Source organism: Gavia stellata, chromosome 7 (genome assembly GCF_030936135.1).
Source record: "Gavia stellata isolate bGavSte3 chromosome 7, bGavSte3.hap2, whole genome shotgun sequence".
NCBI lineage: Eukaryota > Metazoa > Chordata > Aves > Gaviiformes > Gaviidae > Gavia > Gavia stellata.
The window spans coordinates 44,181,603-44,319,521 of NC_082600.1; the positions used below are offsets into that span (position 1 = coordinate 44,181,603).

Genomic DNA, 137,919 nt, shown 5'->3' on the forward strand with positions numbered 1-137,919 from the left:
CAGAGCTGTTATAGGGAGGAATTCTGAAATACTCTGAGGCTCTTTTCCTTTCCTCCTGTATTTCTGTCTTCCCCCAAGATTCAAACAATCTTCACCTTTTTTCACGCTATGTTTTAGGATTACTGTTGTCTTCTGTTTGCCAGCTCCCTTTTCCCCCCTCATGGACTCTCCCTCATCCGTTCTAGGATTTTAATTTCTTTTATTCTTTCATTCCTTCTTTTCCCCCTTTCTTTCCCTTCAGCCCCAAGTGCTTTCCTCATGGCAAGTGTAATTTTACTTTTAATTACTTCCCTCTCTGAAATCTCCCTTCTCTCTTGCCTCCTAATGCACATTCTCTCTCATATCCTTCTACTTCCCCTTGCTCTTGCGTATGCTCTTCCCTAGCTTCCCGTCTTTTTTACCCCATCCTTCCCTGACATTTTCTTTCCTCTCCTTGTTCCTGCCTGTATCCCGGTGAGTGTCCCTCCCTGCCTTCCTCTCCCTCCATCCTCTTCCTTGCTCGCTTGCAACTCCCCTGGCCCCCAGCTTTCCCTTGCTGCCAATGCCCCCTCTCCAGCCCAAATGTCTCCATCTCTCCTTCTTCTTGTGGGAAGACAGACTTGGGATAGCCTGTGTGAGGGACAAGCCTGAAAAGAAGCACTTAACAATGAGAACTTGAGAAGAACAATTCACGAGGAAAGCTGAAGAGGAAGCGAAGTGTGTAGGAAGAAAGTAAAGGAAGGGAAATGAGACCAGGGAGGCAAAACCAGAGAGAAAAACTAAGAGTCATGAAAATGCTCGGACACGGTAGGGGGAGAGAGAGACAAAAAAAAAAACCCAGCTGGAAAACGCAGTAGAAAAGATAAGGGTGTTCCTAGTTATCTGTCGCAGTGGCAATGAGTCAGAATCACTGAGTTTCCGATCTTCTATTCAAATGTAAACAAATATTTCTTCATCTGTATTGCAGTGGTGCCCAAAGGATGCCAATCAACCCACAGCAGGGCAGGGTTATTCGCACACGAGAGACCTGGCAACCCCGGCAGCACTTTTGCTGTAACGCCAAAGCAAAGAGCAGGGAGGAAGGGAGAGCACACCTGCAAAGCTGTCGGGTGGGTGTCAGGCAGGGGGGTTAATAACTGCTTGGGTTTCTTTGTTTTTTTCCACCAAACCTGAAATACATGAAGATGCTTGCCCACAGATGAGCCAGGACCATCCCTCTGGCAGGACAGCCTAGCCCTCACCAGCTCTGGTACTCCTCTTTGGCCTGAAGAGATGTCAAGCTGCTAGATATTCTGCTCCTCTCTCCTTTGCTTCCCATACCTGAACCCTACATGCTCCCAATAACTCTTACCTCGCGTATTCAGGAAAGTCTGATCCCTGTTTAGATACGTGAACTAGAGAGAAGTGCTAGACTGACCCTTGTTAAAAATTATCCTATTCTCGGACAGTGAAGACTGTTAAGATCTACCCATTTTGCTCTTCCCTTTGGACCCATAACCACATGAAAATAAATAATTACAATAAAGAGTGATTACCTTTTCTAGGTATGTCTTGCCTATATCTGGCCATATGTCAATGTGAGACTGCCTCACCCTTTACTTTATATTTGTCAGGAGAAGCTAAGTAAAGGTTGTATTAACTGCTATTTGCCCTGGTCCTGTGGTATGCAGCCAGTGTGAAATTCAAAGACAATTTAGAATGCTATCACCGGTCCTACTGATGGTATTTTGCACTCCCTTTATTTAGTACAAAACAAATCGTACCCCAGGTGCTTAATTTCCTTCTAAAAAAATTAAGACATTAAACATATTTGCTTTTCAGCTTGCGAACACTCCATCCCCCTGATGCAGTGGTTCTGACTTCCTGGGGACTGCCTGTCTAGAAATGTTTGTGCAGAGCTGCTCACTATACAAATACACCTTTAGGATCCACTCTTAGCAAGTACTCCCTGTTTAAATCCACGTAAGTTGGTTGTGAAGCAGAAGGGTCACTGAATATACTTTGGTCCTTACAATTGCAATCACTTTCTGAAGAGCAGAAAGTTTCCTCAGGCAGCAAAAATATGTTTGCTCCATCAGCAAGACAGCACAGATTGAGGCTGTTGGCACTTAATGTATGTAAATTGTCAGGAATCCCAAGTCACCCATCCAAACCAGCTCTTCTGAAAGCAACGCGCTGCGCCCCGTCTCTCTCAAATCCACCACAAGCCTTGACCAACTCTTGTTGGCTATTTCTGGCACGAACTAGTGAAACCCTTACAGAGTTTTTAGTACTGGAAGGGATCACACCATTTGGAACGCTGTATTTCAAACATGTAGCAGATTACAGGAAAACAAGCTGCAAGAAAAGTGATATACGTTCAGATCTTCCCTTTTTCAGTGGCTTGCTGGTGGTGTGCTAGCCAAATCACTGGATTTCTCTGCCTACTCTTCCTTATGCAAACAAGGGGAAGTGATACTTAGTCATTATTATAATATCTAGGGATGCAAATTACTGTGTCAATGATTACTGTTTGTTCTCAAAATACATTCCATTTCCCTTTATCCCTTTTACAACACTGGATTAGTCACTTCCAATGTTACAGAATCATAACCATTCATTCCTTCGGATGAAGTACTAGTTTCCCTAAAAAGAAAACTGACTCTTAGCGGTGGGCCACTATTTAACACAAGGTTATGTGGGATTAAGTTGCTTAGATACTGGGATGATGGAGGCGATTAAGTACAGAGGTGACCAATAAACAGCACTAAAAAGTGCATAATATATAGAGGATATAGTAAACGCTTGTCTAATGTAACATCTGACGGCTAATGAGGATTTGTAACTCATCTGTAAGAACAGCTTTACTTTCTTGCAATGATACTGATTGCATCAGGAATTTCATAGTAGTGCAGAACAGTACATAAATTAAAATCATTAGACTGATGGGATACACAACTATTAGCACACATCAGTGTGCTCCCTTGAATGTGGATTTTACAAAGTAGGAAATATCTTCAAGAATCTACCTACGTCTTCGTGTTTTTGCAAAGAAGTTTTTCACTGCTACATGCATATCAGTGCCAACTTCTCCCTCGCTGAATTTGGGCTTGTAAAAAAGTCTCTGATCTCTGACTGTATATTGTCCTAGCGAGGGAGGAAAATGTTTTATTGAAGCTTGCTGGAATTTTGAATGAGCTTTAATCACTGAGATACTGGAGACAATTACTCAGGCTGTGGCTACACACAAGATTGCAGTGATTGAACTGAAGATTGGAAACTGATAAAGCAGTTCAAGCCTGTATGAAAATACCTTTCTCGGCTTAGGTCAGTGTGGGCTTTATACACCCTTCTTCGCAGGTAGGGAGGAAGTAACAGTTGTACATCTTGATTCTTAGAAGGTTTTGACACAATTACATATGGCATTCCCCTAAGCAAACAAAGAAAATATAGTTTAGATGAAATCCTCATAAAGTAGACGCATGGCTGGTGAAAAAAATAGCTTTAAAACCCGGATATCAATTGTTCTCTGTCAGACTTAGAGGAATTTTCAAACAGGGTCCTTCCAACATCTGCGTGGAATCCATTTTATGCAGTATTTTCATTAACAACCTGTGACGAGGGAATAAGGAGTACTCATAAAATCTGCAGACATCATCTAGCTGGGAGAGGATGCAAACAGTTTGGCGGATGGACTGAGAATTCAAAATGATCTTGCTAAATTGGAGAAAATCAACGACTCAGTAAAGAAAAGTGCAAAGTGCTACACTTAAGAGGAGGAAATCAAAAGCACAGAAAGAAAATGGGGAATAAGTGGCCAGGCAGCAGCACTGCAGAAAGGCAGCTCGGGGTCTGAGCCTGACTGCATAGGAGTCAACAGTATGATGCTGTTCCAAAAAAAAGGCAGAGTTGATGCGGGGTGTTGGGTGCACGATGCAGCAGGTTTGCTCTTCCTGGCACGGGGAAAGCCGGACACGAACTGAAGGTTTCACAGCCGAGCACCAAACCTGAGAAGAGGCTTTGAAAGCATGTCCCGCGAAGAAAGATGAAGAAGGTTTGTTTAAGAAGGGCAAGACTAGAGAATGATGTGGTAACTGTTGGCTTGTAAAGATGAAATGATCTCACTGGCCGCTGGGAGCGGGACAAGAAGACATTTCTGCTTCAAAACAGAGACCCTGGGAAGGTATGAAAACCCCTGCCATTTAGGCATAAGGGAATGAAGTCGTGGAGCTACCGAGGTGGCAGTGCACAATGTCCTTCAGCACATTGTGACCACCTTCCTCCAGGGATGCTGTAGGTATGCTCAGGCCTGCCAGTGGGCGCCGAATGTAGGATGCAGATGGAAACAAGCTCAAGGCATTTGCACAGGGTGGCCACAGCTGAACTGTGCCACCTCAGAAATGAAGACAAGACGACTTATTTTGCTGTAAACCCCCAAGGTGCCCACACTCAGTTTGACAGTGAAAGCAGAGTAACTTCCTCCTACCTACCAAGTTGCAGAGAAACCCTATGGCAGCTGGTGGGTAAAGGCCATGAATTATGTCCCCGGCCTCTCCTGTTGAGCCATTTCTGAACACCTTGGTGAGGAGATCCCGGGAGGCTTCCCGGAGGCAATACGAAGTGCCTAAGCCCTTGTCAGTGCAGGCAGTCCCTGCTTGTCAGCTGTGTCTTGCCTCCATCCATGTGGACATTTTGCCTTTCAGTAGCTGCTAGTTTCTGTTGTGATTTAACTGGGGAAAAAATTGACAATATTTTCCTCAGCATTTTCAATTCTCCCTAGAGCTGGCTGCAGTTTCTTTGAATCCTGGAGCTTTCAATTTCATTGAGGAAAGAAAACAACCAAAACCACAGAACAATCCTGGAACCCACTGAGTTTTTTACCTTGTTTCTCAACCAGGAGAAGGAAAGCATAGCTAATGGTAAGTGGCAAATACGAGTTTGCTAACCTCCACCGGCCAAATTCAGTGACTAATGTCTCCTTTTGTTTGGATGAAATGGGGTTAGCAGATGGTCTTGAAAATCAATCAAGAAACTTAGGGTTCTAATAAAAATTGGGAAGTTGAAGCTCTATGGAGATCTATCATTACTTAGGGCTCTGTATCCTCTGCACTAGACCCATAGCTGGAAGGATGCAACAAATCTGAACTATCTTGTTTGCTGTGGAGTGGGGGGGAGAAGAACAAATGGCACTGTGGAGGAGCGCATGGCTCAGTGGGTAGAGGGCTGGATGGGCAGGTAGTAGGAGCTGGAACTAATCGGGCTTGCTGCATGACACTGGGGAAACTGTTTCACCTGTCCCTGTGCCACAACATCTCCAACTATAAAATGAGATAATGAGCCTGGCTTTTCCGTATAAATAACTTAAAACTAACTTTCCTTGTGAATGACTTTCCTTGTAAATAACTTGCCTTATAAATAGCTTACACGGCAAATACTACATAGGACATAACAGGCTCTGTGGCATTTTTTGTAATAAACACATTTCAGAACCCAAATAGCTCAGTAAAACAGTTGCAGATGCTATTTTTCTTAAGGGAAACATGTGCTTTCAAAATGTGTTGTTAGTATAAAAAAACCAATTCATTGGGCTGATTTAAATGTATTAGCTAGCACCTAACCTGCAGTAATTTAATTGCAAAAATTTAATTGCAAAATTAAAACAACTAGCGAGGCAGCCCTCAATGTTCATGATGCTACACCTATTTTACACAGAAATTGATAGTATTTGAAGCACTCTATAAAATAAACAAAATAATCACTAATTAAACACGGGGGTTTTTTTGCAGACCTGTTGGTTTAGAGTTAAAACGAGTAACTTTACCCATTAGTCACAGAGTGGCTGCTTACGCAGGCTGGAAGCCAACCCATGCCAGCATTCACTGGATCAAACCCACATGCTACAGCCCAGCGTAACGGAGATCCCCCAAGTGACAGTGACTAACGAGGCAAAGAGGTGTCCTGTGATCCCAGTTCATGTGCACGGGGGGCAAGATCCACATCTTCGAACAGTGAAGCAGATAAACAAGGCGAGAGCACAGACTGAGCTGGTTCACCCAGGAAATTGCTTAGCTTAAAAGACCCTATCCACTCTTCTTTCTTGAAAAGTTCTTGTAAGTAAGTGGCTTCTCATACAGTGAAGCTTCCCCTCCACTTGCAGGTTGAAGTTTATACGCTGGCCAATGCTTGCTGGTGGCCCCAACATGCTGCGACTTGTTGGAAAAGATAAAAAACATTGGATATTTTACTTTCTGCCCATGCCCAGACAATGGTGATTAGTTGGGGAACGTTTGAATCAGCGTTGGCAACTCAGTGCCTCTTTGCAGGATGGCTGCTTTGGGTTTCATCCTGACTTTGGCTGAGGCTTCAGAAGCCAAAGTTCACGCCAGGGCTGGTGGACCTGGGGCTTTGTTCCCATTGTCTTCCAGGAACCGCTCTTCACTGCAGAGAATTATCGAGTGCCGAGCAATTACTGGCTGGTTTCTGGTGGAGCAAGCAGAGAACTTGACCTGGTTAGCAGGAACACACTGATCTTGTCAAATATTTCTGATGAAGTATCCAGTGGTTTCATTTCAGTTAGGGTCAAAAAAACTTCACTTCCACAATGTGATAATGTCTCATTTAAATTATCTTAAGAAGGCAACCATGAAGTTCAGTTCTCCAGCCTTGTCAAAACAGGGGTCTTCAACCAGACTGCTGCTGGGCCTCCTGGCACCACCCTACCGATGGGACTGTTTCTCTGTGCAGGCAGTTGTTTGTGAAACTCGGCTTAGCCCTTTCACAACACCCTCTTAGCACTTTCCAAAAGCCATTTAGCACTTAGCACAGCAAGCAATATGCAGCCAAGGAGATGGGAATAGAAGAGGGATGTATTAGGGCCAACTGCTGTTTGACGGAATTTGCCTATTAAAGCAGATGATAATATCAGAAACAGTAATCAGGTACTGTGGTAGACAGAAAAAAAACCTTCCAGGGCTAAATATCTCCAGACTCTGTTCTGACTACTTTTTAACCAAATCAAAATCTGCAGTTGCTAGAAGCTCAGTGGAATCTACGTCTTTATTCAGTATATAATTTGTTTGAACTTAGTTGCCACCTCTTGAAGAACTGGCCGATCGTCCAGCTATTTTCCCCTTTGAATAAGCATGTGCTACATGTGAGAGAGAAGGTGCCCATGGAATATCTGGTAAAAGGGATAAGATGTGAACTCTTCCAGGATCAGCTGCTTCTGAGCAGCTTCCTGGTTCTTCTTTTCACATCATCAGCTCACGTCTCCATGATTTGGACTTCAGGCTGAAGTCTTCAGTGTCTGATACTCTGCTTGCTGCACTCCACTGCAGTCTCGGCAGCGCCTTGTGGCTGGGAAAGCTCTGCCCGTGCCCTCCGTGGAGCAGACAGTTCGGCTGTGGCGTGCCTTTTATAATCCTTTATATCTCTGTGCTTTCAGTCCACAGACAATTTTCTGTATAGTTTCCTACTAAATGCAATACACAGCTCACCTTTGCTGGCACATTTTGAACCCATTTTTCTAGCAGATCTTTCATAAGTTAGCATCCCTTTATAGATTTTCCACTGATTTCCACTCCCGTTTCTGTGGATGTTCCTTCCCCTGCGTGACCTGGAGACAGCTTGGCAGCCCAAGGCAGCCTAAGAAGCCGCTTCTATGCAGAAACCGCAGGTCTTAGAGTGTGCTGAGCCAACATCAAAGATAAAACATTAAAGGTACTGACACAGCAATGGCACTGGCGATCAGCTCTTGCACGTGTGAAGAATCTGTAAGGATGTCCTTATGCACCTCCTTCTTCTATCCATCTGATTAAGGTGGTCTGCTACCGTTTACATCACTTTGCCAAATGTATATATACTTGCCAGTTCGGTCTGCTGTCACCAAGAACATTAATGTCTGTGGAAGTTTCCATGTTCTTATAATTATCCACTACCTGTTACAAGTTTTATCACTTCTTGACTATAGGGTTTTCCCTTTAGCCAAGTGCTATGAACCCCTTATAAATCCTAGTTTTTACAAGGGCGGGGAGCTAACCTGGGTTAACTCTGCGCTCATCTTCTGTTTCCTAGCTTTGTTCGGATTTTGTTTTAAATACTAGGTGGTTTTGCAAAAGGTAGGTGTTTGATGCAATTCAGAACATGACTCAAAAGGCTGCAAAAGTGGAAAGAATTAATTCCTCGCTTATCCCATCCTTCTGCACTGCAACCCCAGGCTCCTGCAGGGAACAGATGACATGACACCATCAACATACTGGGCGCACAGTGAGCAGGAGTGCTTCTCACTGCACGGCCACCTTGCTGCCAGGGTGGCGGAGGCAGACCGGAGCCAGCTGCCAGCTAGCAACTCCTACCAGCATAGCCATGGCTACGGGGGGTTCAGTGCCCGAGTCTTTCCCCAGCCTCTCAGTGAGTTTGTAGTTGGCATGAAACATCACTCTGCTCACAACATACTGGTTAGTAGCCAAGCTGTCGGTGAAAACCAGCTCTACCGTAGGAACCGCTGTTACATCTGAGTTAGAGTCAGCTTTCTTCAGTAAGAAACACAAAGCCACAGCCAGCCTGGGCAGATAATCTACATGCTCAGTTATCTCTTCCTTCAAGATCTTCCTCCATACTTATATCTTGGACCTGTCTTGGCATTCGGACGCGGCTGGTGCTCATGTATCAGTGCAGTGATACGAAGATGTATAGATGGGTCCAGCGGTCCGAGTTCTCCCCGGAGGATGCCCGGAGGATGCAGAGCATCCTCCGGGGAGAACTCGGACCGCTGGACCCATCTTTGCGTTCCAACGAGGCCAGCGCTCATATAAAGTGGTACGAAGATGTATAGCATCCCCTATGCAAAGACCTCTTGCTATGAGAGGCAGCTTTAGGATCGCCTCTGCCCTACGTCCCCCACGGACAACCTCCCTCTTGGACGGCTTGGTGCACCCAGTCCATCTTGAGCTGGAGGCGAAGAGCGGCTCTCTAAGCCTGAGCGAGCTTCTGAGGTCTTCTCTACCACCACTGCGCTCTGAGGTGGAGGGGAGGAGGTCCCTGGGGGAAGCATCTCTCTGCCAAAATGGCCAACTTGGGGTGAGGGTTGTGGCGGCCTTAATCCCGCCGCCTCAGCTCCGAGGAGCCAAGCCCAAACACCTGGGGCAGGGAGAGGAAACCCGCTCTTCCCAGCCTTACGCAGGCGGCGCATCTTTACGCGGCCGAGCCTCTCCTCTTGAAATAAAGCGGTCACCGGCCCCTTTCTTTACTCCCGGGGCAAACACCGAGGGCGGCGGGGCCGGGGGGGGCTCATGGCGGCGGCGGCCGCTCCGCCCTCCTCCACCGTGGCCGCGGCGGCGGCGCCCCCTGGCGGCCGTGCCGGCTGCGGGCGGCCCCGCGCTGCCGGTGCTGCCCGGCGCCGCCTCCTCCCCCGCCCCCCCCCGCCCAAGTTTGTCAGCCCTTCCTCGGTGCTGGATAAAATGACGTCAAATACCAGCAGCTTGTACTGAAAATTGCGCAAACTTTCAAAAAAAAAAAAATCACCCATATCGTTTGGGGCCGTGAAATAAATGGGAGGAGGGAATATTTAGCTTTCCTATTGCATCCAGGGAAGTGGGTCCTTCGTGTGGGTTTATTTACCGAAACAACCTCGGCGGGGGCAAGGTGGCTTGGCTCAGCGCCGGCGGCACGGCGCGGACGCGGACACGGACACGGACACGGACACGGACGCGGCCGCGGCAGCGCCGCCCGCCCGCCGCCAGGGGGCAGCGCCACCGCGGGCCGGGCCGGGCGTTGCGCGCGCGGCGCCTCGTCCGCGTCAGCGCGCGCGGGGCGGGGGCGGCGCGTCGCCTCATGGCGGCCCGGGGTCTGAGGGTGCTGGCGGCGGGGGGCTGCCGGCTCTGCGGCCGGCTGCGGAGGGGCGGGCGGGGGCCCTCGGCTCGCCGGAGACGGCCCCCGGCAGGCGAGGCGGGAGGGGAAGGGGTGCCGGCGGCGCTCCCGGCCCCGGGGGCCCCTCAGGCCCGGGCGAAGCGCGGCCTCTTGGCAAGGATCAGGCCCCTGGGCCTTGAGCTGCGCCGCGACCCGCCCGGCGGCCTGCGCTGTCCCCGCTCGCTCTCTGTAATGCGTCCACCCATCGTAACGTAAATATTTGGCAGGTGAGGTGGGAGGAGCCTGGGTTTGCCCGTTCCCCGATTTGCACCCCTGGGGCAGGGAGGACAGGTGCCTGGCGCGGAGGTAGGCGAGTGCGGCAAGCCAAGATGGATGCTGCCTTCCCCCACCCGTGCGCCCAGCCCTGTGAGCTGAGCCTGGCCCTGTTTCCTCTCCAGTGGTTGCCTCTGCCAGCATAAGGGGAGCAGGACCATCTGTCTTCTGCTTTCCTTTTTCCAAAACCTACATGCTTCACAAATTGCCAGCATTCACCCTATAAGTAGCACTCCATACAGTGTAATTTGCTTTTTTCTTCTTCTTCCACTGCTCCATTGCTGTTTTCTCCACTATGAAAAGCAGCAAAGAATGAGTGGAGTTGGGGTCCGAGAGAGAAGATCAGATCACTTCAAAAGGGAGGAGGGAGAGAGTGAAAATATAACTTCTCAGCTCTCTTCCTGATTTTTAATGTAAAAAGGTTAATAGCTGTAGGATATGCAAGGCTCTGGCCCACATGCTTCACTAGCGCAAGAGGTGGCAGGTTTCAGGACTAGAGCAGCCATCAGTAGGTTCCAGCACGGCAAGTTCTGTGTTCCTTTGATTGAGAGATTGGGTGCAAAGGGCCAAGCAGCCAGTCAATTTTTGGGGAAAAAATCCAGAAACAAAAAGGAATTGAAGCAATCCCTTCCTTTTGAAGATAAAGGTGAGGTGGCACGAATGTCATCCAAATTGCTGAGCATCTTTATTGCCTGCGTTACGTTCACAGGTCAAATGCAGTGTTGAAGGCAATGTGAAAATCTAACTGCCAAGGCATCTGGGCTGTGTCAGAAAGACTTGCTGCTCTCTGTGTTCTTGGAGCTAAAAGAAAATTCAGTAAGTTGCTGAGTTGAATGCTTCATCCTCCTCCCTCACAAGCCTCTGGAGGTGACAGATGTTTCCTCAGGGCCTGTTATTTTAGACACCTCCGTGATTTATATATCTCTGCAAGCCTGGTGGGTGGAATTGGATGTCACAGACGAGCTGAAAATAACTTGTATACTCAGACTGATATATACTGGCCCATGTAGAAAAACTCCAAGATCAAATTGAATCACATTATATGTGCCTGGCAAATGCATTGAGATGTACAGATGGAGCAATGGTGGGTTAAAGCGAAGTTGTAATATTCTGTGGAGAGCACTGGCAAGGACTCTGCAATAACACCGTGCACAGCAGAACCACCCTGGCTTAGCTCGCGTGATTATTTTGCTAAGATCTGCATTAGCATACAGAGGAAAACTTCATATTTAGAACAATAGGTAATTCCCTGTGTGATCGTGACGTAGAACTGGACAGAATGCCATTGGCCTCTATGTGAGAGGTTCAGGAAGATACCTGGAGGGATGGCCTTGCAGAGCTGCGTTTGGGTGTGCCTGAAGTAAGGCCAAGGGGCTTCAAACCTGCTTCAGGGTCCTTCTCACTAGAAACAGTACTTGGTGGGAAAATGCTGCTGTGGGACCTTGGAGTCTCAAGCTGCTAATGCTTTGTCAGGTATTCTGGGATAGTCTGGTGGAAGAGGCAGACAAATAAATACGGTACATCCACATGTGCCCAGCACTCCAAAAATCTAAATCAGGGGACTCTGTGGCACATAGGCAGGTACCGGGCTGAAAGCACAGTGTCAGGGCTAAGATGTAAGGGAATATTCTCAAGTGAACATCTCAAAAGCCAAGGTCTCTGCTTCTTTCCATGTGTAGAGCCCAGGGAGTTTCTCCCAGCCATTCATTAAAGATCCCAGTTTTCCCCAAGTGTAGCCTGGCCTCCGTCAGGTACAGCTCAGAACCAGCATTCTCTGGGAGATGATAATATTTTGCAAGGCTGGGCCATTTGTCCATGCCAGCCTCTAGAGGATATGGAGAAGCTGTGCAGAAAGGACCTGGGCACACCTGGCCGCACCCTGTAGCCAGTGTTAGGACGTTCACAGCCTGCCAAGGTAAACTGTGTGAACGGTACGCCTCGATTTCACAGCCAGATTTCTAGAGCAAAAGTGGTGAGTGAAGAGTGGCAGAACTTTAACTCCTTGTGAGGAGCTGAAGACAGAACTCGCAGCAGAGGACCTGAACTCCTGGAGGATATTCCCACCTCCAGGGAGCATGTATCTCATGGGGTTTCCTGTCAGAGTTTCTGCCGTAGCACAGCCTTTGCATATGTCATCTCTGCGTTTAAAGCCTTTTTTTTTTTTCCCCCCAAAATTGCATTCAGGTATTTGTTTCCACTTACCTGAGTGCTTCCCAAACACTGGGCTTAACCTCACTGCTGTCTCTAGTCCCCTTTCAGCCCCAATATGTGATGACTCGGATCTCCTGAGGCCTAACCCAGTGCTTCCATCCAGGAATTGTTCAACCTGCCTCTTTAATTCGTTGGAGATTATTTGAATTTGATGTGTGCTCCTTTCCCTTTCTTCAAGGCCGCATGACTTCCACTCTTTCCTTGCATCTTCCAACCTCCTTGTTCCCATGGTTGGTTGCTGTTCCTTTTGAGTCTCTGTGCCACAAAGCGTTGCACAAAGGGATACTTTTGGATGTACAGTGGAGGGGACAGGGGACATTAATCCTGCTCTCAGATGTCCCTTTAGAAAAAAACATTCTTTAAAGGCCCACAAAGATTTAAGCCAAGGTTTTCATTTTTAAGCTGATCAACAAATAATTTATCCAGAGTAAAAATATTTGTGCTGGTAGTGGTGCTGTGTTCTAAGGGAATTCATTTGCCTATCTCACATTACTGAACTTTCCTGCTCGCAAGTATCTCAGTCCAGAGATGTCCCACATTGCATCGCGATCCGAGACTCACAGCCCCACTCTTGCAGGAGGAAAATGCTTCACCTTTGAAAAACTTGGGTGAAATTTTAAGTGGCACAGCAGGAGTAGAACCCAAGGCCTTCTGCTGGTTCAGTGTTAGCCAGCACAGTTTGGACTTGTCTGTCCAAAACTCTGCATGACGCCAGTGGGATAAGTGATATAAAACTGCCATTTTGTCTGGGAGGATGTTAGATCCGTTTGCTCTCACTACATCCTGATGTGTGTGGCCGGACAGGAGCGTGGCAGCAACTCTTCTGATCTTCAGCCTATTGTTGTAGTGGGAAAGATAACATAGAAATATCATGTAATTGTTTAAAAACAAGTTTGTTATTTTTTTTTAAAAAAGGCCTCCCAATTCTCCTGTCACTAGTTGCAGTGCAGGAAACTCAGTGTTTATTAAGCACTGTGTAAATTTGCAGTTCTCTATAAATGTAAAATCAATAGCAATGATAACAGCAGCAAAGTGCTTAGTCCAGCTCTGCTAATAACCCAAGACTGCTAACTTCTTGATAAGGTCACTTGCTTTACACGGGCACCTCCTCTCCGTGTGAAAACACGGTGAGCAGGACAGAAGATACTTGTGTTCCCTGACAAGAAAGGAAACACTGAAAACATGTAATTTCCATCAGGTGACGATGGCAGGCAACTACCTGAAGGACTCTCTTAAAATCTATTGTGGGGGCCTTAGCCCTTCCACTGAGGGCAGCAAACACACACTTCTGGGAAATTAAAATCTTAGCAAATAATCTCCTTGTTGATGGTATGCTTTTCTTCATCTCTTCTCAAAAGTAGATGAGAAAGGGGAATCCCCAGCAACCTGACGGAGTGAGAAAAATTGCATTTCTGGAGGATTGCTTGTGTGGCTGACCCTTCGGAGGTCTGGCCTGCATCAGTGGTGCCACCACTCAGCTGCTTCTAGTAGGGCACAGCCTGGGCAGTTTCTGGGGTTCACAGCAGAGGTCACCCAGTGTCTGTTGGGACCACGCTTCCACCTCTGCCTGGATGTCCTTCAGCTCTACTCCCCCCGCCTCTACCTTCCACCGTGGTGATTCCCTTAAGGGTGGAACCCCTGCAGGCAGCTGTGGTTGGCTCCATGCAGTCTGCTCCTCTTCCACCAGGTCCCCTTTCATCCTGGTTTAGGGTTCCCAGATGGTTTACTGCCATCCGTCCTGCCTCCGTCATGACCTCCCCAAGGAGGTCACTGATAGACCTGAGACCCCAGAAGTAATCCCTTCCCTCCTCCCTGTCCATCTCTGTCAGTGGAGCTCGGTGGTTGGCCAACAGTCACCTTTGGGCTTTTTCTTTGCCATGCTTCTGTGGTAAATCAAGTCCGTCTGTGCATCAGTTCCCTTCAGTTTTCTTCTTCCTTCACCTCTGCCTGCCAACCTATCCCTAGGTCCAGTATCCTCCAGCGCAGGAAGAATCCTCCTTAAGCACCTATCCCAAAGGCAGCACTCCCACTGTTAAATAATAATCATACAGTAATAATCACCAGAGGGCTGGCAGGGACTTCAGGAAGTCTCTGAAGCCATCCCCCCCTCTCCAAGGTGGAGTCAGCCGGGAGCAGTGCCTGACGCGTGCATGAAATGTTTCTAGCGATTGGGATGCCGCAGCCTCCCCAGCAGCCCCCTGCGGCCCAGGAGACCTTCCTGGGAAGAAAGCGCTTTCCTGAGTGCAGCCCAAATCTTTCCTCCTGCAAATCAGGCCAATTATTACTTGTCCTCCTTCTGGTGGATCTGGAGAAGAACCGATCACAGTCTGCCTTATAGCAACCTCTTATATAATAGCAAGGCAGCTTTTAGAGTAACCGAAAAAAGAGGCGTTTGCTCACTTGCAAAGTCAGGAAATTCCCTGCCAATGGACATTCTTTGTCGGGGATCCTTTGCCAGCATAGGCTGAGTGCTAAGCCCCACAATCTGCATTTTCCTTTTGAATGACTCCCGCAAAATAAACCAAATATCACATCCAAGGAGATTTATTACATCCCTTCCGAGGGCGAAGCATTCCTCAGCTACATTCCATTTCTGTCTTTTGTGCTTAGGAAAGGGGAAAAAAATCTCTGTGATGCCTCTGGATCCCACCCCTCGAGGGCTTCTGTCGTTAATAAAGCCGAGCAGCTGGAGCCAGATTTGTCAGACTAGTCCCAAATGGCTGGCTCGCTCCCGCTGCAAGAGCAGCACCATCAGAGCAGCCCTAGGATTCCTGCCTCTGCTAGAAGATTAATAACTCGTGGCACCACGTTTCCTCAGTAAAAACACCTTTTGTTGTTCCCAGTGACACCCTATCCCCGTGGCAGCAGCTGCCAGAGTGGATCTTCTCACTTCCTAGCCGCTCTGGCTTCTCCTGCCTCTGCATGATGCAAGAGTTTGCAATGCTTTTTGGGAGCTCAGACGTGCTCTCGGGGACTCTCTGCTTGAAGCGATTGCTCTCCCCAGGCTTTGCAGCGAAGCTTTTATCCAGATGTGTAAAGGAGGATGTGTACAGAGGGAGGGCAAGGGGGTGAAAACCCTGTTGTGTTATCTGAGCTTAATTAAGCTTCTCCCTAGGCAGTCGCTAATTGATTGACCCCAGGACTGCAAAAACGAGCAAATTTACTGGAGCTCATTAAAAGAGCAGAGTTTGGAATTTGAATTTTTTTATTTCAGAGATTAATACCTTTGACTGATGTCTGGCCGACGGATACCAGTGAAAGAAACGCTACTCAGCAAATGTTGGTAGGTGGATTTGGCTTTTTAAATCCAAATGAGAGAAGTGGTGAGTCCTCCTCACATGCCTACTTACCATCATTATGCCCCTTGCCACCATTTATAGGTATCACTTAACCAGAGCTCTGATACTGCTTTCTGTCCCAGCCTGGGCTGTGCTAACCAGCCCGTAGTCTCTTCCAGCGGGTATCAAATCCATTTCAGTTTCACAGGCTTCAAAAGCATTTCACAAAATTGACCAAAAAAACCACTCCCCAAACCAAAAATCAATTCACCCACCGTAAAATGCAGCCACTGCAGGCATGGGTGAGGCCGGCTCTGCGACAGCACAGGGCAACACCCCAACGCAACTGTGTAGAATATGGAGAAGGGGAAAAGATGCTGTGTCCACGGGGAGCTGCAGGAGGAATGAAGGGAAGAGGACCGTCCCCTGCCAAATGCCTGGGGCATTGACTTTACCAAAAATGCTGAGATAATTTCCAGTCTGATGGTGTTCAGATCTGTCTTACACAATTGAACCCCCACCCAGAGCCACATACAGCACAGTGCAGGGGTTCAGGCTCACGCGGAGTGACAGGTGCCGCCTTCTCAAATACCTGCAGCCTGGGGCACTGTTTGCAGGTCTCTTCTGCAAGTACTACTCTTGGTGACATTTGACATGATGAAAGCTCACCCTGTCAGGACTGAGACAGTGTGCAGAAGAGGCTACAGGAAGATAAGGTGTGCAGAACAGTGTGGAAGTGATATGCATGCCTGAAGATGGAGACCATCACAAGGACAAAGTGGCTGGAAGAGCAGCCGCTGGCCAGGTGACAGAAGGCTGTTAAAAGGCCAGCTTTCACAACCAGCCCAGCCAAAGCCCCTTGTATCACTTGGAGGCAATTCACTGTGGCTCTAGTCAGCCTTAAAACCATTTCAGCTGGGCTTAAAAGCTATTTAGAGCATGGAGGGAAAGCCCTAGTGTGTAGCAAACTGATGAAGTTGCATGATTACCCTGGGTGTGAGATGTTGCTGCAGGTTGGAAGTTTCTCCTGTCAGGCTGTGAGTTGCTTCCCTTTTTTTCCTCACTAGGACAGACTGGTGTCCCAGTCCCTCCTACTCTCCATCCTGGAAGAAGATGCTCATCTTTCCTCTTCTGAAGAGGTTTCTGTGCGTTCTGTGAAGTTTTGCAGGGATTTGATGGAACTGTTAGCTGAGCAGCAACATGGACAGGTGACACCTATGCTAGCTGGTTTTCACTGTGAACACATCTCTGTAGTCATGTTTGCCTATAGCTGTCCTAAGCCTGTTCACCTTTAGGCCCTTCAGATTTGCTTTTCTGTCTTTTCAGTTTAGAAAATGTTTAACATCAGTGAGTGTTTACAGGAAAGTCCCAATTTTCACACCATGTTTGAAGGACACTGGTTTGTTAGGTCTCTGGGTTTAGGTACTGGCTGCAAGAATAAGTCCCTAGGTGTAGCTATGAGGAAGAGGGACTGCCACTGTCTCTGCAGTGCAATGACATTTGTCAGCAAGGAGAACTGACTCTCCAGAAGAACATGCTGCTGAGGAAAGTAGGGAAGCCAATTGTCTCCTCTCTGGAGAACATGGACTTTCCCATCCTGAGGAGGACACTTGTGACCCTCACAACCCTCCCCACTACTGCTTGCTCTGTCTGCTTCTTTCTTCTTTTCCTCTCTCCTCAACCACACCCACTATTTAACCATTTAGATATAAAAATAAAAAATAAAAAAACCACCCAACCCACTAGACAGAGGGTTTGCTAAAGAAGGGTAATTTTAAAAGCAAGTCTTTGAGGTCAGCATGTAATTGTAACATTGGGACTGTGTGATCCAAGACAAAAATAATCCACTGGGTATCTGGTCAAGGAGGAGAGGATGGTAGCCTGCAGTGAAGGAAGAGTGACTTACATGGGATTGATCAGACAGGAAAAGACCAGGCAAAACTACTTGCTGGCACCAGGACTAATATTTGTGTAGGATACTGCAAGATTTTCTCTCTGTGATGGAATCATAAGAGCTGCTGTTTGGGGTCTCAGCCTCCTTTGGTCGGCAGCCCTGCCTCTGCCATGGGACGGCACTGGGTGCTTCCTGGGAATTTAATGGTCTTCCGCAGAAATACAGATATGATGTGAAGTATATTTACATATTAACCTGCTCATGAAGAACATTTCTGGTTTGGTCTGGAGTTTAGGGTGGTGAGGTTTTTTAACGGTTCTCCATTTTCAATCCCCTGCTTCAGGTACTTTACAGAAACCTGTCTTCTTCAAAGGGTTCATGGTGCTGCAAGCCATGCCCTTCCCTTACGTGGTATAACGGAGGATGTTTCCCCCCTGTAAATGTCAGATCCTTCCCTCACAGTTCCTTCTCAGTCCTAACTGACAGCAATAAGTTATGTGGGCCAATCATATAATGTATTTTACCAGTATTTCCTCTAGTGCTTTTTAAATGAAGAAGTAAGCCTTGTAAGTGCCCAAATATCTCTGCTGTCTGCTAGCCCTGAGAGTACAATACAGGAGGTAGGAGGACAACACCACAGTGCTGGTTTTGTTTATCATTCTGGCAAGAGACGGTGGCAGCCCACATCACTTGGAAATAATGATGCTAATTCTTGTACTGGGGCAAAAGCACCAACCGTCCACAGAGGACCATGATTTTCCTGGCTCCAGAGGTGGCATGGGTAGGACACCAAGCAGCCTTTCCTCTCTGTCGTTCCTAAGACTGAGTTGCTTTCACATTTGCTCCCAATGAAAGTACCATAAAAATCAGTTTTACTGTGAAAGAAGTTGAATGTAAGAGGATGTAAGCCTGTACATTGATGCCAATGGCTGGGGGTATAGAGCTGTACCTGAATTGATGCCACTTGTGTTTCCATTCCAAGATGCCCAGCCATCAACTTTCCAAGCTTTCACCACAGTTCAGTATTTCCCCTTCTCAAACCACTGTCTGTGCATGAAAGGGATTTATTTTTAATCAGAGGCCAGTGCTGGTTGCAGGGGTCTTTACTTTGTGACCTTCAATTCTGTTTCTAGGAGGAGACAGTGGGTTTCAGTACCTTCTTGCTGTGGCTGTCTCTGGGTCAGCCCTTCCCAGAACAGATACCACTGATTCAGGAGGGCTTGCTGCCTCCCCTTTATTTAAGTGCTGGTTACACAGCTCCGCCAGCATCCATTGCAGTTCGTAAACCACGCTCAAGGGATGAGCAATTTAGGGTTTGGAGTCATTGTGGACCAGCCCTGGAGACCTCATGCAATTGTTTTTCATCTCTCTTACACTCACAGTTTTGCTAGATTAGAGTTACTGCAGAACCCAGAGAGTTTCTGACTTGAATTTCAGTTGGGAAAGACACACAAAAGAAAGGAATTTGTGTTGTAAATTAGATTTCTCAGATTTCAGTGATTTGTCATGGAAATGTGGCTCAATCTATGCAGTCATAAAAACATTTCACGTGTTCAAACTCTTCTCATGCTATGTGGCAGGGTACAGGACTGTAGGAGGTAAGGTTAATTTCAAATCAGCTGTGGTAGAAAAATGACTTGGCACCCCAGCTGGGGAAGCATTAAACCTACAAAATGAGGATTAACCTAGAAGCCATTCCCCAATCCTAGTGATCAGTGTGAGAAGACTGGATTCTTGGCTCAAGTTGTTTTCTGCCCCTTCCAAAGTGTCCAACGGGGTATATGCTGCCTCTTGGTGCAGCTCAGGTCAGCGGGAAAGCACCCAAGTACCTCCCTGTGTGCATTGTGCTCCCCCACGATCCAAAATGAAAACCGTAATTCAGAGCTCAGTCAATGGGGGTGGTCTAAAACTAGTAGGATTGAAACCAGTAAATGATGGTTTCTTAGGTTTGCCCGCGTGTGTCGTAGCCAGGGGGGTGCATTTTCAGCCAGTTCCTGCAACCATCAGAAGTCACCTAAGAAGAGAGCAGGGGAGGGGAGAAGCTTCCACATTCCCAGCACTCCAGGTGCTGAGGCTTTAAGAAAACCACTAAATGTCCTGAGATGCCTGGAGAAAGAGAGATCTGGCAACGCTGTTAGCCCCATTTGCCACACAAACCAGAACCTCTCATTTCTCTTGTACATCAGTGGACATTAGAGATGCACAGGCGCAGTGCCACAGGCGGTGAGTTCTTGAACGCTTCAAAGAGCCTTTTCCGTAGTGCTGCTGCCTTTGGGCATGTTTCATGCTTCATGTTTTGGGCTGCTGCCATACTCAAGCTCTCGATGAATCAAGAGCTGTACAGGACACAGCAGCACCAAAGGGACCATGCTCAGCGTGCCAAGGAGACAGGTACTCTGGGACAGAGGGGCCAGGAAGTCCACTGCCTTGCCTTGCCTTGCCTAAACTATCTACCCCCCCGTCAGCTGGAGAAACCACATCTCTCTGCATCTCTGTTTCCTTGCTGGGCATCTATCTAGCAAGCGTGAGGGGTTTGCTCAGTGGGGCTTCTGGAAGGCAGCTGATAATGTTTATCTCTTTATTTTGGAGCTCGATCAGTGCATGAAGAGGGTTGCATTACACGCTTGGCTGCAGCTGTATGAGACTTGTTGACCCAGGAAGTCCCTCTCTTCTTTTCTGCAGGTTGAAAAAGCCACACTAGGGCTTTTCAGTCTGGAAATGCCGATCAAGCAGGGAGCTCTGCAAACTCCTCTTACCAGGGCTTCTCCCAAAGAGGTTCTTGGTCAGCGAGAGGGCGGCTGGCTGGCTCAGGTGAGCTCTCCTGAGGCTGGGAGAGCAGCAAGGCCAGCGCCGGGCTGCTCCCAAATGCAGCTGCATGCCCAGGCAGAATGGGCAGTGCCAGCTCCAAACTGCCTTCCTGCTGCCAGCCCCAACCCCATGCGCCGCTTGGGCAGGGAGAGCTGGGCAGGGGAGTTTGCTGCCAAGAGTGACATTTCTGCGTGCGCCTGACAGCATCCGTTGCTATGGCAATGCGTATTTGAGCCTGAGCGGAGCTGCATCTTCCCTGAAGTTGCAAATTGAGCTTAGCTTTATTTATTTAAAACCAACCATAACGAGTGATAGAAAGAGAAGAGACATGTTACAAATCCCCTTGCGCAGGCCGTAGCCAAATGAGTCAGAGGCACTGCAGGCTTTAATCAGCCCACCTGACGTCAAACCTCTCCATCAGAGGAAAGTGCCGCCTGGAAATGTCAACATGCCCAAATGGAAAGGCCAGAAGGTAAATCTTTTCCTGTGCTCACTCACCGAGTAGGAAAGAACAATTAAAATTCAGCCAGTTCCCCAGACACATCTTAATAGCAATCTGATTGAACGCTTTTCTCCTGCCGGTCCTCTCCCATCCCTGCCGTTAGCTGCCTGGGGACAAGGCCTCTAGGTTTAAAGGATCTTTCTAATGCAGCATCGAACCCCAGATCCTGCAAGAACAAGGTGTTACCACCGGCAGCAAAAATGGGCTCTGCAGGAAAACTCTGTCGCTGAAATAAGCTCTCCCACAAACACTGAGCTAACTGTGCCATGATAGAGGTTCCCAGTTTCACATGCGTGAATGCCCAGGAGTAAGAACAGCAACTTAGCTGGGATCTACATCACTTGCAGACAGAAAGTTGGAATGAGGAAGAAAGCAGCAGGAATGAGACCGTGTTTGCCAGAGAAGGTGTCAGCCACCTGCGGGCAGGTCAGCGCCAACCCTGAGAGATGGCTCCAGCAATGGGAAACAGTGGTGGGCTGTAACGGGAGCATCCTACTGGGAAGAAAAACCCTCCTGCATCCTTTCCAACGGACCTCAAACTTTGGGCCCCGGTGATATAGACAAGGTGAGAAGGAGCCCCCAGCTTTGGATACAAGAAGACCGTTCTTTAGCATATATCATAATTAGGTGTGCAAAGGGGAGAGGGGTCAGCCTAGGATGCCTACAGCTTTATCCGCCCCCTTGAGGAACGTCAAGCTGGGAAGCCTAAGGAAACCATCCCTTCCCAGCCCGCTGGGGTTTGCCAGGGGTGACAAAGGGACACACGCAGACATCAGGGGACATGAGCCCGCGGAGAAGAAGGAAGGAAGGAATAATGTAAGATGCAAACCGCACCGCTTAAAACCAGGGCAGCTTTCCAATTCCTCCAAAGTACTCCCCACACCCAGCTCTGTACAGCAGCCAACGTGGTGGGCTTCTGATCTTCCCAAATCACTTAACACTTCTACCCCTTTTATTTTTGTCCTAAATGTAAGCATTTTGCTTTGATGGCTGATCCTGGCAACGTGCCCCAGACATTACACTGGGGTTGCTTTTACTCTAGGAGATAAGTCTGTAATGAAGGTTTCCTCTGCCGTGTCTCTCTTTCCCCCATAGTGAAAGTCTGTAATTACCAGTGAGGGGCGAGGCAGACAGCACTGAAACAATGTCATTTGAACGGGGGTGAGACATGCCTGAATTGCTGGGTTGTGCTTTTCTCCTCGGCAGGACTGCTCGTGCATCCGGACCTTGCTTTTAACCCTTGGCAGGGCAGGGAACGCTGTACCCCCACTTCCCCGACCAGCCTGCATGCGCCGGATCTGCTTGGCTCCAGTCGGGGCAGATCCTGTTGGACATAGCCATGACTCCTCTGCCGTGCTCGAGGGGCTGAGTGGTGCAAATCAGTGGGGATTGCCCCTAGTCATCATGCGGGTAACTGGGGTTTTGGAGTTGACTCCGTATGGCGCGTGCAGTGTGTCAAAGCAGAGCTGTTGCGGTCTCCTCGCCCCGCCTCGGCTAGTCCTGTTCCAGCAGCTTTCAGCTCCCTCCTGCACCAAAGCCATCTGCTTCCAGCTCCTTGAAGCAAGGTATCTTCTCGGGGAAAAATTCAGTCAAACAGGATGTGCAGCTATACCCCTCATCCTTCCCAGGAAAAGGTTTGGGATGTAGGAAGTTGTTAAGAGAAATGAGGCAATATGGCCCCCTCAGAATGACTCTTTAGGGTGTCTGCAGCACCATGAAGGCTGCCTGGGTCCCTTTTGCAAGCTGGCCTTGCAACCAGGAAGGCTAGAAGTCTGTTAGAGTAAATAAAAATGAGTGCATGGGAAGCTGAGGCAGCCACGCTCCCCTGCTGTTCTGTAGCTTCCCATTCACCTGAATTTCCTGAAGGGGAGTTATTTACAGTGTCTTCAAATGCTAAAAAACTGCTGGAAGGAGATGCACTCTTACTGAAGTTACTCTACGTTCAGTTAGTCACCCTCAAAGTTGTCTGGTTCTCCAGGGAGATTCCTAGGAAAAAAAAAAGGCAGAGTCTCTGCTCTTTCTGTGGTGCAGTGCAGGGAGGGCAGAATGTGACAAGGCAAAGCAACACTCTTAGCCCACCATGAAGAAGTGAAGGAGGTACAAGGTGATTTTTCCCTCTTTATCAGTTACTTGCAGAGAGGTGAGTTTTCAGTTCTCATCTTTTGTTATAGTACCCATTTACTATTTTGGGGCTTTACTTTCCGACGTACCTAATCCTGCCACAGGCAGCTCAGCCACATTCCCAGGAGGCTGGAGGTGTTCCATAGAGGGACATTGCTAGGGTCTGGTGTCTTCTATTCAAGGCTTTCTTTTCCCCAGGTCTTGCATTCCCCGCTTCCCTGCCTGCCACTCATTCCTTGTTTGCAAGGCCGATTTAAATCTATCCGAGGGCCCTAAGTTCACCCCAGAAAGAATAATAATTGCAGCACTGAGCTCTGTGGCTTCCCTTTCATTCCCCACATAGCATTAGGGTGCTCACTGAAACCACAGCATTCATGGATCCTTGCCATATGCAAACATGCAATTAATATGCTCTTCACTTTCCCCTCTACTTCCCAAGCAAGAGGGGAAAAAAAGCACAAATCGTGGCGTACATGCCCTTAGCACACGCACACGTGTGGGTCCGCACCTCGCTCGAGTGCTCCAGCATGGCTCGCACCTGCCTGGACTCAGTGGTTACCGATGAAACGTGTCTGCTTGCAGGCGGACGTTTAATTTGATGCAGCACCAGTTCTGGGTAGCTGCACGCAAAGCAACACGCACAACACAACTCATTCCCTCTGTGAGCTGTGGCAGCAGATTTATGAAGGTTTCACAGGTCTTCCCCCCCCCTCTTTCTCTGGTTTTAGCAGGGAGCTGAGATAGATAGGTGTGATTTCCTTGCTGGCTCCCCTCTCTGTCCCGCTGCTGCTTGCTGGCGGTGGGAGCAGGTGTGCTGGGTACCTGGCTGGGAGACAGCACCCAGGAGGAAGGAGGAAACACAAAGCAGCTGAACCTGGCTGGAGGGAGAAGTGTGTGCATGAGAGAGTTTAAACCAGCCGCTGGAAGGAAATCAAAAGGGAGCCGGATTTCCCGGATGAGGCAGGGCTGTGGAGCAGAGGGCAGAGGAAGGCTCCAGCATCTGCAAGTCCTTCCTCGAAAGTTACCTATTGCTAGAGGACGTTTTGCTGGATTCCTCCCCTCCTATCTTGACTTCTGCACAGGCTTTGAATTGTACGCACAAAAACTAAATGAAGAAATGACAGCCCGAGTGTTGGATACATAACTACTTGTGCCATCGCACACGGCCTGACTCCTAAGGGACCCTCTGGAGACTGCAGTGCCTCTTCTTTGAACTAGGTTGAAAGTCCCGTTTCCATCCTCACCTTGTTCTCAGTGGGACTTCAGGAGCAGAGGGGACCTACAACGCAGCAGTCACTCCCTCTGTCTGTGTGGCACAAAACAGTGAGCAAAACCACCCCCGAGCAATATACTGAGCGGTAATCGAGTCCAGAGAAAAGCCAGAGAGAAATAAAGGCAGGACTGCTAGGAAGAGCTACTGAGGGGCCGAAGTACGGAGCCTGCATGGCTCCAGAAAGCCTTCGTGGCTAGGAAGATGGCTTGTGGCAGAAACCAGCTATTCCATCCATATGAACACCAAAGCTGGAAAAATAAACAGGACAAATGGTATCTTTCACCAGACTTGGAAGTAAAAGCTCTGCTGTGGCAGCAGTCCTAAAAAGTCAGCCTGACCCCCAAATCAAGTAGCTCTAACAGCATGAATAGTTCCCATACCGGCTCTCCAGGCTGCAAAGGAGGGCAAACCCCAGGCAGACGACCCCTCCTGTAACAACGGAGCCTGAGTGCAGCAAAGCAAAAATCACTGACGTAGGCAATTCGCCCCACATTCCTCAAGTAACACTCATCCTCGATGAGTTTGTGAAGCCTCCTGGCTCGGTCTGAGGTGGGGGGAACCAAAAGCTTCAGCTTCGCAGGCTGCAGAATGGCCTGGATTGCTGTGCATGTGTTCAAGCCCAGGGGCTGCTTCCCTTGTCTTGCATGTCTTGCTCACAACGGCGCAGGGTGAAGGCAAAGCGAATGCAAGGTGGTACGATGAGGCACTTGCAGTTCTCTCTCCGTAGGTATAAAGGCAGGCAGGGGCAGCAAGATGAGGCAGGATGGAGCACAGGAGAGCGGGATCCCTTTCTTATGAGAATTGGGTTGATGATTCACTTCTCAGCACTGATAAAATGAGCTTGGTCATACATGTGCATTTGCAGTATCAAATGTTGTGAGGCTGGGAAGGCTTATCTGCTGTCAGTTTGGGACTTGTTCAATCTAAACATGCTTGGTTGCTGTTTCTGTCTCCTGCTGCGATTAGACTGCAAAGAAATCTAAGTATAACATCAGAGAAAATAAGGCTGAAAAGGGATTTGAGCGATCATGTGATTCAGCCCCTGCCCCAAGGTTGCCTCCTGATCAGCTGTATCTGTGTCCCAAGAGATGGCTGCAGAGCTTGGTTTTAAAGATGCTCTGGTGAGGGTGACATTGCCCCTTCCCCAGCACTCGTCTGTTGCTGCTTGTCCCCTCCAGTGTGGCAATGAAGAGCAATTCTTGCCTTCCTATTTCCTTCCTGTCTTAAAGGTTTTGTACGAGGATTCCTACATTTATATCCCAGCGTGGCATCTGCCTTTTTCACAGCCGTGTGACGCTGCTAACACTGCTCAAGCGTTGCAAGCGCCGTAGTGGCCAGGCCTCTTCTGCAGCAGAGCTGCTCAGCCTGTCCTTTCCCCCCTCGCTGCGGGCACCCCCCGCCAGCTGCGGCAGCACGTCCGAGTCTTTCCGAATTGCCATCACCTCCCCTCACCCCATCAACACTTTCCCTGTCCACAGGTCTCTTTTGGAGCACAAAACTGCTCGCCTGCAGAAATACCTCTCCTTTTTGGCTCCAGAGGGTCAGCAGCAGCACTCTCTGAACACAGAGGTATCGTTTGCATTGCCTGTAATGGACCGCACGCGTGTCTGATGTGGGGAAAATGTCCGTTTCAAAGCTCCACACAAGCGCTAGGGATGGGGTTTCCTATCAGAGCTCTCCAAGATGGGACGGAGCAGCTTTGCAGTGCAATACCGAAAGGGGAGATTTGTTACAGTCCTTCCTCGCCTGCAGAGGTGCAGCAGCAACAGACAGGGGAGCTGCGGCCGGAGCAGTTATGTTCAGTACTAAAAGGATTAAATAGAAGCAGGGTCTCAGAGCAGGCGATTTCATTTTTTTCAAGCTATTCTATCTTCCGAATGGACTTCACAATCCCCGTCTGAATGTGCCAAAGCATTTTTCCTTCAGAGTGCAGACAAACAAGTGAGGTTTACTTTGCTTGACCTTCTCTGATGACACTGCCACCCATGCTGTGCAAACAGTCGCTGGAGCTGACACCATCTCAGCTTCCTCGGCCTGGCGCTGAGGATAAACACAGCGTGTGTCCTGAGAAGAGGCTGCCTGGTGTCAACTTGGGCAAGGCGCTGAACCAGAAACTCTTGGTTTCATCGGTGAGTCTTCGCAGTTAGGGAAGAGATACCCATGTTCGGTTAGCAGCAGGAGGTGGAAGCTGCCCCAGTTGTGGCTCTGCCCGTGCTCCGTGGCCCTGGGCTGTCACCCCATCGCTATCGCAGGGCTTGGTCCTCCTGCCCCTCACAGCTGAGAACCCCGCTGACTGGGATGTTAAAGGAAAGATGCCTTTCCCTTTGCTTGGAGATAGAGGTTTGCTTCTTGCTGAAGGGTCTGGACGTATTTCTTCTCCCCATCTTACAGCGGCAAAGGTTTCAGTGTTCCCCCCTTTAAACCCACCGGCACCCACATTGACAAAGAGGTTTGTTTACTATTAAGGAAGGAGGAACAGCATTATTTTCTCAGCACAACTCCGTCCTGGCTGAATGTATGTCTCTGACCCTTTTACTCAAAGGCTCTTTACACTCAACTGAAACGTAAGGTAAAAGTAAATGTAACTGCAAGAGCCCATTGTGTGTGCAAGTGTAAAGGCTTTTGCGTGCAAGAGGTAGCATGCGGCTGCTTGTGCTACGAGTAGCCAAGGAGCGCCTTGGGTTGTGCTGTTAGTCCTGAGACCCGTGGGGAGCGTGGAACAAGAGCCTGGACGGATGGAAACCCAGTGTCTGGTTCAAGCACAAGTTCCAGCCGGCCTCAGATCTGCACTTCCCCAGCGCGACCCTCATTGTTGGCAACTTTCAGCCAGGTTTCTCGCGGGAGAGGTGCACCGCTGTCTTTGGGTTTTTTCTCCATATGCCTGTGACCAAGAAAGCCATTGCCAGGGGCTGTGACTCCAGTCCGTTCTCTGTGGAGCCATGAAAGCAGGGACAGATTAATAAAGCATCAGGGCTACTTCCACAGCTTTATTCTAAGTGGGTTTCCTGAGTGTTGGTTGGAGTAAGGATGGGAGAGGACAGGGCTCCATAATCCTATTTATCTGAAGCCGTATAATCTTCCCGAAGCTCTTTAATGGTGCCCGACTCGTTAATTACAGAGCAGCCACATGAGCTGCTGCAGCCAGGCCCACCTGCAAGCCCGTTGTGGAGAGCAGGGGCCGGGAGATCTCCCTGCCGGCTTGCGGCTCCCCCTCGGGCACCGACCCCTCGCAAGACCCGTCTTTCCCGAGCCTGCTCCCCGAGGGATGCAGAGGGGCCACCGGAGACTGCCGCCGCCTTTCTGCCGGCAGGGACGTCTGCTGAAGGGGGGGGGTGTTCAGCTCATCAAACTGCCATCGCTCTGGGGGGGACCAGCGTCACCCTCCGGCCCCCTCCGCAGCCCCGGCAGGAGCGCGGCAGCCCCGGGCAGCCGCCGGGCTCGTCCTCCCGGGCGGTGCGGGGAGGAGGGGGGGTGCGGACGGGACGGGACGGGACGCGGGTGGCCCCGCCGCGCTGCCTTAAGGGGGTGTCGGCGAGGGAAGTCCCGCCCCGCCGGCTCCCGGTGCGCGGGCGGGGGCGTGCCGCGGCCGGCGGCGGCGGCGCCTGCCCGGCCCCTCGGCAGCGGGGCACTGACAGCTGCCCCGAGCGGGCACCCGGCGCGGCGCTCCGGTCCCCGGCAGGCGGCTCGCTCCCCGCCGCGGCCCCCGCCGCCCCATGGACCGCCGCCGCCGGGGGGCGGGCGGGAGCGTGCCGCCGCAGTGAGCCCGGCCGGCGGAGCGCGGGGGGCGGCCGAGCCCCCGCGCCGCGGGCACCATGGACAGTATCCTGGAGCCCTTCCCCGCCGAGCGGCTCTTCCCCGCCGCCGGCACCGGCTTCCTCGACCTCGGCGACTTCACCGAGGCGGACTTCCTCAGCAATGTGGTAAGGGACCGCCGGCGGCACCCCCCCGCCCCCCCACCCCCCCCAACCCCGGCGGGGCGGCCCCGGGCAGGCGGCCGCAGCCCCGGCAGCGGGGACGGGACGCGCCGACGGGCTCGCCGCGGCCCCCGCTGAGCCCCGCCTGCCCCGGGGCTGCGTGTGCCGGGGTCCTGCCCCTGAGCGCGGGGTGCCCCGGGGAGGCGGGTACCCGGTGCCCCTCGCCGCCCGCGGCCAGCGCCCCCCGGGAGCGGCCCCGCCGCCCGCAGGCGTCCTGCCGCGGGCACCCCGAGGAGACCCCGCTGGGGAGTCACAGGGGTTTTTCTTACAATGCGCTCTTCTGAGACCGATGGCTGGGGGGAGCGCACGACCTGCCGTGGCTCGGCTCAGGCAGCAGCGGAGGCACGGCCGGGCGTGTCGGGAGACCTTTGGGCTCGGCGCCTCGCTCTCCTTTGCTTCTAACTTTTCCTCCGAGTGGCGTTTGGGAGACGAAGCATCTCCCGCTTGGCGTTCAGGCTGGGCTGATTTACTTTGGAGAGAAGGGTGAGGGGGAAGAGTGACCCGGGAGGAAAGTGAGTTGCCAGTCCCCAGAAACCAAAGGGGCATTGTTCACCCCCAGGGAAACTGCCCAGCCTCTCGGAGGAGTCATGCGAGTCCCCAGTCCCGCAGCGCGCAGAGGCTCTTCGCTGTCCTGCCCAAGCTTTCTGTGGGAGTTTGTGCTGCAAATCCTGCAGCCCCTTTGCCAGGGAGGACCCAGCCCTGAGGCAGAAGTGGGGAAGGACCCCACCCCAGAAGTGTTTTGGGGTGAGGGCATCATCCGGCGCTGGGTAGCAGGGCACTGCCTGCACTCGGGGCTCCACCAGCCTCTGAGCAGCTGCAGCCATGGGACAGTGTGCCCACCGCAGAGGGAGAGATTTTAGCCAGGGCTTGTTACTCCCCTGTCACAATGCTGGCACCTCCCGCGTTCCCAGTATAGCACTGTGAGGGTCTCTGAGGACTACCCTTGCAACGGGAGCTGGGGAGACGCCAGCACCACGACACAGAAGCAGGGGATGGAGAGAGGAGGGCTGTAACCATTAAACACCTGATGAATCCGCTTCTGCTTTGCTATGCAGAAGACATCCAAAGCCTTTTATGCGGCCTCCCTTGTGGAGAAGAAAATTGAGATGCAGAATTTGCGTATATGTTAAGTGCACCACACTCAGTGTGTGGAGGCACACCGGGTCTGGGAAAAAGATTATGCAGGCAGCCCCATCTCTCAGAAGTCTCACCAGCTCCTAATTTCCAAGATACTACCATGCCTCAAGGACTGACTCCAGTCGGGCTCTACGGGAGGCAGCAGCATCCCACTGTGCTCAGGCGGACCTTCCAATGGTGTGTCACCCTGAAACTGAGCACTCGCTCGCACTGTGAGGCCTTGCCTGCTCGTATCTGAGAGACCTCTTCTTAGGAGTCTTGTGCTTTCCCTAATTCCACATATGTCCAGTGTGGATGAAGCTGTGCCGATACCAAGTGCTTTATGCCAGTGCCGTTTATTCCCTTACCAAAGTGACAATAGTAGGTATTGTCACCAGCCCTTTTACCGAGGTGCAACATGGGCTGCAGTCAGAAGTCAGGGAACCCCTCACCAATATAGGTGCTACCTCGTTATAGCTCAAATACAACTTCTGCCTGCAAACAGACCCTGTGAAAAAGAAGCTTTTGTGTAAGAGTGCCATCTGGTGCCACCTGCCAGGACAGTGTGTTTCAAGTGTGCAGTGGCCATGTGCAGGCTGGCTCCGTCCTGCCTCATTTAAATGGCCTTTCTGCTTGGAAAACTGCTTCTCGAAGTAGCCTACCCTTGCCTTCACGTTAACTAGGTTTAGGTTACGGTGACTCAGGCATTGTTGTGCTCAGCTTACAAGTAGAAAAAGAAATGCTTTTGTGGATTTTTTCCCAACTGCCAGCACCACAAACTTCTGCTGGAGTGTGAGAGTCAAGCTGATACCTTCTCTTCCTGCAGATGATAAATATAAGAGATTCTGTAGCCACTTCTCGCCTACCAAATCTGTTGGTGGTACAAGAGCCAGAACATAATACATCACCCTCTTTGTTCTCACTCTGCATAACAACATGGGGGGAAGGAATACACTTACATTTTCTTACTAAATCCAGCAAATCTCCTGGGATCTCGAGATGTGTTGAGAAGTTCTTTTTACATAGAACTGTGCAAAGAATCACCGTGCACAATAGCTCACAAAGTTGCCAGTGCCTTTGCTTCAAAGATGGGCAAACTCTTCCAGATATTGTTCAGAAAGCATTTTTCTTAGAACAGGCCAGGAATTTTGGCCATAAAATGCCAGTATGAAACTTTTTCTGAGGATGATTTCTTCATTTCAGAAAGGAAGCGGAAAGAAAAGATGGATGAACCTTAGTGCAGAGGCTGTGCTCATTCGGGGCAAGGATTACGTGTCTCTAAAATACTCTCCTTTCCTGAACCTTGGCACTCCTAATGAGTCATCTTGCTCTTTAAAAAATGGTTCCCTGTATTGTTCACCTAGAGTTGTGACAAAGAAGTAATGAAGGAACGTCTGTAGGTGCATCCTCAAAAAGGTCTGTGTGCTTGAAACAGAAAAAAAAATATTAATTTGAATAAGTGTGGGGGTGCCACTCAGAAGGACCTAGACATGTGGGAGGAATGGCTCACCAGAAACCTCATGAAATTCAGCAAGGCCAAATACCGTCTCCTGCACCCAGGATGGGTGGACTGACCCACCAGGGCTGATGGAGCAATGTTGTGTCCCAGTAGCAAAGGGCGGCGGTAGATAAACAGAGGGATGTGATTATCCCCCTTTTCTTGACAATCATCAAACTGCATCTGAAATACTGTGTCCAGTTTTGGACTGCCTGGAAACAGAAAGCTGTTGATAGATCTGCATGGAGGGGATGGTCACCAAGATAGTCGGGGGCTGGAGCACTTGTCCTGTGAGGAGAGGCTGATGGAGCTGGGCTTGCTCAGCTGGAGGAGAGGCAGCTCCAGGGGGACCTAGCAGCCGCCCGCCTGCACTGGTGAGGAGGCTACTGAGAAGATGGAGCCAGGCTCTTTACATAAGTGCATGGGAGGAGGATGAGTGGTCATAAATTGGAACAGGGGAGGCTTAGGCTGGCTATAAGGAAACAATTTCTCACTGTGAGGACAGTAAAGAGTGGACGAGGCTGCCTAGAGACACTGTGGAAGCTCCTTCCTTGGAGTTTTCCAGGACCTATCTGGACAAAGCCCTGAGCAACCTGGTCTGCATTTAGTGTTGGCCCTGCTCTGAGGAGGAGATTGGATTAGAGACCTCCTGAGCTCCCTCCCAACCTGCGTGAGTCTGTGATTATATAATGAGGGTTTGGGGTTTTTTTAAATTCTTAAGGAGAGTGGTGTCTGCTTGGTTCTTGTAGGGGAAATCTCCAAGGGACACAAAATGCTTCTTTTTACTTCACTTAGTTTCTGCTAACCAGCTTACACACAATGAGTACTAACAACATTATCAGCCTCCTGTTGCTCAGGAGGCCACCTACTGCTCTTGAACTTAAGCAACTTTGCTCATCTTTTTCTGCCAGAAGGACCCACCATAAATGAGGCTAATCCTTCCTGTGGTCTCTGCTTATCAATTTCACCTCTGTCTCCTCCCCAGTCCAGCATTTCTGGTCGTTCCTGCGAGCACCCATCTATTCACTTACAGTCTATTACAGCTGCACTCAGAGAGCTCTTACTTTCTCTCACAGCTCTTATCAGTGCTGTGAAACTCTTCAAAAGCCTTATCTTTTGAGTCAGATTCACCACGGTGCTTCCCTAGGTTTGTAACACTGTGGCGTCAGAATGAAGCCAGAATAAACCAACAAAACAGGAGGCATGTATTTCTTTTTAACTCAGTACCCCAGTGGGTCTGTTTTTTCCCTACATTTCTGTATTTTGTAGTATGAAAAAATACCTTCAAAGATGGCTTTGGATGTTCATGTAAATACAACTCCATTTTGACTCTATGCTTTTCAAAGCATATTCTGTATCTCCTTCAAAAGGGAGACATCAAGGCAAAAAAAATAGCCTACAAGCTAGTCAAGGTCTCCGCTGTTAGAAGTTGCAAAATGGCAATTCAGGCTGTCTCAGTAGTGCTAACCCGGCTCTTTTGGGGAATGCACAGTAACGCACTCTTTCACTGTGTGATCCTATATGCCCGGGCAACGTTACAAGCGGCATCTTCCGGAGCCTACTGGGAGCCAGCAGAATGGGAGAAGAACTGCTTGTCCCTGTGGGTTGCTTCTTGAGTGCAAACTAAGTTTTGTGCCTACTGTGTGCTCGTTCCTTTAATATTGTCCCAGCCCGCAGAAAGGGGGCAAGTAGCAGGACTGTACATAGTGAGCAGGCTGAGAGTGGTGCTGGTGCAACCCTTAAGGGGAGCTTTCCCTGAAGACAAAGAGAGGCTATTCACCATGGATGACCCTCGCTCTTGCAAGAAGCCTGTACACACTTCTATTCCTCTTATGCCTACTACAGGGACATAAATAGCACTTAAGTGGTGCTTAGGTCTTGGACTGACCTTTGGTCTGAGCGAGCTTCATGATGTGTAAGCTCCCTCCCACCATCTCCGCACACAGTGAGGACGAAGAGCTCAGGCAGATTTGGTCATCCATTTCTCATCCCTCCCAGCTGCTAGAGAGGAGAGCTCTGCTGTAATAGGAGGCTGGGTCTCTGGGACTGATGGTAGTCCCTTGTGGGGACACACGCAGAAAGCATTTTGGCCCTCTATTCCCATGTCTGGTAAAATTTGGTCAGTGACACATCCCTGGTTAGTCAGCCAAGTACTGGGCAAGGCAAGACCTTTTTCTTTAAATTTTGCTTGGAACTTGCCAGTCAGAGATTCCTGTGGGATCTGGAGCACAGATACAGAGAGACCTGGTGGGGCCATCAGACCTGGCCTGATGGAAATGAATCCTAAAATAATAGTTCCTAGATTTTCCTATTTCATTAGCCTCTTTGGATCCATCTCATGGTTCCTCCACTTCATGTCCATGCTGCTCCTTATTGTCTCATAGCGGGACTTACACCCGCAGAAGGGCTAGCAGCAGGATGAAACCAGAGCTGAACACAGAAGTTCATGGGTCTCTGAGCCTACAGCATCATCACCGCAGGGTCATCACCAAGAAAAGTATTTCTGTTTCAGTAACGAAGATGGGGAGAGACTTGAACTTCCTTTGGAAGTCTCTAGGTCTATACTTTCTCCGCAGAGCCTGGGGATCATTTGCGTGTCCTTCCTAGCTGCCAAGAAACTGATAAACATTTGGGATACTCTTCCCAAATAAAAATGTTCATCTGTTGGACAACTGCCTGCATGTGCTGGGGATCCACTGGCCTAAACGCTCATCTCGGCCAAAGCGGGAGAACCCTTTAATTGCGCTGGTAGGCCAGAGCTAGGGGAGAGGTTGCAACTCAGAGCAGGAGTGCAGGAAGGCATGTGTCCAAAACAGAGTTAAACAGTGGAGACAGAGCCATAGTCTTGGTGGGGAGCAGCAGGAAGGACTTTGGTGAAGTGCTTGCAGAGTAAACAAGGGGAGGGTTTGGCAGGGGCTGGAAGCACATCTGTGCATACAGTCCACTCCCACTGAGGGAGGGTGCCAGCAGCACCAGCTGGGAGATGCTGGAGTCATGTACAGCTCGGGCCGTGTCTGCCAGGTGATCTCCATCCCCTCTGGCATAAGGCAGTCATTCAATGCCACCACTGCTTTCAGAGAGGAGGAAACCTAGGGGTTTCATCTGTACAGACCAGGCTGTAGAAAGCCTCCTGATACCAGGACGAGTGCCTAAGCACAGTGTCTGGTGGCTTCTGAATCCTGTGACAAGTATTGGGTTCATTGATGCAAAGTGCCTTCTGCTGCCCAAGAGCCCATCTGGTGCTGCACTGGTCCCATCCCATACTGCATTGGTCCCATCCAGCACTGCATGGTCTCATCCAGCACGATGCTGGTCCCATCTGGCACTGCGCTGGTCCCACTGAAGCTGAAGGGAGCTGTCTCTGGTAGAGAAGGGAATTTGGAAAGAAGAGCGTTTTCTGAAGCAGCCCTTTAAAGGGAAATTTTAGAAGCAGGGATTTCATAGCCACAGATGCAGCCCCACTGCTCAAAATGGAGCCAGGCTGACACCTCTGCAATGTACTCCTGTGTGTCCTCTGAGAACAGTCTACTCCTGGGCTTGCTCCTTCTCTTCTCAGCACTTGCCTGTAGGTTTTCAGACTGTAATATTTAATTAGCATTTAGTATATTACTTATTTACTACTTAAAGAATTCTCAGTGTTAAAGGAAGTGAATGAAAACACTTCGCTCTCTGGAGTTGTCTCTGTGACGGCCATGTGGTCCTCTTCTCATAGCCACAGGTAGGATTGTGCTCACTATGAAGATTTGATTCTCAAGACTGACTTGTACCAGTGCGTTTTGGGGAATGGATGAGTCAACCCTCTAAAGCCTGTGCGTCCTTGTCCCGTTGTGGAGAATCCACTGCAGGAAACCAAATGGGATGCAAAAGCTGGTTGCTGACTCTCCTTGCTGCAGAGTTACAGGGGAACAGGTAGGGCACCAGGGATGAAGTGGACCATTACAGCTCAACTAAGAAATGGCCAAGAGCTGTCTCTTGGCCTGATTTGGCTGGGAGATTTCCCAGGGAAATTCCAGGTCTGTGCTGCAAGGTCAGGTGCAGTCACCAGTGCTTCACAGGCAACCTTGCGGCTGGCATTGTTCTTCTTCAGGAGAGGTGTCTGTTGGAGGAACCAAGTGTGTTAGTCCTCACTTCCAGGCCAATCTCAGTCCTGGGATTACTACATCCCACCGATCCCACCTTTCTGCTGGGGACTGTATTTATCCTCCTTTACACATCTGAACTGCTGGGATGTCCTGTCTCCACATGGGAGGTGGGAAGTGAGAGCAGGGGTGGAACCAAAGCCGTGTTTTTCGACTGACCCTGTGCTAGCACCATGGCTGTCCCGCTGCAGCCGGTGACTTCTGAGCATGCAACTTTAATGTAGTTTGGTATCATCTGGCTGAAATCATCGATTCCAGGTTGGACTCGATGATCTTACAGGTCTTTTCCAACCGTACTGATTCTGTGATTCTGTGATTGTGTTTTCAGCCTGGCAATAGGACAGGGTGGGTGCTTGCATGGAGCCCTTTTCTTACTCTTTCCTGTCTTTGGAGCTCAACTTGTGTTGTGAGTTGTTAGGTGTTTTCTTGGGTTGGTGCCTGCATGTTTCGCATCGTCCCTCAGAGCAGAAATAGCTGAAAGGGTGTGAGGAGCTGAGGGCATGGCCAGAGCGTCAGGGGACTGCAGGTAGTGTGCTGAAAGGCAAGCTGTGTCTTTCAACCCAGTTGCTCTCCACATCTGCCATGCAGTGTTTACATCTGTCTAACTTATTCCCAGCTGCTCAAGAAAACAATTTTTTTTGCTTCTGCTTTCCTGTAGGGTCACATCATTTAAGGTTTTCCTTTCCTGTAGTCTCCTGAGCCAACCTGAACACCCCAGCCTTCCCCTCTCACCCATCCCTTTCAGACTTCTTTACCCACCTTCTCTTCTCTTTCTTTGCATCTCTCCTTTTACTCCTATTTTCTCAAATCTCTCCAGGGCTGTCTGCCTTTGAAATCATGTAGAGCTGCTCTGGTCTGGTCAGTGTCCAAGTGATAGATGCTTGACACTGATCTTGACACATTGTTCTGCCAGAACAAGGTCTCATGAAGGTTGGAACTGCAGATATCCACACACTTTTTCACTCCTTTCTTTCTCTTCCTGTTTTATCTTCTCACTTTCTAAGATTGCAGAAATCCCTCATACAGGATGGAAGCAATGTGCATAGCTATTCTCCCTGAAACTAGTATGTAATTTAAACCAGCGCCGGGGTAATTAGTACCATCTTTAGGGCTCAAAGGTGATGCCTTACGTGAGGTCATTCATTACGATCACTGTCCAGCCTGTTCCAGAGGAAACTCACCCTTGACTACCTCAGCGAAGTTGCTTTTGGCTTCTTTACACTGTGACTTTGTCTTGATTAGGAAAAATGCTCGTTCAGGTCAGTCTGGCTGACCCGATTAGCAAAGCCTGCTCAAAACGCAGTTAACATTTTTCCTAGAATAGATGCAGCGTAACACGTTCAGCTCAGCGATCTGTGTCAGGAGTTCCCCTGCAACAGAACGTCAGGGCTCCCTTGGGAGGAACCTGGCAGTCGAGGCTGGAGGAGAAATACAGCTTGGGCCTGACACCAAGCACGTTACACAGGAGGGAGCTGGATACAACATTGGTTTTGGACACTCATGTTGGATTGTCAGCATCCCTCCTGCAGGTGAGCTTCCTTAGACTGACGCCCAAAGAACTCCGCACCACAGCGTCACGAGGACGCTGGCTTCTTCTCCCGATGCCATGGCATGTCCAGGTGGGAGCACTGCAGCTCAAGAATAACACATCTCTGCGGGCCGAGGCGCAGGGGGGTCTGCCTTGCAAACCTGCTCCTGGCTCTGCAGTATTTGCAGCCCTCCCTCTCCTGGGAGGAGAGATTTTCCCTCCAGAAGGGGTAGCTGAGGCAGAGGGAGACCGGGTTGAAGAAGAGGACCCAGGTCCAGAACCTCGATAGTTAATTGTTGCATGTCAGAGCAGCTTGATGTTAAATGAGTCCCGTAAATTCATGACAGTTGAAGGAAGGAGCTGGGCAGGTGCTTTTGGCTGAGCTCACTGCTGCCCCGGGGGAGGGACTGCAAGGCAGGCAGCTCAGGGAGGAGGAAACCAGCTCTGACATTTGTAAAGACTGTTAATGGAAGATTTCTTTCAAAGCCTTTTCAGTCTCTCAATCTGAGAGCTCTTTGCCCAGGGAGTGCTGGAAATCTGGCTCTTCTTTCCAAGCAAATGTGGCAGACTGAGAGTTGATGAGGTGCTGTTGAGCCACAAATACTGAATTGCCAACTGAATGATGTTGGGTTTGTTTTTGTTGTGTTTTTTCTCTCCTTATGGACAGTGGTGCAGTGAGGTTGTCAGGAATGGGAGAACTGTATTTTAGTCCCAGCTCTGCCAGTTACTTAGCGTGTGATCTTCTGGGTGTCACTTGCAGCGACGCAGCTTTTGCTGTCTCTAAAATAGCGCACATCCTTATTCTTACTGGCATGGGGCAGTGCCATCAACGGGTGAAGCAGATTAATGAAAAGTTAGAGTGGAGTGGGGTTTTGCTAGTAGATACCTGCCAGGAAAGGTCCATAGGAGCTATTTGCTTCCCCAGTTAGAGTCTCTTTGAATTACTTTGCAGCTATAGATGATACTTGCAACGTTTTCAGTTTCGCAGGTCCATCCTCCACTGATGTCCCAGCTATCCTTCTCCCCTCTCCTGTTCATTACCCCTGGGGACCGCACATGCCTGATTCTGACCTCAGATACTTCAAGCTAATCCATATTAATCTTTCTGTGTCAGTCTGAATGACTGCGTTGGTCAGCATCAGGATTTAAACTGAAGTACTTGGCCCAAGCTATCGCTGGCCTGACCTCTTTGGGCCTTTCTGAAAACCAAACAATTTGTGCTTTATAAATCCAGTGAATGGGCTGTACTCATACCTCATCCTCCACTGCATAACCAGATCCTGGCTCAGTCGCAAAACCTAACTTCTCCCTGGATTTGGCACAACTTGCTGAGAGCACCCCATTACATTTCTCCCCCAAAATTGCTGCACGGTCAGAGCTGTGCCGAGTTCCCAGGCTCCCAAAGTATGCCTCATCTGTTTTGTATCTGAGGAGAAGGCAGCAAGCTGAAAGTACCAGAGTGCCATGGCTTTTCCAGTCCCCTAGTAGGGCATTTGAGACCCATGCAAGTCCCTCCTGCTGCTCAGCGCATGGTTTTGTGGTTTCCCTTTCTCTTTGGAGGTGCCTTTTCCCAGCAGTAAGTCTGCCTGACCTGTTGTAAAGACAGGATCGCCTTCGTCTACTAGGAAGAGCAATGCAAAGGTTGCTTTCCCGTTCTCTGACGCCTCTCCTGCTCTTCAGGATTTGTCAAATACAGTTGGCAGCAGTCCAGCAGCTGGATTAGCATTAAATAATGAGCAAATGGCCCGCAGCCCTTTTTCAGACCTGGCAAAGCACACACCTTTCATTCTTTTCTTACATGTCTTTGAGCCCTGCTTTTATCACACTGGGAGAAAGCTGAGCGCTGGTCAGCACTGGGGACAGAACAGAGGGTGCTGCACTCCTTTCTTTGTCGCTAATTAGTACCAGGGTGGTAGCCAGAGGCTGCTAGCCGTGAGACCAAAACTCTTTGCTCCCTCCCCCCATAACTGCAGCCACGGCAAGCAGTCAGTGGCAGCTGTAAGCAGCTGGGGTGAGCTGCAGCAGAGCTGCAGCAAAGCTCATTTCTTAATTTTCCTGTGTGCTTCAGGCTCCAAGGGAGCTGCCCTGGCAACCTCCTCCTTTGTAGCCAGGGACTGAAGTCCCAGGTGAGGTGAAGGCACACATTACTATGTCAACCCCAGCAGCTATGCAGTGTGGTGAGGTCACCCAGCAGCCTCGATATCTACGTGTAAGTGCCAGAGACCCGTGTCCAGACCACTGCCCTATCCACTGGTCTCAGATGCCTTTCTGATACTCGATGAAATTGGATTATGTAGAGTTGCCAAAGGATTTATTTATTTATTCTGGGAAAGGGAAGAGGGAAGGAGGCCAGGAGGGATGGAGAATAGGGAAAGAAAGAGGGAAGAAAAAGCAAAGACAAGAGAGAGGTAGCTATGCAGTTAGCATTCCTGAGCCATCTGGACCTGTTGGCATGGCCCCAGCTGGACGGACTCACAGGTTTATCCACAGCATGATGTAATCTCCATCGTCCAGCATTTGATTTTTCTCCTTGTGCTGGATGGCCTCATATTTGGTGCATGTCTGGAGCGGGCATTTTGATTTCCTGTTGCTATTTGTGGACTTTTCCTGGCTGAGCCTCAAGAGCAGCTCGGGCAGTTTGCATTCCTCAAGCTGAAGAAGCAATGCCACCCCGCCGGCGCGGAGCAGAGGCCAGCCACGGCCAGCTTGCCAGCCAGGGAGAAACAACCCCGCACAGGGGACCAGCACAGTTTGCACTGTGCTGCGGCTGGAGAGAGGATGACACCTCTGCCTGGTGCCTGGGCTGCTGCAGCTGAGCTCAGGAGTCAGCTCAGCCTTCAACACCACCACAGAGAGGGCTGGTGAGACCCCCCTTCCCAGCTGCTCACGGGCTTCCCTGCCCTGCTGGGTCTTGTGGCAGAACGGGAGGAAGGAGAATTTTATTTGGCTCCAAGACCTATTCCTCCCTTTGGTAGATGTGAGTAAAAAGCAACTGATGATCTCCGTCCGCTCTCCCTTGCACCAGCCAGCACCGGGCGGCACCAGAGCTCTCAGCTGTCCTGTGAAGCAGATGGGCTTCCCAGCACGTCAGAAGGGGAGCTGGGGAGGACGTGGTCCGATGCTGCCAAGCGCCCTGTGATCTTCCCTCCATCACTGGGTGCCATTTCCCGGAGGCATTGCAGTCTAATGGGAAGGATTCAGGCTCGCGTTCCCTCCATGGTCTGTGGGAGACAGCTATGCCTCACCAAGACCAGCCATCTCTTTTTTCTCAGGTCCTTCCCAGCACATGAAATGAAGAGGGTTTGCATGTCCGCCTCCATAAAAATGCACCGTTTGAATGTCTTTAGGTTACAGGAGCCACACAGGAGCAAAGTGGTGGTCTTCACTACATAAATTCAATGTGTGGAGGGGCAAACAGTAGAGCCAAAGGTCCCCTCCTGCCTTCAGAAACAGAGCAACTCCCCCCCTCCCACACGGCTGGAAAGGTCTGAGATGCCCAGAGGATGAAGGTGGGATTTCTCTACAGCGTACCAGAGCTGCAAGCAAACCTCAAACCCAGCAATATGAGGGGCCTGCTTCAGAGAAAGCCATTCTCTGCTCTGACTCAAGAGATGTGGGTAGCTGTGTGATGAGCCATTAGGCAACAGTTTGACATGAGCACACAGTACTCCCTCCCTCACGATGCCTCATCCTGCCCACATGCCTCACTTAGCTTTGTTTCCTCCAGGAGCTTGGGAACGGGGAAGTTGAGCGCAGTGACCCCCAGGGAGCAAAATTTTGTTCGGTGGAGAATTCTGCCACCTGGTTCAGAAGTTTTCCTCGTTGCAGCCGGAGGGAGCAGGGCTCTGCTTTCGTAATAGCCCAGAGACGGCCTGTCCACCAGGGATGGACTCACTGGAACCACAGAGCTGAGCTTTTCCACCCGACTCAGCTCTGCTGAGCGAGAGAGTAGCTGAGGAAAACGATGGCCTCTTTATAAACTGACTGGCAAAACTCTTGCATCTCTCCTGGGAGCGCGCCAGGGATTCTGAGTCACTGCTTAAGTGGGTTGCGGCCAAGGTAGTCTTACCCAAGACATTAAGCGAGAGAGGAGAGATCCACCCAGGAGTGCCAGCAGAAAAAGAAATAGTCATGACCATAATTAATAATAATATAATGATGAAAAGATTCAGAAACACACTGCCTACTCCAAAAATAAAGTTTGAGGACAATTCAAATGCTGTACAAAAAAGAGAAGAGAGGAAAGAGTGGAGAAAGACCGCCAAAGCCTGCATGTCAGCTGCAATGCAAGGAGTCCCGTCCAGCTGGCCTGGGTTCAAAGAGCTCCTATTGTCCAACAGCATTTCCAAGACACCATTCAAAACTTTCAGAAAATGAACCCAAGATGCAGGGTGAGATTTATCGCACAATAAAGACAAGCCAGATGTGTGCACCCTTTCGGAGAGAGGAGACGGGAGGAAGGCAATGGAGGAGCAAAGCAGGGGAGAACCAGGCAGCAGAGGCATGAGGGAAGAGGGTGGCATGAGAAGGTCTGGTGCTGTGAGCAACCAGGCAGGAACAGGGGCTGGCTGCATCTGTGCTGGGACACACACCCAGCACTTGGGAAGGATTTCACGTATACGGAGAACTCCATACTTAGGAAAAGTCACTCGGCATGGGGATTAAGGGACAGAAGGGGAAGATCTCACTGATGCTTTTTCTATTTTGTTGCATATAAAACCATGATAAGAGGTTATTGTTGCTTCTGGTCCTGGATTATATACCTGCATAATAAGGCCATGTCCGAAAGGACGCCCAGAAGCCAAACCACTGTCGATTTCCTCTTGATTTTCTAGGGCTCGCATAGCCTTCATTATCGCTTTGCAGCCCGGGCCACCATGGCAGGGCTGTAACTTCTTTTGCCACGGGAATCACTCGCTTCCACCTGTGATTTGATTATGTTAGAATCTAGCAATTATTTATATAGAAAGATAATTTAATCTTTATATCTGCTGCTAACGTGGTGTTACATGACCACAGCCTGCCATCATTAAGTCCTCAAGTTCTCCCTGCCGGCAATGAGACCAGTGTTGTTTCTGCTGTCTGCAGAATAACCTGGTACGGTGGCCATGCCATACCACACTCCACAGATTAAAAGGTGACTTGGTTTTGTGCTCAGGAAGACCGCTGGTAGTAAGGACTTGTTCATCTAAGAGCAAAAAGCCTGAGGCTTAAGCTAGAGTCCCTCTTTGCAATGACTCATATGTTTGGTGACTGTAGTTAGCTTCTGAAACAGTTTTTTTTTTAGAAAGGGGTGGATTTATCTGAAGCCTTTAAACTGAGATGAGAGGTTTCTTTCTGTGAAGCTCAGCTGCAGATGATGAGTTTGAAGCAGGAGGCATGAATATAGCTCCTGCACTCAGCTATGGAAGGAACCATATTTGATTACCAAACTGGTTCCTCCAGGCACTAAAACCCATGAAGCCATCCATCGTCTCCTTGTGCCGCTCCAGGGATGTCCAGAGAATGGATTCCCAAATCCACCGGTTTCTGCAGACACCCCTCCAATGCTGGGGTGCAGATGCCTGCTCGATCTCAGACACGGGAGCTTTCAGGGCAGGTTTCCAGGGCATAATAGGTTTCCTGTCTTCAAAGGAACATGGGATCTTTTCTTCCCAGAAGCTTCTGACTTTACTTGAGCACACGATCCCAGGCATCTTCATGCTTCTACTTCTTTTCACCAGCTACAGGGTACTTGGCTGCTGGGCCTTGCTGTGGAGAAGTCCAGCTTGGAGAGGGGAGAGCTGGAGAGCCAGGTGTTGGGAAAGGGCTTGCACAGGCTGCCTTTCTCCTTCAGCCTTGATTTTCATCCCATGGTTGAAGTGACTGCATTATCTCTGACCAGTCAGATCTCCATCCCTGTCTTTGGATACACAGGGCTTTCACCCCTTGTTCACCAACATCACACCTTCCTTCTCCCCCAGGATGGTGCTAATCCAGGCTGTCCCAGTAGCGACGAATGGTCTGAGAGGTGTTACTGCCCTTTGTAGCCTAGGAAGGATTTCCTCATTCTCCGGAGACTGGTTTCTGCAGCTCCACCGCTGAGGTGAAAATGATACCCTCAGCATTGGAGCTGAAGTTTAATTTCCTATCTGCTGCTCAGGGCACAGATTTTCCACTGGGATATTGGCAGCAGGTCAGACATCTGCATTCCAAGCTGAATTGCTCTGAAAACAGTCCTGCTGCGGGACCCCATTCAGTCTGCTGGTTGCAAAACCCAGCTCTTGCCCAGCCTGGCCACTGAAGAGAGGCCCAGCTCTTGCCCTCTCAAGGTTTTGGGTGAAAATCCCTCACATCCTTGAGTCACAAATCAGCTGGTCCAGGCTTAGTTGCTCTGTAATTGCCCTTTACAAAGGCGCAAGGAGTGAAAGCCACCAGTAATGTTTGGTATTAGCTGCATGCCTCAGCTTTTGGACTTGAACAGAATACAGCTATCTTCCTCTTCCAAGGCCTGCTTTTCTTTATGGGTCTCCAGGGACCTGCCAGGGGACAAAATGTGAATTATCTCCGATTTTGCTGTCTGAGCACTAAAGAGAAACGGTTTCAATGAGACAAATGAAGCTGATTATAAAGATAATACAGACCTTTCTTCCTTTCTCCTGTTATCTCCCAAAGCAGATTTCCTCTATCTCCCAGGGCACCTTTCTGGTTGCATAGATTGTCTTTCTTGCAAGATGCAGAAAAAAGGCCCATAACGGCACGGGGGTGACAACCCGTGTAAGAGCAGAGATCTGCCGACTCTGGTGGCTCCAACACAGTATTGGGCAGGGCCAGAAGCTTCCAAGAAAGATGGAAGAAATGGTGGAGTGGCGTTTATTCCAGCTTATTTTGATTATTGAATAAACTTCCCCATCCCACTGACTGGTGACTGGCTTGAGCAGTTGCACCTCTCTAATTTAGTTGTAATTGTATTGAACTGTATTTCATGTCTTTTGGGGATACTGTGAGCTCAGCTTCGCTGCAGCATGGCAGTATAGTTCACAGAGAGTCACGCAGAGTAAAGCAGTATTTTCTTCCATTTGCCCTGCCTGCTGCCTTTTATAGCACCACATTTACCTCTCCATCAAGCAGAATTTTTCCCTAAACTGTCCAGGCAGACGTACCACACAGAATCAAATCCATGTGGGCTTTCTCAGGGTAGATTTTGCCTCTAGATTTGCAGGGCTGGGTCAGAGCTGCATGCCTAGGTTGTGCAGGGGTGCTGCACGCCAACAGGCATGGCTGCAGACACTCAGTTGCATTCTGGCTGCTGTGCCTCTGTGGGGATGGAGAAGGGATGGATGTATTTGGGCTCTGCAAAGGGCAAGCCTGGGTGGAAATGGATCAGGGTAACATAGCAGATAGAGCCTTCCCAAAGGTGATGGATTATATTTTCACACATTAACGGGATAATGTTCACATTAACCTCCTCCCCTTGACGCTACAGCAGCTGAAAGACTCCTGGCCCCCCGTCACGGGGTGGAGTTAGGGTGTCTTTGGGAGCCCGCTGCAAACTCAGCTGAAGCTGCCAAGTTAACACAAAGAGGTAAAGCACCAAGTCAGATAAGAGGGCAGAGACCTGTGGGGAGTTACGATGATACAGCTTCTTTCTCTCAGAGCTTGCTCCTGTGAAGTCTCTGCCCAGAGACTGTGCTGACCTCAGCTTGGAAAGGGGCAAAGAAGAGGAAGAGACCCCTGCCAGCTTGCCCAGGGGTACCTGCATTCCCACGGAGAACATCTCCCACACATCTCCTTTCAAACACAGCCCAGCTGCCACCACACCAGCTCAGCAATAAAGGCAGCTTTGTTTTGTAGCAAGCAGGTGTCTTCAGTTCTCTGAGCTCAGGAAAGGCCTTGAAAGACAAACTTTTTATTTACCTTTCACAGACTCCTAGAAATAGCCCCCAAATCTTCTGCCAAATGAGGGTTAAGCACAACTGATCTAAATGTTTAATCCTGAGAGGGTTGTGTCCCCTTCTGCATATGGTTTAAGTCCTGCTCTAATTTTTTTTATCAGAATCGGCTGCAAGGGAATTGTAAGCCAAAGGAAATTTGGGACGTTTGTTGCCTGTGTAGCATACACGCAGCAAAAGCTAGCTGGAAAGCAGAGGCATTCCTATTTATCCTCCAGGGTGCTGCTGCTGGGAGGAGAGGTGCTCCTGTCTCCGCAGACTCAGCGAGTCTCGTGCAACAGGCAAACTGTGTACTGTAGCTGCTTTCTACCCCCGGCCAGTGGAGCCAGGGGAGGCTGACATGTTCCCCCTCCTCCCTAGCACACGCATTCCTGCTCCGCACCCCAGCATCTGCAGGTGGTTTGAGGCCACAGAGATGGCCACACCACTGTGGCCACACCATGATGCCACTTGTCTTTTGATTCGTATCACCCGGGGCTCTGCCCTGTTCCGCAGTCATTCCCCTTGCAGGGTGCTTCCAGTCCCTCCAACATCACAGCTGCCTGCACCGGCTGCTAATCCCATTTATGCTGAGCACACCAAATCCAGGTGTGGGTACACCCGTGTCCGTGACTCTTCTGCCACTGCAGCGTGTGCCTTCGGTGCCTCCTTCAGTGTCTTCCTTTCAGGGGCAAAAACATTTAAGTTAAGGACTTCACTCGCCCACTCCCCCCCGCGCTTGGGTGCCTCTCAAGATTCCTCCCCAATGAACGGCAGGCTCGCAAAGTCTGAGCCGGGTATTGCAATCACGGCCACAAAATTTGGATGCGGTCTGTGTTGCGCGTGTGTTTTTAACAACATCACCCATTCTGTCAGCTGACATCCCAGCGGGGCTGGGATTTGATGGGGGGGACGGACCACAAAACCTTTATGCCTGCCACGGAGGTTACTGTAAACCGTGGGAGCAGTATGTACCCCGAACGATGTCCTCTGAGGCACTCATGAAGACATCCCAGGATGAGAAAGAGCCATGAAGGGGCAAAGGAGAGGCCTATCTCGAGAGGCAGAGCCGCGGGGGGGGGGGGGGGGGGGGCGGGAGGGGGGCTGCGCCCCCCTCCCGCCCCCGCCCCCCGCGGGCTCTGCCCCTCGTCCTCAGCGTCCCCTCCGGCCTCAGCGTCCAGCCGAGCCGTGCAGCAGCCCGGCACCGCCGGGGACAAGGCCGCAGCGGGTACCCGGCGGAGCAGGGTCGTGAGGCGCGACGGACCGCGGGCCGCTCCGTCCTAACCCTGCACTCCTCCCGCCCGCCTCGCGCGGCTCCGCTGGCAGCCGCCTCCCATTGGCCGCCGCTCGGCGGCGTCGGCCAATAGGCGGCCGCCGCTGCTGCCGGCCGTTGGAAGCGTGCCGGGGAGACCGTTAACGGTCGGCGGTGAGGGAGGGGCGGGTGGTTGGCCGTACCCGCCGGCCGCCCCTCATGCCCGGGGGTAGCGGGGACGAGCTGGGCGCCCCGCTCACCCGGGAGCCTCGAGCCGTTCCGCCTGAGGGGGTGGCGGGGGGGGTGAAGCGGCTGCGGGCAGCCAGGGCCCGGGCGGGGAGCTGGGCGGCCCGGATCGCTGCAGCTCCCTCGCTTCAGGGTAGCGCCTTGCCTTGGCACCGCTCCCTCAATCGCCTTCCCCTGATTGTGTCTTGAGCCTGTGTCGTCCCTCCTAGGTCTTGTGGCGCCTAGCGCTGGAAATTGTAAATCCAGGTCCTTGGCAGGGGTGCGCGGTGGAAGGAGGTTTCCACAGCCAGCTGTGCCTGAGCCTTGCTGGGACCTTGCAAGGCACTGGGGACATGGCTGCTGCTGCGGCCGGGGAGCAACGGCTTGTAGCACCTTTGGTCTGAGCGGCTGCAGTCCCTGCAGGGAGGGAGCTGATGGCACAGCTCGCCGGGGGGAAGCAGGTCACCTGCTTTGCTTTCAGCGACCCTAACCCCCCTTCTTTCTGTCATTCTGCGTTATTCTACAGGCAGCAATAAATTCTCGGCCCGGTTCCAGATCAGGTTCAGTCAAACCCTCTGCCACTTGGAGGCTGGGTGTCAGGGAAGCGTTTGGTTTGCCGTCCAGTCCGAGGTCATGATGCTGCAAATGATCGTGGGTGACTTGGGCATTGCCAGCAGTCTCTGAGAAAGACTTGAGAGGTGCTGCTGGTTGGGATGCTGTCCTGCTGCTGGACGGGAATAGCAGTGGGGTTTGCAGATGGTTTGTTCTGAAGTGTTTCAGCTGTGCCATGCAGCGAAGCAGGAACAGCAAGGGGGTAGCAGGCCAGTGGCAAGCTATCCAGGCAGACCAGGGGCCTGGGCAGACCAGGCATGGAGCAGCAGGCAGCTGCAGTACATGAGGCAAGAGACCAAGAGCAACACATGTCAGGGCGAAGGGGCACCAGAGGGGTTTGAGAGCCAAGAGGTGGCTGGATGATCACTTGTGCCCCTTGGGGTGCAGATGCACCGACTGTGAGGAGAACTGTGCGCAGCATCTGTCCATCCTGCCTGGATCTCGTTAGCGCTGTCAAGACCTTCACTTTCGTAAGGTCTAAAATTCATTGCATTTTAAAGAGAGCAGAAGGACTGTCTGGAGTGTACGGGCTCTTCTTTCCTGGAATGTAAAGGAAACCTCGGTTGTGAAGCTGGAGTGCAGGGGGCTTCATTCCTTAGTGAAAGCAGAGAAGGGAAATGCAGATGTCACAGCTGGGACAGGAGATTTATCTTGGCAAGCAAAGAGGAAAAATACTTTCAAAAAGAAAAGAGAAAACTTAGAAGAATCCCCTCCCCATGTGCACTGCCTGCCAGCACGAGCAGAACCTCCAACCTGCAAAGGCCCTTCGTCTCCTGGGCCTGGGCTGCCGCCCAGCTGGATTAGCCCCTCGCCGCTTTCTCTTTGGAGCGAGACCGTTGTGGTGGGAGCAGGGAGGCTGTGAGAACCAGGCTGATCCTGCAGGGAGATTGTCTCCACACAACTTAGCTGGAGGTGGGAAGGGGAAAGTCACAGTCAAAGGATGGAAGCATGAAAGGGAAAGGGAGGGGCAGATGCAGCCGGGGTGACCACAGAGGAGAAGTGGATCCAGGGAGAGGACACCGTCCCCTCCTCAGCCATGCGTGGTGCCACTGGGCTACAAGAGTGGCACCTCCAGGCATCCTCTGCACAGCCGGGTGGAGGAAAAGACTTAATGCCTCTGTCTCTGCTTGTGGCCCCCAGAGGCCTAACACCGGCTCTGGGTGGGGGGAAATAGAGAGCTTGCATTTGGATGTCTGGATGCCTTACATTAGCTCCCAAGATAACTGTTGTACAACAGGAAAGGGTGTTCAAATGAGAAGTGCACGCACGCACATACAGTGTGCTATTTAGACAACCCTAAGCATGAGGTCAGGGTGAAAACATGTGGTGGAAATATGTTTGGAAGAGTCAGTGCCTATGTCGGTCACCAGGAGTGGGAGGGAGCAGGAGCCAGCAGCTGACAGATTCGCACTCTCTCCCCACGGCTGAGGTGGCCTCAGCCCGAGCAGATTCTCCTGTGGCACCAGAGCAGCTTAAGGCTCTCTGTTGGGCCTGGAGATGTGGTGGCCATTGCCTCCCCTGTACCTGTGCACGCTGGCTCATCCCCTTTGGGCGCTGCCTCCCCGTCCTCCCAGAACCGCGGTGGGGGGACAGGCAGCCAGAAACCGGGCTTGGATCAGGAAATCCAGCACATCCTCGCCATTGCGTTTCTGTCCCTTGGCTGCCCCCTCCCTGACCGCTCACTGGTAATACAGCTTTGGAAACACATCTCGTGCTATTTCTTGGCTTTGGAGCATAGTTAGAAGGAGAAGGAAGGAGGGTGTGAAAGGGAGGGGGAGATAGCAGGAGCGAATAATGCAAAATGAGACTGTGCTGTGAGGTTTGTATCCCATCTGGAAGCTGTTTTCCCCCAGTACACTTCACACCCGCTCCCTCTGGGCCAGGATGGTAAGGATCACGTTCCCCAGTTGACTGGTCCCCCTTGCTCCAGCTGGGCCCATCTGCCTGAAAGCTACTTGAGATATCTTAAAGGAGAATCTCAGCAAAGTTGCAGAGTCCTTCACTGTCACAATTAGAAATTCTTGGCCAATTCCCTGAGGAGCGGGAGCTGGCTGATGTCAGCCTGGCTGGAAGGTGCTCTCGAGGAGAGAGTCTGGGCCTTGAAGAGGCTGTGAGAGGATGAGCCTGCTCTGCTCGTGCATCTGTGTACATCCCACCTTCTTTCATGTCCGAGTCCTGTGGACTCTGTCTCGGACCTTCCACCAATACATGCCTCTGGTCTGCTGAGATCTTCGTTGCCATGGCATCAGCAAAAGTCTTTCCAAAGCCCACCACGGTCATTTCATTTAGCGGCAGCACATGCAGGTATTCAGCTGTGCTGGTCCCAGTCGGGGTGGGAGGGGAGGGCTAGTGGCTGCCCAGCACCTCCTTTGGCATATGACCTTCCAGCCAGGATAAAGCTACTGTCTGTTTGGTCAAGTGGTAAACCTGCTTCTGTTTACCGCTCAGGAACTCTGAGCACTGACCCTGCCATGCTCTGCCATGATCCGCACAGCCCTGAGACACCGCACCCTGCGACCTGCAGTTCCCCGGAGCCTGCTCTCTCACATGCATTAAGGAAGAGTACAGCTGAAGCCTTCTCTGAGTTTTGCCAGATAGGTGCAGCTCCCGCAATGAGGCTGGGTGGGACAGAGTTTGCATATTCTGGGTTAGCAGGCTCGATCTAAACTGATTAGCAGTGGTTTTGATGGCATCTATCCAAACTAAGCTCTGAGCTGTTCCTCACTATGCCCATCATAGTTGGGTCTGGACAAGAGGACACTTTTTCCTGTTACCGTGTGGTTGCATGCATGGCTGACTTTACTCATCCAAAATCTGACTTGAAGTTAACAATACCTGTTGGTGTCAGCAGAGAACAGAGCCAACCCAGGAGACACACACAGCAGTCTTCCTGGCACGTGGTGGCTTAGCTTCCTGCTTGTCCTGTAGTCTCCGTTGTAGATATAGCCAGCTACAAAGCCATGTTGTTATCTTTGTTTGCTTTACCCTTCCTTCTTCTGCTTTCCTCTGCCTCTTGCCACCGCCTTTGAGTGAAATAGCAATCTCCAGCTCTGTGACAGTTCTGGGTCCTCTCTCTCTTTGAGGGTATCTGATCCTTGGTCCCCTTTCTGATAATAACCGTAGTTACTCCCAATCTCATAGGCTAGCTCCCTTCTCTGCATCGTCTGTGTCTGGAGATGTTGGACTGCTATATGTATGACTGGTGAGAGCTGAAAGGGGGCTGCTTTGATGAGAAGGCTTTGCCAGTATTTAGTTGTGCTGGAGGATAAGATCCAGGAGCCCAGAGATGGGTACATTCCCCAGCGTATCCGGATCCCCAGGGAGTGTGTGAGTTTCATTCTCTGCTTATCACCCATGTTTTTCTCATACTGTGCAGTAGGTTTCTGTCTCTTGGGAGAGAATGGGTGCTTGGGGACCTGAACTCCTGTATCTCTGGGAGAACAGTGTTGCCTTCATCCTCACGTCCAAGCAGCGAGGTCCTCCAGCAAGCCTGCTGTGTGGTGTCTAAAAGAAGAACCAGAAATCTGCAATTACTCCTGCCAATGTTGGTGACCGTGTTAAGGCTCTGACACTCACCCCCTTGCACTCATTACTCATCTCTCACTCCTCAGCCACTGCTGGGGAGATTTTTTGGTTTCAGAATAAAACCAGAGGCACATCTCTGCCTCTTCCCTCCGGGTAGATTTGTCCTACAATGGGAAGACTGTTGACTGACCAAGAGATCCTTGTTCTAAGCGTGGGTGGGAGGCCACTAAAAGACAGTGTGTGGAACTACTGCATAAATGCATCTTCCTGACCCTCTTCACTCCCACCTCTGCCTTTGTTAATGCACAGTTGTGAAAGAAATTTGAAGCCTGTGGCAGAGTTGCAGACAGCTCTCCCTGCAGCTGTCCGTCCAGCCCTGCTTCTCTTCCAGGGTTACATGGTGGTTCTAGTTTTGATGGTTACAACAGTATATATTATTTGAGTGCCTATATATTATTTGAGTGTTGGATCCCAGCTCTGCTGTGCTGTTGCGGTGCGTTGGCAGCCAGAACTCTGAATCCCTTCACTTTTCTGCGGTTACGTTCTGACCCTTACCGTAAGGCTATCGTGTTCATATCCTGTGTTTGCTTGTGTTGTTTAGAGGAAGGAAGACAAGGAACAGCTGTTACATGAGCAGGCACTCTCTGGGGTTAATGCTCAGGACTCCGAACTCTTTACCTCTTCATGCTGTAGGGTAGGACAAAACCTGGTTTTCCAGTGCCTTTTAGATAAATATCTAACCCAGTTCCATCTGCTGACTCAGCTCCCTCTAAAGAACGGTTATGCTCAGCACAGATGGGAGGTGTTTTCTGTCGCTTGATTCAAGTGCAGAAATGCTTCTAGGCAACTTGGAAATGGCTGGGTCGATTTTACCAAGCTATCCCGCCAACTTGGCTTCCAGTATGGGAACAAGTGGAGAAAACTTCAGCCCAGACGTCCCAGGGAGGCCCTCAACACCGGGATAAATCTGGTGGCATCAGTGTGCCTTCTCCACCTTACCTGCACACGCAGTTTATGCCCTCCCAGGGGAGCCTCGGATGGTGGTGTGTCAGGCTGTCACTCCAGGCAGTGGAGGACAGGACAGGACAAATGGGAAGGAAGTGAAGGGAGAGAAACCTTATGTCAGGCAGAATGTAGGCAGCAGGGACTCCCCCCCGATTTCCAGCATGCTCTGTGGGCTTCTGAGTTTTTTAATTGAGTGGCTGAGGCTTGATGTTGGAGGGTGAAGGGCGCTGGCATGTTGGAGATTGCTGCAGCTCACCATCTCCCTCCCCAACTTGGTGGGAAGCCTGGGTCTGTTCAGCCGGAGCCTGCTTCACTCCCCAGCCTCACCCCAACCCTCTGACAGCCAGCGTAATGTTGACAGAGTGATATTGTGCTCAGATAAAACAAATATACCTTCCTGTAGGAACAGGAACCCGCAGGCTCTTGCATCCGGGGTCCTCTGGCCAACTCCTCCCTCAGTCCTAGGGCTGGGGAAAGGAAGGACTGCATGCACCCCATGCTGCTGTAGGAGCCAGGCTCTTTCCTGAGCTCAGCTCTCACACTGAAATTCATTGGCATTCATGTCTCTACTCTAGGACCTGCGTGCTCTCTCCCACTTTCTCTCATCCGTACCCTGTTGCTCTTGGTACTTCAACATGCAGCTTTCAATGCCTTTCTGCCCACCCAGATGCTTTTCCAGGCAGGGGGGGACCCAGTCTGACTCTGCTGAGCTCTCTCCAGTTCATTTAAGTTACACAGTTCCGTCTGTGTAATATAGTCACTTGAATGTATCTGTCTTTTCTTTCCTCTCCCTGAGCCAGAAGCCTCAATCTGCCAACAAATGGGATAATTTTTCAGCTGGTGTTTGGCAACCATCATTTTTCTCCATGCCCAACCAATGCTTTGTTGTAGCAAATGGAAAAGTTAGTGATTTGACTTCTGAATAGGAGGATATGCCTCAAAGGAAACAGGTTCTCTGTAGCATCAGGAGCCCAGCTCTGCAGCAGCACTGGCCAGATTTACTGACTGTTACTGGAATGATTAGTGGAATGATTGTTTGTTGTTAACAGCCCATCTGTAGTGTTTAAACTTCATCAGGGAGCAGAATTTCACAGGCATTATCTGGCTGGAGGACAGCCTCATATGGTCCACAGAGGGGCTGTGAAATCCCCAAGGAAATTAAATACAACAGGGGGCCTTCCTGTTATGTTGATCCAACTGATCTTTTTTCCTCTGATAGAAATCAGCAGCTGGCTTGATGTTCTCTGGGGCATCAGAGTGCCTATTGCTGCTGGCAGAGAACATGAGAAAGTGTCTGTCACCGAGTACAGGTGCTGAAGACCGTGATTTTCTGCCACACTTGCATTTTGTCATCACAGGGATTTCTTGCCTTGTGCTCTATTCAGCTCGTTGTCACAGTGAGATGATGCTAGGAAGCCGAAGATAGGTACCCACAGAGGAAGGGGGAGATGTGAGAATTGAGAAGAGTTTCGTGAGTGTTTGTGGCGTAGATAAACAGGCAGAGAAGATGTACAGCACCATGGCCCTTTCTATCTTAATTCAAGGTGTTTTTATCAAACTGGTGCAGGCAAGGGATAGGAACTGCTTTTTCCTATCCAAAAAGGGTTATTGCTGAGGTTTGGCTCTCAGAGCAGGGGAAGGCTCTCAGATCCCTCTTGGAGTTGACACTAACGCTTTCTCTCCCTTTGTCTTGCCTCAGCATTTCTCAGAGAACCTGGATCACTTCTCCGACAACATGGAGGATTTCTCCAACGACCTCTTCAGCAGTTTCTTCGATGACCCAGTACTGGCTGAGAAGAACCCGCTGCTGGACATGGACCTGGATCCACCCACTCCAGGCATCCAGGCAGAGCACAGCTACTCGCTCAGTGGAGACTCTGCTCCCCAGAGCCCCCTCGTGCCTGTCAAGACTGAAGATAACGCTAACGGTGAGCATGAGACGTGCACACTGCACAGCTTCGGGCACATCTGTTAGCAGAGGCTCTGGCTAGCTTCCATATATAAGGACAAACTGGCTATTCCTTGGGCTTGCAGATGCCTAATCCCGGGAAGAATTTGATCTGCCGTTGTCAAATACAGCCCGCATTTTTTTCCTGCAGTTTGTGCTCTGACAGTCACATTGCCGGGCTGTTATTTATGAGGACGATAATTGGTTGTGGGTCCGCGTGCTGCCAGCTTCTGGCAAGCAATAGGCAATGTTTCTTTAGGACCCTGCAAACCTGGGTGTGGATGCCCTGGATCCAGGTCTGTTTTGGCATCAGGCAGCGGCGTTTTGGCTTGAATATAGGAAGCATGAGTCTCTGGCTGCAACCGGTGCTGGTACATGTGGAAAGCTAAGTGGCTTCTTTACCAGCAGATCTTTTAGCAGGAGACAGAGAGGAACAGTCATTTCAAAACCTATTTTTAAAACAATTCGTTTCAGGATAATTTATGGTGGCTGGATATTTTTAGAGCTGTCCTTGCAGAGAGTCCTGTAATTTGTGGGACTGTGTGGGTGTCCCAACAGCTGATGGACACCAGGCTGCCTGAAAAAGCAGTGGCACAGGCTCAGTATACACAGAAGAAAGCCATTCCTTTGAGCAAGAGCGAGACCTGGGACAGAGGCTTTCCTCTCATGGCCGGGAATGATCCCAGCTCTCTGGTACAAACACCAAGGCAGGAGGAGAGGAGCTGGCCTCCGCTGCCGCTTTGGTCCCTGCAAAGGGTGCAGCCATCAGTGCCATGTTCCTTAGGGGCCTCTCAGAGAGGTGCTGGGAGAGAGGCTCATGGCAGGCCAAGCAAGCTCTGCCTTAGTATCAAAAAAGCGTTCCATTTACATTTCTTTTTCCTTAGCTTTAACGCCGGTACAGTCTTGGAGGGCAGTCAACCCAAAGAGGCAACCAGGCGACTAACAAAAAACAAACCAGCATGAGCGCATAGACACATCTTTATTTTGCCCCTGCAAATGAATAGGAGGAGATGAGGCTTGGGAATGAGAGAAGCAAAAAGCGTGAGTTTGTAGAAAGCAGTGAAATGAAGTCTGCCTGCATGAAGTTACCTCAGGGACTCCTCTCTGAGACACTTGTCACCACGTCTGCTCCTCTCCTCTGTGTCTGGACATGCCCCTACTTCAGCAGCAGTGTCGCCAAGGCAAGACCATGACTCTCCCGAATGGAGTGTGACACTGATCCTTGGGCAGAGGCCAGCACAGGGTGTACAGCGCATAACCCAGGAGAGCTTGAGATGGACCTGGTACTTGCTCTCTGAGACTGCAGATCAGCTCTATGCAGGGAGTAAGGCCTAGTATTGATGTGGCAGGAACAGGGGTATCTATGCACCCGGTCCTGCAGTGGGATAATTCAACCCATCTTTCCAGGGCTATCTTGGCTCGTAATTGGATGTGAGTCATATTCCAGTGTAGCCCTGAGTCAGGTCCAGTATTTGCAACACTGTGCAGTCCTTTTGGCACAGCTCCATCCAGTCTCAGTCCTTTTAGACATTCACTTCAAATTAATTACCCAGGAATGGCTTTTCTTTAACATTAAGCAAGCTCTGCTTGGTCTGCAGAGCTCCACAGGAATGCCCAGGCTCTGTATAGTCTTGGAGCTGGCTGAGGCTTGCTATTTATCAGCTTTCTCCCAGCTTTTCTGCAGATCTCCAAAACATTTCCAAATCCTGCCCCTTCCCACATGGTTCCCACTAACACAGGTCAGCTAGGGCAAGCCGCTGGGTGCATTGTGACCCTGCTTATCAGTGGAGTCTGCTTTCCAGATGGTTTGCACATGCAGACTGGCTGCTCCGGTTCTCAGTACCAGCCCTCAGTTCTGCAGGGCGTGATTTGATGCCAGGAGCAGGGGGAGCCAGGGTTGTGCAGAACAGTGGGTGCTGGACCAGCCTCAGGCTAGTGCTCGCACTCCTGTAAAGGTCCTGCTTCCTCACTGCTCTTTGTCTCACCTCCTCAACCCAGGGCAGCTGTGGATATCTTTCAGCTGTACTTCTTCCCATGATGTACAGAGTATCTAGAGCAGAGGATACGCTTCCTAGCATGCCTCACCCAGCAACATACAGTGAAATCTGCAGTGGTTACAGACTGGCCATACCTCTGGAATGTCCTCTGAGGCAGCAGAACATAGATGTGTCCACACAAAATGCCTTCTCCTCAGTCCCTCATTGACTCTCTGATGGCTTATGTGTTTCTGATTCTGTAACCCAATCGCTCCCCAGATAAATCTCCGAGGGTGGGAAAGACAGCAGGGTCAGAATGTAGACAGGAAATGGGAGGACAGCACGTACTTATTTGCGTGTCTGCTCCTTGGACTGTCTGGACTGACAGCACTGGGGGCTGCTCTCTTGCTGAGTCAAGTCTGAACAGGGAGAGCCCTTGGTGGTCTGCTCTCCCTTGTCTGGTAACTTGCTTCAGCAGCAGCCCTCCCAGACAGAGGATGCCCCACGCCTCTGAGAAAAAGAGAAATGCAGAGCTTTGCAACAGAAAGGGAGGGCGAGGAAGATGAGGCTTAAAAGCACAGTAAGGCAACTTCAGATTAGCCGGTGGGCAAAACCTTCCCATAGTGGGCACAGTGAAACTGTAGAAGAGATTTGATGTGGAAAGCTGTGGATTCTTCATCACTTTGCAGAGGGGTAAGATCAAGTCAGACAACCATGTCAGGACTGACACAGGTTTAGCTGAACTTGCCTAGAGCGGTGGGATAGACTGGAAGACCTCTCAAGGTCTCTCATCTCTGTGACAGGCTGTGGTCAGTCAGAAGATTTCAGTCCAAGTTTTCTGGCTGCAGACACTTGTGGCTGTGTAACGCCTTGCCTCCTTCCATCAGAAAGGGCTTGTTTGCATACCAGGGGTAACTGGGACTTCACTACCAGCTGTGGGTTTGGTGTCCTTAGCAGGACAGAGAAAACGCAATTCAGTCTGTGTTTGCTCAGCAGCCTCTCCGTTGTCACGGCTGTGCAGTGCACCCCTGCCTGAGATGCTGCCTGACAACGTTGGCCCTGCTGCATTGTGGGAAGCTCTAGGAAGCAATCCAGCAGCACAGAGAGCAGCCTGCACAGCTGATTGATAGGCACACGGAGCAGCCACAGCAACTTGTGTCTGGGCTTGAAGATGTCCAGTCACACAAGGAGCTGGAAGGAATGAGCCTTTGCTAGAGAGACCTATCTATGCAGCAAAATAAGAGGTGCCAAACCCAAAACAGGAAGACAATGTGTTCCACTGGCAAGGGTAACACTGTGTTAACTGATAGAATTCTTGCCCAAGCTTTAACACCACTGTGTCCATCCAAAAGCAAGAGGCAGGATTCTGCCCTGTCCTCTCCTGAGGGCAACAGAGCCTGAGTTGGGAAAAGATGACATTAGGCCACCTTTAAGTTTAGTTCAGATGGCAGCTCCAACGTGAACAGCGGCTTGCTTGTACCCTTCTTTGTGCAAGCTTTTCTAGAGCTGAGAAGGACCTTTCTCCGCTCATGTCTTGCGAGTATATCTTCTAGACTGAGACCTGCACTGTAGAGCTGCTTTGGGCAGCAGACAGCTAGGCAACACCCCTGGATCTGTAAGTGCTGTATGCAGAGAGCAGTGTAGAGGGGTCAGGGAGTGAACCCGACTGTGGCCTCTTGTTGAGCCAACTGGGGCACTGTCTGGTGACACGCTTAGTCTGTCCTGTGTTAAGACAAATGCGTTTCTGGTTGTCAGATAAAAAGGGGAAGGGATGAGGATCAGGGAGGAGGATGCAGGCTCCAGGCCAGCTAGGAGTAGCTTTTTGGCAGGCTGAAGTGTTTGAAGAGCAATGAGCGGACCAAAACTTCAGAGCAGAGCCCAGGCAGCTCTCCTGCCTAGCAGTTTTTTTTCCCCATCTGAGCTGCAGCTTATCCACCACTGCCTGAATCCCAGCTCCTCGGATCTCTGCTTCCAGTGACAAGCCAGGCTCACGCCACAGACGTGCATGGGACAGAGCAGGCAGGGGGTGAGGGGAGCATCCCCACACAGCTCCATTCAGTTCTCTTCAGACACTTCCTTTCCCTTGCTGCTGCTTCGGTCCCTGCCAGCAATGGCAGCAGGGTATGGCTGTAGGCAGCAGTCCCCCTGAGCAGGGCGGGGTGGAGGAGGGAGCCTCAGAGGTGAGACTGAGGGGAGCAGCAGTGGGAGCAGCCTCACAGGCAGGTGCCACATTGGACTTCCTTCCACAGAAATGGACCTTCCTCCTCTCCTGCCATGCAACAAAGCTCTGGTACTTAGCACACCATTGGTGGGAGGCCAAAGCAGCACATACAGCTGCCTGTCAGCCTTTCACTGTCATCGTGCTTGCCCTCTCGCCAGCTCTCTAGCACAGAGATGGTGCTGTCCTTGGTAACGCACCTGGCAGTTCCGTGATGCTGGCCATGCTGCCTAAGGAGCAACAGCCCAGCATCCTCCTCTCACTGAGCTCTAAATATAAATAAGCTCCAGAGGACAAGAGCGAGACTCACTGGGGGAAGAAACCCCGTAGCTGTCCTCCAGTGCTCGGGCTGCACAGTCAGAGCAGAGCAGAGACACAATCCCTCTAGCTCTGTCCTGTCTGCTCCCCGCACGCTGGGGGTTCATTCCCTTTTGTGCTCTGTTGTGGGCCTGCACATGCTTGTGTGGTGACAGTGCTAAACTTGGAAAGGCAGCCTCCCCAGACAGGGGGAAGCTGTCTGCATGGATTTTTTTTTTTCTTGTCCTGTTCTTGCTGGAGTTTGACTCTCACGTTGTGCATGTTTCAGAGCTGGAGAATGGAGTGTGGTCGCTGGGGCCCAAGCTCTGCTCCATCATGGTGAAACAGGAACAGAACCTGGCTCTAGACCTGCCTGAGTCCCAGCTAGCTGCCAGCTCCATACCAGTGCTGAACCTCAACCCTCTGCAGAGACTGCCAGTCCCGGAGGAGGTGAGCCCATCTAAGATTCATCGGGAACCTGGGCTCTCACACAGCGGCACCCCTGGTGATGCGGACCCAGCCATGTGACTGCAGGGTGCTGCTAGGTGATTTAGCCACTGGATTGACAGGAGAAGGTGATACAAAGCCCAGATACTGCATTTTTTCATTCTCCTCTTGAAATGGCAGTCAGAGGAGCCACACATCTGATGCCAGCTAGAACTGTGTTCTTGATTCCTGTAGTGAAGCTACAAGACAGCTTATCCTTCCAGGAAAAAAGATGGAAGGAGGGTTTTCTCCAACATAGGAAGCTTTACCATCTCGGTTAAATACAAGCGTGTTTCCTTGGCACAAAAGCCAAAGGCTTTTAAGCCTGCACGTGCTGGAGGCCTGTCCCCTCCAATCTGCCAGTATTTCTATAGCCACTCTTGGCTTATTTTCATTCTTGGAAGAACAGTGTCAATTAATGTGATGCCAATGACCCCACTACTCATGAATGTAGACCCCTCCTCTGCCACTGTCTTTTTCACGGCCTTGGGCCTCTCACTTTTTTCAGCTGCTCACTGGAAATGGAAGTCCCACTCCAGGTCCTGCTTGCTTTTTCCTATGAAGCAGCAGGAATTATTATTTCTAAGAAACAAGGGGCCAAGTCTTTTGGTCATATCTAAGTTCTTAAGAAGTCTGTTTGTCTGAAGGAGGCTCACTTATGCCACTGGTACGTGGCTGTAAGTTGGAGGCTCAGTTCGGATGGCCTTGAGTCCAGCCATGTTGGATGGGAAGGTTTGAGCAGTCTCATACAGACCTTGGCTATCTTGTAGCAGCTCAGTAGATAACAGTAGAGCATCTCTGGGGTTCATTTCCTTTCTTCACTCATGCTGAGCATCTTCCCATTTAAACAACCATCCAAAACAAATGGGTACTTGCAGCCAAAACTGTGCACAAACTTACTCCATTATTTACACAGCTTGAACTCGCTGTGCCCTCGAAGCTCTGCTGTGTATGCTCAGCAGCCATACCATGGTGCTCTCTCAGCTGTGTTTACAGTCTGGAGGAGTTTGCAATGTGTCTGTTTAGTGTAAAAACTCCCCCATCCTATGGTGGGCTGGGGGCTGGCAAGCCAGGGAGCTGAGGGGCAGCATAGCCCAGATGGGAATAAATCAACTCTTTATTTAACTCTCAGTCCCCTCCGATTGGAAACAGCTGCCCAGTGGCCCTGGTGAAAATCATGTGAGCAGGACGGGGGTTTGTTCTGTTTCTGTTTCTGTACAGCCTCTATACTCCCATTTCTAATGAAGGCACATCGAAGAGGGACTTCCCATGGTAATGCAGAGGTTGGCTTAAATTGCACTGTCTGGGTCTAGCAAGGGAAGAATTGCCAAGGATAAAAGTCAGCTCCCTTTTGGAGGTACTCAGTGCACGGCTTGGCAGCATATCCATCTGCCACTGCCTCTTCCTCTGCAAACATATGTTTGCAGTCTGTGTGCCCAGCGACACAGACTTCAGGGGGCTTATGTTTGGACTCGGGGTTTCTGTTATGTGTGGTGAGAGGTTACTTTAGGGCAGAGCTGTGAGATGGGGCAGTACAGAGAGCAGGGGAGTAGCGGCTATGAACAGAACTGGTGAGAGCCCTCTGGCCAGGGGAGGTGGTAGCACCCTAGAGCTCTTTCTGCTTCTTTTCCACAGACTCCCATAGAAATGACTCCAGCACCTGTGATCAAAGCTGAACCCAAAGAGGTGAACCAGTTTCTAAATGTACCTACAGGTAAGAAGATGATAGAATTTGCTCGTTGACTTACATCCCTCTATATTACTCAGATATAGATCATTACTATACAGGGAGGAAAGACAACACCTGAGAGCAGAGCCATGCATACAAGATAATACTGGGGCACAGACCAATAAAGGAGTGAGCGCTGCACTGTTCCAACTCAGATCAGTGTCTGGACCAGGAGCCACGCACAGGATTGTTCAGACAGGGACTCCCAGGCGAAACAGGCTACCTCAGAGTTGGAAATATGCAAGAGTGCCTTTAAAATACTCAGAGGGACTGTAGTGTTATCCAAAACCAACCATCCAAAAGTCAGGAAATTCAGGATCCAGTTTAATTTGAAAGAAACCCAAGCATCTGAAAATCTGGCGATGCACAAATGAAAGCACTACAGGAACTCCCACTGCCGCAGAGAGACATTCCTTAGGCATATTCCCACCTCCATTAAGGCCCCCAGGGCTCTCCAGTACAAAGTGGGGACAGTTTTCAAGTGCTTGGCAACCCACTGAGTGACCGGATCCCCTTTGGATCAAGTGTGCTGGCAAGTGTGTGAGCCCTGTGGTGCTTTTGGAAGAGCTCTTCTCTTACAGAGCTTCCTGTACTTGTGAACAGGCTATGGAGCAAAACATCACGGGCTTTGTACTCCATTTTGGTTGACACCGGAGTACCTTTGTAAATACCTTCAGTGTCTTGGCAAAGCTTCTGCCAGCTCTCTGACTCCTGTAGTTCCTAGTTTAGCACATTTGAGGTCGCCTCATCTCTGCCTTGGGCAGTGCTCATTCCAGCCTTGTTCTCAGACCCACCCCATCTTGTGAGACTCATCACCCTCTCCTTTCAGTCCTGTGTTATGGCAGTGCCTTTTCCTGTTGCTACTATGCCTGTACCAAAAGGCTGACATGAAAGCCATTGACTTGATCTCCTTATTTCTCAGTAGATGACCTGGTGCAGATGCCTCCAACTCCACCCAGCAGCCATGGCAGTGACAGCGACGGATCCCAGAGCCCACGGTCCCTGCCTCCCTCCAGCCCAGCCCGACCTGCTGCTCGCTCTTCTACTGCCATCTCCTCCTCACCTCTCCTCACAGCACCACACGTAAGGAGGCAGCAGGACATCACTGGGACACAGGGCTCTTTGGTACTCAGAGGGAGCTGGAGGCTTCCTGAGGCTCATGTGGGGGATCCTGCCCTTGTTAAGGCCTCCAAACTGAAATGCTCTGGCAAGGCAATGTGATGTCCTAGCACAGGGTTGTGGGGACAGCATGGTGTGCACACGAGTGATGAGAGGTGCAATGAGTCTTGCACAATGCCTACCAGCAGCTATTTTGTTTTAGCAAGTACCATCTTTCACCTCATACTTTGGGAAGTGGCCTATACACTGGAGGACTTTCTGAGGAGGTTAGTGGAAGAGAAAGAAATAACCGAGAATTCCTGTAATCAGACTCTTTTTTAACCGTTGCCCCAAAGTTCTTTGGTGGGGTCCTGCAGTGCAAGTGTATAGCCAGCTTCACCACGAAGGAGCAGATGCCCTCCCAAGTAAAAGAGGAAGGCAGCTGCTGAGCTGTGCTCCCAGGATCAGGTTGAGAGCAGGAAAGAGCACTGCCCTGCACCTATTTGTACTGAGCCCCTAGCTGCTCTTCAGGTCTTTAAGGGGGATCACTGGGGTAGAACTCCTTGCTGACGCTGACGGCTGCTCTCTGTGTTTCAGAAGTTACAAGGGACCTCTGGCCCTCTGCTCTTGACTGAAGAGGAGAAACGCACCTTGATTGCTGAGGGCTACCCCATTCCTACCAAGCTGCCCCTCACCAAAGCAGAGGAAAAAGCACTGAAGAGGGTCAGGAGGAAAATCAAGAACAAGGTGACTGTTGCAAAAAACGTAACTGTGCAGTTACCATAATTCCAAAGCATCCTCAGCTGACCAATGCTATAGTTACCCTTGCCTCCTCAGCTGCAGTGCAGCTCAGAAAAGGTGGGGTCCTGCCTTTGGTGCACTGGCAGGAGCCTCCCAACCCACAGAAATGGTGTCATGGGGTATCTCTGCATGAATGTTGTGCATGCAGCATATCTGGGGAGTGTGGCTTCCAGCCCAGCTCCTGGGATTGTATGGCCTGTGATGGGGTGCATAAGCTAAGGCATGACGGATCAGACAAACCAGCCTGGTCAGGCCTTGCTGTGGGGCCAGGGTAATGACAGCCATTGCATGGTGCGGGATGGGTGATGCAGGGAGCTCATGAGCCAGGCAGAGGCTGTGAGACTTTAGACCGTGATTAGAAAGCATCCCGTGGGAGAAATGATGAGACCCTGAATTAGTCACCCAGTGACTCAGAAGTGGGCTGGGGCAGAATCTGCCCAGATGGCCACAGCATGTACCCATGTGAGTCAGAGGACTTCAAAGCAACCCTAAAGATGCTCTCAGCAGCAAGGGGGTCAGGCATACTGCAACAAATGGAAGGCAACTTCCCTGCTTACGTTTAGGGTGCTGTGTGTGCAGGGAACAGACGAGATGAGGGAGCCACAAAGATAAGCTTATGATACTGACTCCTCTCTGATGGCTGCCCCCCTCACAGATCTCAGCTCAGGAGAGTCGCCGGAAGAAGAAAGAATACGTGGAGTGTCTAGAGAAAAAGTAAGTTTCTTCTTCTCAGTCTTACCTTTGAAAAAGGAGCCCTGTCCATACACAGCCCCCCTTTCTAGTGCTTTTGTCTCTGAATTGCTCAGAGAGTACAATTCCTTGCAAGGTTGGCTGCGCAGAAGTTTGGTTTGGGATCCTGCCCCTACTCCCCTCCCTCCTAGAAATCCTCTTGCAGGATAAAGATTGCTCTAGAAGCCTTGTGTTTCCAACTGCTTAGTTTGGCTGGTCCCCTGCAGAACACAGGACATTTTGGCTGCCAACAAGGTGGGATTTTGGACAAGAGTCATTTTTCCCCACTAGAAGTTGCTTCTATTTTGTCTGTCCCATAAGCAACAGGCCCTCTGAGGGCACTGACCATGGCTTTTTCCCCTCTCTTCCCATGAGGGTGGGCACACAAGCATTTGATAGCAAGAAAAACCTTGCACTACAGTTATTCCCCACACTCCCCCCGCCCCCCTTCCACCGTTCCCTGCATGAGCTTTGTTTTTATCCTTGCAACCCTGAGGTCCTGCATGTATGGCAGGCCTAAACCTAAAGTGACATCACATGACACTGACAGTAGAAAACAGCTCTTGAGGGCCTGACACTGTGACCCCCTCTGTACCAGCAGCCCCTGATGGGCATTCCCAGGAAAAGAAGAATGCTGAGATCCAGGTGCATATTCACATTTCTGTTTAAATACCATCTTCTTCTGTTATTAACACCACCTGAGATCAGCGAAATGGAAAAAAACAACCCCCAAACCCAACCTTAATTAACTCTTCTCCCTGATGCTATTTGTTTATGTTCTCTAAGTGCATAGAAATGCTGAATGAAAACAGATGACTCAAGGCACCTTCAAGTTCTCATGACCTTCCATAAGCAGCAGCTCGGCGTGCATGTGTGTGTCCAGGCATCAGAGCACATCACCTCCAGCTAATGTCCCACACTGACACCCAGATCCTTCAAGCCAGGGCTGGGGACTTGTCTGGCCTAGCTCAAGTGGCAGGTTGAGGGCTTTCTGCTGGGGCCTTTTCCCCAGACGTGGCTGTGGTGCCTGTACATACTCAGCGGTTTGTTACGCTAGTGTGTTGCTGTGACAGATGGCTTTCAAACAATGCCAGGTTTAAATGTGAACCAAAAGCAGCATTCAGTGAATTTTTTTAATGCAACAACTCTTTGGTCAACTTGGCTTTCTGTAAGAGCTGGTTTGTCAAAACCTGTACTTGGGCTCCTCACCATTCAGTTTGACACCTTTGCTGCAAGCCCAGTTTTTACACGGAACGCCTGGTTCGGAGCCTGTGCTGGAAACCTTTAGCAGAATCAGGCTGTGTCCCTGGCCTGCCTTCCTCCGGGCCTGGAGACATTCATTCCCCTTCCCTCGTCCCAAGTACAGCCTAACCACTTTCCTTTCCGCAGTGGGAGGGAGCCTGCAGGTTCTCTGCTGCCCTCCAGTGCCTGCCGTCCGACCGGGCCCGGCGCTCCCACACTACTGCCTGGGTTTCGTTCACCAGGCACAGCCGGGGCAGATTCCCAGTCTGAGTGGGAGAGCTTGGAATTTGTCCCCCTGTTCCTTTTCCATGCTCCTTAGGGGGTTTGGAAGTGATGGAAATGCCTGCGTAACTTTGGGTCTATCCTGACTTGACCTGCGTGGAAGCGGGTGCTACTGGCTCTCCCAGTCCTCGGGACAGCCTGACCTGGGAAATGTCACATGTAACTGTCCACCTGTAATCTCACCCCTGGTCCGCTGGGGCTGACTCCAGCCAGACGGGCGAGGGCCATCTGGCTCCAGGACCATATCTGCAGGTGATGGATGGGGCCACTGAGCTTCCACACCCCGAGAGAGGCAAGGACTACATTTGCTTTATCTGTCTGGCCTTTGTAACTAACCAGCTATGGGTTTTATTCCCGCAGGGTTGAGACATACACAACAGAAAACAATGAACTCTGGAAAAAAGTGGAGACCTTAGAAAACGCGAACAGGTAAGAGGGGCTAGACCTGACCCTCTGTGGGTAGGGCAGGATGGGAAGCCAGGGGAGTGCTGGTGCAGGGGGTGAGAAGAGAAAGGCAGGCTCGCCCAGCTCCTGGCAGGACGGGCGCTGCTTGGCCAGGCGCTGGTTTTCGGCCCGTGGCAGCAGAGAGGCAGCTGGGTTTGGTTAGTGAGCCTGGAATGTTTATGTTGGGACGGCCAGGCTGCGCCGCAGTGAGGGGAGGGAAGGAAGGCTCATTTCTTACATCTCTCCCTCCTTCTCCCTGCAGCCCTTTGGGCTCATGCTGCCCTCCCCATTGCCCTCCAGGCCTCTGGCTGTCTCCAGGGCAGCTGCGCTGAGGGAGACCCCTCACACCAGGCTCTCATACCCACTGTTTCTACTCTTGGGAGGAATACAAGGCCCTGGGTGTAATGTGGCTGTTTCAGGACTCTCTTGAGAAAGAGCTGAACAGACTTGGTGAATACAGGGAAAGCCCATTTCTCTAATAAAGGTAGAGATGCCATCTCCCACCAAATCCAGGGCAACTCCCTGTGCATGTGGTACCCCAGCCCTTGCCCTGCCTCTTCCCCTTGCAAAACAAGCCTGAAGGATCTCCCTTCCATCTGCTGCTGCTGCTGCTGCTCACCTGAAAGAAGCACGCTGCTCCCACAGCCCCAAAGCAGGCCCCTGGCTCCCCCGCCCAAGAATCTGGTGGGCGCTGGTGCTCCTAATACACAGAGCGGGCCGACTGATCACCAGGGGAATTTGCTTCCTTGGAAGCAAATAATGAAGACTTCCCATCCCTGCAGTGGGGATGGGCAGCACGAGCTGGAGGAGGGCCCAGCTCTGCTCCCTCTTACTGGGTGCACTAGGTGTGAGCAACGGCAGGGTCAGCTGCAGGGCTGTTGAGGGGTTAGCTCATTTCTGTAGCGCTGTTTGTATCACCCCCAGCTCGAATTGAAGGGGAGAAGTGCAGCCAGAGAGCCAGTCCCCCCACCCACACCTCTGCTGCCACTACAGCTCATGGAGAACTCCTTGAGGCTCTGCCGCACTCCTTCCTCCCATCCATGGCACGAGTTCTGTGGCCCTGGCTTCCAGGCCAGCTGCTGGTGCCAGCACCAGGGACTGTCAGGCGTGGTCTGGCTGAGGTGTGCGAGTGGCCGGAGCCTCCCATCTGCCAGAGACACGGCCGCCCAGCTGCTCTCATCCACAGGGCACAGCCGGCCACCCGGCCTCGCTGGGAGTGCAGGCAGCCCTTGCTGCTGAAAAAGCATGAGCCCCACCCTGCAAAATCAGGAGATTGGTCTAAAAGCCAGGAGATTTTTTTTTTTTTTCAAAATACACATTGTGTTCTTTCTAATTGGGTTTGGTTTTTGAGCACTGCCAGTGGGACGCTCTGTGCTTCTCTCCACATGTACAAGGAGCAGAAGAGGATTTGGAAAGAGATAAAGCTGGGATTCTCCTGCAATCTCCTGGCTCCAGGACCTGGCATTTTATAAAAGCTCAAACATATTTGTGTAAAACAGTCAGTGCTCCCAGGGGGAAACACTCAGTAGTCTGCATTTCAGTAATTTGCAGCCCTTGGGAACCATGTGCTCTGTAGTCTCCCTCATTGTGGGTTTCTTCACCAGCCCAGTGAAGGGTTTGGTGGCTCTTAGTAACACACCTACCACTGTTCTGTGCTTATGTGTGCCAATGCCTGTGTTCAGTTAAATGGGGCAGAGAGACCTTAGCACGTGTTCCAGCCGGAGCAGCCAGCGAATGAATTAATTGCTGAAATCAAGATTTGGCTTTGCCCACATCCCTCTGCAGAGTTTGCCAAGACTGAAGAAGCTGGAGGGGATCAAAACTGTTTTTTGTTTCTCTCTCCACCATATGGTTCGGGGCACAGGTCAAGCTGCAGAGCGTGTGTCTCTGAGTGAAGTGGGAGCAGGCTGGCCTGTGCTCAATGTCTGACCTGACTACACAGTTCAGCCCCCATCCCAGAGCTTGGTTTTCATGGTAGCCCGCCTCTCCATTGCTCTGGGAGATGACTGGCTGTGCCTTGAGGCACCCAGAACTCCTAAATGAGTGGGACATTCCTAACGGTGGGTAGTTGCAGTGAAGGTTGTGGTGGGTCTACCGGTGAGGAGACTGAGGGAAGGTGCTGCAGGGGGTTACCACAGCGTAATGGCACCTTGGGGCTGTACCTCCCACCGTGCCTGCACACTTTATATCTCAAACTCACCCTTTCATGTTTCGTGCTTCCCAAGCCTGTTTGGTCAGAGAAATTGGGCAAGATACAGCAAGGGGGAGATAGTTGTTTTCACAAGAAGGGAAAATCAGGGGTAGTGGTATTCTTGCATCACTTTTACTGGCTGTTACCTCCTTATCAAGTTTTGATTTGGGTTGTTTCCTATCCTAGGACTCTGCTCCAGCAGTTACAGAAGCTGCAGGCTCTGGTAGCTGGGAAAGTCTCCAGACCTTACAAAATGGCTTCCACGCAGACTGGGACCTGCCTAATGGTATGAGCTTCATTTCCATCTTCCTTATTGGCCATGCTTCACCAGACAGCTTTGTCCATTGCCTGTCTCTGCCCTCTTACCTGCTGCCCAACTGTGTTGCCAGTTAAATCTGCTCTCTCCTCTTCTGTTAGAGCCACCAGAAGTGGGCCCTTGGTCATACATACATTGGTAATGTCGGTTGTTCATGCAACAGCATTAGAATAATTCCTGCATTTTCACTGTCTTGTTCTTTGGCCAAAACAGCACTTTCTTTGCTTTTCATTAGCTATCGGGCATTCAGCAAAAATCTTCAATGAGCTTCCATCATAATGGGTAGAGTTTTCTTTTGCTGAATTGGTAATGCTTAATGTTTAACTCAGCAGGGCAGACGAACAGTTCAAGAATTCCTTCCAGTGGGCATTACCTTGTGTTTATCAGCAAGAAATGGCATCTGTTCTTGCTACAGGCAAGCACATCAGGCTTTGTTAAATTCAGCTGTAATTCTCTTCGTTTGCCCTTTTGACTAACCAAAATGATTCGGGGCTGGCTGTTGGTTTTAGTAATCCCTGTTTGCCTCTCATTTCTCATAGTGGAGGATCATGGTTAAGCAATATTGGCTTCACTGTGGAGCTTTGGGGCATGCCAGTGTGTGGCCGTAAATAAAGTCAATTGCTTATTCTTCATCTCATTTTTTGCCAGGGGGAAAGTTTCTGATCCATGATAAAAATATAACCTTCAACCCTGTGATGTCTTTGCAGGATTGTCCTAGTAGCTGCTTGAGACAAATTTGTCAAAGTTAGTTATCTGTATCTAGTTATCACTTCTGTACTGTTAACAGTTATGAAATAAAAACAGATGATGAGGTGCTTGCCCCACTTTCTCAGCATCCTCAGTGTCCTGAGGGGTTGTTTTTCACTCTTGGTTCAATCCGTTTCCTTGGTTCCATATCCCCTGCTCTGTAATTTCTAGCACTTTCTCCTTTCAAAATCTGCTCAACCTTTTGCTACTCTTTGCTGCCCCCGTGTCAGACCAGATTTTAATGACTGACTGTCTTTTCTGTTGGCTGCTCTGTGGCTTCATTCCCACGTTCTTTCCACATCTTCGGGTGTGACCCAGCTGGGCCCAGTGACTCATTGCTCCTTAATGCAGCAGCTCATCAGAGCGCCCCTGGCTCCAGCAATTCTTCATCACTACTACCTGGAATGAGCAAGTCCAGGAGAGGTGCCTTCCAGACATCCCCTGTACTATAGGCTGATAAAATACCTAATTTAGCTTCCAAACGACGTCTTATCTCTCCTTGCTGCTCCCTTGGTTCCACAGCATCCCAGCCCACACACCAACTCTCTCAGGCTTCCTCACTTTGAAGCATTTCAAGAATTTGTAATTTGCTTTTCTGTCTTTGGCCAGTTCCTCTCACAGGCCTCCGAGTTCCCATTTTCCATTTTCAAATACAGCACTCCTTATCATGACAGATATGTAGAATCATCATGCCTTGCAGCATGGGAGTGGAGCAGTGTACCCTTCTTTTTTAGCCCTGTGTGTCATTCCTGCTGGATATTTGTCCAGTTAGTTCTTGAAGGCTTCCAGTGATGAGCCTCCTCAGGCAAACCATTCCAGTGCTTTGTTATCTTCCCCAGATAAAGCTTTCTTGCTATCTCATCTCAATCTTCCTTGCAATCTCATCTCAATCTTCCTTGCAACAGCTTAAGCCTATTACAACTTCTGCCCACTGTAAGCAAGATCAGTTTACCCTCCCTTTGTGCAGCTGCATTTTACCTATTTGAAAACTATTGTTTTCAAGCAACTCCCTTCAGTCTGCTCTGCTAAATCACCATGATTTCTTCAGTCTTCCCTTGTAGGCTATGTTATTGAATCACTGCTTGTTCCCAGAGCTCTCTTCCAGACTCTCTCCAATTGCCCCGCATCTTTTTGGAAGTATGGGGCCCAAAGCTGGACACAGTGTTCCACCTGAAGGCCAGTACAAAGCCAGCCAGGAAGCCTGTTCATACTGCCCGGGCTGAGATTTACCCTTTGCAAAGTGACACCAACTTGTGCCCACCTTGTGCTCCAATTTAACTCCCAGATCCTCTTCTGTAGAACAGCTGCCTGGCCACGTAGTCACTGACGTGTTTCCTCTGTTAATCAGTCCTGCTACTTCTCAGGTCTCAGCGGGTCTTGGCATTTGATCTGCCCACTGTTCTCATGGACCACTTCTCCCCATGGTCAAGATGATTCTGAATTTGAATCCTGACCAAAAGCCAGTCTGCTTGTAGTCTCTCCCATCTGCAGATTTGATACAGTCCATCATCCAAGTCAAGCTTAAAAATGTTGACTGTTGCCAGAGCCATAACAGATCTCTCTGCTACTCCATCTGCTACTTCTTCCCAGTTTGACAGTGAACCATTTGATAGCTACACTCTCAGGATGTCTTTTTTTGATTAATTTTGCCTCCACCTTCCCAGCTGGTTTTGTAGTAGTTTCCTCTACCTTCGTTTCCCTTGCTTTTTAAGAGGTCAGAATGGTGAGATGGTCAAAAGCTGCAAGATGAATGGTGCTCAGAATCAAACCAAGAGTTATTGTTATGAAGTGTTACAGAGTTTGAACTAGAAAAGAATCAGAGCATCAATCAGAGTTAACCTGAAACAAAACAGAGTAAAAACAATGCTGCTTTGCAAAGCTTCAGTTGAAAGCCATGTTAAAGCAAGATGTTAAGTACACTGCTCTCTCCCAGCCCATAAAGCCTGTTTTGTTTTAGAAAAGAACAGGCTTCACTGGGCTGGCTCCCCTTTCTGGAAGTTGTGTGTTTGGTTGTGATAATTCCAAGCAACATCTATTCAGAATTTATTTTTTCCCCTGTTCTTGTGGAATAAGGATTCTAAATGCCTTGTGTGCCTGATACGATGTGCTTAGACAGTGTCTATGCTGCCCACATTTAATTTCCTTACTTTAAAACTAGCCATGAAGAGTCTGGACAATTAAAAGTCCTCTTTACATAGCATAGTATCCCTGTGCTATTACTTGATCTTCCACATCTCCTGGAATCCACTGGTAGTCAAAATTAACTTAATGTACCAGTTCTGTGCGTTACTTAAGTATGGCTATTCTGAAATAGGTGGCTATTCTGAAAAGCAGTTAAGCAATTGCTGGCTGTCCCTGCAGGTGTCCCTACAGGTCAAACTTTGCTAGATTATACATAGGTAGTAGAAATCACCAACAGATGCATTGCCTCTTTGACGTGCCCAGTCACGAGCTGGCAGCAGCTAGTTACATACCACCCATGGCACATAGGTATTCAGGTAATAAGGATTTGGCTCTGTATCATTTCCCATGTGTCCCCTCTTGCTCTGTACTGGTAGTTCCCTAAGCTCTATAGAGTGCCTTATGATCGGCACTGGCATCTCACTCTGAAGCTTTACTATTATGGCAGAATTTAGAGAGAAGTGCAGACTTACCAGAGGGGGATTTCCAGGGAGCTTTCATTTGCCTCTCTCCTTTTATCAGACTGGTTTGTCTGACAGCAGAAGGCACAGACACATGGTCCTGCATATGTGCATGCCAAGCATACATTTAACCCTTTCCTTGGTCTCTCCACCCTTGCTATCAGGTATTAGGCGGCTGCAGTTCTGCTGTTACTTCTGTCCTCGTGTGGACAGTAACTTCACTATGCTATGTGCTGTGGTACCTCACAGATTTCTCCCAGTGAGCTTGCTTTCTTACAGCCCACTACAGCTTCTACTGAGCCGATTGTCACGTTCCCTTTGGTCAAGGCAGAGTTCATCCCTTCTGTTGAGTCTCCCTCTTTCTCAACTTGTTCTCCAGCTATGCCTTCCACCCTCTCTCATCAACTGGATGGGGAAGTTCTCACCATTGAACCAGAAATACTTCAAATAAAGCAACACGAGGAAGCTTCTGACTGCCCTTCTTAGATTTGCAGCAGAGATTAGCAGAGCCAGCCCCTTCCCTCCCTGGGGGACCACAGCAACCCAGTTGTCAGCCTGACCGCATGTTCTCACACAGCCTCATGTATGTGTGCTGCGGGGGGAGTGTTTTCTCATGCTAGTGGCAGTAACTCTGTGCTGATCTCTCTAGGTGCTGGCACTCTGCTTCGTTCTGATCCTGGGATCCCTGATGCCCTGTCTCCCTGAGTTCTCTTCAGCATCACAGACAGTGAAAGCAACACCAGCACCAGACATTTACACAACTAGTAAGAGTGAGTCTAACATGGTTCCTCCATTTCACCCTGTCAAACCATTTCCAGCTCTTCTCTCAACACTCCCGGTTCAGGGGCAGCGTCCTCCCCTCAGAGCCTATCCCATATGCTGGGGCTCTGGCAACGGGAGCTTCCTGGCCTGTCAGTGGTACAAACTCTGATAACAGCACCTTGTTTGGGCCTATTATCGTTCTCTGCTAACCATTGTCCCAAAACATGACAAGTATCAAAGGAAGGAACATGAGGGAAAAGTCCCAGGGCAGACTGTCTTCTGAAGAGGCTGTTGTGTGTGGGGGGCATTTGCCTCCTGAAGCTGGGGTGAGTGGGGTATCCTGCAGAGCAGGCGTCCTGCACAGTTACATGTGGACAAGGCCATAGCTGGGTGAGCATGTGCTGAAACTACCACCGTGACCCACACCCATTGCAAGAGACCTTGTTCTCATTGTTAACCAACGCTCTCCTTTTTTTCTAGTTCAGTCACGGAGCCTCCTTTTCTACGATGAGGGTGCTGGTTCCTTAGAAGAGAGCTATAGCTCCTTCCTAACCATGGACCATCCTGAGGGGTGGGAGGCCGAAAAAGGGCAGTCTGAGGAGGGAAGGCCTCATCTGGCCAGGACACATGAGACAGCCAAATATCTGAGCAAATCCCAGCTGGAGGGTCCTGACCAGAACCGAACTGGCCCAACTCCCGCTCACCTCAAAGAGCAATTCCATGAGAGGTAAGCAGGTGGGGGCCAGCCTCCGAGCCCCAAAACGCAGCATGGTGTCTGGGAGTGAGCAGCAGGCATGTCCTCTCTGCTGCAAGCTAAGGACAGCTGAGCTGCCCGGTACAGGCAATTAGCTAAAGAGCAGTGGCTGGAGGAGGCCAATGCCTCCTCCAAAGAGCATAAGACCAAGTTTATTTTCTAGAGCAAAAGTTTGGGACTCCATAAAGCAGTGTCCCACTGGCGTAGAGCTGAGGAGGGCTGGGTGATTCAGGTGGTCCCAGGCTTGCTGGTCATTCAGTACCCTGGGGAAGGGCTCCATCCTGGTCAAAGCAAACCAACTGGGCATACAGAGAGATGAATTTGCATAGGAGGCTGCAATGGACCTTGACTGATGCCTTGTCTTTTCTTTTCCTCAGGGAGACAAGCTCCAGTGAGACAGCTGAATACTTGTAGCAGCTGCTGGACCTCAAGGCCTCATCTGTCTGATTGCAGGATTCCCTCCTCACTGAGCAACTGAGGGGACTTGGCGGGAGAGGACGCTGCATTCAGACACTCCTAAACTGGCCTTGGGTTCAGCTCCTCCCCTTCCCCATGCCCCCCCGTTAGTACTGATCTCTCTGAGGGGAGTCACAGGACTTCCAGAACCAGCAATAAATGTCTGGCTAAGCCCTGAGACGCCCTCTTCTCCTGGCCTTACCTCCTGCTTAAATGAGCACTACCCTATGGGTGTGAGCTCACGCTGGAGTGGAGGGAGATCAGGGGAAGCTCTCAAACTATTCAGCTCACTCCCCAAAGCCTCCAGACCGAGGGGGCTGTCCCCAGGCATGTACCCCTTGGCTACATCAGATGCACCTGAAGGAGAGAGAGAGTGTGCTGGATTTACTGTCCTGCCTGGGGGGCTTAGGAGTGGGTGATGCTGGTGCTGGAGAGATGGCTCTGGAGAGTTTGAGCTCATTCCTTCCCCTCCATCTGTTAGTATACTTCTGCTTCCGTTGAGAGAAAACCTAGTTCTTCCTTGCTCTAGTTTTCTCTTGATGGACATGCCTACGTAACTTCCACGCCAACTATCTGCAAAGATCTGCACACAAACGGAGTGGGGGAGACAGATCCCAGACAGATAAACCACCATAAAAATTAGCCAGCGGCTTCTGGGCAACCAGAGCTCTGAAACAGAGAACAATTTTCCCCCACAACCAACTTCTCCCCACCCTCAGCACCCTTGCCTTGACAGGGGTGGTATTCCCCTTTCTGTTCCCAGCTTGGGCCCTACAGTGCAGTACTAACCAGGTCAGTGGCCTTCTCACTTTCCATTCCTCAGGCCTTCCCCTTTGAGAGTGGGTGAGAGAAACCCACTCCCATAACCTGATCCCCATCCCAGCTCTCCATCCCCAATTCTGCTTCATGCCAAATGGGGTCTTTCGAGGAACCACCAAGGAGAGCTCTGCAGCCCATTAGAGGGCTGTCGGATAGCCATCGTTCCCCTCACATCCTCCGTGTGCACAGCAGTGTTGTGAAAGCCACTGAGGACATACTGGCATCTCTGGTGACAGATACATCTGTCAGGAAAGAGGTGGCATGTTGGAATGGGCCAGGGCCACCGAAGACTGTTTTAGAGCTCTTCCTTCTAAGTGCTGGCACCAAAGGTAGCAAACTCTTGCCATACCACCCTTCAGGCCAGACATGCCAAGTTTGGTGCTGAAATGACCTCATCTCAAGCCTATGCCATCCTCTTTAGCACCCACACACCCATTTCTGACCCTTCTTCCTCCCCGGCAAAAGCCCTGCTGAAAGGCTCAAGTGCCTCCTTGCTCCGTTCCTTCAGCTGCCATTTGACGGAAGGACAATGTGGGACATGAGTGTCGGAGATCTGGGATGCGGCAGGTTGCCCCACGTTTGTACATGGGGTTCCCTGCACACTCTGCCAGGTCTCCCCTTTGGCTTGTTTCTCTTCAAGCACTCTGGACTCGCTCTGCACTGCCCTAGCCTCTCCTCTCCTCCCAGGCTGGGAGTGGACAGGACTCCCTGGAGAGGAAGGATGGGATGGCTCTTGCTCAAGGACTGGGAGAAGTGAGGGAAGGGCCCTCACATCCCTCTTTTCTCCCTTTTGAAAACTGGTTTTGCCCCCTGAAGCCATTTAGGACAAATTTGGACACAGCTAGCTGCAACCATACATGCGTGGCCAGTGGGGTGAGGAAGAGGAAGGCCTTCAGCGTAGCTCTGCTTTTCTCGAGGTTCACACAGGACCCGCTGGTCACCAGACACCACTGCATTCCCTGTCCTCCGCCTCCACCCCAGCACAGAGAACCACTGCCGGGTCCAAGCACGCCCTCCTCCACCCCAACACTTCCACTGAGCATGTCCCCGTGCCTCCCACTCCCACCGTTGTACAGAGACCAAGAGCAGAACTCGTTTGTACATAATGAACCTTATTTTGTATTATTGCCGATCCCTTAAGATATTGTATTTTGGAGACTCTCAGATCCTATTTTCAGTATTGTATTTTATTAAGAATTAGTGCGGGCTTGGCATCTATGAACTTCTTTCTTGTTAGCAGCTCACTTTCCCCTTATACTCCAGCAGCTGCCTCTTCCCTCCCGTTTGTTTTTTGTTTGGTTTTTTATTTTTTTGTTTTGTTTTTTCAAGCCGCCTTTTCCCCTCCTCCTATCACTTGCTCTGCATTTGCTTAGTGAAGCAAAATAAAAATAAAATAAAAAGATGCAGCATCAGCCCTGGGTTGACGGGTCCTTTCATTGAGGCATGGTTGTCACACCAGCCCACGTGCACAGCTCCTCACCTCCTGCTGCCTGACTGTCCCGTTCCCTGCCCGCGTGCAGAATTGCTTCAGTGCTGGGGCCTCGTGCTCGGCGTCAGGGGCTAGAAGCAAACTTGCACGTTTTATTTCCAGCAGCACTGTGATTCCTTCTGCAGTTCTGAACAAGTCAGAACTGTTCTGCCTCAATTTCTTCTGCCCCTCTGAAATATCACTAACATCCTCCTCTCAGAAGAAGGAAGATCATGGAAGAAAGTTTATGAGGTGCAATGAGTTCCTCTCATGAAGGGGCTGTGCGGGGGTCTGTATAGCAAAGACAGTGCCAGTAGCACCGTGGCGTTGGTCCCGTCCCCTCTGAAAAAATACTTAAATCCGTCAGTTAACTGTAAAAGCAGAGCAGCTGCACTCAGATCAGTCACGGCTTGGGACCTGGCTGTCTGTCAGCCTCTACCCCTGATAGTCCATTTACATCTGCGAAAATTGATAGGTTTCGTCCTGATTTTGTGTGAAACACAAGGCAACAGGGAGTCTAGAAAACGAATCTTCATCTTCTAGAATGGTCCAAGTGGGTTCGTTAGAATTTGGCCATTGAAACAACTCTTTCTTGCAATCGGGCCCTCCACAGCTGGAAGGCAGCCCGGGCAGGAGCCCCCCTCAGAGGTGCTGAAGGTGGCTCTGTCTCCCGCCTCCGGCTGGGCTGGTCCATCAGGGCTCTCTCTTTGCCACAGGAGGAGGGTATGCGGCTCGGGGCTTGCAAAGATCTCTTTCTGCGCATTACGATCTCTTTGTGGAGAGGAGTAAAGCGCTGAGCTGCTGCCACCCTTGTTGTGACAGGGCTGGCCATTGAACAGTGGCTGGCAGAGGGAGGAGCTCTCTTCTTGGCCGGGTCTGTACTGCCGAGAGGGAGTTTGATGTGGGGTCCATGGCGGGTTAGTCCGATGCGGGTTTTACAGACCCCTGCCCAGCTCCCTTCCCCTACGCACACCCAGGGACGCAGGGAAATGCCTGACCTTGCCCTGCGGTTTGTGTCCTGGGCCAGAACTAGTTTTAACTCGAGGGTCTGACATTTTCCCTGCGGTACCTTGTCCAAAAGCAGCCTCCTAACCCTGAGTCAGTGTGATACACCTTCCCCCACCGTGCGACCAGGCTTCTCCCCGCTCCCACCAGATTTCAGCCAGGGGAAGAGCTCCTGCCTTGCTTGCCCCTGTGCAACATCACCCAGCTCTTCAGGCATTGTCTTCCAGGGAGATTCTGGCCTGTGCCCTTCATGCACGCTCCAAAATGTCAAGGGAAACGGGTGCAAGAGGGGAGCTCTTAAAAGGACGATTTCTCGGGCTTTGGCTCCTTTAACACTGACGCAGCTGGATCAACCAGAACTCCCTTCTGTCAGGAGAGAATTTCCCTTCATCTTGACAAATCCTCCTAATTCTGCAGTCTACCGGATAACTCTGAGCTGCTCAAAACAGGCACATTAGAATCTTTTGATCCCCGTTATGCCTCCCGAAACGCAGCGAGCCAATCACACCTACCGATTTGGCTACAGCCACTAATTAGAGCAGAACAAGAGAATTAGCAAAGCGAGAGGGCACCTTCTTTACAAGTCACCTTCAGCCTCGCTCCGTTACACTGGGTCTGCTCCAAATGCCCTCAGCCCAGCTCCGCCACACCAAGCCGGGCTTTGGCCCATTTAGGGTCGCATTTCTAACAAGCCTCTGCACTGTCGATACGTACAAGCCCTGAACAAAAGAACGCTAACAGAACACCGGCTTCATTTTTCAGAGACAAATTATTCCCAACTGTTCTCTGTTACCAGGCCAACTTGAAAAACATAAGAGAAAAGAATTGGCTTTTGCAGCTCGCCGCTGCTGAGCGGGCCACTGGCGGTGTGTGGCAGCAGCCTGGCAGGTATGTTGGGTTTGTTACAGAAGGACATGTGCTATTAGGGCTCTCAGGAGAGCATCCCCGCTCTCCAAGTCCGGCATTGTCCCTCTTGCTGTCACCGGGTGGGACTGCGCTAGCTCACACAGATCCATCACGGGATCGGCAGGCTTCGGTCCTGCTGCCTGGCACAGGGCTCAGGCTTTTGGACACTTTCTGGGGAGAACATGGCAGTCGCACCTCCTCACACCCCCCAGGTGCTGAGGGCTTGTTAATAGCCATGGCACCTGGCCGCACCCTGACCCAGCCCACCTCAGCCTCAACAAATCTGTGTTGATTTTCTAACCTGGTGGCTGAAACTGGGCTTATTGAGTGAGGAGGGTGGAGGTTCCTCTTCTTGTGCCCCGGGAAGGAGACTGTACCCTTCCAAGAACTTTACTTGCTGGAAATGCCACTTCTAGAAAGCCAACGCCCTGCCTGTGACTGCAAAAGGGAGGACGGGGTCTGTATGGCAATGCTGAGCTGCCCTTGCACCGTCCTGCGTGCCCAGGCAGAAGGAAATCCCTACCCTGTGCCCCAGGTAAGCGGGTGAGCCCCAGGTAAGCGGGTGACCTGGCTCAGCTGAAGGGTGCCTTGGGTGCCAGGAGGACAGGACTGATCCAACCTCACTGCCCAGCCACGCAGTCCCCAGCCAGCGTCTGCCTGGCTCTTCCCAGGTCCTTAGGGAGCTCTGATGGCATCCTCCAAGGGAAGGGTGACCCGATTAGTGACAGACATGTGAAACATCCTGCAGAAACATGTGGGCAGAGAGAGATGCAGAAGCCTGAGCAATCCTTTACCTCTCCTTGTGCAGGCATATCCCATGATCTCTCCTCTTCTCCAGACACACAAAATCTGGACACACTGCCTGTGTGACAGCCGTGCACTTTGGCACATGGGTAGAAAAGGGCAAAATCCTCTGCTGGCACCTCCTCGCCCCAGAGAGGCTTTCTGTAGCGCAGGATCAGCCTCTGTGGGAAGGCAGGAGGCACCCACTGTCCTGTCCCTCTCTCTGCCTCACCAGAGGCGCTGCGACCCCAGGGCTCTGCTGTGCCTGGCTCTTGGGACGTTTCCTGCAACAAGGACATCTACTTCCCTCCCTGAAGCTCCTTTCCTATGGCACCGACGCAGCCATCGGTGAGAAACCCCCCCGAGATGTCTCTTCCCGGACCCCGTGCTCTCCCAGCTTCCAACTCGCATCCACCCCAGCCTGGCCATCCGCTTCCTCAGCACGATGGCCACTGACTCCTTCAACCAGGAGGGACAAGACAGATGTTTGCTGAAATCTCCTGGGAGCACGAGTGGACCTGCACCCTGCATCTCCCGTAGCTCCTCTGGGCAGCCCAGCTGCCCAGCCTGGCTGGTCAGCATGGGTGAAGGTGGCTCTCACAGCAGGTGGCCAACGGTACCCGCTGCTTCTCCCTTCCCACAGCCGGCTCCCAACTTCCCCAGTGCCTGTGGGCGGCAGGAGGACACGGAGCAGGGCCATGCATCCGTGCGGGGAGCACTGGCAAGCTCCCGGGCAGCTCTCGGTCCCAGCAAGCGAGGGTGAAGCCGCTTCCCCAGGGCCAGTTCTGCCCGCTGGGGAGGGCTCGTCCAGCGGCACTCTGGTTTTCAAGGGGAACAAAACCCCTGTGGGGGCTGGAGGGGCTGAGTCACACGGCAAGGAGGGTGCAGGTCTCCCCACAAGTCATGACTGTGCAGAGGAGTGGGCTCAGGGGCTGCTGTGCCCCTGGGAGGCACAAATCCCCTGGCAGGCGCAGGACATGGTGACATTTAGGGCCAGACAAAGGTTCGGTAACTTGAACTGGAGGCGCCGGTGGGCTGTGGTTCCCAGGGAGAGGCACAGCCCTTCTCCAGTCCCTGCTGTTTCCCAGGTTGGAGTCAGGAGTGGCATGGGAATGTGCTCTGCCATGGCACCCTGCAGCAGAGGTGCCACAGGGCTGCATGGAGGTGATGGGGAGGGCTGGCAAGAGGGGTGAGCTGCTCCTGGTGACCCCCAAGGTGATAAAACAGTCAGAGCAGGCTGAGGACATATTCCAGCTCCCATCGTGCCAGCTCTTCATGGGAAGACACTGGGATTAGAGGTGACGGCATTGTGTTCTTGATGTAATACATGACTGTAGGATCTTGCCATGGGCAACTGATGCAGGGGCTGGCTCTTAGAGACCCAAAGCTCAAACTTCCCAGTGCCCAGCCGGTAAAGCCTCAGCGTGTGAATCTGGGGCAGAACAAATCCAAAACAAGAAGCCAGGCACATATGGGAGCTTTGTGGGGATCTCTCACCCCAGCTGGCATCCGCAGTACCGGGGCGAGCAAGGCTGAAGCAGGCAAGAGCTGGGACTGGGGCCACAAAGCTCAGTCCCAGCCCAGGACAGACAGAGGATGCAACTTTTCTGACAGATGTGAGCAGAGGACAGAAGGGCCTTTCTACCTCTAGATGCCAGGATTGGAGGAAAAATGCCTTGAATTAGTAAAAAGCAGGGATAATGTGGCCTCCCAAGTGGCAAGGAGCTGAGTGAGCCTGCTGGGAGGAGGGAAGCTGTGCTATGGCCATACCTCTCTTTGGGTACCACTGCCCAAAACTGGGGACCCCATCCCCAGACAGATCTCATCCATGTTGGACGGTCAGCCAGAGCAGCAGGTACTTTGCTCTGCTGAGGCTGCTGTCACGCAGTTTTCCAGCAGCCTGACTTTACCTGACTGTGCATCTGGTTAAGATGAGCGGCTGAGCTCCCTGAGCAGCCCTTGCAGGCAGGCACACGCCTGTGAGCAGCGAGGGGCAGCTGAGTTGTCACCCTCCTCTGCCTCCCCGGCCTCTGAAGGGTTAAGTGCCATTTAGAGAGTGTCTCTAAGGTGACACCAGGCTGCCTCGCTGCTTCGCTGCTCGGTGCAGCTCTCCGCAGCCCCCCTCCCCACGCACACACACTCACGCTCTCTTTCTGCTTTGTCTTTTTGAGGGCTGCTGCAGGATCGGTGCACAGGCACCTTCCTCGCTGCCTACCTCTTTTTCCCCCTCCGCTCGGCTGCTGCTGCCGGAGACACCAAGAGACGTGCCTGGCCCCGGGGGGACCTCACGGAAGGCACCCCAGTCTCTCCTTCGCCTGCTGGGAGCATCATCATCCCTGGACGCTCTCTCTCCTAAGACCCCTTCTCCTGCGAGTGCCGTGTTTCCCACTCCCTCTCCGCTGCCCTCGCAGTGCCAGCTCCGAGGAGGAGCAGCACAGACCTCTCCGGGTTTCCTTCAGCTCTTCACTTTGCTGTGGCAGGGCAGCGGAGACAGAGGGAGGCTGAGCTGCAGCGCCTGAGCTGCCCAAAAGGCTATCAAGAGGCAGATAAATACTACTGCAAAAAGTTGGACGCTGCTTTTTCTCCGTGCTCGTGCTCCTCTGGGTAGGTAAGCCTCGCCACGATCATCCCGCGACCCTGGGGAGGTGAAGCGGAGCAGCACCGTGGGACCCTGCGGGGCTGGACCGAGCTGCCTGAGAGGTTTGTGGGGACAGAGCAGGACTCCCTGCCTGGAGACGCACCTCACCCCAGCATGGCTGAAGGTCCCGGGAGCTGGAGAGACTTCACCCCGGCCAGCGGCGACGGAGAGGCGGCCAAGGGGGCTGCGGCAAGCCTCCTGGGAGCGGCAGATGCAGAGAGTGCCGGGCGAGCGCAACGCTCAGGCCTCCCCGGCGTGGATCCGGCTTGGGAAGAGATGAGAGGGGCGATGGTGGTGGCGGAGGTGGAGGAGCAGTTCCTGCACTTGGCCATCAGAAAGCAGGTCTCCTACAGGTAGGAGCTCCCGGGTCCCTGAGCAGTGGGGCTGGGCTGGGGCGCAGGAGTGCCCTGTCCTGGGGGCATCTCCCTCCTGTGAGTCAGGGCTGGCTCTTCCCTGCAGCCACTGGTGCCTTCCCACCAGAAACCATCTGAGCACAGGGACAAGGGGACCGGTTAGCCCCTTCCCAGCCATGCAACAGCCCCCTCCCCAGCGGCAGTCCCCTTGTCACCCTCGCAGGCCCCCTTATATTTCCTTCTACCCAAATCCCCTTTCCCGTCCCAGGGCTGTGATTCCTCCCAGGCCCCTCTCCAGGTGGTCCATGCCCAACAGCCTCCCACGAGCTCTGGCACGGGGCCGTGGGCTGGACGTTTCCCTCTTTCTCTGCTGCACTGGCTTATCGCTGTTCAGTGCATTGGATGCAAGGGACTTCTGATAACATCGATTCTCCTCTTCCTCCTCTGTCCCAAAGCAAATGTCCCCTTGCTTGACTCCCAGGTCCAGAAACCCTGATCCCACCTGGGGAGTCTGAGAAGTGATGCAAAGATGAAGGGGCTGAGGTTGGGGCTTAGGCTGGAAATGTGCCCTTTGTGGGCACCTTGCAGCAAGAGGAGTATCTGTCCTGGCTCTTGGTGTGACTCTTCTGCCAGGACTGCTCTTCTTAGGACTCACCTACCCCTGCTACAGCCAAGCAAAACTGCAAAGAGGCAAAGAGTGGTTTTCATAGCTCCCATGGAGCTTTTATAGGAGCCATTGCCTGGTGATGCTCAGGTGAGCTCCTATTCCCAACTCCAGACATACTGTCCGAAATCCTGCTTGGGTCAGCACCTCCAGGAGCTCAGCTCTATTCTTTCTCTCACAGCGAATAAGGTCTGGTGTCTCACCCTCCCATTTCTTTCACCGTTTAAGCCCTTCTACCATTCAGGACCCCCGAACTTTGCGGAATGGCTCTCAGGTGTAAGTGAGAAGAAATCCTTTGACCCTGCGCCTGCCCAGAGTGAAAGTGAGCACTTGCAGGACTGACCCTGGGCTGCTGTGAGGGTCTGGGACCAAGCGGAGGGGAGAAGGCAGGAGCCGCCTCCTTACCCTTCTCCTGAGCTGGCTTGGCCCAGGGACATCCCTGTGTCCTCCTGGGCTCAGCGTCAGCATGTCATGCCATGCTCAGCAAGCTCCAGGTAGTTTACAAGCAGGTGGAAAACTGGCACAGAGGATCTTGGTGCCATGCCTGCTGCTGCGGCGGGCAGAGGCTGGACGGGCTCTCCTGCCTCCGGCCTGGGACTCGGGCTGGGGTGCAGAGCTCTGCTGGGGGGCAGATTTCCAGCAGGAGCTATCGGTCACCCCCCGGCTGCGCTCCCACACGTACAGCAGCACTTCTCCCCCCTTGCAAGGGCTGCGGTGCAAACTGTGAGCAAATTGCTCTCTAATACTGCAGTAATGGGAACTAATGGGAAACCGTATTAGCGCCTGCAGAGCAGGAGGGGCCCCGGAGCTGACTCATCTCGAGCACTTGTTATTCCTGCAGTGGGTGGCGAGCAGGAGCCGGGGTGGCAGAGTCCTCCCCGAGGCAGCCCTGCGTCCCTGAGCCTCGCCTGAGCTGGGGCAACGCGCAGCCCTCCTGGCCCTCATTCGGTACCCGGGGCTGCTCACCGAGGCGCCGGGCAGAGCTGGGAGGGTCTCTGCCCTGTCGCCACCAAAGATGAGGGATTACCGTGCCGAGCGGAGGGGGCAGAGCAGGATTTTCTGCTCTTAGCTGTCTTCCTCCAGATGTGCACAGCGCCTTTTGCAAACGGATTAGCCAGCTGCAATTATCCAGTCTCCCCAGGGGAGGAAGGGACCATATTGCAACCTAATTTGATCAGCCTGAATTTGCTCCAGAATTGTCGAAGGTTGCTGGCGACTGTTTACATCCTGCTTGTCCTACCCCGGCCGTCCCAGGCAGGCGGCTCCGCTGACACGCTCCAGCCCACGCTGCCCTTCCGCAAAGCGCCTCTGTCCTCCTCAACCCTCACAAGGGGTCTGTTTGCAAGAGGTTTTGCTCCATCCAACGCGGGCTTTGCAGAAGAGACGAGTCCGGTGGGGTCGGAGGGGATGCCGCAGCTACCTGCGGGCCAGCAGTGAGGGAGGAGGCAGTGTTTGGGATCAGCTGCTTCCTCCACCCTCCGTTTCGGGCAGCTGAGCAAAGGGAAGGGGAAACAGGAGAGGAAGTGTCTGGGGGTGGAAATCTGCTTGTGCTGTCCTGCGACACCCACGCAGGCTCGGGTCTGGCTGCTCCCTGGGGCAGGTCAGGCAGTGATGGAGCTGTCGCCCAGAGCTAGGCTAACCTTTCATCAGGTGCCCCTCCTGCAGCAGCCGAAGCCTGGGGGGGGGCTGACAGAAATCCCCTCGCCATGCTGCCTGGCTCTGGAGGCACTTAGCGAGCTCCGGTACGGAGTTTGGAGAACCTCCTCTTTGGGCTGTGGGCGTCAGAGGTGTCCTCAATGTCAAGCGAAGGTTGGAGGCCCTGGTCCTCCTGCTGCCAACCTGCCTGTTCCTGCGGGGACCCATTAGTCATCACAGGGGCAGGCGGCCTGAGCTGCTATATAAAGGTTTTGAAATAAGCAGAAATGATATTAAGCCCGTGGAAATAAAGTTCCTTCCATAAATAGCTGCCGCGGTGTATGGAGGCGCCTTGGGCGGGTGGAAGAGAGCTCAGCACTCAGGTTATATTTAGGGCTTTGAGTAGCAGTTTCGTGCCAAGCTTATTAATGATGCTGGCTTGTGCACCAGATTTGCACATTCTGGGACAATTTTCCCAGTAGAGAGGTGCTTCTGCAACATCAGAAGGACCCCGTGCTCTCTGTCATTGCAGCAAACCCTGAGCAAGCGCCAGGGCTTTTTGCCTTGCCCCCGGAGAGTCACTTCGGCCAAGGTGAGTCCGAAGTCAGCTCCTGCTAACTTCGGGTGTCTCCACCAAGTTTTTGCGGTGGGGCAGGAGCATCTCTAGCTCCCCGAGTAGGGCAGCTCCAGTGGCAGTAAGGTGAGTTAGAGGCTGGGGGAGCTTTGCTCTAGGAAAATGCCTGTGACCTGGAGCTGGGGAGGCCTGGGACAGGGGCTGGCTGGCTGCAGCAGCATCCTGCAGCCTCTCCGGCGGGGCTGGGGACCTGTGCAGTTCTGGGCTCTCTCTCATCTTTGACACTTTCTCGGTTGCTTTCGGGGTGACGCTTGCAGCGGTGGCCTTTGTCACTGCCACCGCTCCCAGCAACCCAGCCCACAGGGGTGTTTACCCAGAAAGGAAACCACAAGTGCACAAAAGCTCATTGCACGGGCTCCCCGCAGGCTATGTCTGTGGGGTGAGCGATGTGCCGGGCATCAGACCGGTGCCCTTCTCCTCTCAGCCACCTCCGAAGGCAGCGCCCGGCACAGCCCATGCACCATAGGGCTCCTCACAGGCATCTTGAGGCATCGGGAAGAGGGGTCCCTGTGGCTCTCCGTGACCCCCCACCCGGCGTTAGTCCCCGCGGAGCAAAACGGGGCGTCCCCTTTGCCGGCTCCCGACCCTGCTAGCGAGATGCGGGGCACCTCGGCTGCTCAGCGTGGTCCCCGGCTGGCAGATAGGACGCAGCTAATGCATCTCACAGGCTGTTCTGTGCCGGGGAGCTAAATATAAACCAGAGAGCGGAGGGGGCTGCTTTGTAATGTAAATAGGAAGGGAGCTTGGTCACAGGCGAAGGCAGGGCAGAGGGGAGAGCTGGCAGGGCCTGCTGGGGAGAGGGAGGTGGGAGCCCTGCGGGGCCGGCGGGAGCTGGTTGCAGCTCTCTGGTGTCTTCTCTTCCTTCTGCCTTCAGATCTGGCTGGGCTCTGGGCTTCTGTCGAGTCCCAGGGCAGAGGGTGTGCAGCCCCTCTGTCCCAGCTGGGCAGGGCAGGGGCTGGGGAGGAAGGAAAGGAGAGCCGTCGGCTGCAGGGAGAGAGGGGCAGAGAGGGGCCTCCTTCCTCCGAGTCCTGCCTGCTAGCCTTTTAATCGTGTTAGCCTGGCTCTGCAGAGCCGCATAATCAAATTCCCATTCATTCCCAGCAAGCCGAGCCCGCTCCGCTCTGACAGAGACATCTGTCTCTGCGTCCCTCTGTGCAGCTGGGGAAAGGAGACGGCTGGCATCCCCTGGGACGGCCGGAGGGAAGCTCACAGTGCTGGAAAGTTCTGATGAGCGGGTAGCTCCTCACAGAACTTGGTCGGGGGGTGACAAGCACCATCCCCTGCCCTGACCCTCTCCGGAGCCAGAGACAAGCTCTGCTTGCGGGGCATAGCATGTGTGAGAGCTCCCAGGCGCTGTGGCCGTCCCACCGCTGGTGGTTGGCCCCGCTGCCGTCAGGCACAGGTTCTGGCAGACGCAGGGATGGGATGGGTTTGGAGTCAGCATCGGGCAGCGCTTGGTGAGCGGTGCTGGTGTGTATTCACTCCATGGCTCTCATCCTGGATGCTCCTAGGTGCAAGGCGGTGGTAAACTGGGGATCGGGCTGCATGTAACAAGAGACGGAAACGTCCCAAGAGTTTTGGAGAAACTGGGAGGCTGTGGGTACAGCCTGGCTGTGCAGGGACATGCCTGCAGCAGTGCCGGGGCAGGGCAGCGTAACGCAGCCCCAAGCCCCCATCTTAAACCAGACACAATCCCTGGTTTAAGGCAATCCAAGACCATGCTGCTGCCAGAGGGGATGCTCCTGTCCTCCCTCCTGCTGATGGTTTTCCATGCCAGGTGGGCCAGGCCGCTCCCTGAGGCAGCAGAAGACACCGTTAGCCTTCCCTGGTTGTCCCCACAGCCGCAGCCTTGCGTGTGGTGGGGGTGCGCGGGGGGAACGCGGGGTGGGAGTCCCGGAGAGCAGGGAGGCTGCGTTAGGGACAATGTGAAACTGCCCCCACATGCTGCTGGGTGGGGAGAGCTGGGATCCCTGAGCTGAAATTGCTGTGGTGGCCATCCCCACCCTTGGCCATCCCCTCCCTTATCGGATCCCAGCTCACAATGAATCCCACAGGCAGGTATCCTGCCAGGTTTGGGCTAAGCAAGCAGCTTAACCCCTTCCTTACCAGGGGACTGCACACTCTAGCACAGAAAGATGGGGTGTGCTGGGTCACAAAACCACCCGGCACAGTGACCCCCATCCCTCCCCGGTGCTGCCTGCAGAGAAGCCAGTGCCAGCAGGGTCATCCCCTCTGGTCTCCTGACCAAGAACACCCAGAAGTGGGCTTTCTATGGGTTCCCCCATGGTTTCGCACCAACCCCAAGGGACAGGACTGTGGAAGGACACACGGACACAGCACAGAGAGGAGGGTGAAGGTCCCAGGGCAGGGCGTGTTACTTCTCTGACAGCCTCACCAAGTCCCGGTGCTCCCAGGTAAGAGAACTGGACGTCGGCGCCTCGGGGCAGCACGAAACATGACAGGGAAATGTCTGCAGGCAGAGAGCAAACGTGACCAACCCATCGTGCCATGCAAAGCATCGGGGATGACAAACCCTTTCGGTGATAACAAAACCTCTCGATCTCTAGGCTGGAGTTAGGCATCCAGGACCTGCCTTTTCCTCCCTTGGCATGGTAATTAGTGCAGTGGGTTGTGTTTGGTTTCAGAGCTCGCCTGGTGAGATCAAGGTCTGCCGATGGTTTGTTTTTTTCCTTTTGATGATGGAGTCTAAAGCGAGACCGTGTGCCTCTTCAGAAATGCCATCCGTGCGGGCTGCAGGGGCTGGCTCTGCTGGCTTGCTTTTCTCTGGCGGCACAGAAGCCACCCACAGACCCCCTCGCTGATCTCAAGGTCTGCTGGAGCCGGAGCAGACCGAGCAGCGTCTGGTTGTGAAGAGCTGGGGTTTTTGGAGCTGGGGACAGGCTGAGCCTGCAGGCTCATGCTGTGCCCTGCAGACCCACACCGGGGGACGGATGACGAATGTCAGTCTCTCTCTCTGCTCTTCGGAGCTGGCCCGGAGCCTCCCAGATGCTTGTGCTTCCCACAGTCCCCGTATCTGTCTTACCCGGGCGGTTTTTCGACAAACCCTGGCGCAGGGCGAGCAGATGCTCATGCCCGGAGGGTGTTTGGAGACCCACCGCACACAGGAGACGCACACAGTCGGGGGGTTGTGAGTGCTGCAGCACCGTGCGGGGTGAGGATGCACGTGGCCCCGGGTGGGCTGCAGGAGGACAACCCCACCGCCATGGCCCTGTTTGCACGGTGGTGCTGGGGCAGCTTTGGGAGAGGGGGCTGTCTGGAGCCTGGGGGCTTTTGAAGAGCCGCCCAGCAAGGGAGGTGAGGCTCCTCGGCACGCAGTCCAGCGCGCCAGGGCGTGCTCCTGCTTGCCGAGGGCGCGCGTGAGGCTTCTCCGGAGAGGGCCCAGCAGAGGAGGTGGCCCCATGCCGTGAGCTGCCGGGGGAAGAGTGCGGCGCAGCCGGCTGCGATGACAGCCGCCCTCACACTTCCAGGAAGTGCAGAGAGAGGAACCAGGTGGAGGGTGCAAACAAAGCCGGGGCTGCGGGCGGCCGGCCGGGCGGCGGAGCGCTGGCAGGGACCTGCCCTCGGCATGACTCCGGAAAGCGGCCGCTGGGGAAGGAAGAGCGAGAGTGAACCCCGGGACGGCTGAGCGCATCAGCTCGTGCTACGGCAGATGTGGCGGCACCGCTCCTGGGATGTTCCCCAGAGCCCTCCGGAGGACGGAGATACGAGGTACCCGCCGAGCCGGCCTCCGACACCTTCCTCTTGCTCTTGGGGGGCCGAGGCGCTGTGGCCGGCACTGACAGCCTGCGCTTCGGGGGGTGGGGGAAAGGCTTCCCATGCTTTCCCGGTGCCTCGCCAGCAATCCCCACCTCTTCTCCCAGTGCCAGCGCCGGGCTTGCGCAGCGCAACCTCCCCAGCGGGGCTGTCGAAGGGCTGCGCGGGCGCCCTCGATGCGGAGCCTGCGAGCGCACACGGTCAGCGGGGCTCGGCCTGGGCCCTCGGGTTCCTCCTGCAGCTGGTGGGAGCGGGAAGGTGCGTCCCCATCCCCACCAGCCCTCCAGGGAAAGGGTTGGTGCTCGAGGTGGCCCAGCGGGACCTGCGCCGAGGGGGCTACGGGTCAGCAGGAGCGGCCTTGCCGGGCTGGCGGCTGGGACCCTGCCCGGGCAGCCCCGGCCTTCCGCCTGCCCCGGCACCCTCGGGGGAGCGGGGGAAAGCACCGTCACGGGCAGCTCATTTTCCACGCCAAAGCGGGCCGCCCTCCCCTCCCGCCAGGCGGGGAGAGGGTTTCCTGGCGGGAGGCTGCCCGGCCGGGGGTCCCGGTGGGAGACGGGGAGGAGAAGCAAGGCGGGCGGCTCGCCGGGCGGGCGGGAGCCGCAGCGTCCGCCCCGGCAGCGAGGCCGGCGGTGGCTCCCGGTCCCCGGAGAGGGCGGTGGCGGGGCTGTTGGCTCCGGCCCCCCGCGTCCGGCGGTGAACAATGGGAGGCGGAGGCGGAGGAGGGGGGAGGCTCCGCTCCTGCCGCCGAGCCTCTTCCCGAGCGCGGGGCGGCGGCGGGGCTGACACGCCGCTTCCTGAGCCGGCAGCGCCGGGCCACGGGGCCGGGCCCCTCGCCGCCGCCGCGGGGCGCCCCCGGTGCCGCTCGCCGCGCGGCCCGGGCGGCGGCAGGGGGCGCTGGCGGCTCGGCGCGGCCTCCGGGGCCGCCGGTGCGCGGCCGCACTTCCTGCCCGCCCGCCGGCCCCGGCGGGGCGGGAGTCCCTCCCGGCCGCGCCGCCCCCCGCCCGCCCCCAGTCCCCTCCCCTGGCGCGGGGCGGCGGTAGCGGCGGCGAGCCCCGAGCCCGGCCATGGAGGCGGCGCGGCCCCCGCCGCCCGGCGGCTCGCCTTCCGCCTCCTCCTCCTCCTCCGCCACCGCCGCCGCCGCCTCCTCCGGGGCGTCGGGCGGCGCCGAGCCCGAGCGGGGCCCTCCGCCGCCGCCGCCGCCGCCGCCTCCGCTGGGCCGCCGGCACAGCAACAAGCGCTTCACCGGCCTCAAGCTCTTCGGGCGCAGGTGAGCACCGGGCGGGGCGGCAGCGGGACGGCGGGTGCCGCCGGCCGGGCGGGCTCCGGGCAGCGTCTCCCCCGCCGCCCCGGCACCTGGCGCCGGGGCTGGGGAGGAGGCCGGTCCCCCGGGGCGAGGGCCGGCCAGGGGCGGCCGGAGCATCATGAACGGAGGCTGCGGAGCCGCTGCCTCTCCCCCGCGGGAGGGGGGGGCTCCCGCCGCGCCGGGCCCCGCGGAGGGAGGGGGCCGACCCCCGTTACCAAGCGGCTGAGCGCAACCGCCGAGGGACGCGGGACGTGGCGTGGGGATGGAGGGTTTGCGTTTTCCTCCCTTTGAGCTCTGGACGCGAGCGGTGGGAAGTTGGGAAGCATCGCCCTCGCTGCGCCCGCTCTCCTCCCCGGAGAAGTCAGAGCCTCATCTCTGGAGGGTTCGTTTCCACCGGCTCAGAACCGCCTGTCTCCATCCCCGTCCCGTGCTTCGGCTGCGGGACCGGCGGTCCTGCAGCTGCGGGGTGATGGCTGTGCCGGTCCTGCCCTGTCTGCTGGGATCCCAGCTTCCAGTCCCCCCCCCGGGGATCCCAGCTTCCAGTCCCCCCCCCCCGGGGATCCCAGCTTCCAGCCCCCCCCCCCCGGGGATCCCAGCTTCCAGCCCCCCCCCCCCGGGGATCCCAGCTTCCAGCCCCCCCGGGGATCCCAGCTTCCAGCCCCTGGGATCTCAGCTTCGCTCGCCTCCTCCCCAGAGTCAACTGGGCTCCCCGCACCTCCCGCAGCCCTGCTGTTGGCCTCGTGGGATTTGGGGGGGTCCTTGGCCCGCGTAAGCAAAGGGATGCCCCTGCCAGCCAGAGGTGTGTAAAAACGTTGAATAACTGAGGTCTGAAGGCATCTCTGGAGGTCACCTGCTCCACCCTGCCGCCTCGAAGCAGGGCTGAATTTGATCAGGCTGCTGATGCTGAGTTTGGAGTGTCACCAGGGTGGAGACTGCACAGCCTCCCCGGGCACCTGCTCCCATGCTTCAGCTCCCGGAGATTTTTTTTCCCTGACATCTATTCAGAGTTTCCCCTGTTGCAGCCTGTGCCCATTGTCTCTCAGGTTGTCGCTGTGCACCTCTGGGCAGCATCTGGCTCAATCTTCTGCGTACCTTCCCATCAGGTAGCTGAAGACGGTAATAATAGTTCCCCTTCTCTTCCTCAGGCCAAACCACCGCGTTATCTCAGTCTCTCCTTGTATCCTGCCCCCAACCATCTTGGTGGCCGTCTGCTGAGCTTGCTACAGCTCATCAGTATTTTTGGCATACAGGGGGGCCCGAAGCAGGATGCACTGCTCCTGGGTGATGTCACAGGTGCTGGATGGAGGGGAAAGGCCCCAATTTCAACCTCCACAGCCAAGCTGGAGCTGGGAGTGGAGGGCTTGCAAGGTCACCCCACCACGGAGCGGTGCTCTCCTCTGCTCTGCTTTCAGAGCTGGTGGCAGTGGCTGCCTGGAGCTCCTGGCAGTCTCTGGCCTGTCCCCAATACTGCATGGCATCTCTCTCTGCCTCCCAGGGGTTTGGGCTGCCGTTCCTGCAGACTATATCAGAGCCTACATTGAGGGGAAGTTCTCCACTTGTGAACAGCCTTCTGCAGCGTTGACACATGGGGGAGAGGCAAAGTCGGATGGGCAGAGGGGGCCAGCACGCCTGCCGGGACGGCAGGAAATGCCCGTTGGGTTGTTTGGTGTGGGGATGCTTCTCTCGCTCCTCTTTTGCTGATGGTGGACCCGGTTTCCTCTGGCTCGGGGTGATGAATGCGGCACCCGGAGCTGCAGGGGAGTGAGGGGAGATTCTTCCGAGTAGGAAGGGGCTCCCACACGTGCCCGTGGGAGGTGGGCTCGGTGGGAAGCTGTGCAGGATAATTGACTGCACGCTGCTGAATTTGTGCCCACCTGAGTGTCAGAGCCAAGGACGACGTGAAGTTCCACCTCCTCCGAGGGAATTGCGGGGGAAGGCTTTGCTGCACTTTCTTTTGGTGAGAAGTACAGCCAGCCCCTACCCCACAAACGCTTTCCAACAGCCATCGGTGTGGAAATTTGCACTCCCTTCGATTCTGGGTTTTAGCCAGAGCATGTGTGGCTGGGAAGCGGGTAGGAGCTTGCCCGCTGGCAGCGGTGAGTCTCTGGAGAGCCCCGACTTCAAGGAGAGAGGTCTCCCAAGGTGGGCACGTGCTGCTGGGCTCTGCCCGCGGTGACACCAGGAGGCACGGCCACGGCCAGGCGAGGGACAGGTCCACAAAATGGCAAGAGAGCCCACCTTGTCCCCAGGGCAGGTGAGCCCTGAGGGGATTTGAAGCAAAAGAGGGGTGAGCCCCTGAGCTCTGGCCTCCGGCGGTACGTTAGTTCCCTGCGTTTTGCAAGCAGGCTTATTTCTGTACCTTGTAATTGCCTTACAGAAGGGTGGAGTAATTGGCTCCAGAGCTGACGGAGACAAGTGCACAATACGTGCATCCGGGCCATGGATGGGTAATTCTTTTAATTGGGCTGATAAAGAGATTGGGGCTGATCAGATAATAGGTGGTTAGGATTAAATTTCCTTCCTAGGTGGCCCGTTTCTTGTGCTGTGGGTGAACAGCACGGTTTACCCTTTCCAGGGGGGCCTTGGGGAAGGAGCGTGAGCGCAGGGGACAAAGCCCCTTTCTTGCTCTCCCCCGTGCTGGAGAGGTGGGATGCTGAAATGGGTCTTCCCTGTGGGTTTAGGGTCTTTAACACACCCCCCTTCAGAGGAGGTACGTGTGATGGCCGGGTCTGCTGCGGCCGCGTAAGCAGGGACCATAGCCGCCACTGGGGCGGCCGGTGGGCGTTTGCCCTGCAGAGAGCATGGAACCAAGTTTTCGGCTGTGGTCCTTTGGCAGGCCCAGCGCTGGAGCCTGCACGCGAGCCCGGGGGCGCCTGCCGTGGCCCCGGGGAAGGTCTGTGGGTGGCACGGCATGTGGGTAAACGGCACTCGAGAAACTGAGCCGAGCACCCGCCTACGTCTTTCTGGGACGTCGCTTGTCACTGTCTTTCTTGCAGCCTGACGCTCACGCTCATGTGAAAGCTGGGGGAGACGTGCTGGTGGGACGGTCGCCCAGCCTTCCTCATCCCAGCTGCGTGGGGGGGTACCACCGTGTCCCCTCGAACCTGCTAGCCCTTGGTGAGTGGGTCCAGCCAGGGTGCAGGGCTTTGGGTCTGCTTTCCCCTAGCACGGGTGCGGTAGAGGGGCTGTGCGGTGGAGTAAGCCCCGGGTGCCCTGGCAGACGGTGATGAGGAGCCTGAAGTTTGCGATCTGCATGCTGGCAGGCCGAGAGCAGCGCTTACCTCGGGACAGGCTTTTTCACAACGTACCTTGCTGCCAGCAAGCCGTTGAGCAATCCTCCTCCTCCTCCTCCTCCATGCATGCAGCTTTTGCACGCCTCTAGCTCTGAAACCTTCCACCCTCTGCTCCCCATCCAGCTCACAGGTCATGGGTGGCGTTAGCTGGGCCCGGGCCAGTGACACCCATGGGAGTCCCCAGCTGTCCCCTGCAGTGACACCCAGGCTTGTTTGCAGGGCAGGTGGGATGTGTTCCCGCGGCCGTGTTTGCTCTTGCGCTCTCTGCTCCGGGCCTGACCTCCGTGGGGCAGCTCCGGCACTGTTGATCTTGCCAGGGGAAAAAAAAAAAAAGCATTGGGCACGCTGAGCAGCCATCCGCTGCCCTCCCGAGATCCGAGCAGGGGCTGCCGCAGCACCGTGCGCCTGCACTGGGGAAGGTGGCAGGACCTCTAATCTGCTTGGGAGTTGGAGCATCCCTTCCAGGAAACCCTGTAATCTCCTCAGGGGGCTGAGAGGAGGGAGGACAAGGGACCTCTTCCCTCCTTTGAACAAAAACGATGGGAAGAGAGAAGGGCAGCGGAGGAGCACTGGGAGCGGGCACCAGTCTTTATAAGGAGACAGTGCTGAGAAGGGAGAGGCAGAGCCACGGATGTTAAGGGGGAGAGTTTGGGAGCTGTTTGATTGCGTGGGTCCTCTTGGGAGCTAAGAGCAGATGCTCGTAGGGCGAGGCCAGCCCTCTGGGGTGGGGGGGATGCTCTCGTGGAAGGCAACCTGAGCTCTGGCTGGCAGTGGGGGATGCAGGGTAGGATTTCCTTCTCTCATCGTGGTGTTGTGCCCAGGGAGCAGACAGTCTCCCCAGAGACTTGACAAAGCCTCTAAACAGATCTTCCAGCTCCGCTCTCGGTGGAGCTCTAGTTTCTTTTTCCCAGGTGACTCCGTGAGCTGAAGCTCCTGAGTTAGCTTTCAGCCCCGCGTTCGCTTGCTTGCTGGCTGCCGTAAAGAGGTGCCGACTTTGAGATGCTGAGCTCAGGAGCAGAGCTAGGGCTGCGGGCTGAGGCTTAGGCTCCTTGACCCTTGGGCCCATAAGCCATCCTTTTCGGAAGAGACGGGGACTGGCAGGAGGTGAATTGCTTCTGCTGGAGACTTTTAGAGGTAGGGACTCTGGTGCAGGACCTACCTGGGGACACGGACAAGGCGTGGAAATAGGGGAAACCTGTCCTGCTGGTTTTTGAGCTGGCACCAAGCTCCGAGGGAATAAGTGCCTCTGCCTTTGCGATCCCGAGTTCGGGAGCTTTCCCCGGGCCAGCTCTCCAGTATTACAAAAGTAATACCCCACGTTTCTGTTGCAACTTGCAGGCCCGGCAGCAGCTGCAGTCTCCCTTTGGGAGCTGGGAGGCTTTCTTCTCCTCCCCGTCAGGACGTCAGGTGGGGGGTGAAGCTCCGCCGAGGCAAGACATGAGACTGCGCTGGCCACACCAGTGCCCAGGGAGGATGGAGTCCTCCCGTCCCTGCCGGACACGTGTGTTAGACCCAGCGCTGTTCTCCTCCTGCTTGTGGTTTAGGGGTTGTTGCCTGGGGGTGTTAACTTTGTGGTTAACTGTGAGCTCTGCCCCCAGGGGAAACTCCTCCTCATCGCACCAGGGACTAGCTGAGAGGACCTCTTCCCAGTCCCTGCCGTCCCAGACAGTAGGAGTTAATGGGCCTCCTGCCTCAGCCCTGCCTGCCCGGCAGGTTGTGCTGTCTGGGTTAGGCTGCCAGTTCCAGTTTCTACCTGCAGCCGTTGCTCCCGCGCCTGGGAACAGCCTGCCTGAGCTTTGCCCATCTCGCGGCTGTCACCCTTTCCCAGTGGTCCAGGGCCCAGGGAAATGAGCTAAGCATCCCCCGTCTCAGGGGAGCCCTGCCTAGCTGGCAGGGACCGGTGGGAGCTGGGGACCTGCCTCTGGGGGATGCTGCCCAAGATGCGGGTGCAGGGCGGTAGGTATGTGGCACTGGTATGGGAAGCCCCTCTCTGGGAGCAGACAGAGGTAGTCCCACCTTCGGCTGCTGCCCGTCCTCCGTGTGCCCGGAGTCAGTGGGAGATGCCTTCAGTGCGGAGTCAGTGGGAGATGCCTTCAGTGTGCCTCACCGGCTGCTGCCCACGGGCATGGCTGAGCTGCTGCTGCCGCTCCCCCGGCATTATCGGAGGATGACGGCTCGTGGCGGGCTCGAGCCGCACCACAGCCTGGTCCCAGCCTCATGGCGGGGGGCTCCTGGACAGAGAGGCATCAAAATCCCACCTGGGACCAGCAGGGAAGAGCTTGGTGTTTGCCCCTTCCCTGGCTCCGCTCACCCCGTCTCCCTTCCCCTGCTCGCCAGCTGCAGGTCGGCTCTCTGCGGGGCAGGAGCAGTCTTGCTCCGAAAGATGGTGTGGCTTTGCAGAAGGTCACGTGGCGCTGTTGGCTGGCTGTCCCAGGAAGTCAAGGGAGCTAACGAAGAGGCTCGTTGCAGAGGGTTTTCCCCTTGTTTTGGCGCAGCTCGGCTCCCACAGGAAACGTGGGTGCCGGAACAGCCTGTCCATCGCTTACCGTTGGCAGCCCAGGTGCTGAGCCGGAGCGCGGGGGGACTCCTTCCTGCCCGCTTTCCCCTGGTTGGGGGGGTCCCGCCTCTGCTCCGGGGCAGGGCTCACCGGTGGGATGAGGATGGAGAGTCATGGGGCAGAAGTACCTAAGACAGCTCGGAGCTCTCTTCCCAAGCTCCCGGTCTCCAGGCACGGCCCGTAGCCAGCCCAGAGAGGGAGCGGGGGGGCCATGCAGCCGGCCACATGCCGGCCCCTCCATGTGAAAGTTCCCTCTCAATCAGATTATCTGTAACTCATCCTGCCTTGCTGCCCCAGCCCTGGCCAGGAGCCGCTCGGATCCAGCGCTAAGCCTCTTACCGCCCAAGACCGAGGTCACCACGCAAGGGGACGTGGCATGGGGCACTCTGGCAGCAGGCGCCCGGCAGCTGCTGCCACTAAAATGTGGCGGGGGGGTGTGGGGGGGATGTTTTCTGCAGGGATTTTGCACCCGTCAGAGGCTGGCAGATGGCGGGATTAAGAGGCAGCAGGGCTCCTGTCCCGTGAGAGCTGCCGGGGTGCACGGTCGGACGCACCCTGCTCCCCAGCCCAGCTCCCGGCTGGGCTAAGGGTTGGCCCGGGGCCAGGAGATGCCCCGGCAAAGGCTGCTGGCGAGGACCCCTCACCTGGGCTCGAGCAACGGTGTTACCGGCCCACAAGTTTTCTTGTCGTTTGAACAACGGAGGAAGCAGATGTGGTGGCGATGGGTGTCGGAGGGGTCCCCAGAAAGGTGCTCCCCCTCTGCGCTGGGTCACCGAGAGCTTTGCTCCCCGGCCCCTGGCTGGCGGTGGGTCGGGGCTCTCAGGGCTCGGTGCCCGCGCGCAGGGACCGGAGCGTTGGGAACAGGCAAGCTGCCCTGCCCTGCCCAAACAATGCTCCTGGATGCAAGGCTTGGCGAGTGCCGTCATCATTTATTTGAAATTCAAATCCATGCCCAGACCCGGCAGTTGAGGTGAAGGCTGCCAGGAGCGGCCGGCACAGGGGAGGAGGGAGGGAAGCAGGGCTCCCTCTCTGTGCCAGCCTGGCCCCGGTCCCTGAGCTGTGCACCCCATGGAGACGCAGGGCCTGGGCACACTTAGGCTCTTGCAGCCAGCTGGATTGTGCTGGAGGTGACTCTGGACTGGGCTGGGTTAGTATCCCAGAAGCCGGAGTGTGGTGTTTGATGTTCGCTGACTGGCTCCGAAGGGAGAAACGGCCTTGCTGACCCCAGCTCCGTGGGCATGTTGCCTGCATTCACCTCCACGGCTGACAGCAGGAGCGGTGGCACGGGTGCCACTGGGGTTTCTGGGGTTTGCAGACGCCGAGGCCGTGGGGAGAGCGTGCGGGTGGAGGGATGGCACCGGGGCAGCAAAGCCGTGGAGGGGGAGGAGGATGGTGCCGTGTGCCGGTCGGCCAGGCGTGTTTATGGGGAGGGCTTGCTGACCACTCTCTTTGTGTCCCTAGACTCCACCTGCCCCACAAAGGTGTCTTCCCTTGTCTCCAGGGCAGCCAGCCCGGCCGATGGGGATCCAGGAGGATAAAGCACCGGCCGGCGGTGTATAAGTATGTGGTATTTTTATTGGCTTGCACAGGCTGTGCAGTCCCAGCAGCTGCTGCAACGTTTCTGCTCAAGAGCTCTCCTCCCTCCCACACACGTCTCGCCCCGTGTCACCCTCTTGTGTCTGCACTAACCAAGGCCACCGAAAGCCAGGCTGCTTGCCTGCTGCCTGTGTCACTAACCTTGTTCTAGAGGGCAGCTCGCTGCCGGACTTTCATCGGCTAACATGGCAGCCCCCGTTTTGCTGGTGTTTGGGGTGAAGGTCAGTTAAGGGCTTTCTCCTCCACGTCGTAGCCGTTGTGGGCATCAGGGCCATAGCACCTACGCCCCGTGCATGCTGCGCGCTTTGAAGACCTAAGATGACAACGCTGAGAGGGTCGTTTAGCCAAATGGCTGAAGCAGCCTGAAGTTCGGTAGGGCTGGGGCTGCCAGACGCGGTGGGAAGCCGTGGCCTGGGAGGCAGTCACGATTGCTGGGACGTGGTTGCTGTGTGGGAGCCAATACCTAGCCATGGTGTTGGGGGCTCACGAGTGCTCCTGAGGAGATGTGGAGATAGGGACAAGCCCCAGGCCCCGTTCCCAGGCTCCCTATGCCATGGTCTTTGTTGAGCAGCGTATCAGCCTGGTCAGGATTTGGCTGCGCTTGCGCGAGTGCCGTGCAGAAGTGCCGCAGTGGAAGACCCCCGCTAAGGACTGCTGCTTCCTGGCTTCTGCTAAACGGTTTCTCTGGTTATCGCCCCGTCTGCACGGCCTCCTGGGCCTTTCTGAGTTTCCTGCTCGGTCTCCAGCTTGCCCAACCTTGCAGACACAAAAGTCTCGTGTCGCAGTGCTGTTTGGGAGTCCCGTGGTTGGAAGTGTTAGGGGTGAGAGGCAGCATGGCTGGTTAGTGCTCCGCAGAGGGAAAGTGGATGGGGTTTGGAGAGGCCCAAAATGCGGTGGGTTGAACACCAGAGGGCACGGTCGCTCTTCAGAGCTCGGCTGTGCAGCTCTGGCCCTTTCCCTGGGGCTTGCTTCAGTTGGATGTTGTGGCATGTCCCCCCTTCTGCAGGGTTGTTGGCCTTGTCTCCTCGCTCCTCGTTTTGCTTTCCTCTCTTTTGCAAGGGAAGGCTTTGCAAAGCATCCGTGTGAAGCTTTTATTGCGCTGCCGTGGGTGAAGTGGCCGGTGAGCTCGCTGGCTTAAACTCATCAGCCCCTGCCGTGGGCTGGCTGATGCTCAGAGGCAAACCTCCAGCCAAGGCAGCTGTTAGCCAGCTCGCCGCTGCACGGGCTTGTGTCCTGGTAGCACTCGGAGCCGCGCAAAAGCAGCCGCCCAACCTCTGCACCTGGAGCCTGGGTTGCTCCCCCTGCTCGTGAGCACCCGGTGTCACCCTGCGGGAGTGGGAGCAGAGAAACTCGGCGAGCAGTGAGGCAGCCCTGCGCTACCGGTCTGTGTCGAAGTGTTAGCCCGTGCTGGGAAGGGGGAGAGTGGTCTACTCTCTGCACCGGCAGCACCTCTTCCCCTGGGATCTCCTCTCTGAAGGATGGCAGGAGAAAAGAGCCCGTCGGTGAGGTTGCAGAGGCTGGCAGACGTGGGGATGTTAGGATGAGAGAAGAAAAGGAGGCACGTAAGAGAAGATATGCTGAGGGCATTTAGAACAAAAAGGGTGGAGGAGAAAAAAAAATCAACTTCTCCTCCTGCCTTCCCATTAGTAGCAGAGGGACAAGCTGACATTTAGCAAAACCAAGAAGTGGTAGATTTAACATTGCTTAAAAGAGTTACTTTAATTTTGACATAAGCTGGGGGAGAAAAAGACTTGGTAGCTCGCTGCCACGAGGTGAAAAAGTGAAACCAAAGATTAGACTTGATATCAGTAACAGGGTCACAGTTAAACCAACAAATGCCTTTTGGGTGGCAAGTCGGCATGTGCTTTGCTTAGTCACGGGGTCACGATGAAGACTTGGGACACAGAATTAGGAGGTGTCTTTCCTGTCTTAGCCCCAGGCTTCGTGGGGGTGGGAGGGGGGAGATCACTGGGGACCGGGTTTCTCAGGGATGCTGAGCAGTCCCCCCCTTGCAGACACCTGCAGGGGCTGCCACTTGTGGTGTGGTTTCAGGTGTGTCTCTTCGATTAGGGACCAGGGTCTCTTCGATTAGGAAGCCTTGCTTAGGGCTGCGTGGGGCTAGAAGCCTTTCGGCTTGGAGCAGTGGTTTCTGCTTGAAGACAGCAGACTGAAACCTGTGACAGCAGCACGCTGCCCATTCGCCTGTGTGCGTGTTTGCAGGGTGAGGGCTTAGTAAGTCACGGGGGGAAGGAGGAGAACGGCAGCAGGAAGATTTGCCTGGCTGGCTTGAGGACAGGGTTCTTGGGCTTCCCGCTCCCGCTGCTTCCAGGGAAAGGGGCTTGGAGAACCAGTGACCCGGTCTCTTGCTGGTCTGCTTGACTTGGAAGGGATTTGGGGGCCAGCTAGAATCTGCCCCGGGCATCTCTCCGGGCTGTTTCCATTTGCAAGTCCAGGTCCTGCGAGCTCAGGAGGGAGGTGGGACTGTGGCGGGGGTGAGGAGCAGCAGCGGTGTCAGTGGGGGTCTCCGCTGTGCCTGTACCCACGGGGGATGGGGAGAGCAGGGTGGGCACGGGCCAGTTGGAGAGAAGCTCCCTTCGCTGGAGGAGGGGCTGGGGAGGAACCGCACACGTCTCTTATGGAGCTTCTTTGCTCTGGATGGGCAGCTAGTTGCAGCACGATTTTAATTTCCTCTTTGATAAATACACCAGGAAAACATCCTGTCAGTCCTGCTGAGTGGGTCTTAACAGGGATGGACTGGGGACTGTTCCAGGGGCCCTTCCACAGCCTTTCCTCCTCCCGAGGTCACAGCCAGCACCGCTGCCGCCCCGGGTCTGCGAGGACACCGGGACCTGCTCAGCTGCTAGTGGCAGCTGGCCCTTTCCTGGCACTGGGAAGGGAAGTCCGAAGGACGCGTACCCTATGTAGGGAGGGGAGAGAAAGCTGAGCAGGGGTGAACATCTCCTCCTGCCTGCCCTGGGCGTCACCAGCTCCCCTTCCCCACTGGCGCTGTGAGAAAAGGGCCAAATTCAGTCCCCGCAGCAGCTTTGGCAGTGGAGAGGTCTGCTCGTGTGTCCTCGCCCATCCCCGGCTCCCACCGCTTCACAAAGGCCACTCGCTCCTTCTGCCGTGACAGAGACAGCGGCGGTGTCGGTAGCTCAGCCTTTGGGCCTGGCTCCCCTCTGGTTAATGGTTTCCTGTGAACCACTTTCAAGATACCCATCGGGGAAGGCAGCTGGCTGCCTTCGCTGCGCTGGCAGCAACCTCCCCTGACGTTTTGTTATGATCGTTTTACTGTAGTCTCCTTCCAGGCCCCGAGGACGCTGGGCACGGTCCAAACGCATGCACGCACGCTCCTACACACAAAGGAAAAGAGCTCCCCATCTAATTTTAGCCATGACATGTAGGCAAGGGGAAGGGGCAGGCGGGAGGAGGCAGGGTGTGAAAGGACGAGGTCCCAGCTGCGGCCGCCCGCGCTGACTCACTACGGCCGTGTGCATGGCTATCGGCCGTGTGCATGGCTATCGGCTCTCATCGCGGGTAAATGACCAAAATAACAATAGCTGGTGACTCACCCCTTGCGGGCATCGTGGAGCGAGCTGGCCTTCGGCATGACCCCCGTCTCTGCAAAGGCCAAAGCGGAGAAGGGTTTCATGGCCCCAAAAGGGAGTTGGGTTGTGTTTGGCCGGGAGCAGTTCCCTGGGGGCAGCTGGGGGACCCGGGGTAGTGGTGAAGCGTGACGGGGAAGTCCCCAGCCTGGCTGCGAGAAGTCCCGCAGGGGGGTTGCAGCAACAAGGCGAGGTAAAAAGCTCCTGAGACGTCTGTGGAGCCTGCCCGGACCAGAGACTGGCCGTATCCTGGGAGCAAGTTACCTCCCGTGCGTGAGCACAGGCTCTCCGTGGCAGGCGGCTCGGCTCTGATCGGCTGTGCAAACCCCTTATCTTTATCCAGGTTCCCAAGGAGGTGGGAGAGAATCGCCTCCTTGGCAGGTTCCTCCCCTTATCCTCCTCTTGCCACTCCGAGGGAAGTGGTGGCATCCACTAGTTTTATTTGGGTGCTGGAGGGTGGCTGGGCACCGCGGAGGGGGGACCCCTCTCTTTCTGGGTCCCCTCCGGTGCATGCGCCTCTGGCCGGGGGCGAGCTGGCCTCGGGGCTGCTCGAAGAGGAAGTGCAGTTGGTTATTTTAACGAGCGCTCTCAGGGTTTGCAGCGCAGGGAGGAGGCGGAGGGAGAAGCCGAACGCTCGCTTTCCAAACTAGGACTTGGTCGGGGAGGGCTGGCCCGTCGCTGCTACGCGGCCACCGCCACCCGCTCAGCACCTGTAGGGACCCCGCACCGCTCCGGATCAGGTCACGGGGGCTTTTCCCCACACTCTCCCCTTCTCTCCTCTTTCTCTTCTTTCTCCTCGTCCCCCACATTTTGGTGCTTTCGTTTGTGCTGGGTGGGGGATGGGAGGGGGCCGGGAGAGCCAGCCTTTAGTTCCTGGGTATGGTCTGAGCAGGTACCGGGTCCCATCCTGCTGGGGAAAGGCAGGGGGGAGCAGACCCCAGGGTTATCCCTGAGACTGTCAACCTTGCACCCGCTGAGCCGTGTTTGCTGCCGGAGGCTGGAACGAGCCCGTGGGGCTACAAGCGGTCCCCAGGGCTGAGGCGGGGGCTCTGCAAAGCAAAGCCACCGTGGCACTCGGTGGCACCTGGCTGTTGCATCCCCTGTGGAAGGAGGGCGGGGTTTTCCTTGCCAGAGATGCGTTTCCAGCCGCTCAGACTGCTGCCTGTTACGGCACTGGCTGCATCCTGCCGGCTCGTGTGGCATGGGGATGGCAGCGGGAAATGTGCATGTGGCCGAGGACAGCGGCATGGGGAGCCAGCCTGCACCTCGCTGGGACCCCCAGACCCCGACCGCTTTGCCCTGGGATAATTTAGAGAAGCAAGACAGGCTTGTGGGCTCCTGGCATCTTCCCTGGCAGCAGTGAGGCACTGTGCTTCTGCCAAGAGTGGAGGGATGCTCTTCCAGATCCTTGCTCTGGGCTGGAGGGAGGCATGTGGCTCCCGTCTCTCTGTTATCAGTGCCTGTAGCTCAGCGCCTGAGGCTCTCTTGGCTTTGCTTTGAGAGGCGCAAAGGTCTTTGCATGCCTTTGGGAGGTCCAAAGACTTCCCAGCCCTGGGAATCACTGCCTGTGCTCTGCATCTGCCATGCTGCAGCTTTATCTTTACACTGGGTCCACCGTCTCCTCCCTGGGGCTGCTGCCCCAGGCAGATGCTGCACGTTGCCCTGCCCGGGATGTCATCCCCATTCTGGGATGTTATCCCCATGCTGGGATGTCATCCCCGCATGCTGAGAGAAAACTCCAGGGCTGCTCGGGGAGTCTGGATCAGACATCTGGGCTGTGGGACCGGCCTCCCTTTAAATAGCATGTCCCTCGTGTCCCTCCTGTACGGGAGGCACGGAGCTGTGCATACCAAAGGAGGGGACCAGCCCTGGGGAGGATGGTGGGAATTTGCTAAAGAAACCATGGGCTGGGGACCCAAACTGCCGGGGCGCCCTGCCGAGCCCCCCCCACTGCTTTGCTTCGTGCATGTCGCTCTGCAAGGGGAGCTCAGAGAGAAAGAAGAAACTCTCAAAGTCCTTCCCAGCCTGCATCGCCGGTCCTGCTGAGGCGACCAAAATAGAAACTGCATGGCCGGCCTCTCCCCCGACCCCTGCTCTGCCTCGGCTGTGGCACGCTGATGGTGGTTGCTCACCCTCTGCGTTTCCTCCTGGGTTAATTCGCAGCCCGAGGCCGTCAGTCTTGCCGTTTGGCTTCCCAGCCAAATGCAGCAACAGATTGTTTAAATCAGGGCTGTCGGGTTTCTTGATAACCAGGAGGCAGATTATTTACTGTAGTGGCAAATAAACATCATAATGTTATGATGGTGGAAAGTTGTCAAGGGATATGAACACCCGGAGTCTGTCCAGGAGCCTCCAAGGAGATGGCTTTGGTTTAAATTAAGACAAAACACTGTCTTCCATGGATTTTGGGAAGGAAATCACATTGTTGTAATGGGAACATTAGTCTGAGCCTTAGGGCTGGCAAACTCTTGACTTTATGAAGCGTAAGTGGACGGTCTGAGCTAGTCTGGCAGATGTGCCTTAAAGCACATCTCAGGTTTGCCCTGACAAGGCGGTGAAGGGGAGGGGGCACCAGGCTGTTGCGCAGAGCTTGGGGAGAGGTGGGATGGAGCTGCCACCAGAAGGATGTGGGGTTATGCTGGGAACTGTAAAAAAGTCTCAGGCCCTTCTGCTCACTGCCTCTGCTCTTCCCAGCAGCTGAACTTGAGAGCATTTTCTTGTGAAGGGCCAGGGAGGATGGTGGGATGGCTGATCCCTTTTGCCTTGATCACGGCTCAGCCAGGCAGTGGGGACCGTGCTCAGGTCGCTGCGTGGCCCCGGGCAGTTCCTTCCTCCTGGCTTTGCCCCTTGGTGAAGTTTCCCGTGCCAAGCTGCAAAGCCGTGGTGTTTTGTTTCTTTGCCTTGCCTACCACCCCTTGCAAGGAGCTGCTGGTCCCTGTCCCTGCATCTGTCCCCCTGCCTTGCTTCTTCAGAGAAGGTGGCTCAGGGGCTGCATCTCCTCCATGTGGCATCCCCAGCTCCCATGGAATGTGAATAACCAGAAAGTGGTGTGGGGTTAAAGTTAGTGATTGTGTCTCATCCCTGGTGTGGACTGCGTGGTGATCCGCCTGGGGCACCGCAGTCAGGAGCGGTGCTGCTGATGATGCTGAGCCAGTGGGCAAGTTTTGCTTCTGGCCATCTTGTGCAGGGATCCCGTTACCCTTTCGTGTCTGGAGTGTGTCAGGGTATTTGCATCGGGTCCACAGCGCTGGCACTGCTGCGACACCGTGGAGCAGTGGTGCGTTACGTGTGGGAGCGGGAGGCTGTGAGTTGTGCTCTTGCTCGGCCACGTCCAAGATGGGTACAAAGAGGCCAAACTGACGTTGCTGCCTGTCCCTTGTGAAGCAGTGCAGTCCTGGGGCCTCCAGGCTGGTCAAGCAAAGTACCCAGTAGCACTGACAGGCTTCTGAGCAAGTTAGCGAAGCCCTTAGGTGTTGCCAGGGGTGCCTTGCTCTCGCTGTCCGCGCCCCATAGCCCTGGCAGGGGCCTCTGCGCAGCTCCCTGCAGAGAGGGGTGCTGGGGCTGCACCTGCAGAGACCTCAGGGCCAGGAGGAGGTCCTCTGCAGCTGCGTCCATAAGACCACCACCCCGTTTCAAGCCCTTGCCTTGTTTTCTCATTAGAAGGGAGGTCTGAAATCCTCTGGATTAACCCCAGGGCTCGCTGTTCCCCTCTGAGTGTCCCACAGTGGCCAGAAACTGCCTCTGCAGCCTGGAGGGGCAACCTTAAGTCTGTGGCAGTAATCTCCCCCTCCACAGTATATGAGGGTAACAGCACAACCGAGAATGTCCTTGGCCGCAGTTTGCCCTGGGAATGCCATGCTCTTGCAGCTCAGGAGCCTGGGAGTGAGGTGCTATGGCCCGTGTAGGTGGTGGCACTTGTTGCAGTAGGTCAGATGAATGAATCCTAAAATAGAAGATGAGCACAACCTGTAGCTTACCACTCGCCATCCTTTGAAAGGCTCGTGGTTTGGACAGAGCCTCCTTACTCCTGTGCTGAGGGGAGCTGCATCTCCTTGCTCATGCTGGAGGGTGCTTTGTGTCCCCAGCACAGGGAGCTTCTGACTCTGTTTTACTTGCGTGATGCAGGAGAGATTACAGCTGGAATGGAAATTCTGGGTAGAAACAAACCACACAGAGATTGGAAACTTGCTGATTGCTGCTTACCCCACTGCAACCAAAGCCCTGAGGGCTGCACTGCATCTTGACCAGTGTACTCCCTTCCCCATCGGGCATGGGGGCACCTTCCTCAGCAGACCTCATCCGTGCTGGTGTCCCTTCACGGCACCTCAGAGAGCGCTGACCGGGGCGCCCGAGGGAGAGGAGAGGTCAGTGACTGATGCCTGGGAGCAGGATGGGAGACAGCAGTGTACATGGGAAGATTATCAGAGATCTGAAAGGAGTGGGCGGGATGCGAGCTTGTGATGGAAACCGAGGCTGAAGGCAAGCGGTGGTATGTCAGCGGGGCAGGGATGAGCAGCAGCTCCCTGGATGGGCTCCCAGGCTCTTGTCCCTCGGTCCCTCTGGTGTCCTGGCAGGGAGGAGACGGAGAGGCAGAAGCCCAGGAGATCTTGGTGTCATGCAGGGATGGCTATTAATAACACTTACACTTTCCCTGTGGTGGTTGAGCTGTGCAAGTCAAGTGTCCTTGCCAGGGGAAGACAGCTTGTAAACTGAAACGGGCTTCTGCTTGCATGCTGCCAGCTCCAGTGCTGCAGCAGCTCCCCAGCACCCGCAGCGAGCCAGGATGCAGCCAGCCGCCGTCAGGACGGGTGCTCGTCATGGAGCAGGGTGAAACTCTCTGACACATTTCCCTTGCTGTAGCCCTGTGGTTGGAAAAAATGCTTCCCAGTCAACTAACTGGAGGTTTGCTGAAAGGTCGGGAGGAGCTGATGGTGTTTTTCAAGTCCAGACTTCTCTAAGGGCTCCAGGCTTGTGTGTTGTGCTGCTGGTGGCGTCCTGCAGCAGGGTCCTCTTGTCTCCGTTGGTGCCAGGAGAGGGGTGCCAGCTTTGGCCCTGTATCAAGGTAACCTGGGATTTCTCTTGCTTCTCGGCGCTGGCAAGAAGAGACCAGGCTGCTGGAGGGACAGAGGGAATAATAACATGGAGGAAGGGCCGAGCTGGTGTGTGGCACAGCATCCCTCTACATGTGTAAGGGCACAGAGGGTCTGTTCAGTGCAGTACGTGGGGGTTTACTTGAGGCTAGTGGAGGAAAGCAGAATAACAGAGCTGAGTATCAAGCTCTCCCTGATGTGGGCAAAGCCTATGCCTTGAGGGACATCGTGTGTTTAGCCCTAGGAGTCAGCCTGTCTGGTTTTGGAGCTGCCACCACCACAGGAGGGATGGCTGCTGGCTATCTGGAGAGCAGGGTCTCCGTATCGGCCGATCCGCAAGCTCAGTATCCACTGAAGTTACAAGCTGCAAGTTTTCCCTCTTCAGTCCCTGCTTGACTTTACAAGGGCATTTCAATCCTGCCACGGAGGTTAGCTCTATCCTTAGACTCTGGGTGCCCAGGGAGCTTCCTGCAGCAGCCGCCTCCTCCCCCAGCTCTCAAGGGCAGCATTGCTGCCTGCCCACGATCCGGGACATGTTCCTGCTTCAGCAGCATCTCTGCCTACCGATGCCAGGCAGGGAGCATAGGAGGCTGAGGAGCTCTGAGGGGTCTGGTTAGAAAAAGAAAACCTCCCAAGAGCTTCGACTGCAGATCATGAGCAGACCAGAGCTGCTGGCCTCTTCTTTATTCACAGAAGGAGATTGATATGATAGCGCAAAGCTGCTTGTAAGTAGAGTTGATATCCTAGTGCGTGCAGCGGTACTTCCTTTCCCTCCCACCCCGCAGACACCAGGCTGCCTCCATCCAGCCTCCTTACCTAACTGAGCCGAGCGATGCAGTCTGCGGAGCGGCCACAGGTGCCAGCTCTTCTCCGTCTTGTCTCAGCAACACAGTGGAGATCCCAGAGATGTGCTGGTGTTAGGCCAAGGGCTTCCAGGGCTTAGCTCCTCTCGGGCTCCTCTCCTCCCAGCGCGTGGTTCCCCGGCTGCTCTGCACACAGCTCTGCTGGAGCACATTAACCCTGGGTACCCCCGGCAGTCAGTCCATCTGCTCCACCAGCAGCAGCTCTCAACACCTGCGACACACAATTTGGAGCTCAGATTGGAAGTAAGTTGCAAGAGGTGGGGATATCTTCACCATCATATCTGAGCTGCCACGTGCTGCTGTTGTGGACTGTCAGATGGTTGCCTGGTAATAACCTTCACTGCTGGTGGCCAGGGCATGAGTCCATGTGCCACTTGCAGGCAGCCCTGGAGATAAAAAGGGCTGTAATCAGCTAGTACCCAAACATAAATGTCAAGCCAAGGTTGTTCTAGCAGATTTCCTCACGAGACTGTGGTGCAAAAAGGAAGGAAGCTGTGTTGAGAGATCTTCCTGCCCATAGCAGCAGCTCGGCAAGCAGTACAGCAGCTTCATGCCAGTGGAATATCTGGGGCAGGAGGGAGCATCCATTCAGCTCATTCGGGATGTAGTTGGACCGTTTGTCTCCCTGGCCAGAAAGGGTCTGCTGCAGCGTGCCACACCCAGGCAGTGTTCTCTCTTGGGTTTTTTTAACACATTTTATGTGTTCAGACAATTTTTAACACCTGTTGGTAATGATGCAATTTACTGTGCATCATCCTGCAGACGATGGGGAGAAGGGCCAGGAATGGAGCACCGCGGTGTTGGGGACAGGCTGCAAGCAGGGTGATCAGCAAAATGTGGTTTTGTCCTCTGCAAAGCTGCACGGGCCTCAGTGGTGTGACAGTTAACCTTGCTGGTGACCAGGTACCTGCATTGCTCGCTGTGGTGGGACTTGAGAAATCCCTCCAAGGAGGTAGCACTTTGTTTTTGCTTTCAGTTCAACCAGGCTTTAGCTGCCCTGATGCTGCTCTCTGGAGGGCATTGCTGTCCTTCCTTCCCTCCTTGTGCTACATTACTGAGTACAGGCATGGCAATGAGACTGTAGAAACTGAAGAGCTGGCTTCCTTGCCTACCAGGCTAGAGGAGGCCAGCCTGGCCTCCAAAAACACAAACTCAGCTTTGTACTCATGTAAAAGAAATAGGGGTACAGCCCAATGGGTTGCCTGTGGTGTAAGCACTAAGCAAAAGCTTCAGTTTGCAGTCCAGAAAGTGACACGTATGTCCCGTTGTACATGCATATACCAAACAAAAAGGGAAGCTTCTGAAAAATTTGCTTCTTCGCGTGGGCCTCGTGGTGGTGGAGGTTTGGGCCAGGGTGTTCTCCTGAAGGTCCTCTGGTACTGCTGACCTGCAAGCGAGCGCGTAAAAGAGCAGGAGAAGGGAGGAAGGTAGAAGCGAGTGCAGCAGGTGCCAACCTTAGTGCAGTGGTGAGTGGTGTGCCCGTACCCTCGTGATGGGTAAAGGAACTGCCTTGTACAGCGTGGAAATTGTTGAGAGTGATGATGGTGGCTTGTGTGTGCCTACAGGCTGCCACGATCCAGAGTCCCCTGCCTTGGGAGCAATCGAAGAGCCAAAAGTTCACGGCTACCAAATTGTGGGTCTCGGTGGTTTTTTTTGAGTTGCCTTTGAATAAATCCTCTCTATTTAGCAGCTGAAGAGAGGTGGCGGCTGGAGGGTGGGAAGCAAAGCTCTAGCTCTGGAGGAAGGGAGTGCTGGAGCTACCTAGATTCAGCCTCTTCTACTCCAGCCTTCGCATGCCGAGCTGCCAGCGCTGAAACCACTGCAGCACCTTCCACCTGTGGCCCAGGACTTTCCACGGACTGTTGCCATGTCCAAGCAGCCCGTCAAGCTTTGAAGGCTGGGCAGGGAAAGCTTGAGAGCCCCAGTAAAGCTCTTTCCACCAGGAGAGGGAAGTTTTGAGCAGGACAGATGGGATGATTTTCCTAGCCGTTCACTGCTCTACTCCAGCTCTCCCAGCCAGCTTCTACCCAATCTGCCTGCCCTGCTTTTACTTGCTTGATTGTTTTATTTCTTTAGGATTTGCAAGGGTTTAGTTTCGATTTGCTGCAAATTTGGCGGGGCTGGTGCTTAGGCAGTGTGGTTCCCGTGGGGAAACCAGGCAGGCCAGCACCAAAGGAATGAAGGAGAGTGACGGGTGTAGTCGCCAGGGCTGATCGGCACCTGGGGATGCAGGGGCTGTGCCGATCCCGCAGCGGTGAGTGTGGGGCGCAGAGGGTCCCGGCCAGGCGGTGACACCTACCCTGCCGTCACAGCACCCTGGGCTGAGCTGTGAAACCCAAGAGGAGGGGGAGCTGTGGGGAGCAGGAGCCCAGCGATGCGTCTACCCAGCAAGTGGGTCCCAGCCCTGCCGCGTGCCCTGGGTGGCATCGCCATGTCCTCCCCGCTCCTGCCCTCTGTCCCCTGCTGTCCCCCTGTCCTGACGCCCACAGCCCGGCCCGGGGACTCATGGGGGAGCCTATTTAATTCCTGGTCTCTGTTAACAGCCACCGTCCGGCTGCGATGGAAACCTTTTTTAGGCGGCACTTCGGGAGGAAGGGGCCGCGACGTGCTAGTGCGGTGGCCGTGCCCACCGGCAAGGCCAGGCGTCGCTCCCAAGCGGGGCTGCCCTCCGCCTCGCTGGCCCAGCGCCGCCGCGGCTTGGGCGCCCCGCTGCCAGCCCTCTCCTGCCTGGGCCTGCCCCGGCGCCCCGGCCCCCGCCGCCGCTCCAGCACCACGCCGCCCGGCCTCAGCCCCAGGTTCGCTGTGCAGACGAAGCGCGGGGCCTGGGCACGAGCCATCGATGCCCACCTGGTGGGTCCCTCCATCCTCCTGACCAGCCTCATCCCCACCGGAGAAGAGGGGGACGGGGTGCCCCGCACCGACAGCTCTGGATCCGAGTCTCTGGAGGATGGCAGCGGTGGCGCGGCAGCGGGAGCCAAGCGTGGCCGGCGTGAGCGGTGGGCTGAGGAGAGGTGGCTGGCCATGCTGCCCCAGCTGCGGCCACTCCAGGCCAGGCTGCTGTCGCGGGGCCCCCGCTGCCTGCGGCGCGCCTCCTCCCACCGCCTGCCCACTGAGTTCGTGTACAGCCATGCCACCGACGGCTTGCCGGGCCGCTACCGCCGCCTCAGTCAGCGCCGCCGCTCCAGCGATGTCCCCCGGGCCGGGCTGCTCCCCTCCGGCCACCTGCGGCTGCTGGCCCAGCACTGCGTGGGGGTGGCCGGAGCCGGGTGCTCCTCTGCCGCCGAGTGCTTGGGACTGGAGCCCACCCGCCATGCCGCCCCGGACAGCTGGAGCCCCCGGCTGCTGTATGTATGGCAGCGGCGTGCAAGCGGGCAATGCCTCAGGGAGGGGAGGCTGGGTGCAGACCCAGGCTTGTTGGGGAAGGAGGGAAGGGGCTCGGCACAACTGGCCCTGGCTGCCATCAGTGTCTGCAGTGCTGCTCGCCTCCCCTGAGCATCTCCCGCTTGGGCCAGCGCTGCCTCTGGTGCTGTCGGCGCAGCCCCTTGGGCTTGTGGGCATCCCCCTCTGCCAGCCCAGGGCCGGAGGGAGGCGGCAGGCCTGGCTGTGGGCTGGAGATGCATGTGTTTTCCAGCTGGCTGGCTCTGCTGCTCCATTCCTCCGCCCTAGCACATCTGGGAGAAGCTCGCCAGCCCCAAACAAATGGCTGCTTTTTCTCCAGCTGGTTGCACTGGTCCCCAAAAACGTCCGAGGCTCTGAGGTGCCTTGGTATGGGAGAGCTGCGGGGAACCTCTGTGGGGCAAGGGTTCTGGGATGTCCCTGCAAAGGCAGCCCCACCACTGCAGCTCGGTGGAGCGTCCCAGGCTGTTTTGCAATGGACCTGTCATCCCCAAGGGCTTTGACCCAGCAGCCCAGGCTGTGCCTTTTGCCTGGTGCAGGGTATTGTTAGCTGAGCCGTCAGCAATGTGGCCAGCACCTCTTTGTCCCATGGGGCTGCCTCACAAGAGTGGATATTCCTCGGCTGGCAGTGCTGGGGATTCACCTCATTTCCAGACGCTTGGTCCTGAGGGTGCTTTTCTGCTCCAGCCTCACCACCCACCCCAGAAGCAGGCTGTGTTTTGCATTCTTCCTCCCCTGATCTAACAGCCAGCCCTCCCGTGTCTTCCAGGAAAGCTATTGCCAAATCCAGCCTCCAGCACATGGTAGCCCAGCCAAACCCTGCGCTAGCCCTGAGGAGCGACTCAGAGAGGCAGATACGCAGCACTGTGGACTGGAGCGTAAGTTGTAGCGCGTTTTGCTGGGCGTTCTATGGGATGGGCTCCTGGCCAAGAAGCAGCAAGCTCTTCCCAGGCTGAGGCTTCCCAGGTGACTTCAGCTTTGGCACATTTATGGCCTCCATCGTTGCCACCAGCTGGTGCCAGCATCTGTGCTGCTGGCAGCACCCCTTGATGCTGCGAGGAGAGGCTGTGCAGGCACAGGTGGTTCCTGGGAGGATGGCATAGCTGCTCCACTGCCAGCTCTTCTGCTCCTGGCAACTGAGGTCTTCTGGTGGCTGCGGCCAAGCCACAGGAGCAAGCCCCTGCTCCTTCGCAGGCAAAGCCTGGCAGGTTTTAAGCCACATCCTCGGGCTGTAGAACAGAAGCTGTTTCAGAAGAGTCCCCTGCGTTGAATTTGCCCCGATGCCTCCTCTCAGGGACTGATGGAAGCAGCCCCCCTATGCAGAACACTGCAACTGGACTCTGGGTCTTGGAGCTGGTTTCCTGGGGCACTCTTGTTTCCAACGGTTGGGCCGTGGCAGGAGCTTTGTGAGGTTCCTCTGTCCAGAGGTTGGCCCCGGTTGTTCTGTGCATCTTGTCTCCCAGCCTACACCTAGCTCCAACCCCCCAGTCTTGGCCCAGTATCTGTCCCTCGCACAAAGCTTTTTAGGGGCTTGGGTGCCCATCTGGGGATGCTCTCGGAGAAACACGTTGTCTTGTGCCTTTCAGGAGACTGCGGTCTATGGGGAGCACATCTGGTTTGAGACCAATGTCTCTGGGGACTTCTGCTACGTTGGGGAACAGAACTGTATGGCCAAGCTGCTGGTGAGTCACCGGGGGTCAGCCACCTCCCCAGCAAGGGCTGCAGATGCAGGCTGGGCTGTCACCCGGCTGGGACACCACAAAGGCCCTGCTGCCGCTGCCACCGGGGCAAGCACGGGGGTCTAGGGGGCTGCTAAGGGGGGAGCGTGTCCCTCCTACCTCTGCATGCTGGAGGGCTGCATCCCCAATTTCTGCTGGTGGTGTTTGCAATGGGAACCCGACGCGGGGTTGCCGCTCACTCAGAGGTGATACGATGATATTCCAGGGAGAGGCTGTTGGGATCTCACACCCTTAGAGGGAGAATCCAAAACAAGCTTCTCTGGAAAGACCTTTCACTAGAGGAGAAAAGCAAGTGCTGGAGACCCAGGCCGTCTGCCTCCTAACCCTGCAGGCAGCATTCATCTTACAGGGTTGCTGCAGTCCTCCCTCCCGGCTTGCAGACTCGATCCTTCTTGTGGTGTGGACATGGAGCACTGATGCCATCCTGTGCTTGCCCTCAGGACTTATTGTGGGAGCCCTGCCAGTGCCTCCCAGACCAGCTTCCATGGTGCTCTCAGGCAATGTCAGAAGAGGCCAAGGACTGAGCCAGCAGTGGGAAAGCACCTCCCTGCTCTGTCACAGACTTGAGACCATCTGCTCTAGGCACACACTTAGATCCTTCTACTTGCAAGGAGTTAGGTGTATATAACTTTCCTATAGGACTAGGTCAGCATCCTGAAATATGTGAAGGAGGTGTAATGGGAGGCTGAGCTTGCCGGCCTCTGAACACTGCTATTCACATGCATGTTTTTCCTCCTCTTTTCTCATCCTCCAGCAAAAACCTCTCTCCAGGCGTAAGTGTGCAGCCTGCAAGATCGTAGTGCATACGCCCTGCATCGAACAGCTGGAGAAAGTGAGTTGGAGCCTGTTTAAGCCCTCTCTGTGGCTAGCAAAGCTGTAACAGCCTTTTCCTGGGCAGCCCTTCCTCTTGGGTGGTGAAACACAGGAAGATTGGGGAACTGCAATGTGTCATTGCAAAGAGGGGTCTTCTGAGGAGACGATAGCAAAAGGAGCATCTAGTGACGTGATTGGAACACCAGGCCCCATTTTGTTCAGTAACAGAGATATGTGAGGGGTTTCGTGGCAAGCACTGAACATCTCCAGAGGCTCTGGGCCTGCTGTGGTAAAATAAACTCCAGTAGGTTTCCTTCAGGTATGATGGTTTTACTGATTCCTCTAATGTGTGTTCAACCTACAGATAAATTTCCGCTGCAAACCTTCCTTCAGAGAGTCAGGATCCCGGAACGTACGGGAGGTGAGAGATGTGCCTGGGACACTGTCCATGTCTGACCCCTCCTCGCCTTCTCAGTTTGGTGGCAAAGGCATCAGATGCTGCCAGCCTGTTGCCCATCGGAATGCAGGCATCGTGCTGCCTCCTGGCTCCAAGGGGATGGTGCAGTAAAAGAGATGTTTCTTTGCGAGGCAGCAGTGCAGACTGGGTGTGAGGAGTGAGGAGCTTGCAAGCAGCAAATGCGGAGCATCTGCTGCTTTGCATGTTCTAAAGCTCCTGCATCTGCATGGAGGAACCTGCAAGCAGTGTTTCCTGGGAGAGTTTTTCCCCCTTGTGCTGGTCCCCAAGCAACTAGAGGAGGCTGTGGCAAACAGCAGCTCCCCAAGTCTCATACAATTTGGAAGGGAGCAGTACAGGCTCACTTCTTGCTTTATCACTCAGCCCTGACCTGGGTGCCATAGGTACTCCAGGTAGCAGTGGAAGATGCCCACAGCGGTCCTGTCGGACCCCTTTAGCCCATGTTTTAATGTCCTGGGCGTAAGCAGTGGCCTGGGACCTGCCTGCTGAGCTGCACTGGTGGAAGCACTTGTCAGCCGTCATGCTTCACCCTCCAGCCCATGGAGCCCGCGTAGCCCATGCAGTGCTCTGGAGTGGGTGTGGATGGCTCAGTCATGGGCCATTTTGGTAACACAGCTGCTGCCCCCACACCATGTTTGTGCTGGCACAGCAGACTCAGTAGGGGAAACGTACTCAAACGCAGGGCTGCCCGCTCAGCAATGCCAGTGTCACATGGTGAGGTGAAGCTTTCAACATTGCTTTAAACCTTCCTTTCTTCCTTTGCTTCTCCTGCTGCGCTTCCTTCCCATGTCACTCTTAGCCCAGCTCCCTTATTTGTCCTTCACTTACTTTTTGGGCTCTGCTGACAACTCTCTGCCTTTGCTCACTCTTCTGTCTCTATTTTCCTCCTCTCCAACCTCTACAAATTTTCTCTCCCTCCCCTTTCCTAGTTTTCCTTCTTTTACTCACAAACCCTGCTTCTCCATCCTGTCTTTCTACTACTCCTCAGTTCCTCCAAGGGCTCTTCCCTCCTCTTTCCCTAGAAGGGCGCTTTTCTGGCCTTTGTGCTGCCAGGGATCTCCTTCAGGGTCAGCCCTTTCCCTACATGTGCCTGGTAGGACTCAGAGCTGAGCTCAGGGCATAGCCCCCTTTCTGCTGCCACTGGGTTAATTAATGTCCACTAAAGCCAACAGGACTCTTCGTCCTCTCCCATGTGCTGCACTCAGCAGACAACGCTGGAGCTGACCCAAATCTCCTGGCAGGTCCTGCCTCTATCATCATGGTCCCAAAAGCTGTCAAGAGCAGGGTGTTGGGCCCTCCCTCATGGGCTGCGAACTCCCACTCCCTCTTCCTCTTTGCTGCCCTCCCCACAGTGCCATTCCCAATCCAGGGCTGGAAGAGGAAGGAGGGATATAGGAAATGTGGTACTTCATTGCAAAGCTTTTGTCCCCCCACAACGCTCAGATATCCCACTGTCACGTTTCCCTGTCTCCACAATTGCTCCTGCAAGTCCCAGCTCTCAACCCCTGTGAGCCTGCAGAGAGGGAGAAGGTGCCTGGAGCATCCTTGCTCCCCTCCCTGCGGGCAGGGGCTGAGGCAGGTTGGCAGGACTTGCCCTGGGGCGAAGAGCAGGGTGAAGTCGGTGTGGGGGGCTTTGGTGCTGCTCTTCTCCACAAGGAATGTGGAGATAGGCAGTTCGCCACTTTGCTGCAAGTGCTTCCGTCTTCTTGCTGTGGGTGCAAACTGTGTCTTCCTGGGGATTTTCACTCCTTCCACCAGCGTGTTTTTCACCTGGGGCTGGGGGCATCTGGTCAGAGATGTTAGGAGACGGAGACGTGGTTTATGACCAAAGCAGTGCTCCACAGTACTGCTTGCCCACTCTCCATTGGGTTTGCTTTGTGTGATTCTCAGGCTTCCGTTTCCCTCGCTTCCTTCCTAGTGTTTCTGGGTTTAATTCCTTCTTCTCTGAACACCTTAATTTGGCCTCTTGCCCCCTGATTCTTTGGCTTTACCTTCTCCCAGAGGGTTGGGGCTGGTGCAGGTCAGCAGTGGGTTAGCTGCAAGAGCAGAGATCCTGGCTGGCCTGGGTCCGTTCCTCCTGCCTGTTCCTGCGTTCCCTCACATGCTGGGCCTTTCACTCCCCTTTTATTTTTTTCTCTTTTTTTCTTTTCCCTTTAGCCCATAGTTGTCCGGCATCACTGGGTACACCGGAGGCGGCAGGAAGGGAAATGCCGGCAGTGTGGCAAGGTGAGAGGGCGTCTCGTTTTTTTTCTCAGCCTGAAGGAAAGCTAAGGTCACACCAGAGACAAGAACAGGGCTGGGGACCAGGGACATCCCACCATTCCTGTTTGGTGGCAGCAGCCTACAGCAACACCAAGACGCGTGCCCTGTTTTGCACAGTGAAGCACTACATAAGTGCTTCCCACACAGAGTTGTGCTTCCCCTGGGCCCAATCGATCCTGGAGGGGACTGTCTTCCTGACATGCTTTCCTTGGGCAATAGGGACACCCCTGCAGAGCGCAGTGGCCTCCCTGGTGCCGTGGTGGTGGTTGGGGCTATCTGACGCGGATCCGGAGGGCTCCAGCTGCAGGCACACTCTCTTTGTCAGCATCTCTCTTGGTGGTGGGGAAGTCCTGTTGGATGGTAGAAAGCTGCGAGGGAATTCCCTAAGCCTCTCATCCTTCCTTCTACAGGGTTTCCAGCAGAAGTTTGCCTTCCACAGTAAAGAGATTGTAGCCATCAGCTGTTCCTGGTGCAAGCAAGCGGTGAGCAAAGCCCCCATTGAACATCTTGCCAGCCTGCTCTGCATCTGATGACCTCTGCTTTCTGCTGGGACCCCCACAAGTGCTTCAGCTCCTCTTACTGAGAGAGGCTGTACTGTGGTAGCTGGGAGCTCCTATGAGAAACTTTCTCCTCATTGTCTTCCCTTTACAAAATTCCTGCGCGGTTTCCTCCAGCACTCCCTGCACTGGCATGGGGGAGCTGGGAGGAGGAGAAGGTGGTTGTCCCCAGAAAATTGAGCAACTGTGTTTTGTCTCTGTCTCTCCTCTTCTTCCCCAGTATCACAGCAAAGTGTCATGTTTCATGCTGCAGCACATCGAAGAGCCCTGCTCGCTGGGGGCTCATGCTGCTGTCGTCGTTCCTCCCACCTGGATTCTGCGGGTCCGACGGCCCCAGGTAACTCACCTCAGCTCTTGTGGCTCTTTCACAACTCCTGCTTGCCCAGCGTCTCCTCACGGAGTTTTTGGGTTTGTTTCTTTTCTCTCCAGAATCCACTGAAATCTAGTAAGAAGAAGAAGAGGACATCGTTCAAGCGGAAATCCAGCAAAAAGGGGGCCGAGGTAAAAGATGAGGGGACAGGGAATGACCTTATCTTGGAAGGGTGGACACACTGGGCAGTGAGGAGCAGGACTGGGAAACAAGGGGGCTTTGTGGGGTCTGTGCTGAGGTTAAGGAGGATGAGTTGGAGGGGAGGGTGCCTGCTGGCAGGGCAAATCCCAGCTATAAGGCTTATGGGGTGGCTGGGATGTTCTCTTCCTCCCACTCCTGACCACATGTGATGTTAGGACTCAGCTGCAGGTGGGAGTTTGTGTTTCCCCGGGTTTGTTGAAGAACCTGCAGTGTCTCTTGCAGGAAGGGAGGTGGAAACCCTTTGTCATCAAGCCCTTGCCAGCTCCTCTCATGAAGCCCTTGCTGGTGTTTGTGAACCCCAAGAGCGGTGGGAATCAGGTATGGCCTTGTCCTACATCTCCTTGAGAAGGCATCTCTATGGGGGCATTGTCTTTTGGCTGCTGAGGACTCAGCATAGTTTTGGTAATATCTCAGCTGCAGAAGAGGCAAGGCAACCTCCTCAATGCCAGTTCGCTGCCTGGCAATTCCCACCTAGGCCAGGCTTTGCCTGAGTCCCCCCCAGAAGGCAGTTGTCTTGGCTTGTCCTCAAGACCAGGTGCTGCCTTCCCTCTGTCCACTGGGAACTCCCTGTTGCCTGCTGAAATCTCTCTTGTCCTCATAGGGAGCCAAGATCATCCAATCCTTCATGTGGTATCTCAACCCACGGCAAGTTTTCGACCTCAGCCAGGGTGGACCCAAGGAGGCGTGAGTACTGATGGGGGCAGCACCCTTCTCTCCCCCATCCCTGGCCCAGAGATTCCTCCCCAGAGCTCTTCCCGTGGCTCGCAGAGGCCTGATGCTCCATACCTCCCTTGTGCAAAGACACCTCCAAGGAGCTTATGCTTTGAGAGGTCTCTCTAGGATACCTTGCGGCCAGTCCTGGCCTTGCAGTGTTTCCTGTTGGAGGGCTGGTTTAATCTTAAGGCTAGTGGCAAAGAGACCAGCTTTAGGGTGACATTACCAAATCTAATTTGTTATGTTCCATTAATGTCACGTGGGTCTTGTCTGCTTGCTGCGTTTCGGCTTATCTACGTGTACACGGACTGCGGACACCCCCTCTTCCTCCGCAAGAGCTGGTGAAGCTAAAGTCACTGTGGCATTGCCCACTGCTGTGAACTGCTGTGGTGATGGGGAGGGTGCCACGCACACGGCTTTGTGAATTCCACGGGCTCTGCGAGGGCAGGGAGCCCTGCAGCTGCTGCGTAACACCTTCGGTGCCTCTTCCCTCCCTTCCTTACCCTCTCTGTTTCCTGCAGGCTGGAGCTGTACCGCAAGGTCCACAACCTCCGGATCCTGGCATGCGGGGGAGATGGCACGGTGAGTCCTCTGGCCCCCTCGTGCCTCCAGTACCCTTCGCCCCAGGCCTTTCCAGTGCCAGCAGCAGCCCTCCTCGCTGTGATCCAGAACGGGGCAAAACGTGCGCACTGTGTCTGTGGTCCAGCTGGTGGCACTGGTACCGTCGGTCCCCTCATGCACTGTTCCAGGGAACGCTAGTGTGTGGCATGTCTGGATTTGTCGCTCTTTTGGGAGCCAGTGTCCTCACTGGGGTTACTGGTATCTCCTGCAGCGCCCGTTTTGAGCAGTAAAAACTGAATAGTGTCAGTGGTGGCTAAGGGGACCCCGTCTCTGCCCCTCTGCCATCGCTAGCGCTCTGAGTCACTTCCACCTCCCTGCTCGTCCATGAAATAACCAACCGTTTCTTTGCGCTCTCTTGCTCGAGCAGGTGGGCTGGATACTCTCCATTCTGGACCAGTTACGCCTCAACCCACCTCCTCCTGTGGCCATCTTACCTTTGGGGACAGGGAACGACTTGGCCAGGACGCTGAACTGGGGTGGGGTAAGTGACAGGCAGAAAAGCTCACTGCTGACAGAACGGGGCTGAGCACTTCGACTCTGCTTCCAGACACAGGGGTGGGGATTTGCACTGGCTGGCTGTTTTGACTTTCCCTAACTACAGACCAACAAATAAGTGCAGTTTGGATGTCACTGTTCTTCTGACATTTGAATTTTTCTGTGTTAGGTTATAATATATTAGGACATTAACAAAAGCAGTTATTATTTCAAACTTTGGGAGATTTTTGGGAGGAAGATGTATTGTTTTTAAATTTAAGGTCCCACTTTGTTGAGCATTTAAGTAGAATTGATCTTTTCCACATCCTTCGCTCTGGGATGTCTTCCCAAAGAAGACGATATCTCTGTGGGAGGCAGGTAGGTGACTCCCTGAGTCCTGCTCTTCACTAGGGTTACACAGATGAGCCTCTGTCCAAGATCCTGTCACACGTGGAAGATGGGAACATTGTGCAGCTCGATCGCTGGAACCTCCGTGTAGAGCCAAACCCTGACGTGAACCCTGAAGAAAAGGATGAGGCAGCCACTGACAAGGTGGGACACCTCTTCTCCACATTCGTTCCCTGCGCTGGGGGTCTGCCTTCTCTTTCTCTCACTGGCTCAGGCAGCCCCAGCACCTGGGGCTACGGCGTAGGGCTGGCATTTCCCTGCTCCAGTTCCACTCCTCTCCTCATGGCTCTGACCCGTGGCACTCATGCCAAGGCGTGTAGAAATCAGAACTAAATGTCCACCAGAGGTTTTTAATCACAGCTTGCAACAGGTATAAGCCCAGTCCCCTCTGAGACTGTTTCTTTAGCAGAAACATGAGTGATTGCAGGTATCTTTGGAGAGCAGATTGTGTCCCCTTGGGCCATGTCCCATGGACCCCTAGGAGCTGGGGTCCATCATCTCAGGCTGGTGACCTCTGTATTTTCTTGGGGGGGAAGGCAAGCCTCTTCTCCCTCAGCTTCATGAGCACAGTGCATGGCTCTGCTGTAGCCTGACCTTGTCTTTGCCGTGGCCACACACTGGCAGCCTCATCTTTGTTTCTCCTTTCCATTTCAGCTCCCCTTGGATGTCTTTAATAACTATTTCAGCCTTGGCTTTGACGCACGGGTGACGCTGGAGTTCCACGAATCCCGAGGTACAGGGGGGTGGCAGGGCTGGGACGGGGTCTGTGATGATGGGGTGCCCCAGAGGTGGGCCCAAAAAATGCTTCTCAGGAAAGTGAAAAAGAGGATTGCCCCAGGGACAGGGCTGGAGGTGAAACCTGAGGAGCAAGTGGAGGCTGCAGAGAGGGAAGAGGGGTGCCTGCACGGGAAGAGAGCTGGGGGCTGCCTCCTGGCCGAGGCTGGCTGGAGAGCCGTGTCTGGGGAGAGCTGGCAAGTGAAGTATTTCCATGTGCAGGCCAATGACCTGGACTTTTTTCTCCTTTCCCTAGAGGCCAACCCAGAGAAGTTCAACAGCCGGTTTCGGAATAAAATGTTCTACGCTGGGGTGAGTGTGTGGAGGATATCTGCGCATGCCTTCATAGCAGCCTTAGCATCAGCTGGAGCACAGGCAATGCCCCAGCTCCTATCTGTACCCTCAACTCACTCACCCGACTTACACGGGCCTTCACTTGCACCCAAGCTGAGCCCCCCCTGAAGCTGGAGAGGTGCTGGACAAAGGCTGCAGCCCTGGGAGTCGCAGCTGCTCTTTGGCTGCGAGTGCTACTGGCGGTACAGCTTGCTCTCTGGCCTGCAGCACAGTTGCTGTCTTGATCTCCTGCCACTATTGTTCTTGTTCTCCGGTTCACGGATGGTCACCCAGGCAGGACCTCCCCGGAGCTGTGGGGAGGCAGGCTGTCCCCCCTGCAGAGGAACAGGAAGCCTTTCCGTAGAGTCCCCACACTACTTTGGTCTTTTATTTTATGCCTTAGGTCAGTTACAGTTCCCTGGCTAACTACGCCACCCTCGTGTATCTCACCTCTAGAGCTTTGTGTCTCAGTGTCGTCTTTGGTTGTCCATTCCCCCATCCTCAATATACCTCCCTACCCATGTGGCTGGGTGACCAGTATTTGGGCAGTACTAAAGGCCAAGTGCTGCTCTGTACCATCTCACATCTCTCCTGTTTCTGTCTCGCCTCCTTTCTGTACAGTTAAACCCAAAGGGGACCCTAGGATCTGCGTAACAGAGCCATACTGCCTCTCCTGGTATCTCTAGATGAGGTCACATCAGCTCTGTTTTATGGTACTTCATTGCAGCTTAAGACTGAATTTGTCTCTTGTGACTCGAGTCTCTCACAAGAAGAGACCCACCTTGCCAGCTCTTCCCTAAAGCTGGGACTGGGCTGGCAAGGGAATACTGGGGGGTGTTACTAAAGGTGCCCCAAGGTTTTTGCTAGGCAAAATGGCCAGAGGAATGGGTCAGGTTGTTTTGGGAGGGGAGAAGAGAGAGCTTCTGCCAATGGACGAGGGATTTCCTGCTCTCAGCAGCTGAGGTCTGATGGTCAGTGCCAGGCTTCCTGGCTGCCTCTTTCGGGGAACGTGTGGGCACTAATGCTGTCTCTTGCCTTGGCAGACGGCTTTCTCCGACTTCCTCACAGGGAGCTCCAAAGACTTAGCGAAGCACGTCAAGTTGGTTGTGAGTGTGCAGGGGTGCTCTGGGCCAGGGATTTGAGGGGGGTGAGCTGCCGAGGGGCGAGGAGAGGTCCCTTGGCACACTGGCTATCTCGGGACTGGGGAGAGGGTGTGTTCCTGGGGACATTGGCTTCTCCTGGCTTGGAGGACAGTCACCATGAGGGAGCAGAGGGGGAGGTCATTTCTTCCCAGGTGGGTAGGGTGGGCCAAGCCCCCCCTCACAGCAGTCTGAACGCCCCTGTGTTGTCTCCAGTGCGATGGGACAGACCTGACCTCCAAGATCCAGGACCTGAAGCCCCAGTGCCTGGTCTTCCTGAACATCCCCAGGTCAGCAGCCCCAGGACCTGCCCTTGTGTGCTGGGCTCCTCACCCCCATGCCACAGACCCCTGCCTGGGTCTGGGGGGGGCCTGTCCGTGCATCGCTTGTCATCCCTTCACAGGTACTGCGCTGGCACCATGCCCTGGGGCAACCCCGGAGAGCACCATGACTTTGAGCCGCAGCGCCACGATGACGGCTGCATTGAAGTTATCGGCTTCACCATGACATCCCTGGTGAGTCGGTGCTGTTGCCAGCTGTAGCTAGCAATGAGGGGAGCGACTGGTCCCATTGACTGCGGGTCGACCAGCCCCCCAGCTCCCCAGCTTCTCTCCTGAGGAGCTGTAGTGCTGGCCTGTGTGACAGTGTCTGCTCGCTGAGATTTAGGCGAGGTGCTGTCACACCCTGGTCTCTGGATCCCTTCCAGAACTTGGTTCACTTGCAGCGTCTAGCTGACAATGGGTCCTCCCCCCATCCACTCCTCAGTCCGTGCTCTGCTCTCACTCTGGACCCTTTCACAGGCTGCCTTGCAGGTTGGTGGCCACGGGGAACGGCTGTGCCAGTGCCGGCAGGTGGTTCTCACCACGTCCAAGGCCATCCCCATGCAGGTAGATGGAGAGCCCTGCAAGCTGGCAGCTTCCTGCATCCACATCTCCCTGCGCAACCAAGCCAACATGGTGCAGAAGACCAAGCGTCGCAACTCCATGCCTCTGCTCAATGAGTAAGTTCCTCAGATCAATCTGCCACCTCCTCTCCAAAGCAGAGGGATGGAGGGGAAAGGGGTGGGACTGATCCATCACTCTCAGAAGCATTTTGATCCTCTCTCAAGGGCCTGGGAAGGGATCAGGTCACAGAAGTATGGCCAGACCCTAATTCTGGAGAAGCTGCTGGTGCCAAGCTCCCCACCCTAGTCTGTGCTCTTGCCTGTTTTGGAGGGGTGACTGGGATAAGAATAAAGTGGGCTGTCACTTTCTGATCTCTTCCCTTTTCCTTCCCCCCTGCACGCAGCCAGCAGCCAGTGCCGGAGCGGCTGCGGATCCGGGTGAGCCGAATCAGCATGCGTGACTATGAGGCGCTGCACTATGACAAGGAAAAGCTCAAGGAAGCCTGTGAGTGACCAGCTGGGTGACCAGGGGGTGGGAGCCGCAGTCCCCGAGTCAGGCAGTGCCTTCAGCTCGGCTGTGTGAGGTGGTGGGGATGGGGCACAGGCTGCTCCCTGAGTTGTGTTTGTGCCCTGTCGTGCAGCTGTGCCGCTGGGGATCATTGTGGTTCCAGGAGACAGCGACCTGGAGCTATGCCGGATCCAAATCGAGAGGCTGCAGGAGGTGAGGCTTTGTGTGGGAAGTGGTCATATCTGGGTGCCAAGGATGGAGGAATTCAGAGAAGGGATTTCTAAGCCTCCTTGACCTGCACACACCAACACACGTGCTCCTGCTTCTGGTAGCAGGTCACAGTTTGCCTTCACCCCATGGCAGAGGCAGGATCCCAAGCTGGATGGCTTGTTGCTCCCTGTTCTCTGGCAGCTTCCTTCTCAGTGTTGCTCTTCTGACCTTGTTCTCCAGGCCCAGGGTGTCAGTGGCCCAGAAAAATTATGGGGCAGTGGAAAAAGCCAGCATACATCCTATGGGGGCCAGCACCCCCGGGTGTTTGGGGAGGCCTTTCCTCTCTCCCTTTGTTTGCTGTGCTGCGTTCCTTCAGCCCTCTGCGGGCTCTGTGTTTCCTGGCACAGCTCTGCCCCTCCCAGGGTGCCTGGATTAGGGTTGCTCCTGCCTCCAACTCTCTTCATTTGCAAAAACTAACTTTTGTGCTCCTGCCAATGTGCTAGTGAATGTCCATGACCCGGACACGGGCTGTGTAACCCTTGCTCCTGGTGAGCAATGCCTTCTGAGCCCACAGTGTGCGTCCTGGTACTGCGTTGCTCAGTCTGATTTTCTCGCAGAAGATTGAAGGGACCTTGCTCAGTCCCCAGTTAGCTGGTTCTTGTGCCTGAGGGAATCCCATCCAGCGTGTGCGTAGTGTCCTGCAGGGCTGATTTGCAGAGCTACTTGCCCAGACTGGCACGCTGGCATCTGCTCCTTGCTCTGCCTGCTCTGCATGCCTGTCCCCTGCCCACCTTGTGCCCAGGCACTGGTGAGGACACGCAGACAGGCACATGGCTAGCAGCTCCCAGGCTCAGAGGGTAACGCTTTCCTGCAGCGTTAGCCTGGTAGACTGATGCCTCTGCAACCTCCTGCACCGCTAAAGCTGTGCATTGAGGCTGGTGCTCCTCGGACACCTCGTGGTTTACCTCTTCTCTCTCCTTGGGCAACCACTGTGCTCTGGCCTCAAAGCAGGGCAGGGACCAGGGACCTTGGCCAGGCAGTGTGTAAAGCCAGATATGGCAGCACATTAAGCAACAGCAACGGGACGAGAGAGGGGCTGGGGGGCCACCCAGACAAAGGCTGTAACAGCACACCTTGCCTTCCTGCAGGATTTCCTTCCACAGCCCTCTGCTTTAGAGCGCCTGCTTTTTCAGGTGTGTATGGCCTCGCTCCGTCCCCCGGGCCCATCTGTCATGTGCACCGTGCCGGTCTCGTGGGCTCGTCTTGTGGCACCTCTCTCTCCAGTGAGCTGGTGTGTGTCGGCTCCAGTCTGTCCCGTGCTGCTCCCCGTCGCTGTGTGCTGTGCCTGTGTTCAAGTTCCCCTTTCCATCCAAGCGCCTGTGGTCCTCCATGTCTGCAGGGACCTCCCAAAGCAGGAGGGACGCTCTGGGGAGAGATGGGGAAGCCAAGAGACACGACTTTATCCTCTTTTTTTTTTATACAGGAGGGAGATGGAGCCAAACCGAAGACACTGTCATCCCAGAAGCTGTCACCCAAGTGGTGCTTCCTGGACTGTGAGTATCACCTTCCCCTGGGAGTGCTGTGTCTGAATTTGGGGGAGTGGGGGGACAGACCCTTAGTGACAAGCCACTGAGAGCCACGTGGGACTTGGGACTCGTGGATTTTGGGGTCTTTGCGGACGAGTGCAGCAGTTTCTTGCCCCAGGCTGTGTTTTTGGCTGCTGACCAGGAGCGGAGCGAGGGGCGTCTGCTGGTCTCCTGCTCCCAGAGCTGAGGGCAGCTTGGGGTCGTGTGTCCCCTCGCTGCAGGACTGCTGGGGTTGCTCTCCTGTGTCATGCAGGCAGGGGGCCCCCCTGCTCCAGCACGCTGGGAGCGAGGCTCACCCTGAGCATCCCAGTGGTCTGGGAGCAGGCTCCCCGCTGGGCTCCAGCTGCTGCTTCTCCCCTGCCTGACAGTAGCTTTCTCCTCTCCCTTTGCCTTCATTGACCAAGAAGCTCCAGAGCTCTTCCTCTGTACCTGGAAATTGGCTTCTGGTGGCACTTCATCTCCCTGACTTCCCAGTACCAGGGCGTAGAGCACAGCAGAGCGCGGCTGTGGGTCGCGAAGTGGGCCTGGGACACCTCATGCTAGGCAGAGAGGATGCAGCTTCTCCCTTCGGGGTTCCAGCCCTCCACGTGGGGCTGCTGGCGCTGCTGCTCCCAGGTGTCACTACCAGGACTGCTGTACCAGGACCGCTTTCCCTCTTCCTGCCAGTCTCCCAGCAGCAGGTTCTGGGCTCAGGAAAATGTGTCAGGAAAGAGGCCAGAGCCTCATTCAAGACATCGCAGGCTCATTCAAGCAGCTGAATTACAGGCCTTTAGCAGCAGCTCCCTGGCTGTAAATCTCCAGCCAAGGATAGGATAAACGGGGCTCTTTCACTCCTGTCATCTGCTTTGGCCCATCCCCACTCTGTCTGCAGAGAGAATTCCTTGGGTGCCCAAGGGTCCCACTGCAGCAACCTCGCCTGGGCAGGCACCAGCAGCCTGGCGGGGCACAGGGGAAGTGCCACCCTGTGTGGGGACCCAATTGTCCCAGCGCTGTGCTCTTACTTGTCCTGCTCTCCCCCGGTAATGCCATAAGTCCCCAGCCCCTCCCTGCTCCCCTGGGGGGGGTGGCTGCATGGGTCTGGCTCCAGTGCAGCCACTTGCTCCATTGGTCTTGAAGGAGCTCCTCTCCTGCTGTGGGCATCTCTCGTCTAAGGAAGAGGGATGAGCAGAGGCATGCACTTGGAGAGGCTGCTGCCAGCAACAAGCTGGAGGCTGGTTTGAAGCTCTCTCCTGCTGTCCTTGGAGACAAGGCTTGGATCTACAGCTGGTGGTGGCGTGCTTTGTTGTGCCTAGCAGCCACAAGCTCTAACATGGCCTCGTTGTGGTCCATGGGACCTTACTCAGTCAAGTCAGTGGGAGACTGAGCTCCCTCTTCTCCCAGCCCCTCTTAGTGCCCCCATTTCTCGGCGCCATGCAACGAGGTGCACCATTGGAATAGTTCCTCACCTGGTGCAAGTGAATGCTGAGATGTGCGCCTCACAGCCCTGACCTTCATCTGCTCAGGCTAATGCTTGAGTACGCAAAAGCCCCCAGAAAAGGCCACGGCATCAGCTAGGCATGTTCTTACCTTCCCTGTGGCTCCTTGCCAGGAGTCATCGAGGAGGAGATAGCAAGCAAAGGCATGTTGCACAGGGGCATGGCGGTCTGTAGCCCTAAGGGGCTGCCTCTCGGGTAAAGAGAACAGCGAGGTCCTGCAGGGAAGGGGGCTGCTCCTGGTCAGGGAGTGCTGTTTGCTTTGCTGTGCCCTCCGTGCAGGCCACAAAGTGACTGGATAGTTCAGTACCTCTTGGTGGCAGAAAGTGGCCGTCTCCCTCATCCCCCACCAAGAATCACTCTGTGTTGCTCTGTCCCTGTCTTATAGCTACCACGGCTGATCGGTTCTACAGGATAGACCGCGCACAGGTGAGTGTGGCCTCGTCCTCTGCCATCATCACCCCTGGCATCTGCTGGGAAGATGCTTGAGCATCCTGTGTTCACATTGCTTGAGTGTCCTGTGCTCACATGGACCGACAGGCAGGCTCAGCCTCGGGGACACGCAGGTCTCGCACCACTGCCCTGCCCTGTGGCATCCCCCAAGGGGTGTTGTGACGGGCCTGGCCCAGGACCAGCCCCAGCACCTCCAGGTTCCCATGCAGAAGGGAGGAATAGTGGGTGGGAGCACAGAGACTTGGGTTGGAAGCTGCCTGCAGGACCCTACAGCGGAACGGGTAGGGAATAGCGATGTAGCAGGGCTGGCCAGGCACCCACCGACTGGGGTCATCTTACCCAGCATTAAATACTTTCCCTAATGATCTGGAGAGAGGGACATAGAGATGAGGTGTATGGGTCAGCTGCTAGGTTGGGAGGAGATAGGAAGCCTGAAAAGGACAAGGAGATGCAGAGGCTTCCCAGGCACAGGTCCCAGGACTCTCTGAGCCACCATCACTCTGCTGAGCGGGTGGGTGGGCTACAAGGTGTGGAGTGTGAGGGGATGGGAGACGAAGCTGTCTTCGTAGGTCTTGCTTATGAGGAGGCTGATTTGTGTCTTTCAGGAGCACCTCAACTATGTGACAGAGATCTCTCAGGATGAGCTTTATGTGCTGGACCCAGAGCTGGTGATCACCCAAACTGTGGGCACCTCTCCTGCCATGCCTGACCTTGTCGACTTGTCTGCCGCACCCACTGGGCACCATTTTGCATTCCCCTCCTCTTCCTCCTCTCCACCTTCCTCTCCTGCCCCCAGGTGAGTCTGGGGTGGGAGAGAATGGGGTGCTGGAGCTCGGGAAGGATGGGCAGCAATGGGAGAGCCAGGGTTGGCTTCACTGCCAGATTACTGGGGGGCTCCCAGGAAGTGAGCAGGAATTCAGTGCTGAGTTAGACCAAGCGGTGAGATGCTGTCTCGTCCTCCCTGCTCCCCAGCCAGTGCTCCTGGAGGTGGTGGGGCATCCCCAGGTGGCTCAGCCGTGAGGTCAAGCTCCAGCGCCTGGCCCGTGAGGCAAAGGGCATGGGTGTCTGTTGGCCCAAGTCAGGCTGGCCTCGGGTACAAGTGAGCAACAGAGTTGGGAGCAGCAGTAGAAATGGGAGTGGGGATGGGGAAGAAGCAGATGGCATGACCAAAGAGCAGCAAAGTCCCCTGGCCTGCCTCCGCTCCTGCCTGCTGGAGGAGTGCCAGGGGCAGGCTTCTCCACAGCCATCCCTCCACCCGCCGTGTGCTCTTTTGGGCGATCTGCTGCCAGGACTGGCAGGGTTAGTTATGCCATTTCTTCTTCCCTTCCAGCGCTGAGCCTGAGTGCTGCCTCCCGCACAAAGGTGAGTCCTGTCCCACCCCCTGTCACACCTTCTCTCAGGTCACGCTGTTTTGGGTCCCCACCACGTTTTTTTTTGGCCTAACCTTTCCCTGCTGTGCGGGCAGGAGCCCTGCTGTCTGTGTGCTAGGTGGGAGCACAGAGCCCTGCAGGCAGGTGACCCTGGAGGTGGGCAGGAGAGACCTGACAGTGATTTGTGGAGCGGCCAGGCGCCTTCCTGACTCCACCATGCGGGAAATGGCGTGGCGGAGGGGCTAATCCCCCACCTGCAGAGCTGAGTGCTGTGGGCTAGGTTGGGCGGCTGTCCCTGCCAGGCAATGGCAGGAGCTCTGGAGGTAGGAGCACAAGGTCAGGGGCCTCAGCAAGCTGAGCAAATGGAAAGAGTTTCCTGGAGCTTGAGTGGAGCCCAGTGCCTGGAAGTGTGAGTGAGTCATGGGTGAGAGGCGTCTTGGCTGCTGGCTGACGCCCAGGAGATCTGCTCCCCTCTTCCATCGCAAGTCATCCTGCCCATGGGCAGAGACTGCTCCCCCTGCATGGGCACCTCCCTGGGGCTGAGGTCTGGCTGCGCCCCCAGCTACGTGGGGTCTCCCTCCTTCCCCTCGCTTGTCCCTCACATGTCTGAAGGCAGGGGAGCCATGTAAAACCAGTCTGACCGAGGGGTTAGCACCTGGAGGAGCTCCAGCTGACTGCTGAGCCTCCGGTGCCCAACTCTTGGCTCCCCAGTTAGACAAATGGCACTACAGCTTGGCTTTTCTGACCCCAACCCATCTCCTGTCTTTGCAGATGACCTTCTGATAGAAGCTGCCAAGAGCGGCAACTTCAGCAAGGTAGGCGCTCCCGCTGCCTGCTGCGATGTGCAGCCAGGGCTGGCTCTGGGTGCTCGCCCTGCAGCCTGCTCGGCTGGCGTCCCTCTCGGGCTGTGGGAAGCTCTGCCAGCCGCACTCCGCGATTGCTCTGGAGCAGCTCCTGTTGAGGGCCTTCCTCCAGGAGCAGTGGCTGGAAGGCAGGCAGGCTCCTGGCAAGAAGCCCTGTTCTTCGCCTGGGGGACACGGAGGGAAGGGACTTGGAGGTGTGGCTGAGCTGGACAAAGCTCCCCGCCAGGTCCCGAATATCCGTACAGTCTGCCAAGCACCCCTGGGACGCAGTGCTGGGGCTTGGGGCTTGGAGCTGGGAAAGGCAACTCATCCCAAGCAATCTGGCAATCCTGTAGTTCCAAGAGCTGCACCGGGCTGGAAGAGACCTGATGGTGCGAGACTCCTCGGGCCAGACTGTCCTCCACCATGCTGTCAAATCAGGGAGCAAGGACATCGTCAAATACATCATTGAGAATGGTGAGCTGGGGCCAGAGTGCCACCCTTAGCAAAGGAGTCTGGCGGCGAAAAAGCCCAACCCTCTGCTTGGAGGGGGTGTTCCTGGGTTTTAGATGCCTTCCCTCCGGGTTTGCTACATCCTCCTTCTGGCGTACAGGCTTTCCCCGGCATCTCTCTGCCAGTACCGGGGTGCCCCCATGGCCATTGCCGCATCCTGGCAGGGACCAGCATGTCTCTGGGAAACATTTCTCAGTGTCCTGCTTCTGCCTTCAGGGCAGCTGACCTGTTGTTTTTGGCAGCTCCCACTGAAATAGAGGCTGCTTTATTTTTATTTAGATATTCTCTGTAATGAGTCCACAACAACTCTTCTTCTCTGATCTCAGCTGGGCTCAGATGCCGTTGCTGGCCTGAGTGCTCTGGAGCCAGGATCTTTGCAGGCAGCATGGAAAGAAGTAGCATCCCCTGTGGAAACACACAGAGTGTGACTGGGGCGTAGGTGGGTCGTCTCTGCCCCGCAGCAAGGTCTCACTCGCCCTGCACTGTCTTTCTCTCCACAGCCCCTTCAGAAATCCTCGATGCCACGGAGGAGGAGAAGTAAGTTGCTGACTGACTTGCATTGCCTATTGGCCAGACCCTCTGCGAGGTGACCAGTTTTCTGCGCACTTAGCAGCTGCCCTCACTCTAATTACCAGCCATGGTTCCCAGTCCACTCCGGACTGACCATCCCCAAGCAGCACCCCCTCCTTTCCCAGGGCTGCCAGGACAAGCACACAACCCACCATGAGCTCCTGCTGCAGTCAAATTGCTGTCACTCGCTGCCCACCCGCATGTGCTGCTTGTCCCCATTGAGGGGGGACATCTCACATCTCCCGCTTTCTCCTCCCCAGCGGCGAAACCAGCTTGCACCAGGCTGCAGCCTTACGCCAGCGCACTATCTGCCACTACATCGTGGAGGCTGGGGCTTCGCTCATGAAGACGGACCTGCAGGTGACAGCGGGAGGGCTGGCAGTGGGGCTTTCTGGGGGGACCGGGGGGCTGGCAGGAGCGGGGTCAACAGGAGAGCAGAGCAAGGGTGCTTTGGCTGGGGTCTTTGCCAGCCGGAGAGGAGCTGACGTGAAGCACCCATGCTTGCCCAGTGGAGCCCAGCCGCAGAGGGGTTAAATCCCTCTCCTCCCTGCACTTCTCTCCCTGTTGTTTTATTAAATTAGAAGCCAGGGGCTGGAATGTCTCATCCCAGTCTCCCCCTTCCCACCCTCCGGGGTCAGAGCAAGGACATTCTCGATGCGAGCTCCCTCCCAGCTGCAGGGCTCCCCCCGCTCTCCCCCGTGAGCGGACATGATGGGGGCACTGGGAGCTCCTCTTGGCGGGTGAAGCCGGCCCGCGGGGAGCGGGAGCACGCAGTGGCGGCCCTTTCCCTTGCATGCCGAGTTAATTGAGACATGCCTTGGTGCTGGGGAGTTGTGCCAGCCCTGGCAGAGGAGTCACGGGAAGGGGGCTTGAGGCTGTGTTTTGGTACAGGAGTTTCCCGTGGCTGGCGGGAGGCAGAGGGGACATGGTTGCATCTGTCTGGTAGATGCTCGTAGCGATGGGCTGTAGCACAGATGTAGTAAGAAGCCGAGAAGGTGCAATCTATGGGTCTGGGACACGGGATAGGAGCCCAGCCATGGGGTGCAAACTTGCTGGAGCCAGTGGAGCTTGGGGGCCGCCTCAGACAATGCGCAGCCCCGTTGCCAGCTGCCGGGGAGATGCTGTGCAGACAATCTCTGGCTCCCCATCGCTCCTCCCTGGTCCTGGCCAAGGCTCGGGCCTTGCACAGCGCCCGGAGCGGGGCTGGCCTGGCTGGAGACTCAGCCGGCAGAGGCAAGGGGAGAGGGCAGCGCTGGGTGCACGGCCCCTCTCTGTCCCCATCCCCCTCATCTGCCTGAAGGAGGGGAGCAGCCCCCAACCTGCCAGCGCAAAAGGGAGCCCCGCTCAGGCATGAAGGCTGCCCCAGGGAACGGGGCTTGCACATGCCTGTGCAAACACGTCTGGGTTTGTAGCTGTCTGGGGACCCCTCTGCGCTGCTGCGCTGACCTCACGTGAGCCCCGGGTCACAGTCACAGCCTGCCTGCACGGGCACGAACCCACCGCATTAGAAGCCCCAGCGTCAGACCTGTGGCAGGGGTTCGGAGCGGGCTGATCCCGCACCCTGCAGCGGGGAGGGAGGCTGAGCCTTATCGGTTGGCGTGCCTCAGCCTGGCTGGGCAGAGGGGCCCTGGCAGCTCCGGTTTCAGGCTGCGGGCAGGCAGCCTTGCAGTGGGGCTTCTGCAGGGGGACGGAAAAGAAACTCAATTCCTCCTCTGGTCTTTCCCCTCCTTTGTTAAATGAGCGCTTGCGTTCAGGGGCTGCGGAGAGGAGGCCCCCGAGGAGAGCTGGTACCGAAGCACAGAGCGGTCTCCCTACCCCTGCCTGCGTGTGTGTGGGACTGTGGGGTGTGCCAGGGTCTCGGGGTGCACGTGCAAAAGGAGGGGTTTTCTTGGTGCATCGCACCTCTCCACAGCCGCGTGCGGGTGGGTCTTTGTCCGCAGCCGCATCCAGGCCCAGCGGAGGCTCTACATGTCTGACCATTGTTCCTGCTGGAGAAATACGGCTGTGGGTCGCCCTGGAGGCTCCAGAGCCCATCGCAGCCGCCCGTGCCCCGCTGCGCACCAGGGGAGAAGCCGGGCAGGCCGGGCATCCCTTCTGGGGCCGTTTTCAATGGCAGCGGCAGAGCGCCAGGTTTCTGCAGCCTTTCTCAGCGGCATGGCAGAGCCCGGGCGCTTGGCGATGAGGAGCAAGGAGCAGGGGGAGGGAAGGGGGAGAGCAGACGGAGCTGGGAGCTGTTAACAGATTTGCTTTTTATGGAGTGCGGGAGTTCATTAGTGGACACAGTCCAGATGGCTGCAATAAGCTGGTGAAATGTGATCCTCCTCCGGGAGCCGGAGCGCTAGCCAGGCTTCGAGAGGGAAGGGGGGTTGGTATTCCCGGGCATTCCCCAGACATACCCCTCATTCCTCATCCTCTCCCGCCTGCCTCCCCAGCGCCGGGGAAGAGCAGGTCACGGGGACCAACCTTGGCCTCCTCTCAGGGGGCTGGTGACGGTCAGGGATGGTCTCTGCCCGGGCCCGCACGCAGGGCCAGTGGCCCTTCAGGGGACAGCTTGCAGCCCCGCAGTTAAGTTGGGTTCCTCGGGAGCGTGCTTTTGCTCCATGGTGAGCACCTGGGCATTTGGCTACCACCTGCCTCCAGGCTTGACCGCAGGCTCTGCTGGACCCAGCTGCAGCCACCTTTTCGGTGGGGGAGTGGGGGCACCTTTGGGTGCCGAGGCAGCGTTTAGGCAGTGCTCGGCGCTCTGATCTCTTTTGCCTCCCCTATGCAGGGAGACACCCCCAAGCACCGGGCTGAGAAAGCCAACGACCCCGACTTAGCTGCCTACCTCGAGAACCGACAGCACTACCAGATGATCCAGCGGGAGGACCAGGAGACAGCTGTGTAGTGCTCGGCGTGCCTTAGCCCAAGCCAGCTCAGGCAGGATGAGAAGAGGACGGTGGCAACTGGCAGAGCTGTGAGTCTGGCCCAGCCCTCCCTAGATGTCAAGCTGGTCCCCGGAGGAGATGGAGATAGCAGAGCTCTGCCCCAGGCTGGGCTGGAACTCTGTTTATGAGGACAGTGGGTATTTGGGACTTGAAGCCTGGCTCTTTGTGTGTCCCCCGCTTCGCCCCTCATCTACGACGTTCCCTGCCCTGGACAGGCTCTGTCCCGCAGCCCTGTTAGGGCAGGCCAGGCTGAAGCCCCGGGTCACCTTTGTGCACGGGAGTGATGCCAGTGCCCCCTCCGCAGGCTCCTACCTATGATCCTTGTGGGATATCGTTGCTTGCCCCCTCTCGCTGCCGGCAGTGTCCCTCCTTTAGATGCTTGGCTAGGTTCATGTCCTGTTCCTCCTCTCCTGTCTGGCACAGCTGCGGGAGGCACAGACTGTGCAGGCAGACAGCAGAGGCTGTGAGCCTCAGACATTGCCCCAAGGGAAGCACCATGACTTACTGCCCCTGCCTCCTCCTCCCTTCTGTCGGTTTGGGGCTGCCCCGGGTCTCTGCGTTGCCCTACTGGGGCCTTCTGCAGCAGGAGGGAAGTCCCTGGTGCACCCAGTATTCCCACAGAGCCCCTGGGGCTGGCGCAGCTGGGAACAGGGCAGGCACTGCGCTCCCGGTTGCCTTTGGTGCTCAGCCAGTCGGCACTCTGGCCCAGGGAAGGGATGGCATGGAGGAAGGCTACCGAGCCCTCCCATGGTCCTTCCTTCTGCAGGTCTGGGTGGGGCAGCCTGCACACCCGCTGTCTGCTGGGCGTCTCTTTGTGAGCCCGCTGCAGCACGGAGCCGTGGTGGAGAGCTGTGCTTGGCCTGGGTAGCGGCTGCAGTGGAGCCCGTTACATTTCCCAAATGCTGACTTGGATCTGGGTGCCCCCCCTGCTCCAGCTCCTCCCCCCCGATGCTAGACATTGCACTGGGCTGGAGGGGCAGTGCTGGGGACGGTGCTGCTCTCAGGGATTCCCCCCATGCCCCCCAACCCGTCAACATGCATCCTCTGTGTCCGACTCCTGCCATCCCCCAAACTGGGCGCAGGGCTTTGCAGGGAAAACTTGGGAGCTCGCCCAGCCCAGACACAAGCTCCCTGGGGAGGCCACCAGCTCACCCTCTCCAGTTTGAGCAGAAAGAGGGATTTGGATGCATAGGAAGCATCAGAGCTCCCAGCCCCAAGTCACGCCTGCAATGGGATGGCATTTCACCTGCCATGGGGCGCGAAGCACCACGACCTATCTCCCCTGTGGGTGCTGAGCTTCTGCAGAGGCATCAAGCCCTTCAGCAAGGCTTTTGCAGCACTGGCAGTCTCTGGGACCACGAGGTGCCAGCAGAGGAGGAGAGCTGATGGCTCTGGGCCTTGCAAACTTGCTTGGCACCTTCGGGTGGGCAGCAGTTGCGAAGCGGGTCACTGCTCGCAGCTTGGGTCCCAGGAGAGGACGCTGCTGCCAGGTGGGGTCTGTGCGGTCCCACCTGCACTCACACCCAGCTGCGCCCACTGGGTAGTGCTGGGTGGCACCGTTTGAATCTCTCCTAATACCAATACCAAAAAAAGGGTGTGAGGATACCGCAGAGAACCAGAATACCCTTCAGGCTTTTTGGCTGGGGAGCAGAGTTCCCTTGGAGGACAGGGGATGCCGTGGTGGGGAGCAGAGGCATAGGGCAGTGCAGAGTGCCAGGGGCCAGCAGCAGTGCTGGCAATTAATAACAATAGCATCCTGACATGTTCAGAGCTGGGATGCTCCAGCAGCGCCTGGGGTTCCCATCAGCGCTGCTCGCTGGCCATCGACAGACAAGGCACTGTCATCTTCTCAAAGGTGCAAACCACTGCCCCCCAGCCGGGATGCCCAGCCTGCCCCGCAGGCGTTTACAGCCCCAGCTTCCCCCTTTCTCCCTGGTTTTGTATCTTTCCTTATAGTTTTTGTACAGGTAGTTGAGAGACACACTGTCCCCCTCCCTGCCTGGCCCCTCCATGCGCGCGTGAGCTGAGTTGCTGTGCAATTCCAAGCCTGGCTTGTATTTCGGCGGAGGCGGAGGGGGTGTTGGTCACTCTGCCCACGGAGGGCAGGGGTTCTGTGCAATACCTGGATCTGTGTTTCCTAGACGCTGTCGTAGGACTGTATTTTTGTAACTCTGTGAGGGTGCCAGCTCCAGCAGGCCAAGGGCCTGGCGTGAGCCTGCGTTCCCGTCGCTTTTCGACTTGGATCGTTTGGATGTTGTTGTTTCTTGCCATTGAAATAAAGAGATGGATGTTTTAGTTCCTGTCTCCAGCCGCATCCGTGAGAATGTGGCGGGCGCTGCATGAGTGACGGCCCTCGAGGTTGTACCCTGAGGCTTCTGCCCCTGTCCTAACTGGGGGTGCTCTGGGGAGTTCCCCGCTGGGCCAGGTCCTTGCCCTCTTCCCTGCACAGCATCCTTCTGGGACAGTTGCTGGATACAGTGACTTTGTCCTGAGGGACCTTCTCCCCCACTCTGTGGCATACATTGATATTCAGTGTAATGTGGAACAGGGAGAAAGCGCACCGCCATCCCAAGGGATCCAGAAGGGCTTGGAAGCGTGAGTCAGGAGCTGGCAGCCTGCTGTTCCTGCCCTGCTCCGGTTCCTCCCTGGGGCCGGAGCAGCCGCACAGCTATCGGTGGGTACCGCAGCAGCATCCAGCCTCCAGATTTCAAAACATTTCTGTTGGCCCTTTTTTGTGGTGAGCTGTCCCCAGCCACGCTGCTCTGCGGGGGACGAGCCTGCTCGGGGGCTCTTCCCGTTCATCCCCAGCTCCAGAGGGGAGCGTTGGGGTCCTGTTTCCAGTGCTGAGCACTGGGTCTGCAGCGTCGAGGGCTGGGATTATCTCTGGCGGGAGGACCGCTCTACGATTAGAAAAGCAGGGGATTAGGGATGCTTCTGCTTCCAGTCCCGGACTCTTAAGGGTGACGGCAGCCAACGCCATCTCTCCTGCAGAGTTTCCTATGCAAAAGGGAGATAATCGCTCTGGCCGACGGCACGCTGGTGAGGAAGCCGGGGATGGATATGGTGGGTGATGGGGAGCTATACTCATACCTTAAAGTCGGATTCCTGAGGGCAGCTTGGCAGCCTGCCTGTCGGAGAAGCAGCCTCCTTCCCCGGCTGCGTTGTCCCTTCCACCCCCCGCGCCTCCCTTTCATCGCCTTCAGCCTTTCAGCTCCTGCCCAGAGCTAACAGTGGGGGTCTGTAGCGGGTGTAAGGCACACCAAATTGTCCCGGCCTCCCTGGGCTGCTGCCCAGGGACCAGGCGGACGTGCGACTGGGAGGAGGGGGCCCGCTCCCCTTCGGTGCCCAGACCCCAGCACGTTGGCGCTTGGCCCACGTCTCGGCAGCGAGGACCGCCAGTAACCATGGCAATGAGAGTTTTCCAGCTGCCCCGGTGTCAAATTTATCGTAGGGGAGAGAAGCGTTCCCAAATGCGATGGCTGTGATGAGGGGTGTTAGGAAAGGGGCAGTCTACCTTCAGGGGAGAGCCCTGCCCTTCTCTCCGAAGGGCCTCAGCATCCCCTGTTCCTCCCTTGCAGCTGGACCTTGGAGGTCCGGAGGTCTGTCTGGCTTCCCATGGGATGGAAACACACCTGGGGGTGTATGCACGGGGTTGGGGGGGGGGCATGCATGCAGGCTGGGGAAGGCTGTGCAAACCCAGCCCCAGCTAAGCAGAGCTGGGGTGTCAGCAGTTGGCCGAGTTAATGATTACCTGCCACATGCCCGTCTCCGCAAGTCTGGACAAGGAAAAGATCCCCCCTGTGCACAGCCGTGTCCCCGCGCTGGCACTGCCGCACCGTGCCGTAACAGTGCCCCAAGGACCAGGCTTTGACTGGGGATGGAAAATGCAGAGCCGACATGCCATGAATTATCTTGTGACATTTTTAGAGGTAAAAAGCTCGAGTTAAGCAATTGCAGGGAAACGCACCTGGGTTGGTCGCGCTCCCTCTTTTCCCTCCTTCCCTCGGTATGAGGCCCCTTTCTGCAAACACAGCCTTCTGCTGCTTGTTTGAGCTGGGGAAGGAGCTGTTTCCCCCCCACCTCGCATCCCTCAGAAGGGACCACGCGCAGCCGCTGCTGAGAGTGATGTGCACCAACACACCTCTGCTCTCCTGCGTGGCCAGCACCTGTCTCCGGGTCCCAGCCCGAGGAGGCAACAGGAGGGGAATGGGAACGGCTGGAAACGGAGGAAGGAGTGAAAATTTACCCAGGGCTTGGCCGTACCTTGGGCTGCTCTGCCCAGCGGGGTCTCTGGCCCCTGGCCAGAGGTGGCTGAAGAAAAGCAGCAGCGCTTGCCCCACACCCAGCTCTTTCCCAGCTCCACCAGGCCCTGGTTTGCTCATCACAGGCTCCTAACTCAGACTTGCAAACCTGATGCCACTGAACCCCAGCCAAAAGCAGCACATCTAGGCCCTTCCCCTTCTTTTTGACTGTGAATTTGTCTCCGCAGCTTGCTTCAGCTTTGGTTTAAAGGCCCAGCGATGGGGGACTGGGGGGACTATTGGCTTTCCTACCTGTCCAGCTGTCCGCACCCATTTCTGCACCCTGTGCTCAGAGGTACAGCCTGGCATGTCCAGACCCCTCACCACCCAGGGCAGCACCCGTTGCTGTGTGTGCGGCGGGCAGGGGAGATGACACGCTCCCACGGTTGCCAGCCCTCCTCGAAACCTCTGCAGATGTTCAGGAAACTGCCGGCAAGGCACGAGTTAAATGCGGGAATCTCTCAGAAAGCGATTCCTGGTTGTGAAGCAGCTCATAAAAACCAGCCCTCCCCCCCCACCACCCCTACCTGTGGCAGCCCTGCTCTCCGCAGCCTTATTCCAGGGTAAGGGGTGGAAAAATGGCTCCATTCCCCACCACAGCCCCATTCTTTTGGCATGACACTCGCCTTTCTGCCTGGTAACTCCAGGAGAGAGTTGGCTTGGCCGCTGCCTCTCCTCACCTCCTGAGAAAAGGGGGTGGACGGCGGGGGGAAGGGAGCCGTCACATCTGCAAAGTCCCAACCAGCAGTCTGATCTCCTATCTGGTCCAAGGAGAAGGGCTGCAGCGTGTCGCAGCCGGGGACAGGCAGGTCTCGAGGGACAGGGCTGGGGAGAGGCCTGGGTCGGCATGGAAGTGATGTGCTGCTTCAGGTACCCCCTCCCCGAACCCTCCCACGAGGGGCAGAGCAAGCAGAGAAGGATGAGAAGGGCAGAGACCATGAAAGGTCGGTCCATCGAGGCCAGTGGCCTTGATGGGGAAGGAGGCATCCACAGAGCTGGTGGAGACACGGGGTGCTTCCCTCCGCTCCGTCTAGCCGCAGGGGTGCCCCAGAGGCCATCTTCCAGTGGGTCGTAGAGTGGGGGGCCCCAAGGGAGCTCTGCCCGGCTGTTCAGCTTGCACCCCCTCAGCCACTCCGCCATGCTGGGGTGCACGGGCAGCGGAACCCCAAGGCTTCGCTGGTCCCACGCTGCAGAGCGCGGAGGAAGGTGAGACACCCCACCCAGGGCAGGGGACACATGGGGACGTGCCCCGCTGGGGCCTGACCCCTCGGGCCCCGCTCTCGGCGCCCGGGAGCCCGGCACTCTCACCGGCCGAGCAGGGCCCGCCGCCGGCCCAGCGCTCCCCCCTCCCCGCCGGCCGGGGGGGCCAGCCTGCCCCCCGGGCCGCCCCTCCGCCGGCCGCCTGCCTTTGTGCCTGGCCGGGGCGGGGGGGGGCAGAGGAGGAGCCTGCGAAAAGTTTTGGGTTAAAAAAACCACCTTTTTGCTGCCAGCCGAGCCCGACGTCAGGGGCCGCTGTGCGCTGCGCGGGGGCTCCGCACGCGGCCGCCACACAAAGGCAGCAGCTCCGCACCGCTCCGCGCACCGCTCCGCGCACCGCTCCGCAGGTGAGTGCCCCCCCACCCCGGTACTCGGGGTCGGACACCCCCCTCCCAAGCCCCCGCAGACGGCGGCGCCGCCCGCCCGACGCCACGGGGATGGGCGCCTGCGGCAAGGCGAGCGGCCACCCCCCCCGCGCCTCCCCGGGGAGGCGGCAGTAATCCCCGGGAGGGCTCCCCGGCGGGGGAAGGGGCTTTGCCGGGGTGGGGGACATGGCCCTGGCTGGGGAGGAGCTGCAGGAAGCGGGGATTGGGGCAGGGTGTCTGTCCCGCGGGCAGCAGCCCTCCGGGTGCGGGCTCGCCTGCGAGGAGCCAGGGAAGTGCCTAGAGCGCTGGAGGTGCCGGGGAAGGGGGGTTGGAGGGAGGCAGGGCTCCCGGAGAGCAGGCAGGGCTTGAGGCAGGGGCCCGGGGTCTTAGCCGCCCCCCCCCCGCACTTGGGGGGACCCCACACCGGGTCGGGGAGACGCGCTCAGGTGGCGAGAGATGCTCCGGCCGGAGCCCGGGGAGCTGCCCCGGAGCGGGGCTCGGCCACCGGCAGCCTCTCCGGGGGGCGAGGGGGGAGACCGGCCGGAGGGGAAGGGGCTGTGCTGGGGTCAGGGCACAGCATCTGCCCTGGGGAGGGAGCAGAGGGTAGAAGCATGGAAGGGCGCTGCCTGCTCCCCGCTCTGCCCCACAACGCACAGGCAGAACGCGGAGCAAACCCTTTCCCCCCATAGCACCTTCTCCTCGCTTCGAGGGGAAGGGGTGGCCGTCTGCTGGAAAGCCCCACAGCCCCCGTGCCTTTGCTCCCCTCCAGTACCTCCAGCAGAGCCTCCTGGTCATGCTAACGCCTTGGCTCATGGGGAAAAGCTCAACTCTGCCCTTTCCTGGCAGCAGGGAAATTCCTGCTGGTGGGGTGCTGGGTACCCCAAGCCATGGGCTGCCCGAGCGCTGGGCTCCCCAAGCGCTGGGCTCCATGCCTGGAGACTGGGGAGCCGCTCCGCGGAGGGAGGGCAGCAGTCCTGCGCCCACCTCTGCCAGAGCCAGCTGGAATTTGAGCCGAGCCGAGAGGTCTCGCTGCTGGAAGAGGGGCTGCGAGGGGCTGACAGCCCGGCAGCCGCCCCGCTCCCAGGAGAGCATCGGGGTGGCAGCGAGGGGACAGGAGCTGGGGAGGATGGCGTGGCCCACAGTAGGAGAAACACTTGCCAGTAGCACTGTCTGGCTCTGAGCGGTGCCCAGAGAGGGGTCCAGGCGCTCCCATTGCAATGGTGCGTATTTGGGCTCTGCTTCAGCATCACCTGGTGTTGGTTTTTTTTCCTAGC

General features: G+C 54.9%; 2 protein-coding genes across 5 annotated transcripts; both read left to right on the forward strand.

Annotated features, from left to right (window-relative positions):
- Positions 1-28,036: 28,036 nt before the first annotated feature.
- CREB3L1 (cAMP responsive element binding protein 3 like 1) lies at positions 28,037-74,357 on the forward strand. 3 transcript variants are annotated; one of them, XM_059819366.1, is made up of 12 exons: positions 28,037-28,144; positions 52,708-52,936; positions 57,737-57,897; positions 59,569-59,647; positions 60,585-60,745; positions 61,358-61,507; positions 62,217-62,275; positions 64,175-64,243; positions 66,636-66,735; positions 70,804-70,924; positions 71,397-71,643; positions 72,048-74,357. In XM_059819366.1, exons 1-12 carry the CDS (start codon positions 28,037-28,039, stop codon positions 72,082-72,084), a joined length of 1,521 nt encoding a protein of 506 aa, XP_059675349.1. In that variant the 3' UTR covers positions 72,085-74,357. The 3 variants fall into 3 exon arrangements, with proteins under 3 accessions (XP_059675349.1, XP_059675350.1, XP_059675351.1); XM_059819367.1 differs by having other exon boundaries at positions 60,588-60,745; XM_059819368.1 differs by lacking the exon at positions 28,037-28,144 and having other exon boundaries at positions 52,721-52,936; positions 70,804-70,918.
- A 13,512-nt stretch (positions 74,358-87,869) lies between these two features.
- Positions 87,870-133,008, forward strand: DGKZ (diacylglycerol kinase zeta). 2 transcript variants are annotated; one of them, XM_059819977.1, is made up of 31 exons: positions 87,870-88,072; positions 109,278-109,386; positions 110,095-110,190; positions 111,002-111,079; positions 111,425-111,481; positions 113,693-113,761; positions 114,208-114,279; positions 114,575-114,691; positions 114,784-114,855; positions 115,148-115,243; positions 115,527-115,609; positions 116,161-116,221; positions 116,628-116,741; positions 117,146-117,286; positions 117,797-117,875; positions 118,173-118,228; positions 119,293-119,355; positions 119,605-119,678; positions 119,792-119,903; positions 120,189-120,388; positions 120,676-120,776; positions 120,913-120,992; positions 122,473-122,542; positions 124,436-124,476; positions 125,106-125,296; positions 125,831-125,862; positions 126,642-126,685; positions 127,069-127,189; positions 127,726-127,762; positions 128,056-128,155; positions 130,566-133,008. In XM_059819977.1, exons 1-31 carry the CDS (start codon positions 87,870-87,872, stop codon positions 130,680-130,682), a joined length of 2,886 nt encoding a protein of 961 aa, XP_059675960.1. In that variant the 3' UTR covers positions 130,683-133,008. The 2 variants fall into 2 exon arrangements, with proteins under 2 accessions (XP_059675960.1, XP_059675959.1); XM_059819976.1 differs by lacking the exon at positions 87,870-88,072 and having other exon boundaries at positions 109,299-109,386; positions 115,136-115,243.
- Positions 133,009-137,919: the final 4,911 nt, after the last annotated feature.

Excerpts from the sequence above, each read along its gene's own strand:
- CREB3L1 (XM_059819366.1), top strand. The coding sequence starts at position 28,037 with ATGGACAGTATCCTGGAGCCCTTCCCCGCCGAGCGGCTCTTCCCCGCC. Across the intron at positions 66,736-70,803 it reads AGACTGGGACCTGCCTAATG|GTGCTGGCACTCTGCTTCGT; the intron begins GTATGAGCTTCA and ends TGATCTCTCTAG. Across the intron at positions 71,644-72,047 it reads AAAGAGCAATTCCATGAGAG|GGAGACAAGCTCCAGTGAGA; the intron begins GTAAGCAGGTGG and ends TCTTTTCCTCAG.
- DGKZ (XM_059819977.1), top strand. The coding sequence starts at position 87,870 with ATGGAGGCGGCGCGGCCCCCGCCGCCCGGCGGCTCGCCTTCCGCCTCC. Across the intron at positions 115,610-116,160 it reads CAGGGTGGACCCAAGGAGGC|GCTGGAGCTGTACCGCAAGG; the intron begins GTGAGTACTGAT and ends TGTTTCCTGCAG. Across the intron at positions 116,222-116,627 it reads CATGCGGGGGAGATGGCACG|GTGGGCTGGATACTCTCCAT; the intron begins GTGAGTCCTCTG and ends TTGCTCGAGCAG.